General features: G+C 37.6%; 2 protein-coding genes across 2 annotated transcripts in view; both read left to right on the forward strand.

Moving 5' to 3' along the window:
* Positions 1-962: 962 nt before the first annotated feature.
* LOC118616761 (probable ubiquitin carboxyl-terminal hydrolase FAF-X) lies at positions 963-91,563 on the forward strand (the record flags this gene model as incomplete). Its single annotated transcript, XM_036242197.1, is given in 27 exon segments — positions 963-1,169; positions 4,162-4,298; positions 5,743-5,880; positions 7,731-7,797; positions 14,575-14,670; positions 15,384-15,595; positions 17,880-18,120; positions 18,446-18,592; positions 19,690-19,810; positions 30,039-30,169; positions 30,338-30,619; positions 33,974-34,103; positions 48,089-48,231; positions 48,233-48,310; positions 49,907-50,097; positions 62,277-62,450; positions 76,474-76,615; positions 78,620-78,760; positions 79,295-79,424; positions 83,998-84,156; positions 84,159-84,182; positions 85,087-85,307; positions 85,393-85,481; positions 88,451-88,607; positions 88,797-89,006; positions 89,425-89,517; positions 91,426-91,563. Coding segments are annotated over 27 exon segments (3,999 nt in total), but the record flags the coding sequence as incomplete, so codon positions are not given.
* Positions 91,564-114,041: 22,478 nt separating this feature from the next.
* The window catches only part of LOC118616760 (ATP-dependent RNA helicase DDX3Y-like), a 65,092-nt gene continuing 34,954 nt past the window's right edge, over positions 114,042-144,179 (forward strand). Inside the window, 16 exon segments of the mRNA XM_036242196.1 lie at positions 114,042-114,246; positions 117,041-117,101; positions 118,467-118,514; positions 121,857-121,986; positions 123,003-123,161; positions 123,237-123,336; positions 123,900-124,035; positions 125,081-125,166; positions 125,411-125,509; positions 125,591-125,751; positions 129,212-129,356; positions 129,469-129,613; positions 129,700-129,881; positions 129,957-130,074; positions 130,331-130,484; positions 130,675-130,811. Coding sequence (XP_036098089.1) covers positions 114,202-114,246; positions 117,041-117,101; positions 118,467-118,514; positions 121,857-121,986; positions 123,003-123,161; positions 123,237-123,336; positions 123,900-124,035; positions 125,081-125,166; positions 125,411-125,509; positions 125,591-125,751; positions 129,212-129,356; positions 129,469-129,613; positions 129,700-129,881; positions 129,957-130,074; positions 130,331-130,484; positions 130,675-130,811 — 1,906 coding nt within the window. The 5' untranslated portion in view covers positions 114,042-114,201.

The following is a 144,179-nucleotide window of genomic DNA, read 5'->3' on the forward strand; positions in this document are numbered from 1 at the left end:
GGCCTCAGGGCTGGGCAAACTGTGTGAGCCAGGTTGCTGGAGTCCCAGTCTGGTCCCCATCTGCTGGTCCCACAGGGGAAGGGTTCACCAAAGATACAGTGGCTTCTGCCAGCAGGTCTCTGAGAAAGCTGCCCCTCCAGCTCTCACTCCAAAATCAAACAACCTAGCTGTTTTTCATATGTCTCAGATGCCTCTCAAGCTGCTTCCTCCATTCTGGAGCCTGGAGGGAACGGGTCAAGTAAGTCCTGCTTGGGCTCTTTAGAAGGATCGGTCTGGGACTTTAATAGCCTCAGCTTCCCTCAGCCACACTGGTTTTTAGAGGCAGAAGTTATGGAGACTTTTCTTCCTGGAACCCTGTTTGGGGGGACTTGATGTGGGATACAGAGCACCCCCACGCCTCAGGGAGGATCTTCACAGCTGAGGTATCCTCCTGATTTTTGTTCGCCACATGTGGGTGTAGGAATAGCTCGTCTGTGCCTTCACCCCTCCTACCAGTATGGATGTAGCTTTTTTAATTTCATAGTTGAGGACTTCCATTCAGGTTGATTTCAGGTTGTTCTGAATGATGGTGGTTCTGTAATTTTGTTGTAATTCTGATGTCCATTCGTGTATCTTCGGTAAATGTTGTTATTGTTTTTAAGCTTGGAGTCCATTTATAAATTGGGTGGTTTGTGTTTTTTATTGAGTGTTAGGATTTTCTAATGAATTTTATATGAAGCATTTTTATTCTTTTATTATGCCATTTTTAAGTCATTAAAGTTTAAGCTATAAGTAGAGATTTTTTTCTCATGAATACTATCATTTTCTTAAATAAGACTGGGGTTGTTGAGTGTTGAATTATTGTTTGTGTGTGTGGTTGTGAAGAATTAAATTTAATTTATTCAAAGTCATATATTTAAAACATTGATGGCCAATTATAAATAAATGCATATGTTGTGATATTTACATAATTTATTTTCTAGGCAAGTTGGACAAATGCAAGTAAAAAACAACATGAAAAGCTACTTGAGCTGATACGTCGTGTTGCAGAGGACGATAAAGATGGTGTGATGGCAGACAAAGTGTTGAACCTTCTTTGGAATCTCGCCCATAGAGATGATGTGCCTGTAGACATCATGGAACTAGCTCTTAGTGCCCACATAAAAATACTAGATTATAGTTGTTCCCAGGTATGGGAGAACTTACATATTCATTTTTTCTGTTTTTCCCTATACAATTAGAATAGCTTATTTATAGAATAAATCCATTATTTTTGTTTTTAAAGTAGTTTTGAAAGAATGGCTTACTTTTGTCACAAAGCTTGGTTTTGTCCTCTTTTTTCCAGCAAATTTTTGTATTATTAAGGATTTTTTCCTCCTTGTTAAAAGGATTTGTGTATATTAAACAGTTCATTATAGTAGTACTGTGGTGTAGGATGGTATAAAAGCTAATACAATTTTTTGTTCAAAAAGTTAATAAAAGTTAATAAAATTTTCTAAGCAGTGCTGTCCTTATTAGCAAATCGTGGCAGCTTCCCTACATTTAACTTAATCACTTATGTTTCCTGATTTTAGGTATGAACATTACATTAAATTTTACTTAGCCCTGGCCGGTTTGGCTCAGCGGTTAGAGCGTTGGCCTGTGGTCCAGAGAGACCCGGGTTCCGTTCCCGCTAAGGGCATGTACCACGGCTGCAGTTTGTACCGGCCCTGGTTGGGTCGTGTGAGAGGCAGCCACTCGTTGTGTCCCTTTCACGTCAATGTTTCTCTCTCTTTCTCTCTTCCTCTCTCTCTCCCTCCTGCTCTATCTCAAAATAAATGCAAAAAAAAAAAATTGTACTTATATTCTTGGATCTGTTTCTCCTTTAAAAAAAAAAGTTTTCATTGAATTTTTTTAGAGAGAGAGAGACAAAGGGAGGGAGATAAACTTTGATGAGAGAGAACCATTGTTCAGCTACCTCTTATATGCTCCCCACCAGGGATAAAACCTGCAGTCTCCCAGCACTTGCCCTGACAGGGAACTGAACGAGCAATCTCCCAGTGTATGGGATGATGCTCAATCAAGTGAGCCACAGTTCTTGGCTGTGTCTCTTCTTTCTGTTTTTTGTTTTGTTTTGTTTTTATCAGCAGTGATTTGTCATTCTTCTAATAGGTTAGTTAAAGAAATTAATAAAGATGATGTATTTTCTTTTTTAAAAAAAATGACTGAGTCGGGTAGTTACTTGAGGGCAGGCATTCTGCTGGACTTTACTCTTGTCAAGTTAAGTGAAATGATCCTCTCATGTTTTGGAAACCAAAGTTTTAAATGTATTTTCTGAACTTTTGCCTTAATTTAAAAAGTACTGTCATACATACATTGTTTACCTGAGATATTTAACAAATTAAGATAGTCCATAAACTATTTAGTCCTACCTGTTCAAATAAAACTGGAAATTTTTTTTCTTAGTTCTAAAGAAGATATAAATTAAAATTTATCCTAACTACTTTTCTTGTTTTTTATCCTCACCCGAGGACATTTTTCCATTTTTTGTATAGATAGAGTGGAGGGAGAGATAGGAAGAGAGAGAGAGAGAGAAACATCGACGTGAAAGGGACACATCGAGTGGCTGCCACCCGCACGACCAACCAGGGCCGGGGACAAACTGCAACCGAGGTATGTGTCCTTAGCGGGAACTGAACCCTGGTCTCTCTAGACCGCAGGCCGACACTCTAACCACTGAGCCAAACCGGACAGGGCCTAACTACTTTTCTTTATAAGTAGATCAAAAACAGGGAGCTTCTTTTTTTCCTCAGTAATAAACCTGTCATAATGCATTTGGAGCTTCACATTTATCAAAGAAATATTAATCCAATTTAGTTGCCAATGTTGCATACACTGTACTTGGTTTTGACTGTTCATTAAGATTCATGCAGCATCTCAAATTGTTATATAGACCTTGATTTTAAATTCTGTTTTATCAAATAGAGAAGTGTTACAGAGAATCAGAGCGGTACACTTGCTATAGATGCTCAATGGTTACTTCCTCCTATAATTGGCTATTCATATAATTTTATGGCATAGTGTCTTAACGATTGCCACATAAATAGATACTAGGTTTTATGAAATTTAGTAAAAGTTTTTCTTTTTCAACTTCAGCCTTCATTTCCTCTAATTATGGAAAACTTACAAATATATCACTCTCTGTGCTCTCCAACACAAAGTGCTTTTAATATTAAATATTGACATATTTAATATTGATGTATAAATATTTTTTAATTCTTTAAGATATACACAGAGTTCAGACCACTAATTTCACATTTATAAATTTCCAAACTGGCTAGGACATTTATAAATTTTTTTCTGGGAAGTAATAAAGCCACCACATAGTACCTACAGACTAGAAAATATTTCCCCACATGAAGTCTTAAACACATTTACAGAATTGCCTTTTCTTTCCCATAAGTGCACAGAAATAGAGTCATTCACATTAAAAATGTGCTAGGTACTCAAACTTGAATTGTTCTGATTATTAGTGATTTTATATTAAAAGTCTGAAGCAAGTACGTGCTGGCAGAGTATTAGAAATGAACTTAGAACATACTTCAACATTCTCAATTTTTTTTAGGTGAATAGTTGTACCTGTTTTCTATAACATGCACCGTATATTGATTTATTTTTGTTTTAGTAATTTGTTTTAAAACTTATAGAATTATATTGTTATCTTTTGATAAAATATAAATTATCAGTTTGTCTTGTTCTTTTTAGAAAAATATGCAAATATCACACCCAGTGGTAATATTTGGAATTGTATGTTTTTCCAATTTCATAATATGGAGAACCTTATAAACATTGAATAAAATGCAATACCCATGTTTAAGCATATTTAAATTTTTTTTTTTCTGCTACTATGCCTAAAATTGGGATTTAATCTTGGTGCAGATATATCTGTATTCATAAAAAACACTAATTTTTTTATAGTGGTGCTTTACATTTTGGAGTTTGGTGATTACTTCAAAATAAGAATATATTTAAAGCATTTTGTATTATTCAACTATTGCAGTTACATCATAATTCTTGAGCTTAAGGTTTTATACTCTAATTATCAAATATTTTGAGGTACAATTATATCCATTTTCATATAACCATAAATTTGTGTGTGTGTGTGTGTGTGTGTGTGTGTGTGTGTGTGTGTGTGTGTGTAAGGATCGAGACACACAGAAGATCCAGTGGATAGATCATTTTATAGAAGAACTTCACACAAATGATAAGTGGGTAATTCCTGCACTGAAACAAATAAGAGAAATTGGTAGTTTATTTGATGAAGCACCTCAAAACTTAAGGTAAGCCTTTTAATATAGAAACATTTCTAATTTTAATTTATATATTATGTTGAGAACAGGCTATCAGAAAAAGTAAGTTTAAAAAAGAAAAAGAAAACTAGAGTGAGAAAACAGGAAGCTTGAGGACAATTGTTTGAAACAAATCCAATTGCTTTATTGTGTTTCTCTCTTTATTTTTATGACACAGAAGTATCAGAATTAAGGTATTCATTGCCTTAAACTCTTCAGAATTGTCTTGAATTTCCAGCATATATGCAGACATTATTGGGGCATGGGTTGTATTTATCGTACCTATACCCTTTTTTTAAAATCTTTTCTACTGCTTTCTTAATTTCACATGATGGTATCTTATACAGTTCTATTTAATTGTTCTAATCTCACATTTCTTAACATTTTAAATTAACTTAAATTGATACTAGGACATAGTAATTTAGAAAGGAGGAGAGGTGGTTTCCTTTTCTTGAATTTAGAAGTTCATTTTCAAAGATAAGACTACAAGCAATTTAAATTATGAAAAATATTGCTTATACATATTTTTTATTCTTAATTTATTTTAGCTAGATTTAAGTAGCTAATTTTATGTGTTTGACTAAACTATAGTCATTGCAGTACTTTTAACTTGGAGGAATGTATTTGAAATTAGTGGCATGAGAGAAAAAATAACATGGAAATATAGGTATTTAACAAAGATGTAATATCAATAATTATTCTCAACACTGTTAAGATTTCTGGTAGTGAACCCTAGTTCTGTCTAATTAGCTATAATCTTAGAAAGATTCTCAGACCTTCTAGACACGTTCTTCTTGTATGTAAGACAATTTCAAGATCCTTTACAAATGTAAATTGATGTGATTATGCATGTAAATAGTTCCTGCTTAAACAGAATTATATGGCACTTATGTTTTAATTTTTCAAGTTGAATTTTGATACTTATTTCTAATGCTGAAAAAATTACATGAAAGTAAAACATTTCTTGGACATAAATATTAGAGAAAATCCTGAAATAATCTTTTAATATTATTTATCTGTGAAGGACACACTTTGATTATGCTTGACTTACATGCCTATTGTCAAATGTCCCCATTTTTGGTTGTTCATATATGCAATACTACATAGACTCTTCAAGTCAGGAGATTTGATCACAAATTTGATAATGTGAGTTGATTGGTTTCAGAGATTAAGTTTGAGAATACTGGTAGGTGGCTTTTGTATAAAATAATATTGGAATAAATGTGTTGAGGCATTGTTTATATTGCTTAATATTTTGTTATAAAAAGGACATTGTCCTAATTTTATTATGAATGTAAGACATTTTATACTTTTAAAAGTAGTGATAGAATTTTAGTCTCTGTAAATTCTTAGTTAATGGTATAGTTGATTTGCAACTGAAACTTAATTACAGCAGTGTTTGTTGCCTACTTACACTGTTAACTTCTCGTTTTAGTCAGACTCAGCGAAGTGCCCATGTATTCTATCGTCATGATTTAATCAATCAACTTCAGCATAATCATTCCTTAGTTACTATGGTCGCAGAAAACCTTGCAACTTATATGAATACCACACAGCTATATGCTAGAGATATGTATTATAAACTAACATTAACTATTGAGAATCACATGGGCTTCCTTTCCTGTTTTTTTTGTTTTGTCCCTATGTAATATATCAGAGACGAATATATATGTTTCTTTTATTTGTTGATATTATTACAGATGTCCCCCATTTGTTCCCCTCTACCCAGCCCAGCCCGCCTTTTTTTTTTTTTTTTTAATCCTCACTCGAAGGCATTTTTCCATATTTTATTCAGATAGAGTAGGAGGGAGAGAGAGAAGCATCAATGTGAAAGAGACACATCAAGTGGTTGCCATCTACACGACCCAACCAGGGTGGGGGACAAACTGCAACCGAGGTACGGGCCCTTAGTGGGAACCGAACCTGGGTCTCTCTGGACCGCAAGCCAACGCTCTTACCGCTGAACCAAACCGGCCAGGGTTCAGCCCATTTTTTATTCAGATAGAGTGGGAGGGAGAGTGAGGAAGAGAGAGAGAGAAAAACCCAGCCTGATACAACCCAGGTTTTTTCACACTATTGTTATCTGTGTCCATGGGCTATGCATATATGTTCTGTGATTAATCTCTTCTCTCCCCCTCCCCTCACCAATGTCTATTGACTATACACACACACACACACACACACACACACACACATATATGTATATGTGTATGTGTATATGTATATGTGTGTGTGTGTGGGTATAGCCCATGACTATACACACACACATATGTTTTTTGTGGGGTTTTTTTTTTACAATATAGTTTTTAAAAAACTGGAAAATGGAAGTGAATTATTTGCAAATTGTTTTCACTTATGGATCTACTTGACCTCCCAATCTTATACTATCTAAACTCTTGGCTAGCTTTTCAAGGGTTTTTACTGAGTGCATGTGTCCCTGCCCATTCTGTTAAATTGGTTTCTTTTCTTTTGTATCTGGGAACTCTGTCTGTTTATGCTTCTATTGCTACTCTCTCGTGTATGTAATTGACTCATTTTAAATCCTTCCCTTTTTTACTGCCACCACTATTAACTACTTTTCAAAAAAAAGTTGATTATAACTTCCCAGTAATTAATTTCCCAACTCTATTTTTGTATACATTATAGTTGTTTTTAATAATCCTGAGCTATTTCCTGGCTGGTTTGGCTCAGCAGTTAGAGTTTCAACCTGCGGTCCAGACAGACCTGGGTTCGATTCCCACTAAGAGCACATACCTCGGTTGCAGTTTGTCCCCAGCCCTGGTTGAGTCATGCGGGTGGCAACCACCCGATGTGTTCCCTTCACATAGATGTTTTTCTCTCTCTTCCTTACTCTCCCTCCCACTCTATCTGAACAAAAAATGGAAAAAATGTCCTCAGGTGAGGATAAAAATATAAAATAATCCTGAGCTAATGTTTTCTATTTTATTTTATTTTTTTTATCCTCACCCGAGGATATTTTTCCATTTTTTGTACAGATAGAGTGGGAGGGAGAGAGAGGAAGGGAGAGAGAGAGAGAGAGACATCGACGTGAAGGGACACATCGAGTGGCTGCCACCCGCACGACCAACCAGGGCCGGGGACAAACTGCAACCGAAGTACGTGCCCTTAGCGGGAACCGAACCCAGGTCTCTCCGGACTGAGCTAATGTTTTCTGTTGTTTAGAGATTTTATTCAAGATTTACAGTATAGTCATCACCATTTGTCCTCACTGGTTCTCAGAATATGAAATTATTTAACATTTGGAGATAAAGTTCTTTCTAGTTTTAACAGAAAACTTTTTAGTATCTGCAATATAGGAGCCTCTCTTCTTGGAGCTTTAAAGATTATTTACTTATTTGTCTTTTGACACTTTTATCAGAATCTGTCCTTTGACACTTTTATCAGAATCTGTGTGGGTTTCAGCATACAGTATTTTTTGTACATCTGTACCTCCTCCATATTACACCAAAATTATAAGACAAACATACAAGTAAATCGAATTACCTTTAGTCCTAATTTTGTATATTTGAGGATTGAGAAGAGAAACCTCTGTTGAAGTACTGAAGTCAGGATTGAACATAATGGTGAACTGAAAATAATACTCATTCAACATGCTACATTAGGATGTATACAATCGAGTCATATATCTTTAAGATGTGGACATTTGTAATACTCAGTATTTGACTAGAACAGTAGACCCTGTGTGTATTTGCATCCTTAGGATTATAGTGTAGTTGAGTAGAAAGATCCTTATAAAAATCTGCCTAATTTTGCTAATAGTTACTATTTATATATGTTACATAAACATTTTTTTAAATTTTATTTTATTTATTTATTTTTAATTTTATTTTTGTTACAAATGTTTAACCTTTTTACCCCATTGACACCCTCCTCCCCATCCTCCCCACCCCGTCCCCGGCTTTGTTGTCCATGTCCATTGGTTAAGCATACATGCATATAAGTGGTTTATCTCTTCCCACCTCCCAACACCCCCTCTTCTGAGGGTTGTCAGTCTGTACCCTACTTCAGTTTCTGGGACTACCCCATTCCTCAGACTGTTATGTTCATTATATTCCACAAATAAGTGAAATCATATGAAACTTTTCTTTCTCTGTTTGGCTTGTTTCGCTTAGGATGACACTTTCCAGGTCCCTCCATGTCATCTCAAAGGATAAGAGATCTTATAGCTGTGTAGTACTCCATTGTGTATATGTACCACAGCTTTTTTTCCATTTGTCTACTGATGGACACTTGGGCTGTTTCCAAACCTTAGCTATTATAAATAGTGCTGCTACAAACATGGGGGTAATATTCTTTCTGATTGGTGTTTCAGGCTTCTTAGGGTATATTCCTAGAAGCGGGTCACTGGGTCAAATGGAAGTTCAATTTTTAATTTTTTGAGGTAGCACCATATTGTTTTCCATAGCGGCTGCACCAGTCTGCATTCCCACCAGCAGTGTACAATAGTCCCCTTTTCTCCACACCCTAACCAACACTTGTTGTTTGATCATTTGTTGATGGCGGTCATTATGACAGGTGTGAGGTAATACCTCATTGTTGTTTTAATTTGCATCTCTCTGATGTTTAGTGATGTTGAGCATTGGAGAGGTGTCTAATTGGATTCTTTTTCTTCCTTTTGTTGAGTTGTATGAGCACTCTATATACATTGGAAATTAGCCCCTTATCTGATGTATCATTGGCAATTATACTGTTCCATTCAGTGGGTTGCCTTTCCATTTTGATTATTGTAACTTTTGCTGTGCAGAAGCTTTTGAGTTAGACGTAGTACCATGTGTTCATTTTCTCCCTGTTGCCTTAGGGGATGTATCAGTGAAAATTCTGCTGCATATGATGTCTGAAATTTTGTTGCCTTCAGTTTCTTCTAGGATTTTTATGGATTCATGAGTCACATTTAAGTCTTTTATCCATTTTGAGTTTATTTTTGTGTATGGTTTAAGTTGATGATCTGGTTTAATTTTTTTGCATGTAGCTGTCCAATTTTTCCAACACCATTTATTAAAGAGGGTCTCTTTACTCCACTATATGCTCTTGCCACCTTTGTCAAATATTAATTGAGCATATTGCCTTCGGTCCATTTCTGGGTTCTCTCTTCTGTTCCACCTGTCTATATGCCTGTTCTTGTGCCAGTATCAGGCTGTTTTCATTACAGTGACTTTGTAGTATAACCTGAAATCTGGTAATGTGATCCCTCCAACTTTGTTCTTCTTTTTCAAGATTGCTGTGGCTATTTGAGGTCTTTTTTGGTTCCATATGAACTTTTGAAGTATTTGTTCTAGTTCTGTGAAGTATCTCGTTGGTATTTTGATGGGGATTGCTTTGAATCTATAGATTGCTTTGGGTATCATGGACATTTTAATTATGTTAATTCTTCCAGTCCGTGAACAGGGTATGTGCTTCTACTTTTTTATGTCTTCCTTTATTTCTTTTTTCAATTACCTGTAGTTTTCTGCAAATAGGTTCTTTATATCTTTGGTCAAGTTTAATCCTACGTATCTTAATTTTTTTTATCACGATGGTAAATGGGATTTTTTTTGTTTGTTTGTTTTTGTTTTTCATCCTCATCCAAGGACATTTTTCCATTTTTTGTTCAGGCAGAGCAGGAGGGAGAGAGGAACAGAGAGAGAGAAAAAAACATCGATGTGAAAGGAACACACCGAGTGGCTGCCACCCGCACGACCTACCAGGGCCGGGGACAAACTGCAACCGAGGTACATGCCCTTAGCGGAACTGAACCAGGTCTCTCAGGACCACAGGCTGACGCTCTAACCGCTGAGCCAAACCGGCCAGGGCATGGGATTGTTTTTCTTAGTTTCTCTTTCTGTGAGTTCATCATTGGTGTATAAGAATGCCATCGATTTCTTGATGTTAATTTTGTATCCTGCTACTTTTCCAAATTCATTTATTAAGTCTAGTAAATTTTTTTTTTTTTATCCTCACCCGAGGACATTTTTTGTTCAGGTAGAGTGGGTGGGAGGGAGAGAGAGGAAGAGAGAGAGAAAGAGAGAAACATCGATGTGAAAGGGACACATCGAGTGGCTGCCACCCCCACAACTGACCAGGGACGGAGACAAACTGCAACCAAGGTACATGCCCTTAGCAGGAACCGAACCCGAGTCTCTCGGGACTGCAGGCTGATGCTCTAACTGCTGAACCAAACCGGCCAGGGCAAGTCTAGTAAATTTTTGATGGAGTCTCTGGGATTTTCTACATACACTATTATGTCATCTGCGAATAATGACAGTTTCACTTCCTACTTTCTAATTTGGAAAGCTTTTATTTTTTTTCTTCCTGTCTGATTGCTGTGGCTAAGATTTCCAGTACCATGTTAAATAAAAGTGGGCATCCTTGTCTTGTTCCTGTTCTTAAGGGAAATGCTTCTTATTTTTGCCCATTGAAAATGATGTTGTCTGGAGGTCTTTAATATGTGTCCTCTATTATGTCGAGGTATGATCCCTCTATTCCCACATTGCTGAGCATTTTTGTCAGAAATGGATGCTGGATTTTGTCAAATGCTTTTTCAGCATCTATTGATATGATCATGTGGTTTTTATTCTTCATTTTGTTTATGTGGTGTATCATATTTATTGATTTGCGAATATCATACCAGCCTTGCATCTCTGGGATGAATCCCACTTGGTCATGGTGAATAATTTTTTTGATGTATTGCTGCATTCGATTTGCTAGTATTTTGTTCAGGATTTTGGCGTCAAAGTTCATCAGGAATATTGGCCTATAGTTTCTTTCTTTGTAATGTCTTTTTCTGGTTTTGGAATTAGAATTATGCTGGCTTCATAAAACAAGTTTGGAAGTCTTCCTTTTTCTTGAATTTTTCAAAATAGTTTGAGGAGAATGGGTGTTAGTTCTTTGAATGTTCAGTAAAACTCCCCCGTGAAGCCGTCCAGACCTGGGCTTTTGTTTGCTGGGAGAGTTTTTATACATCTTCAATTTCCTTAGTTGTTATTGGTCTGTTCAAGTGTTCTATGTCTTCCCGGTCCAGTTTTGGGAGACTATGTGTTTTTAGAAATTTGTCCATTTCACTTAGATTGTTGAATTCGTTGCCATATAATTGTTCATAGTAGTTGTTAATGATCTTTTGTATTTCTGTGGTGTCAGTTGTTACTTCTCTTTCATTTCTGATTTTGTGAAATTAGGTTCTCTCTCTTTGTTTCCTGGCGAGTCTAGCTAAGGGTCCATGAATCATGTGTATCTTTTTAAAAAACCAGGTCTTTGTTTCATCGATCCTTTGAATTGTTTTTTTGGACTCTATGTCATTTATTTCTGCTCTGATCTTTACTATTTCTTTCCTTCTACTTGCTCTGGCATTTTCTTTTTGTTTGCTGTCTAGTTCAAGTTGTGAGGTTGGATAGTCTATTAGAGATTTATCTTGTTTCTTGAGGTAGGCCTCTAGTGTTATGAACTTCCTTCTCAGAACTGCTTTCACTGCATCCTGTAGATTTTTTGTTGTGTGTTCATTTTCATTGTTTTCCAGGAAGTTTTTAATTTCTTCCTTGATCTCCTCGGTGACCCATTCATTGTTTAATAATATGTTATTTAGCCTCCATGTGTTGAAATGTCTTTGCATGTTCTTGTTGCAATTGATTTCTAGTTTCATGCCATTGTGTTCTTAGAAGATGCTTGATATGATTTCAGTCTTCTTGAACTTGAAGAGACTTAGTTTGTGTCCTAACATGTGGTCTGCCTTTGAAAATGTCCCATGTGCACCTGAGAAGAATGTAAATTCTGTAGTTTTGGGGTATAATTCTCTGTAGATACTTATTAAATTCATTTGGTCTAGTGTTTCATTTAGAGTCTTCGTTTCCTTGTTAATTTTTTGTCTAGAGGATCTATCCAGTGATGTCAGCAGGGTGTTGAAGTCCCCTGCTATAATTGTATTGCTATCAATTTTTTTCTTTTTAAATCTTCCAGAAGATTTTTAATATATTTTGGTGCTCCTATGTTGGGTTCATATATGTCTATCAATGTTATATCTTCCTGTTGGATAGATACTTTCAATATTACGTACTTGCCTTTGTTGTCTCTAGTTATGGCCTTCATTTTGAAATCTATTTTATCAGATATGAGTATTGCTACCCCAGCCTTTTTTATTCTTTTCCATTTGCTTGGAATATTTTTTTCCATTCCTTTACTTTCAACCTGAGTCTTTTATTGTGAGGTGGGTCTCTTATAAACAACATGTAGATGAGTCATGCTTTCTTATCTAATCAGCTACTTTGTGTCTTTTTGTGAAAGCATTCAATCCATTTACACTTAAGGTGATTGATATGTATTTATTTATTGCCATTTTTATTTAGTGTGGTTATATTTTTCTTCCTATTTATTCTACTAATTAAAGCAGTCCTTTTAACATTTCTTGTGGTGCTGATTTGGTGCTAATGTATTCCCTTAGCCTTTTTTTTTTCTGGGAAGCTCTATATTTGACCTTCTATTTTGAATGATAGCCTTGAGGGGACGAGTAGTCTTGGATTCAGATCCTTGTTTTTTATGACCTTGATTACCTCATGACATTCTCTTCTGGCCTGTAGTCTTTCTGTTGAGAAGTCAGTGGAGAGCCTTATGGGGTTTCCTTAGTAGGTAACCTGTTGCTTATCTCCTGCTGCTTTTAGGATTATCTCTTTGTCTTTAAGTTTTGGCATTTTAATTACTATGTGTCTTGGTGTGGGCCTGTTTGGGTTCTTCTTACTTGGGTCTCTCTGTGCTTATTGAACTTGAATGCCTTCTTCCTTCACCAAATTAGGGAAGTTTTTTGTCACTATTTCTTCAAATATATTCTCTAACCCTTGCTCATTTTCTTCTTCTTCAGGGACTTTTATGATGCGAATGTTGCTACGTTTCCCACAGTTCTCTTAAGCTGTCTTCCTGTTTTATAATTGTTTTTTTCTTTTTGGTTTTCTGATTGGTTGATATTTTCTACCCTATCTTCTAATTCACTGATCCAGTCCTCAGCTTCCTCTACTCTGCTATTTAGACTTTTCAATGTGTTCTTTATTTCTGATATGTTATTCTTCATTTCTTCTTGGTAGTTTTTAATTTCCAACTGGTTGATTTTCAACATTTCTATGCCTTTACTCATGGTGCTCATGTACTTACACATGCTGTTGAGCTTCCTCAATATCATGGCTCTGAATTCTAGTTCTGTTAACTTGCTTAACTGCACCTCATCTATGTTATCCTTTGTAGAGGTCTCTTGTTCTTTCATTTGGCTTTCGTTTTTGTGTTTCACCATTTTGGCTATCACAGTGGGCTTTGGAGCCTGCCAAATTTTCTCTGTGGGTACTGGTGTTCTGCTGTTTGTGGCTCCTCTCCTGGGTTTGGATGAGCGAGGGACGACCCTTGTTAAACACTGTTGTCAAGTCTTACTTTCCTGGTTAGAGTTGCTAGCCCAGTGATGGTACAGTTATCTTCTAGCTTTTTGCCTGGAGGCTATCAGTAGTGGTTATCTGAAGAGACTTGGCTTCTCAGTTGAGTAAAAAACTCCCTCAGGCACTCAGCATAAGGGGATTTCCCAAGGGTGGGGCAGATTCTGGTTGTTACTGGACCTCAATTTGCATTTCAATGGCCACAGGGTGGGGTTGAATCTCTGAGGGAGGGGCTCCTGCCTCTCCCCAGGGCCCTAGGAAGGAGTAAGATGACCACATTCCTGTGTGGCCGCAACTCACCAAAAGTTCTGAGCACCCTCCAAATCCTGAGTGTCGCCACACAGTTCCAGTCTGCCCTTCCTCTGCTTGAGCCCAAGGTGAGTGGCTGTGGCTATTTTAGTGTCTGTCTCGCTGTGGAGAGGCTTGGGAGTTTAACCCAAAGGCACTGCTCACAGCTAAGGCCTCTGGTGACCTTGGGCTCCCAGCCCGCCTCTGGCCTTTCTGCAAGCCTACCAGGATTGAGTCAGTGTCTCTGGTTATGTGGTCCTCCAAGCTGCTTTTCTGTTGCTTTTTCTTGATGATTTGTCTTTATTTTTGTTGTAATTCCAGTTTGGTCCTGGGAGATGATCTGTGTAGCTTCCATTTACTCCGCCGCCATTTTGGAATCCCTGAAAACTTGTGTTTTATATCCATTAATTCTTCATTTTAAGATTTAACTTTGTTACTTAATTTTACTTAATTTGAGTGTTAGAATCATTTTCAACTTAAATTGTTGAATACTCTTTAAAATATTTGAGCATATGATTTGAATTTAATTGTCTAATTAAAAGATATCTTGAACGTTACTTACACCATAATATTTGGTTTAGGTGGTGATTCAGAGTAATGATGACATAGCCAGCAGAGCTATAGATCTCCTTAAAGAGATATATACAAACCTTGGCCCCAGGTTACAAGTCAATTAGGTAAGGATCAAAGTGCTTAAAAACTTTCACTACAGTTAGGTTGAAAGTAATCTTGTGTTCAGTAGACTCTTTTTAAACTTAGTATTAATTTAAAAACTAGAAATTAATTTGACTCAACAAAAATAGTGAAGTTTTTAACCCATACTTGATCCTTACAAGATGCTAATTCAATGAATGATGCCTTGATAAGTTATCCTCAGATAGTTAGGATTATTTTGAATATAATTATTTCTTATATAGGGACATTATAATTATATAATGATACTTAATGTAAAAAAATGAAAGCCAGTTTTTCTTTGTTCAGTTTTCCCTATTGTCTTTTTCCTCCCTAAACTTCTTCCAAGGTCAGCCCTGAAACATTTTTAAAGTCTAGGATTCTAAATACAGTTAGAAAAACACTTACTTAATTATATAATTGACAAAGAAATTACTGGCATTGACAGGATTATATTATGCTGGGAGAGCCAAAAATTTGATTTACTTTGACACTTAGTCCAGAAAAGTTTTGTTTTATTTTGTTTTTAGAACTAATAGTTTTAAAACTATAGTTTATGTGCTTATTGTACAATTGGCTTCTTTGTGTTTTATTACTGGTTAAAATATAATATGATTGAAAATTACCTAAAAATTGATATTTTTATTTGATTGGATTAATTTGTTTTGTTTTTATATTTTGAAATCACTTGAATTGTTATGTGGACTATTACTTCTAGGTGATTATCCATGAAGACTTCATTCAATCTTGCTTTGACTGGTTGAACGCCTCATATGATACATTGTGTGTTTTGGATGGTGATAAAGACAGTGTTAATTGTGCAAGACAGGAAACCATTCGAATGGTTCGAGTTTTAAATGTTTTAAAGGAATACATAAATGAATGTGATAGTGATTATCATGAGGAAAGAACAGTTCTACCTATGTCAAGGTTTGTCAGAAATTAACCTACCCAAAACAAAGAACATACATGCATAACCAGTGGACACAGAAAACAGTGCAGTGAAGGCCTAGGGAGTGAGGACGAGGAAAAGGGAGGGACATCTGTAATAAAAAATTAATTAATTAAAAAAAAAAAAAGTTAAAAAGGAAATTAACTTACCATTGTTAACTTGCAATTATTTTTTATTTTCTTAGCCAGTTATTTAGAAAAGTAATGACAAACAGGTTGAAATGATAGAAAGTTTTTATTTCTGTATTTCAGTGACATCTTTTAAAAATATCATTTGCAACTTACAAATAATTATTTTTTAAATAGGTAGATTTTAGATATGTTTTGGAGAGGCATTCTCACTTATAAAGTATAGTTTTTCTTTTTTCTCTTTTATTGTTCCAAGTTTTATCACCATTTAAGTGTGACACTGGCCCCTTCTGTGGACTTTCTCTTTGAGTATTCAGAATAATCCAGTATTTGAAATACCAGCCAAGGCTGTCCTACAATATAGCCTCTAAACAAAAGTAGGCTGTCCTGAACCCTGGTAGTTGAATTGTTTACCTGTACACCAAGAAGTTTGGGAAAGCGCCAAAATCTGTATATGGTGTATGCCCAGGCTAACTTTGTAGAATTCGTGCTATGAGACCCAAAGTACTAAAGAAGTAGTCTAAAATTTAAAAACATGTCAGCCCTGGCCCACTAGCTTGGTTGGTTGAGTGTTGTTTCCAACGTGCCAAGGTTTCTGGTTAGATCTCCAGTCAGGACACATACAAAAATCAACCACTGAATGCATAAATAAATGGAACAGTAAATCAATATTTCTCTCTCCCCCCTCTCAAAATATCAATAACTAAATTTAGAAAATAAAACATGTCAGCAGGGCTGGTGGTAGATGCATGTACTAAATATGTCTGCAACAGGATCAACCATGCTTTCTTTATTGAGGAGCAAAAAATCATCCAAACGTTGAAGGCACAAGGACAAAGTCAGAAAGTTAAATTTCTTTTAAAAAAATAAAGATTTTTTTCAGTAATAAAACAATGAAAATTTGTATTCTGTTTTTAATTAAAATGTGTGGCATCGGCCCTGCCTGGTTTGGTTCAACAGTTAGAGCATCAACCCTTACACAGAAGGGTTGTGGGTTTGATTTCTTGTCAGGGTTGTTTAGGAGGCATTCAATCAATGTGTCTCTCTCATACTGATGTTTCTCTCTCTCTCTTTCTTTCTCACCTACTCTCCATCCCTCTCTTCCCCTGTATGTAAAAATCAGTGGAAAAATAACCTCAGGTCAGGATTATGAGCAACAACAAGAAAAGTATGGCACTCATGTTTTACAGCTGATATGCTATTTTATTTTCATGTTATTTATTCATGCTGTTAAAAATACAATTTACAAAAGCTACTTATCCTTCCCTGGCTGGGTGGCTCAGTTGATTAGAGCCATCCTCCTGTACACCAAAAGATTTCAGATTCAGTTCTGGTTAGGACACATACCTAGGTTGCAGGTTCCATCCCCAGTCAGGTACATATGGGAGGGAACTGATCTATGTTATTCTTACATCAATGTTTCTCTCTCTCCCCCTTTACTCTTTCTCTAAACATCAATAAAAACACATCCTCAGGTGAGGATTTTTTTTAAAGCTATTTATTCAGTTACAAAAAATATTTGTAAATTGTCCTTGTTAAAATTTCTTTAAATTTAGAAACTATAAAGTATATAATTTTCTGCCACTTTAGTATAATAAATTATATACAAATTCTATCTGATATAAATCAAATAATCATAAATTAAGTAAATAACAAACTAAATTATTCTCTAATAGTTTGAATGGCATTTCTAGTTTTTGGAAAGTTTATAGAATAAGTATAATCAGATTTTATAAAATAATGATCTTTAAAAATGGAAAAATGCATTTTGAATATGATTTTTGTTTTACATCTTATCTTACCTGTGAGAAGAGACTATAGAAAGATAAGTATTTTTAGATGAATTTTGTTTTTAAGAATTTTTATAAATTTTAGGGAAGCATGAATTTTGCCATATTGATATTTTCAAGCTGAAGCTTATCTCTTTCACATTCAAAAATAATTTTAGCAAATTGAGGTTTGTAGCTTACAATTAACTAGTATGTTATTACTTACTTATGTTATTGTAAAAAGAAATCACTTTAATTATATTTCTCTTTTTTAATAAGAAAACATTAAATTGCCATGTTAATGTTCTTAATCGGCAGAAGTTGATTGTGTGCTTTATAAAAAGTACTTTTAATTTTTTTTCCAGAGCATTTTGTGGTAAACACTTATCTCTCATTGTTCGATTTCCAAACCATGGTAGACAGATCGATGACATGGACATATGGTCTCATACAAATGATACAGTTGGTTCAGTCCGACGATGTATTCTCAATCATATAAAAGCAAATGTAGCCCACACTAAAATTGAACTTTTTGTGTGTGGTGAGCTGATAGATTCTGAAGATGACAGAAAGCTAATTGGACAATTAAACTTAAAAGATAAATCAGTAAGTATAATTTTCAAATATCCCCCAGATTTTAAACATGGAGGTAGTTTTGCATATATTCAATAAATGTTTATTGAGCGTCTAGCTTTTGTGTACAGTCTTTAGTGTTAAGTATTTGAATTACAGCCCAGAATAGGAAAGATATTGTGATACTAGTATAGTGGACGAAATAAACTACCAAGTGGTATATGTTCTATAGTAATTTTAAAGTGTATTTCTAAAATTAAAGCGTGAAATATTTTTAGTCTTTTGATATATTCAGTTGCTAAATTTTGTGGAAGTGTTTTTGCTCCTCTTTGCTACTTTTTCATACTTTCATTTTCAGGTTATTTCAGCCAAACTCACACAAGTAAGTTCCAGTATGACCTCAAGCCCTGATAGTTCTGATTCCTCAGCTGAATCTACTGGAAACCGCTGTAATCATTACAGTGATAGTCCCAATCCAGAAGTGGAAAGTTGTTTGCCTGGAGTGGTAAGTAGCTATTGTATGCAAGACATACACTATTCTTTAGAAACACAAAGAAATGTGTAGTATGGTTCTTTTTTCTGAGGAGTTTACATGTGTCATGAGTGGACAGATGCTTGGATGAATTCTTAATTGTTGAAAGTAAAAATAAAATCTTTCCATATGTATAGTATTATATTATTGTGCACTACTAAATATAGACCCCCAGATACTACTACTATATTATGTCTTCCTGTTTTTGCTTTGTTTTGTTTTAGTGAAGTAATTAACTTGTTGTGAGTAGCTCACTTAAAAGACATCATCTTTTATATACTACACAGCTCCAAGGCCTTAGGAGAAAGGGGTGAGGCTTTAGACTAACCCACATTTTCACCAGTGCCTCTCAGACTTCTCTTCAGCCAACTTAGCACTGTTTTTTTTTTTATCCTCACCCAAGGATATTTTTCCATTTTTTGTTCAGATAGAGTGGGAGGGAGAGAGAGGCAGAGAGAGACAGAAGCATTGATGTGAAAGGGACACATCGAGTGGCTGCCACCCGCATGACCAACCAGGGCCAGGGACAAACCAACTGAAGTATGCGCCCTCAGCGGGAACCAAACCCAGGTCTCTCTGGACCGCAGGCCCAGGGCACTTACCACTGTTTTTAAAGAAATACACAATTTATTGTCTTTCTCAGATTCTTAATATATATCTAAAGAAACAACTCCTTTCTTCCTTATTTTTTCTATTTTCCCACTCACCCTTAAAGCCGTAATAAAACCAGCCACTTTAATTTCAGAGGAATTTAGGTTCCTGCAAATATTGGATTTGGAATTTAACGAGCAACATTTGCCCCTGAAGAAGTGAATTGCATTTTATAATAAACACCATCTGAGTTCCACATTTTACAAAACAATAGAATAACTGTTACAAAGTAGCGTAGGAAGCCTAGTAAATGGTTATATTTGCATTATGAGGAAAACAAATTTTCAGGGAGTAAAAATGGCATAAGCAAAAAATGTGGCTGACAAGTAGAAAATAGAGACAGTGAATAAGGTAATTTGAATTAAAAAAATTTTTTTACATAATTTATAGGTAAGCATTTTTTCTTTTTCATATTTCAGATCATGTCACAGCATCCCAGATACGTCTCTTTTCTTTGGCAAGTTGCAGACTTGGGTAGCAGTCTTAAAATGCCACCACTTAGAACTGGAGCAAGAGTACTTATGAAACTTATGCCACCAGGTAAGAAAAACTCTGGCTTTCCTTAAATATTTTCTAACATATTTCTATCCCAACTTTAGATATTATACATCGATTTAGTTCAGTGTAAATGAAAATGTATTTTTTACAAATTTTTGCATCCTTTATTCCTTATCATCTAACAATTTTTGCCTAAGTTGATATTATTTACATTTTCCAAACTATACATCTATTATGGAAAAACTGGGCTTAGTAACATATTAACATTAATAACATGTTAATGAAACTGGCCCAAACAACCCTCAGGTTCTTTTGCCTGTCACTGTGAACCCAAACAGCTGACACAGGTGGAAGGAAAGTGATTTATTCAGGTGCTGACTACATGAGATACAATTATCTTAACATCTCAGAGTAAGCAGGGCTTTTATAGGGGGATGATATGAAGAGGGGAAATAAGGAATTCTGGCAACATGCAGTTTTATATCCTAGCTCTCAGGTGGTTTTGGATGTTCTCTTTTGTATGTGTCAGTGATGAGTTGGTGTTGTTTTCTCTGTGGGCTTTTTTTTTTTTTATCCTCACCCAAGGACATGTTTCCACTTTTTGTTCAGATAGAGTGGGAGGGAGAGAGAGGAAGAAAGAGAGAGAGAGAGAAACATTGACATGAAAGAGACACATTGAGTGGCTGCCACCTGCATGACCAACCAGGGCTGGGGACAAACTGCAACTGAAGTACGTGCCCTTAGCAGGAACTGATCCTAGGTCTCTCTGGACCACACACCAACACTCTAATTGCTGAGACAAACTGGCCAGGGCTTCTCTGTGAGTTTTATTGTTGATGTTAGGAAATAGGATGTTGCAAAGTCTGGCCTGCCATAGACATCTGCTACAGTCCTGTAGCATATAGTCATATGTGTTATATCACATTTTCATGGGTATTTTCTTCTGATCCTGTCTGTGATCTCTGATACAATTGTTGTTCTGGGACTTCTTTATACAGCTTTCATTTGGTGGAACCTCAACTGTTCCTTTCTCTTGGACTGTCTTCTCAGTCCTCGTTTTCTTGCAGCACACTCTCCTAAAAATATTACATAGGAAACAGAATTTTTTTTCAATTTTGATTGATTTATTTTTGTTACAGATGTTTCTCCTTTTTCCCCCCTAGACAGCCTCCTCTCCCATTTCATCCCCCTACTCCCACAGAATTGTTGTCTATGTCTACTGGTTATGCACACATGCACATGAGTTCTTTGATTCATCTCTTTCATCCTCCTTGCCCTCATACCCCGAGGTTTGTCTCTAAACCATACTCCTTTCTATGTATCTGGCTCTATTTGGTTCATCAGACCAACTTTTTCACTATATTCCACAAATAAATAAAATCTCATTGACTTATTTTGGTTAGCATAATTCTCTCGAAGTCCCTCCATATTGTCTTTAAGGATAAAAGATTTTTCTTTCTTACAGCTGCATAGTATTCCATTGTATATACATACCACAGCTTTTTTTATCCACTCATCTACTGATGGACACTTGAGCTGTTACCAGATCTTAGTGATTGTATATAGTGCTGCTATGAGCATGTGGGTACATATATTCTTTCTGACTGGTTTTTCAGGCTTCTCAGGGTATATTCCTACAAGTGGGATCACTGGGTCAAATGGCAATTCAATTTTTAATTATTTGAGGTAATACCATAGTGTTTTCCATAGTGGCTACACTAGTTTAAATTCCCACCAGCAGTGTACTAAATTCCCATCAGCAGTGTACTAGTTCCGTTTTCTCCACACCCTCAGCAACACTTGTTGTTTGATTATTTGTTATTGGCAGCCATCCTGACAGATGTGAGGTGATACTTCATGGTTGTTTTAATTTGCATCCCTCTGATGATTAGTGATGTTGAGCATTTCTGTATATGTCTCTTGGCATTTGTATGTCCTGTTTGGAGAGGTGTCTATTTAGCTCCTCTGCCCATTTTTTAATTGGGTTCTTTGTCTTCCTTTTGTTGAGTTGTTTGAGCACTCTATATATAATGGAAATTAACCCCTTCTCTGATATATCATTGGCAACTAGCTCTCCCATAAGTGGGTTGCCTTTGCATTTTGATGATTTTTATTTTTTTTGCTGTGAAGAAGCTTTTGAGTTTGATGTAGTCCTATGTGTTAATTTTTTCTTTGTTTCTGTTGCCTTAGGTGATGTATCAGTGAAAATTCTGCTGCGTATGATGTTTGAAATTTTGTTGCCTACATTTTTTTTTAGTATTTTTATGGATTCACAGGTCATATTTAAGACTTTAACCCATTTTGATTTTATTCTTGTGTGGTGTAAGTTGATGGTCTAGTTTCATTTTTTTGCATATAATGTCCAATTTTCTCGACACCATTTATTTAAAAAACTTTCTTTACTACATTGTATGCTCTTGTCACCTTTGTCAGATATTAACTGAACATGATGTCTTGGGTCCATTTCTGAGTTCTCTGTTCTGTTCCACTGGTCTATATGCATGTTCTTGTGCCAGTACCAGGCTGTTTTGAACAGTAGCTTTGGGATTGTTTTTTAGTTTTTTTTCATTTTGTGACTTCATCATTGGTATATAAGAATGCCATCAATTTCTTGACATTAATTTTGTATTCTGCTCTTTGCCAATTTTATTTATTAAAATTGAAATCTGGTATAACCTGAAATCTAGTATTCTGATCCCACCTACTTTTTCTTTTTTTTTTCAAGATTGCTGTGGCTATTCAGGGTCTTTTTTGGTTCTATATGAACGTTTGAATATTTGTTCTTGTTCTGTGAAATATGTCATTGGTATTTTGATGGGGATTGCACTGAATCTATAGATTGCTTTGGCTAATATGGACATTTTAATGATGTTAATTCTTCCAATTCATGAACAATGTATGTGCTTCCAGTTTTTTATATCTTCCTCTAGTTTTGTTTTTCCAGTGTCCTATAGTTTTCTGCAAATAGGTCCTTTATTTTCTTGGTTAAATTTATTCCTAGATATCTTAATTTTTTTTTTTTTTTTTTTTGCCACAATGGTAAATGGGATTTTTTTTTAGTGTTTTTTCATTTTGTGACTTCATCGTTGGTATATAAGAATGCCGTCGATTTCTTGACATTAATTCTGTATCCTACTCTTTGCCAATTTTATTTATTAAGTCTGCTACATTTTTGATGGAGTCTTTAGGGTTTTTTATGTATGATATCATGTCATCTGTGAATAATGACAGTTTCACTTAATCCTTTCTAATTTAGATCACTTTTATTTTTTCTTTATCTTTTTTTTTGGTACATACCCCAGCAGGAACCGAACCCGGAACTGTCTAGTCCCCAGGCTGATGCTCCAATCACTGAGCCAAACCAGCCAGGGCCCCTTTTATTTTTTCTTCCTGTCTGATTACTGTGGCTAAACTTTCAGTACTATGTTAAATAAGAGAGGTGAAATTGGGCATCCTTGCCTTGTTCCTGTTCTTAAGGGAAATGCTTTTAGTTTTTGCTTGTTGAGTATCGTGTTGGCTGTAGGTCTTTCATATATGGCCTTTATTATGTCGAGATATGATCCCTTTATTCCCACATTGCTGAGCGTTTTTATCAGAAATGGGTGCTGATTTTGTCGAATGCTTTTTCAGCATTTATTGATATGATCATGTATTTTTTTTTTTTTTTTTTTTTTTTAGTCCTCACCCAAGGACCTTTTTTGATATTTTGTTCACATACAGTGGGAGGGAGAGAGAAAGAAACATTGACGTGAAAGGGACACATCGAGTGGTTGCCACCCACACGACCCAACCAGGGCCGGGGACAAACTGCAACCGAGGTACATGCCCTTAGCAGGAACCGAACCCGGGTCTCTCTGGACTGCAGGCTGACGCTCTAACCGCTGAGCCAAACTGGCCAGGGCTGATCATGTATTTTTTATCTTTTATTTTGCTTATGTGGTGTTTCACATTTATTGATTTGCAAATATTGTACAAGCTTTACCACCCTGGAATAAATCCCACTTGGTCATGGTGAATAATTATTTTGATGTATTGCTGGATCCAATTTAATAGTATTTTATTCAGGATTTTGGCATCTAGGTTCATCAGGGATATTGGCCTGCAGTTTTCTTTCTTTGTAGTGTCTTTTTCTGGTTTTGGAATTAGAATTATTTTGGCCTCATAAAATGAGTTTGAAAGTCTTCCTTCTTCTTGAAATTTCTGAAATAGTTTGAGGAGAATAGGTGTTAGTTTTTCTTTGAATATTTGGTAAAATTCTCTCGTGAAGCCATCCGGGCCTGGGCTTTCATTTGCTGGGAGAGTCTGAATTACCTCTTCAATTTCCTTAGCTGTTATTGATCTTTTCAAGATTTTCATTTCTTCCTGGTCCAGTTCTGGGACACTGTGTGTCTAGAAATGTGTTCATTTCACTTAGATTGTCAAATTTGTTGCCACATAATTTTTTATGGTATTTGTTTACGATCCTTTGTATTTCTGTGGTGTCAGTTGTTATTTCTTCTCTTTTGTTTCTAATTTTGTGTATTTGGGTTCTCTCTCTTTGTTTCCTGTTGCATCTTGCTAAGGGTCCATCAATCATTTTTATCTTTTCAAAAAACTAGGTTTTTGTTTCATTTATCCATTGAATTGTTCTATTGGTCTGTATATCATTAATTTATGCTCTCATCTTTACTATCTTCTTCCTTCTACTTGCTCTCGGGTATTCTTTATGTTTGTTTTCTAGTTCTTTAAGTTGTGAGATTAGATAGTCTATTAGAAATGATTCTTGTTTCTTGAAGTAGGCCTGTAGTACTATGAACTTTCCTCTCATAACTGCTTTCACTGCATCCTGTAGATTTTGTGTTGTGTGTTCATTTTCATAGGTTTCCAAGAAGTTTTTCTTTTGTTCCTTGATCTCCTTGGTAACCCATTCATTGTTTAATAACATGCTATTTAGCCTCCATGTGTTCCAATGTCTTTGCATGTTCTTTTTGCAATTGATTTCTAGTTTCACGCTCTTCTGATCTGAGAACATGCTTGATATGATTTTGGTCTTCTTGAACTTGTAGAGACTTAGTTTGTGTCCTAACATGTGGTCTGTCTTTGAGAATGTCCCATGTGCACCTGAGAAAAGTGTGAATTCTGTACTTTTGGGGTGTAATTCTCTATAGTTATCTATTAAATTCCTTTAGTCTAGTGGTTCATTTAGAGTCTCTGTTTCTTTGCTAGTTGTTTGTCTGTCTTTATTTATTTATTTTTTTTATCCTCACCCGAGGACATTTTTTCCATTTTTTTGTTTAGGTAGATTAGGAGGGAGAGAGAGAGAGAGAGAGAGAGAGAGAAACATCGACGTGAAAGGGACACATCAAGTGGCTGCCACCCACCAGGGCCGGGGACAAACTGCAACCGAGGTACATGCCCTTAGCGGGAACCGAACCTGGGTCTCTCCGGACCGCAGGCGGACGCTCTAACCGCTGAGCCAAACCGGCCAGGGCACTAGTTGTTTGTCTAGAATATCTATCCACTGATGTCAGTGAGGTGTTAAAGTCCCCTGCTATGATTGTATTGCTGTTGATTTCTCTTTTGACGTCCTCCAGAAGATTTTTAATATAAGTCGGTGCTCCTATATTGGGTGCATATATGTTTACCAAGGTTATATTTTCCTGTTGGATAGATCCTTTCAATATTATTTAGTGGCCTTCTTAGTCTTTAGTTATGGCCTTTATTTTGAAATTCGTTTTATCAGATATGAGTATTGCTACCCCAGCTTTTTTTTCTTTCAGTATGCTTGGAAAATTTTTTTCTACCCCTTCACTTTCAACCTATGTGAGTCTTTTGTTGTAAGGTGGGTCTCTTGTAAACAACATGCTTTCTTAACTAATTAGCTACTCTATGTCTTTTTATCAGAGCATTCAATCCCATTTACATTTAAGGCGATTATTGATATGTACTTATTTATTGTCATTTTTTTAATGTGGTTATATATTTTTTTCCCCTATTTCTTCTATTAATCACAGTAGTCCTTTTAACATTTCTTGCAGTGCTGGTTTGGTGCTAATGTATTCCCTTAGCCTTTTTTTTTTTTTTTTTTTTTGTCTGTGAAGCTCTATATTTGACTCTCTATTTCTAAAAACAGCCTTCCTTGGTAGAGTAGTCTTGGATTCAGATCCTTGTTTTTTATGACCTTGATTACTTTCTGTCTTTCTCTTCTGGCCTGTAGTGTTTCTATTGAGAAGGCAGCTGATAGCCTGACTTCTTGTAGGAGTTTCTTTGTAGGTAACCTGTTGCTTATCTCTTGCTGCCTTTAACATTCTCTGTTGGTCTTTAATTTCTGGCATTTTAATTACTATGTGTATTGGTGTGGGCCTATTTTGGTTCTTACATGGGGCTGTTGTGCTTCTTGTACTTGAATGCCTTCTTCCTTCACCAAATTAGGGAAGTTTTCTGTCACTATTTCTTCAAATATATTCTCTAACCCTTGCTCATTTTCTTCTTTTTCGGGAACCCCTATAATGTGAATGGTGTTACATTTTCAGCTGTCCCATACTTCTCGTAAGCTGTCTTTCTGTTTTTAAATTGTTTTTTTTTTTTTTATTTTGGTTTTCTGATTGGTTGATTTTTTTTCTATCTCACCTTCTAATCTCTGATTCAGTCCTCAGCTTTCTGTACTATGCTGGTCATTCCTTTTATTGTATTTTTTTATTTCTGCTATGTCATTCTTCATTTCTTTGTTGTTGTTGTTTTCTTTTCCATTTGATTGATTTTCAGTGTATCTATATCTTTACTCTTGGTGTTGATAGACTTACTCATGTTGTTGAGCTTCCTCACTATCATGGCACTAAACTCTACTTCTGATAACTTGATTAACTGCAGTTCATTTATTTCATCTTCAGTAAGTTCTCTTGCTCTTCATTTGGGATTTGTTATTTTGTTTTACCATTTTGGATATCTCAGTGGGTTTGGAGCCTGCCAAATTTTTTCTTTGGTGTTGGTGTTCTGCTGTTTGTGGCTCCCTCTACTGGGTTTGGATGAGTGTGGGAGAACCCACATCAAACACCACTGTGAAGTGTTACATTTCTGGGTAGATTTGCAAACCCAGGAAAGGTTCAGTTTTCTTCTAGCTTTTTGCCTGGAGGCTATTAATCTCAGTTACTTGATGATTGTTGGGTTGTAGGCCCTCAGCTGAATGAAAATCTCCCTCATGTGTTCAGCATAAGAGGATTTCCAGAGCAGGGGCAGATGTTGGTTGTTAATGAACCTCAATTTACATTTCTCTGGCCCATCTGGGTGGTTTATATCTACAAGGGAAGTGCTACTACTTCTCCCCAGAGCTCCAGGAAGTAGCAAGATGACCACCATTATGTGTGGCCGTTACTCAGCAAAAACTCTGAGTACCCTCTAAATCTTGAGTGTCCCCACACAGTTTCAGTTCAGTTTTCCCTCTCTTTGCCAGAGTCCAAGATGAATGAGTGTAGCTAATTTAGTGTTCTGTTTCAGCCCTCTGCACTGTGGAGCTGTCTTGAGATTTTAATCCTAAGGTAGCTGCTGTGAGCATGGCCTCCCACCTCAACCCTCTTGTGACTTCATAGACCTTTCAGGCTTGACTCATTGTCCTCTTTTCCTGTTTGTGGTTATATGGGTCCTCTCTAGCTGCTTTTTTTGTTACATTTGTCCAATGATTTGTCTTTATTTTTGTTGTAATTCCAGTTTGATTATTACTTTTAAAAGAATTTGTTTAAAGAATACTTGAATGCAATTAATCTCTCACTTATAGTAGTGTGCTTCTTACTGTTTGTTTTCTAGTTCCATAGCAGGACTGAAGTCATTTAAATGTTAACTTTTTCTCTATAAATGTTTATTTAATTCTCGAGTTTTGAAATCTTAAAATGACATGGCATGGGGTAGATTTCGTTTTATTGTTTTTTGGTGTTTTGTGTTTATTTGTTTGTTTGTATTAGATACTTTGTACACCTTGTCAGTCAATAATTAATTGTTCCATATGTGAGAGATTTGTATTTCTTTTTGCTCATATTATTCTCATCACTTTATTTGTGCTTTTCAGAGTTTTTTATGCTTTAGAATGTGCTGTTGAATTTACTATATTCATTTTAGCATTTTGCCTCTCTTTTTCATTGTATTTTAGTAATTTTTTAACAGTTATGTAGATAGAATTTTTTCATTGACTTTTAGCTTTTTTATTGTAAAATTTTTATTTTTGTTACTACTTTTTATAGTTTGGTTTTTATTTTATGAATATTTTATAGTTTTCTGCTATAATACAATATTTGTTATATACACTTAAACCTTATGTTCTGCAGAACTATACATATATTATCATTATTGAAATAATCAAAAAAATACAGAAAAATAGGAAATATAATACAAATAACTTTTCTTCCTCAAATGAGAATAATCTGTTTGATATTCTGTCATCCCCCAAAATGGTGATATGTATTCTCTTATACAACAAAATTGAAATATTTAAACTCAAAGATTAATATTGGTATGTATCTATTATCTAATTGACTGACCCAGTTGAAGTTTCACCTCTGCTCAAGTTCCTCAGTTATTCTAATAATATTCTTTAATACAGAAATTGAAAAACTTTTGCTGTAAAATAAAACAGAAACAGATACTAAATATTTTATACTTGTGGACCAAAAGAAAATTCTACACTGGTAGATACTTATACATGAGGGGAAGGCAAATCTTACTAAATATTTATTAGCTAAATTCAAACTATAAAAGTGATAATAGAGTATAGTGTTATTAAACAGGGGTCTGCTAATAAGAATTGTGGAATTATTTTAATGGAAATAGTGTAACACAAAATAAGCCACCATGAAAACGAAACTCATGAGACAAGTGCTGGTGAAAAAAATGAAAGAGGTTTATTCAAGTGCTGGCAACTTGAAAAGATGGAGACTCTTGTCCAAAGCCCATCTTAGTATCTCAGTGCAGCTAGGGGTTTTCCTAGGGAGGAAGAGATCAGAAAGAAGGGCTCTGGATGTGCAGGGAGTGTCCTTGTGGATTGTTAATGTCAGCATAATGAAACTGCTTTCCACCACTCTTGTGGGCTCCTGGATCACAGAGGCCTCACTAATGCCCCATCATCCCATAGGACCCACGGGCAGGTGGATCACACCAGTACCTCTTGAGCTCCAGCTTCCCACTGCTCTTGTGATCTGTTGAACCACACAGGCCTCTGTGGAGGCCCAGGTCCCACCACTGGAAGGTGGGGTATGCTGCTGCCTTATGGGGCTCAATTCCTGCTCAGCTTTGCTGTAGATTTTGGGGATGGGTCTCAGCTGCTGGTCTATGCTTCTGTTGCCTTGGGATGGATGTCTTCTCCCCAGCCTCTGTTGCTGGGGGTATATCTCAACTCTGATCGGGCTGCTACCGTGCGGGATGGTGCTGAGCTCCCCACTGTCCACGGCTTCCATGACAGGCACCTTGGGAGCTCCACTACTGTGCACATGTCTTTGTTGACACAGAATGTCCACTGGTCTGATGGTACCAGTGTACTGGTGGGCTCAGGGTGCTGGGCCCTAGCTGTTCTCACTGCCTCCTCCCAGGGAAGACCTGGGATCTTCCAAAATGGTGGTACTTCCCAGTGGTGCAGGGAGAAGCACTCTGAAGAGCCGCTTACCACTGTAGCCCTCTGCTCCCATCCACAGCACAGGAACCTTCTGCTCTGCATCTCTGCACTGCAGGAATTTGGTCTTCTACCTTCACATCCACTCACACTCTCATACACTATTTCACTCTCTCTCACATGCTCACCTCCCTCTGATCCTGCCAGCTGCCATCTCTGCCTTTCTCTCTCTCTAAAAATTCAATAAAAACATGTATTTTTAAAAAGATGTCTAAAAAAAATAATAATGGTTTTTTTTGTTCTTTTCTTGAAACTCATGTGAAACAAATGATTGAGAACTTGATGGAAGGAGCTTGTGTTGTTTGTGTTTCAAGAAAACTAATTCCTTTTCACTGTTGGGTGTTTTTTTGTTTGTTTTCTGTCTCTTACTTTGAAAGGAAGACATGTTGATTTGAAGTCTGGATTGGAAAACTGTCTCCTTCATATTTTGGGTTAATGATTAAAGACCCCCTCATTGATTATTAACCAATTTAGGTCTGGTTATATGTTGTAACATTTGATCTTATACTCAGCCTAACTGATGGTTATTAATTATGTTTCATATTAAACATAATACTCATCAATATATCAAATGTGATGTATTAATATATGAATTATATTTTAAGTTAATCTGATTTGGGGGGTTGTTGTCATTTGCAGATAGCAAAACAATAGAAAAATTATGAGCCATTTGTTTGGACCATGCAAAACCTGAAGAAAATAACCTTGGACCATCTCTTGATTCACTTTTCTTTGGTCCATCTGCCTCCCGAGTGCTATACCTAACAGAGGTTGTTTTCTTTTTTCTTTACAAAACTTTCATTTTTATTATCATATGGTAGTACACAATGTATAAGATTACATTTTGAAATAGTTAAAAATTTCTTAGTAATGATGATAAAAGAAGTTAAATTATTTCTTAACATATTAATTAAGTTTTCCCTCTCTCTTTTTTCTAGGTAATTTATGTGTTATTAATGCCTGCTGGTGCATCTTTGGGAGATGATTCCGCTGATTTTCAGTTTCACTTCTTGAAAAGTGGTGGCTTATCCATTGTATTGAATATGCTAACAACAAATAACTTCCTGCCAAATACAGATATAGAAACTCGAAGGTGTGTTTACCTCAATGGCCTTAAAATTGCTAAACTATTCTTAACTGTCATAGGCTATGGTCTTGTTTGATCTGTAGCAGAAGCTTGTCAACAAACAGTTGTAGATGGTACAGATCCCCTGACACTGGTAATACATTTTTAAAAATCTTTATTATTTTTTTAAAATCTTTATTATTATTTTTTTTTATCCTCACCCGAGGACATTTTTTCCATTTTTTTTGTTCAGGTAGAGTGGGAGGGAGAGAGAGGAAGAGAGAGAGAGAGAGAGAGAAACATCGATGTGAAAGGGACACATTGAGTGGCTGCCACCCGCACGACCAACCAGGGCCGCGGACAAACTGCAACCGAGGTACGTGCCCTTAACGGAATCAAACCCGGGTCTCTCAGGACCACAGGCCGATGCTCTAACCGCTGAGCAAAACCGGCCAGGGCTTAAAATCTTTAAAATAAATTTTATAGTTAATATAGTAGGCCCTCGTTTATTACAATTAATCAATTCCAGACTTTATTGAGATAAATGAATTTCTGCAAAGTAGGATTCTTTATTTATATATGGTTCTCCCTGGCCACTTCCCTCTATGACTTTCAGTGCTTCACTCTATTACAGTTTTTTTTCAAATATAAAACCGCACTAGAGTGAAGCCAGGGAAGTCGAAGCACAAAGTGGCGAGGGACGACTGTATTTAATTTTTAAAGTTAAATTCCTCAGTGTCTCTTAAGTAAAGAATTCAAGTTCAACTCAATCTATTAAGGTACATTTCTATTAATATGTTAATATTCTGTACTGATTATACTATTCTCAGATGATAGCTCACCCCCTTATATTCTATTTGGGTTATCATTATTTCTATCTCATAAAAAATTCATCTGAATCTTTTGTTAACCCCTACTGATAGATATGTAAATATAGGATAATAAAATTAAAGACTTAATTGGCATGTTGCCCGCCTCTCCTCTCACCATTGCCAATGTAACACTCCTCAGACAAAAATTATCTCTTTGCTTTGTATCATCCTTAATGCACATTGCCTATTGTTCTGAAGATATGCTAAAATTTGATGCAAAGATTGAATGTGGTGTTTAGTTCTTTCTAAATTTGAGTTTATTTATGACTAATTTTTTAAATTACTGACTGGAAGGAAATAAACTGGTTTAGAAATACAGATTTATTTATTTATTTATTTATTCATTTATTTATTTATTTATTTATTTATTTTTTGCAATGGATTAATTCTTAGTCAAGGAAATTTGAATAACGTTTAGATATTTGGTATTTTGAATTATTATTAATTTAGGTGGGATAATAGTATTTGGGGTTTGATTTGTAAAAAAAAAAAAAAAGTACTCATGGTAAGGCATTTGAAATAAAACAGAATGTCTGAGATTTTCTCAAATATTACTCAGGTCATCTGAACAGTCAGTGAGTGGGGGGATTTAGTGAAACAAGTTAGGTCTTTTATTCATAATTACTGAGGATACTTCAGGGTTATTTATATTCATTCCTCTACATTCATGTAATTCTGAAATTTCCTATTTATAAAAGGTTAAAAGAAGAGTAATTTATATGAGCAAATTTAGAAAAGATACAGTCCTTTGTCTTCACTCCTTAATTGCTTTATTTTGTGGATTCTGTATATGTATTTATATAAAAACGGGTAGGTTCTTATTATTATCCTTCCCATAGAGTTCAACGAAGTATACACAAGGCAGTTTTATGTATCTCTTTATACCTTTTCCCTAATATTTACATATAGAGAAATGTACTATTAAGGATACAAAGGCACATAATACTGTCTGATCTCAGGTTGCCCACATTTTGGTATGGAATGAAATGCAAAATTAGTATTAAAACTATTATTACTGTAAACAAGAGGATTGGAATTTGAGAAATAGAATAACTGTTGAATAAAAGTAATTCTAGGTATTTTTCCTCAGGAATTTAAGAATTTACTTATACTGTTAAGTAAAACTTGGTGTACCTTTTGAACATTTCTACTTTTATTATTCCTTACTTAATATAATTTTTCCAAGAAGAGTTTGGGGGCTTGATTATTAAATACAAAATATGTGGTTTTGAAATATTTAGCTAAAGGAAAAAGTTATTTGTACCCTAATTCTCATCTCAGTTAATTGAGTTGAATTAGAAATTAATATATCAGTAGTGATCTTATCAAAAAGGTTGCATTATAAGAAAAGTGCCACAAGACTTTGCTGACCTAAAAAATAAACTAATTTATTAGTAAAATTGAATGAAGAGTTTTAAAAAAACAAAAAGTTATTTTAAAAAAGTTTTAAAACATGTAACTACTTATTCATTCCACAAATAATAAACCCTGCATCTATTATATTCCACATATATTGCAAGAGATGAGTTAAACACTTACATGATTTCTAGTTGTGCAAGTTCATTGGAAAATAATAATAATAATGATAGTCAAAATATATTGAGCACTTTCATGCTAATTACCATACTTATTTACCCCTATTTTATAAGTGAAAATTAAGATCTAAAGAGATGAAATAACCTGACCAAATAGTAAAAATGACAGTTTAATTCAATGAAGCAGTAAAGGCTAATCCTAAAACTGTACTTTCACCACTTCTGCTCCATTCACTTATTAGAAATCTTACATTGTACCACACGGCAAATGGACCCTCAAGTATTTATTGAAGTAATAAAATAATATGTCCATAACAATAAATAGACATAAATTAAATAAAAATTTAAACTCCAATTTGTGGTTAGAGAGAAGAGCTGAAAGGAAGCATCATACCTAATCAGTATTCTGCTTTGTTCACCTAGTGACTATAGAAATACCACCACAAAATCTTGTATTTCTTAAACATCCATTAAAAACACTTAATTTAAAAAATAAAAATAAAAAATAAAAAACTATGAAAGAAAGGATGGGGGATTAAGCTGTGCAGAATTTAAAATGTTTTTAGATAAACATTAGAGCTTAAATAGAATGCATACCTTTAAACAACATAAGGAATAGTTGAAAGAGGGAATGGGAAAGAGGTGAGACATATGCAAAGATCAGTGTATAAGAAATTGAAATTTATCTGGTATCATCAGTTTTTTCAATCACATCATGGCAGGCATGGCCAATTGTTGAGAAAGGAGGGCTGAGGAGAGGATTTACCTAGAGATGTAAAATATTTGTTTGTTCAAAGCTATGCCATTTATCTCCTGCAAGTGAAAGTGAACCCAACTGTAGAAACAATATTGAATTCATCTAAAATTAGAGTTTTCAGAAGAATAGTCTCACTTGAAAAGGCAACTAAGCAAGGATGTTTTTACAATGTTGGCAATCTGAATTGCTTTTTAGTCAAAACATTGTAAATAACGGACAGATGACATCTTAACAGTAATAATGAATGAGTAGCAAAGGATTGGGTTTTTATTATGTACTAACACTTGAAATATAGTTATGTACAAGTTTTTTATTCCTACTAAGAAGGTTAACTTTTTTTTCAGATTAACCAGGTTATTCGCAATCAAGCAGAGGTGCTACAAAATGCCCTTCAGAGCATCCCTAATCCATCATCTGAGTGCATGCTTAGAAATGTATCAATACATCTTGCTCAGCAAATATCTGATGAGGTTAGTATTAAACTTTGAAACCTCTAGGATATTGAATGGTTTATATTTTTACTACTATGACCCAATCTCTACTTACTTATAAATAAAGAATATCACAATTTCAAAGTTAAATGTTCTGTGACAATTTCACTTTAACTCATTTTAGCTAAAGTTTATGTCATAGAGCTATATGTAATGTTATCTGCTAATATTAGTATTTTAGAAAGTACTTTTACAAACCTTTTAAAAGGCCTTTTAAGGTATAATTTATGTTGCATAAGCTAGATCAAAGTATAGAATATGGTGAATTTTGATAGATGTTTAAACTATGCATGAGGTGGAAAACAGCATTTTCATTAGCCCTTAAAGTTTCCTGCCCCTGGTTCCAGGCAACCATTAGTCTGCTTTCTGTCATTGCACAGTAGCTCTTATTTTCATAAATTTTACATAACTAGAGTCATACAGTAAAATTTCAATATAATGGACTAATTCAGGCAAAGGGGTGTTTATTAATGCCCGAAACTTTGTTATACAATAAAGTAGGGTTTCTGAATGCATATGTTAAGAAGTTTACAAATTAGTTTGTTTACCTGTTTTTACTTATGTAGACATATTTGTGTAATTAAAATTAAGTATGTATGAAATGTTTAATTTCATAGAAAAGTTTTTTATATGTATTACAGTAGTTTTAAATTTATACTGATTAGGTCTAGTAAATGCATGCATTCACCACTCACCTCAAGTAAACAAATTCTTATGGCTGGAATGTGGCTTGGCACATGTCAGACATCAGCCTGCACATGTTAAAACTGCTGCAGAGCCCTGGCCAGTTTGGCTCAGTGGTTAGAGCATCGGTCTGCTGTCCGGAGAGACCCGGGTTCCTTTCCCACTAAGGGCATGTACCTCGGTTGCAGTTTGTCCCCGGCCCTGGTTGGTAGTGCGGGTGGCAGCCACTCGATGTGCCTCTTTCACGTCGATGTTTCTCTCTCTCTCTCTCTCTCTTCCTCTCTCTCCCTTCCACTCTATCTGTGCAAAAAATGGAAAAATGTCCTCGGGTGAGGATAAAAAAAAACAAAAAACAAACTACTGCAGAAAGTTGTACCTTGAGACATTTACCGAACATTGTTTACAAGTGGTGAGTCTTGGACTTAAATATGTAGATTGTAGCTATACATATGTAATGTTTATTTATGTCAGCAAAATTACTACACTGTTTTTTCCACAGTAACAACCTACTTGCTGAAATTTGTTTAAAATAACAGTAAATTAATAAAACTATATTGCACTATTTAATTATAATTAATTTAATGTTACAACTGAACTACAGAACAACCATTGTTCAAAACCGCCTGAAATCAAGCTGAATGGAAGTCCTACACCTACGGAATTAAAGCAGCAGCCACATCCAGACTGGTAGGAGGGGCGGAGGCGCGAGGGGCGGCATGACGGGCTGGTCCCACACCCAAGTGTGGCGGATATAAATCAGGAGGACACCTCAGCTGGGAAGGTCCTTCCTGAGGACTGAGGGGTCCCCGCCCACACCAGGTGCCCCGCTCAGGGTTCCAGTGCCAGGAAGAGAAGTCCCCATAATTTCTGGCTGGAAAAACCAGCAGGAACTGAGGCTCAGGGAAGCTCAAGCGACTGGAGCCCCAGGCAGCTCCCTAAAGGGCCCGCCCCCAGACTTATCGGATTCTCTCCCTCTAAGCTTGGAGGAAAGGCAGCTCGAGAGGCACTAGAGTCATACAGGGAAGAATGGAGCTGTTTGGCACTGGATCGAGCGCTGGAGAGGGGGCTTCCTCGGGGATAAACGTGCTGTCAGAGGCCTTTGTTCCTTTGGTGAGCCCTTCCCGGGGGCGGCAGACAGAAGCCATATCTGGGACTCCAGCAACCTGGCTCACACTTGTAGCCCCGCCCTGCTGACTCCCTGAGGCCCCGCCTCGCCCCACCCAACTTTCAGGCCCACCCAAGCTGTTGCCACTTGCTTAACCATAGGATTGGCCTGTCTTGGATCCTGCTTCAGGTTTTTCCTAAATTCTTTCAAATGAGCAGCATCTGGTCTCAGCGAGCCCCATACCTCTCATTAAGTAATACACTGAAACAAACACAGAGAGGCAGCCAAAATGAGGAGACAAAGAAACAGGTCCCAAAGGAAAGAACAGAACAAAACCCCAATAAAAGAACTAAGCGAAATGGAGATAAGCAACCTAACAGATACTGAGTTCAAAATACCGCTTATAAGGATGCTCAATGAACTCAGTGAGAATCTCAGTGAACTTAGGGAGGGCCTCAAGAGCATTACAAAGGACCAGTTAGAAATCATGGATACACAGTTAGAATTGAGGGAGGCATTAACTGAAATAAAGAATAATTTACACAGCTTCAATAATAGAGTACGTAAATCCAAAGAGCAAACCATCGATTTGGAATATAAGGAAGCAAAAATGCCCAATCAGAACAGCAAAAAGAAAAAAGAATCCAAAAAAATGAGGATAGTGTAAGGAGCCTCTGGGACAACTTCAAGCGTGCCAACACTCACATCTTGGGGGTGCCAGAAGGAGAAGAGCAAGAACAAGAAATCAAAAACCTGTTTGAAACAATAATGGCAGAAAACTTTCCTAAGTTGGTGAAGGAAACAGACATACAAGTCCAGGAAGCACAGAGTCCCAAACAAGATGAACCCCAAGAGGCCCACACCAAGACACATCATCATCAAAATGCAAAAGGTTCAAGACAAAGAATCCTAAAAGCAGCAAGAGAAAAGCAGTTAGTTACCTACAAGGTAGTTCCCATAAAACTGTCAGCTTATTTCTCAAAAGAAACTTTGCAGGTCAGAAGGGAGTGGCAAGAAATATTCAGAGTGATGAAAACCAAGAACCTACAACCAAGATTATCCTGCAAAGCTGTCATTTAGAATTGATGGACATATAAAAACTTTCCCAGACAAGAAAAAGTTAAAGGAGTTCATCACTACCAAACCATTATTATATGAGATGATGAAGGGTCTTTTTGAAGAAAAAGATAAAGTATATGAACAAACAAAATGGCAATGAATACATATCTATCAACGATGGAATCTACAAACAAAATGAACAGGTAGAACAGAAACATTCTCATAGATACAGAGAACATTTTGTTGGTTGCCAGTTGGGAGAAGGGTTTGGGGAATGGGTGAAAAAGGTGACGGGATTAAGAAGTACAAATTCATTGCTGACTGACAAACCTCAAAGGGAAAGGGGTTGGGAGGGTGGGAAGAAATAAACCAAAGAACTTATATGCATAACCAATGGACACAGACAATAGTGTGGGAAAAGGTGGGAGGGGGTGGAAGTGGGGAGGAGGGTGTCAATGGGGGAAAAATGTGGAACATCTGTAATACATTTTACATCCAACAATAAAGATTAAAAAAAATTTTCAGACATCATACACAGCAGAATTTTCACTGATACATCACTTAAGGCAACAGAAACAGGAAAAAATCAACACATGGGACTACATCAAACCAGTAAGTTTCTGCATAGCAAAAGATACAGTCATCAAGATGGAAAGGCAGCCCACTGTATAGGACACCATAATTGCCAACGATACATCAGATAAGGGGTTAATTTCCAAAATATGTAGAGTGTTTATGCAGCTCAACAAAAGGAAGACAAAGAACCCAATTAAAAAATGGGCAGAGGAGTTAAATAGACACCTTTTCGAATAGGACATACAAATGACCAAGAGACTTATGAAGAAATGACCAATGTTATTAATTATCAGAGAGATGCAAATTAAAACAACAACGAAGTATCACCTTACACCTGTCAGAATGGCCACCATCAACAAATCACCAAACAAGTGTTGGCGAGGGTGTGGAGAAAACGGGACTCTAGTATCGTCTGGGAATGCAGACTGCTGCAGCCACTCTGGAAAAGAACATGGTATTACCTCAAAAAATTAAAAATTGAACTTCCATTTGACCCAGTTATTCCACTTCTAGGATTATACCCTAAGAAGCCTGAAACATCAATCAGAAGGGATATATGTACCTTGTACATATATGTTTATAGCAGCACTATTGACAATAGCTAAGATCTGGAAACAGCCCAAGTGTCCATCAGTAGACGAATGGATGAAAAATCTGTGGTACATATACCCAATGCAATTTTATGCAACTGTAAGAAAGAAAGATCTCTTATCCTTTGAGACGACATGAAAGGACCTGGAATGTATTATCCTAAGCAAAACAAGCCAAGCAGAAAAAGACAAATACCACATGATCTCACTTATTTGTGGAGTATAATGAACATAACAGTCTGAGGAATAGGGTAGACCCAGAGATGTGGAATTAGGGTACAGACTGACAACCCTCAGAAGAGAGGAGATGGTGGAGGAAGGGAGGAGATATGCCACGGAACTTATATGCATGTATGCATAACCAGTGGACACAGACAATAAAGCCAGGATGGGGAGGAGGGTGTCAATGGAGAAGAAAAGTAGAAACATCTTTAACTAAAATAAGTTTGTTTAAAAAATATATTTTTTAAAGGTAAAATAAATAAATAAATAAAATACAATAAATAAACAAATGTGAAACTCCAGAGTTATAAACCAAAATTGAAGTTATAGAATTTTATACTTAAGGGTAAATTATGTATATATTTGAAAGATATTCAATTCCTCATAGATTGCTTAATAGTAATTTAGTCTGAGTTTTTAAAAACGTACAGTCTGGCCCTGGCCGGTTTGGCTCAGCGGTTAGAGCGTCGGCCTGCGGTCCTGAGAGACCCGGGTTGGATTCCCACTAAGGGCGCGTACCTCGGCCGCAGTTTGTCCCCAGCCCTGGTCGGTTGTGCGGGTGGCAGCCACTCGATGTGTCCCTTTCACGTCGATGTTTCTCTCTCTCTCTCTGTTCCTCTCTCTCCCTCCCGCTCTACCTGAACAAAAAATGGAAAAATGTCCTCGGGTGAGGATAAAAAAAAAAAAAAAAACTTACAGTCTGGAAAGTCAGAATATGAAAAGAGAACAATTTAAGTGTCTTTTATTATATTCTCAGTTAGCATAATGGGCTTTCATTGCTCCCATGAAGTATGAAACTGTCTTCAAACAGCTTTTAAGAACTGAAATTCAAAAGGGAAGGGAATATAAGCAAAATAACAGAAAATAACAACATGAATTTTCTCTTTACATTATTTATAAAGGAAATGAAGTCTTCAGAATATAAAGTGTATTCATTAATATAAATCTTTAAGAATAATGTAAACTATTCTTATATTAGAACATTTTAGTCACATTTTGGAGTTTCTAGCTACACTGTGGAATCTGTATTACAGATGTGTGTCCCATAACATTTATGTCAACAGTACACTAAACATTTACAATTTCTTCATAAGATTATAATGGAGCTCAAAAATTTGTTATTTAGTGACATTGTATCCATCATGATATCATGGCACACAAGGCATTACTTGTGGTGATGCTGATGTAAATAAACTTACTGTGCTGATAGTCATATAAAACACAATTATGTATAGCATATAAACTTGATCATGAACAACTGTTAATGGTTTACATATTTCTATACTATTTATTATTTTATTTTATTATTTTTTTAATGGTATTGTTTTTTTTTTAGAGGGAGAGAGAGATAGAAACATTGATGAGGGAGAACACTGATTGGCTGTTTCCTGCCCCCCACTGGGGATTGGGCCCACAACCTGGGCATGTGTCCTGACTGGGAATTGAACCAGCAACCTCTTGGTGCATGGGTTGATGCTCAACCACTGAGCCACCAGCCGGGCTATTTATTGTTATTATAGAGTGTACTCTTTTTATTCATAAAAAACAATAGTTTGCTGTAAAACAGTATGCTGTGATAATGCTATGTGGATCCTCATGTCTTGTGTTTATCACATCTCTTAATTGCATCATTTTCTCTTGTGCTTGATTTAATTTCGTGTCCTTTTATTACTATGGCCACCAGGTGTACAAAATCTATTGCTAATATTGTCAGTAAGAGGCCACATCTACTAATTGATCTGAAACAAAATTAAATGTAATTGAGCATCATAAAGGTGAAAAATTAGTGCGGTTATTGCTTAGAAGTCAGGCATGTCCCATTCTGCCAGAGCCACAATATTGAAGAACAAGAACAAAGTGATAGAAGTTGTTAGTGGATCTACTTTATTGAAGGCAATAGACTATCAAATATTTGAGAAGGGCCTATGTCAATCATCAAGAAACTTCTCATAACCTGGATTGAAAAACCCGCAGAGGAGCACATCTCTGTGAGCACCCATTAAAAGTTTGTTTGCAGAGTTGAGAGAAAAGGCAAGACCCAACTACTGTGTGTGTGTGTGTGTGTGTGTGTGTGTATGTGTGTGTGTGTTTTAATCATCACCCAAGGGTATTTTTACATTGACTGTTTTTTTAATTCTTACCTGGGGATATTTTTATACTTTATCTTCAAATACAGCAGAAGTGAGAGAGGAAAAAAGAGAGAGAAAAAGAGAAACATTGATGTGATAGAGCCACATCAACTTGTTGCCTCCTTCACGACCCCAACCGGTGCTGAGGACAAACTGCAACCGAGGTACATACCTTTGGCCGGAATTAAACCTGGGACTCTTTGGTCCGTGAGCCGATGCTCTAACTGATGAGCCAAACTGGCCAGGGCTTTACATTGACTTAAATAGAGTGAGAGGGTGGAAAGAAAAGAGGGGGAGCAGAAAGAGAAACATTGATGTGTGAGAGATACATTACTTGGTTGCCTCCCACACAGCTCCTACTAGGGTTGGGTAGCAAACCTGCAACCAGCCCAGCTGGTGTGACTCAGTGGATTGAATGTTGTCCCATGGATTGATAGGTCCAGGTTTGATTTCCAGTCAGGGTTCATGCCCCAATAATGGGCTTGATCCCCAGTGGTGTGTGTATAGAAGGCAGCTGATCAATGTTTCTCCCTAACATAGATGTTATTATATCTCTTCCCCTTCCTCTCTCTCTCAAAACTCAATTAGAATACAAACAAACAAAAAAACCTGCAATTCAGGTACATACCTTTGACCAGGAATCCTTGACCCTTTAATGCAGGGGTTGACAGTTTAATTATTAAGCCATACCGGTCAAGGCTACTAAAATTTTGAATATACTGATAGCTCTTGTTGATTTAAACAATTTAAGAATAGTTATTTATTATATAAGTCAGTGGTAAATCTTCAAGTACTACTACAAAGGCAGCTGAAGAATTTTTTAAAACTCTAGATAAGCTAACTATAGGAGAATATGACTTGCCAGAGCAAATACTCAATATGAATTAATAATACTCCCTGTTCTGGAACCAGATGCCTAAGGGGACTTTCATCCATAAGGAGGCCCAATCAGTGCCAGGTTTCAAGGCTTTTAGGGATAGAACAGTCATGCTTGCTACATGTTGCAGGCTACAAATTTAAATCCTTTATGAGCTGGAACAGTAAGAACCCCAGGGTCTTCAAGCATCTCAATAACGACGCAATGCCAATATATTACAGGAGCAATAAGGAGTTATAATTATCCAGCTTCTTAGATGCTCTTCTGAATTACTGTGCCAATAAGTTGGAGAGCCCTGGCCAGTTTGGCTCAGCGGTTAGAGCGTCAGCCTGCGGTCCGGAGAGACCCGGGTTCGGTTCCCGCTAAGGGCACGTACTTCGGTTGCAGTTTGTCCCCGGCCCTGGTTGGCCGTGCGGGTGGCAGCCACTCGATGTGTCCCTTCACGTCGATGTTTCTCTCTCTCTCTCCCTTCCTCTCTCTCCCTCCCACTCTATCTGTACAAAAAATGGAAAAATATCCTCGGGTGAGGATAAAAAATAAAAATAAAAAAATAAGTTGGAGAAGCACTGTTTGGGGAATAACATACTTTTAAGATTTTACTTGTTGATAATGCTGTTGAACATCATTTTCTTATTGGTGATCTTTATCCCAAACACCACTCTTAACAGCAGTTTTGAAAACCCACTGAGGCCCAGTCCCTCCACCTCTGAAGGACCTTCGCCCAGGCTATTTGTGCAACTGAGGGAGACACTGAGAAAACATTGATGCAGTTCTGGAAGCATTTCAACATCAATGACAGCATGAAGAACCTTGCTTGAACTTGCAGTGATGTCAGCAAGGACTGTACCAATAGCATATGGAAGCAGGCACTTAAGAATTTCATCCACGACTTCAAAGGTTTTGTGAAGAATAAGAATGTTACAAAAGTCTGGAAGACTTTGGTAAACAACTTTATCCTGGTTGTGGATGGGACCGTCACTGAGAATATCCTGTAGGTGGTTCCTGAGGAACTGACAGAGCTGTTGAAATAGGAACAAGAATGCATAACTAAAGAAGAGGCAAGAGAAACGGAAACCTCAAAAGAGAGAAAGAGAGAGAGAGAGAGACAGAGAGAGAGAGAGAGAGAGAGAGAGAGAGAGAGAGAGAGAGAGAGAATTGCCAGTGAAGTTCACAGAGAAGGGTTTGGCAGAAGGTTTTTCAGACCTTAACAAGTTTCCTAAGAGTTTCCAGTCAAGATGGCAGCATAGGTAAACTCAGTACTCACTTCCTCTCACACCACATCCAAATGACAACTGAACTACAGAATAACCATCATTCAGAACTGCCTGAAATTAAGCTGAATGGAAGTCCTACAACTATGAAATTAAAGAAGTCATCTCAAGACTGGTAGGAGATGTGGAGGCTGACCAGCTGATCCCACACCTATGTGCAGTGGATAAAACCAGGATATCTTGGCAGTGAAAGTCCTCCCTGAGGAGTGAGGAGTTCCTGTTCCACACCAGGCACCCTACTCAGGGTTCCAATGCCAGGAAGAGAAGCCCCCATACCTCTGGCTGTAAAATCAGCAAGAACTGAGGCTTCTGGAGTCCCAGGCAGCTGCTCTTAAAGGGCCCAATCCATGGACTTACTAGGACTTACTCCCTCCAGGATCCAGAGTAGGGGAGGAAGCTTGAAAGGCATCAGAGACATACGGGAAAGAACTTAGTTGTTTGGCATCAAGGTGGGAGCTGGAGAGGCATCTTTCTCTCAGACAGGCATTCTGGCAGTGGCTGATGTTTCTTTGGTGAGCCCTTCCCTCAGGGGGCTCACAGACAGGTGTCATTCCTGAGTCTTCAACAACCTGACTCACACTTTTTGCCCCAATCTGGTGATTTCCTGAGGCCCTGCCCCACCCAACTTTCAGGCCCACACATGTTGTTTCTAGTGGCTTTACCATGGGATTGGCCTGTCTTGATTCCTGCATCAGATTTTCTCAATTCTCTCAAACCAGCAGGACTTAGCAAATCCCAAACTTCTCACTAAGGGACCCAGGGCCTGGCACTAGAAGCAGCCAGCCATGGTTCACAGCTTGGTTTTGCCTGGGTACCTCCAAACCCAGTACAAGAAGCAGCCATCTAAAAGTTGTTTTGTAGCTTGTGCCTGGTGGCCCCAGGTAGAACACATGCAGTAGCTGACCTTGACCCAGAGCCAGCACACCCAGTGGACAACTTCAGACCACATTGAAACACCACCACCCAACCACCTCCACAAGTGCCACACACAATTAGTGGATTTAGTGGGTACCCGAACCCTGCTGAAGTAAGTCTTGCTCTGTGTGGTGGGCCCTTATACAGCTGATTCTCAAAGGTAGTCAGAGGCTAGTGGTCAGTAGGCACAGCCAGTCCTTGCAGCTGACCAGACTGAGTAAACCCTTGCAGCTGACCAGACTGAGTAAACCCCTCCCATTGACATGCCAACATCAAGACTCAATTACAACAAAAGAGTTTACAGTCCACACTAAGAGTGCACCTCGAAGGCCCAGCTGGAATGATCAGGAGACTGTGCCACTAGATCCTACAGGACACCTACAATAATAGGCTTGCCTATGAAGCCTAGGAGACATAGCAACTCTACCTAATACATGGAAATAATCACAGGGAAGCAGACAAAATGAGGAGACAAAGAAACATGTCCCAAATATGGGTACAGAACTAAACTCCAGGAAAATAACTAAACAAAATGGAGATAAGCACTCAAACAGATGCAGAGTTCAAAACACTGGACTGGTTATAAGGATACTCAAGGAACTTAGTGAGGACCTCAAGAGCATAAAAAAGGACCAGTAAGAAATGAAGGATGCACTAATAAATAAATAATAATGTACAGGGAATCAATAGTAGAGTAGGTAAGGCCAAGAAGCAAACCATTGATTTGGAATATAAAAAAGCAAAAAACACCCAATCAGAACACCATAAAAGAAGAAATCCAAAAAAGGATAGTGTAAGGAGCCTCTGGGACAACTTCAAGCATAGCAGTATTCTCATCATAGGGGTGCTAGAAAGAGAAGAGAGAGAGCAAGAAATTGAAAACCTATTTGAAAAAAATGACAGAAAACTTCCCAGTGAAGGAAACAGACATACAAGTTCAGGAAGCACAGAGAGTCCCAAACAAGATGAACCCAAAGTGGTCCATATCATAACCAAAATGCAAAATGTTCAGGACAGAGAGAAAAGCAGGAAGAGAAAAGCAGTTAGTTGCCTACAAGGGAGCTCCCATAAGACTGTCAATTGATTTTACAAAAGAAACTTTGCAGGCCAGAAGGGAGTAGCAAGAAATACTCAAAATGATAAAAAAATAAAATTAAAAAAACAGGGACTTATAGAAGATTAGTCTATCCAAGATTAGTCTATCCTGCAAAGCTATCATTTAGAATCCATGGACATAAAGGAGTTCTTCACCACCAAACCAGTATTATATGAAATGTTGAAGGACCTTCAAGAATAAGATAAAAAATATGAACAATAAAATGGCAGTAATCAAATCTACAAACCAAGTCAACATGCAGAACAGATTCATAGTAACAGAGAACTTTATGTTGGTTGCCAGATGGGAGAGGGGTGAAGGGATTAAGAAGTACAAATTGGCCCTGGCCGGTTTGGCTCGGCGGTTAGAGCGCTCGGCCTGCGGTCCTGAGAGACCCGGGTTCGGTTCCCGCTAAGGGCGCGTACCTCGGTTGCAGTTTGTCCCCGGCCCTGGTTGGTTGTGCGGGTGGCAGCCACTCGATGTGTTCCTTTCACGTCGATGTCTCTCTCTCTCTGTTCCTCTTTCTCCCTCCCACTCTACCTGAACAAAAAATGAAAAAACGTCCTCGGGTGAGGATACAAAAAAAAAGGAAAAAAAAAAAGAAGAAGAAGTACAAATTGGTGGTTAGACTGAGGAACCTCAAAGAGAGAGGGTGAGAAGACAGAAATAAAAAAACTTATATGCTTAACCAATGGACATAGATAGTGTGGGGAAGATGGGGTGGCAGGAGCAGGGAGGAGGGAGGCAGAGTGGGGGCGGGGAGGATGACATCAATAAACTTTCAACAGAAAAGATAAGTTTTTAAAAGTTTGGAAACTGCCCAATGTTGAAAGTTTTTGTTCTAGATAGGAATATGCATGGTGCATTATCTATTTACAAGCAGATCTGTCATGTGTAAAAGAGAGAAACCAAGCAAATTATCTTGGACATATTTATGGAAAGAATGATACCTCCTCATACTTCAGATAGGTCCTCCAGGGGTTCTTCTAGAATATAGGATTATTACCAAAGGAGATGACAGCCTCATGTGTTATTGCCCCTGTGGGACAAGATACAGAAGTACAATGACAAGTCAGATGAGTTAATTTCCAAAATATATAGAGTACTCATACAGTTCAAGAAAAGGAAGACAGTCCTATTAGAAAATAGGCCGAGGACCTGAATAGGCACTTCTCCAGATAGTACATACAAATGACAAAAAGACATATGGGAAAATGCCCAACATCACTAATCATCAGAGAGATGCAAATTTAAACGATTATGAGGTATCACCTCACACCAGTCAGAATGGCCACCATCGACAAATCATCAAACAAGTGCTGGTAAGGGTGTGGAGAAAAGGGGACTGTCACTGCTGGTGGGAATGCAGACTGGTGCAGCCCCCACTATGGAAAACAATATGGTGTTTCCAAAAAAATTTAAAATTTATCTGGCATTTTATGTAGTGATCCCACTTTAGGAATATATCCTAAGAAGCCAGAAACACTAATTATACAGAATATATGTACTCCTATGTTCATAGCAGCATTGTTTACAATAGGTAAGATCTGGAAACAGCCCAAGTGCCCATCAATAAATGATTGGACAAAAAGCTGTGGTACATTTACTCATTGGAATACTATGCAGCTATAAGAAAGGGAGATCTCTTACCCTTTGAGACAGCATGGCGGGACCTGAAGTGTATTATCCTAAGGAAAAAGCTACTCAGAGAAAGACAAATACCACATGATTTTCTTATTTATGGAATATAATTAACAAAATAAGGTGGTGAACAAAATAGATCCAGAAACTTGGAAGTAGGGAACAGACTGACAAACCTCAGAGGAAAGGGGAATGTGGGGTATGGGAAGAGATAAATCAAAGAAGTTATATGCATAACCAATGAATTTAGACAATAGTTATTGTGAAGGCAGTAGTTGGTGACCATGGAGCAGGTGTCAATGTGGGGAAAGTGAGACATCTGTAACACTTTCAAATAAAGAAATTAAACCTTAAAAAAGAGAGGGGGAGAGAGAGAGGTTGAAGTGTGTATCTTAGTTTATAACAAAAAAGAGTTTTTTATTAGAAAAACTGTAAAATAAGGGTATAAAAATATTTTTGTATAGCTGCAGAATAAATGTACGCTAAGTATTATAAGAATCCAAAGTTTTTTAATTTTTTAAGTTTATGAAGTAAAAAGTTACAATAAGCTAAAGTTAATTTATTGTAGAAAGAAAACTGTCTGAAATTCATTGTGCCTCAGTGTACAGTGTTTACAAAGTCTATAGAAGAGATTCTTGAAAACTTAGTTTTGTTTATTTAATTTCTTTTGCTTATGAATTTTATGGTTATATTATTACGCATATACAAGAAAATAAACACTGAAATTATTAACTTCCTAACCACTCCATATTTCTGGTTCAGAGAGTGTGTACATGCAAGTTGTAATGTGTTTCTTTTTAGTGGTTTTGTTTTTAAAACAATTGAGAATATACCACACATAGTGTTCTTCACTTTGGCTTTGTTTATATATGCCCTTAGTAAAATATATATATCAATACATAAAGATGTTCTTGTCATCCTGGGCAGTGTAGAGCATTGGCCAACCCACCAAAGGTTCACAAGTTCCATTCTGGTTGAGGGCACATACTTGGGTTGCACATTCTATCACTGGCCCTCTTTGGACTTGTGCAGGAGGCAACCAATGAAAGTGTGTCTCTCACAAAGTTCTCTCTCTGTCTTCTTCCTGCCCCCCTTCACTTTAAAAATCAAAAGAAAAATTATCCGCAGGTGAGAATTAACAAGGAAAAAAAAGATCTCATTGTCTTTATTGATTATATAATTTGCAGTTCTATATACTATAAGATAGTGGTTCATATTTTGGGTGTTTTTGATTGTATGGTAAGTAGCGGCGATATAAAGTAATACCTTTCTAATGCATTATCTCATTTATTTCTCAAAATAACACTGTGAGTGTAGGCGAAGCAGTTTTTACTCTTGCTGTTTTATACAGAAGACAGTAGATACTCACTGCAAGATTACAGATTTTGTGATGCTGAACCATGACTTGAACCTAAAAAATCTTGAGTAACTTTAATATGTAATTAAAATACAAAGTATATTGTTAAATCTCAGATGTAACATTTTGATTAATTTCTAGTTTTGATCCCAGTGAATGGAAGGCGCCTAAATAAATAAAGCAAACCTGTGATTACACAAATAAATGTAATGTTTGCCACCTATATGACTTCCTATGAAGATTATCATGAATGCAAAATCAATCAAAACATAGACTAATTAAATAGTTATCTACTACAGTGGCACAGATTGATGAAATAAAAATGTAGTGTTCTCTTTTGAGGTGTTAATACTAATGATAGCATTATTACCAATATTTGTCAGTGTAACAGCTGCCAGTACAGAATTATGTTCTGTTCTAAGAATCTATTTTTCTTTTTCTCTTAGCTTGTGAAACACTTACTGAGTGGGAATATCTACCACCTGTTGGCCCTCGCCCACCAAAAGGATTTGTGGGCCTCAAAAATGCTGGGGCTACTTGTTACATGAATTCTGTGATCCAGCATCTATACATGATTCCTTCCATCAATTGCAAGTGTTCTTGCAATTGAAGGCACAGATAGTGGTATAGATGATAATATGTTCAGTGATGAAAAGCAGGACATTGAGGTAAATTTTAAATATAAATTCTTTTTGTGTGTGTGTTTTAATACCTTGATACTAGGTACTGTTTTTCTCTATTTGAATATTGTAGTTCTCGTCAGATTTTTTTAACTGGATTTGATAATTGAACAAGAATCTCTGAGTTATCTCTGACATATTATAGTTCTCATTATCTAATAGAGTTTAAACTGTAGTCAGCAATCTTTATCAGAGCTTTTCTGTTTACTTCTTAAAGCAGCAGTTAATATAGTCATGTTCTGTGCACTATGATAAATATAGTTTGATGTTTCCATGGTCATAAGTATGTTCATTTTTAAGAATTAAGTAATATTTTTATTTTTATAATGTTTTCATGTATATTTATTCTACCTCAGATTTTGGCTTTTTCTGGTAAAGAAACAAACATTTTCTCTAGTTTAAATAATGTTGTATGGTTTTAGTTAACCATAACAGATATTCAGGTCACCAATCCAAAGTATCCAGTCAAGAGTAATGTTATGACAAAGTTAAGTTTTTGGTGGCAGGTCTGACTATGTATAAGTAAGATGTGCCTCTTAATATACATAAATATGGAGGACTTAAGCTTTGGTTATATTTGTATCAAAAGTGTGTTTTTCTTTATCTTTAATAAAGAAAATGTTTTGCATTATTTTTAATGCAAATTTATAGGAATTAAAAGAGAATATTTTAATTGTAGTAAATGATTCTTCTCTCATTCCTGCATTTCTTTAATTCACTGGCCAAGTAGTCGTTACTTACAGAGATTCTGAAACATAATACCTGCCTTAACTCTTCTCAGATCTGATAAATCACAACATTCAGACATTAGATTCAGGGTATGTTTAGTTTTTTTAGAATCTCCACATAGGCTGGCTATCCAATCAATATTGTACTTGGTTAAGAACCACTGTTTGAAAGAAAATTAGAATTTAAATTGCAGTTCTTTAGGGTGCTGAGTCTTCTCAACACTATAATATAGTTGTCTGTCTGTTTACTAGTTTCTTTTCCTAGACTGGAACCTTCTCAAGAGAAGGAACTGAACATTGTGTATTTCTGTATCATAAGCTTCAGAAATGGAGCAAAGAATGTAGAAAGATGTTCAGTTCTTTATAAAACAACTGGATGGCTTTGTAAAGTGATTAATACCTTTAAAGCTCTTGTTTATGCTGTTGTTTCTACCAAAGATACTATTAATTGGTATATTTATTGAGTGTTAACTCTGATCTTGTCACTTAAATTATGCCATATAACCTATAAAGAATATGTTATATCTATAAGAAATTGAATCCTAGAAAGTCTAAGTAATTTATTTCCCCAAAGTTGAATATTACAAAGCATTCCTTTGTCTCCAATTCAATCTATTCAACTATATTTCTTTTATATTGTACAATCTCCAGGGAACATTTAGTATTACTCTTCTATTATCTTTTTGTGATAGCTTATGTGTGAAATTGTGGGTATAAACACCAATATTGTAAAATGAAAATTATGTGTTGTAGATATACAAAATGATGCAAATCACTTATTCACTATTTGTCTCAACTTATTTCACTGTGCTTTTTAAGTTAGATTAACTCATCAATGACTTTTTTTGGTGTCTAGAGTAATGTTGATCCCCGAGATGATGTATTTGGATATCCTCATCAATTTGAATACAAAGCAGCATTAAGTAAAACAGAAGACAGGAAAGAGTACAATATTGGTGTCCTAAGACACCTTCAGGTCATCTTTGGTCATTTAGCTGCTTCCCAACTACAATACTATGTGCCCAGAGGATTTTGGAAACAGTTCAGGTAAATTATGAATGTATGATAATTTTTGTTTTATAAAAATCTTAATATACTAATTTTAAGCTTCCAAAATATACTAGAATCTATAACTATTTAATATGTACAATAGTAGTATTCTGTTTTTCTTAGTCAGTTTTTTCTTTATCATCACCTCAGTAAAAGGAGGTAAAAATGATCAGTCTGAATTTTGCTAATTGCATTTCTGTGGTATTTTTAGTATTTTGTATTTTCCTCTCTCCCTGTATGTTTTAGGTTTTTTGGTCTTATGGATGTGTTATAACTACTCAACTCTGCTGTTATGACAACACAGCAACCATAGACAATATGTAAATAATGGGGTTTGGCTGTTTCAGTAAAACTTACTATGCAGATATTGAAATTTTTATTTAATATCATTTTTACATGTCATGAAATACTATTATTTTTTTTTCTAATGCTTTATAAAACCATTCTGTTCAAATGATTGGAGTTTGGTTCCCCTACACCAAAGGTTGTAGGTTTGATCCTGCTTGGAGTGTGCAGAACTGGAGACAACTGATGGATGTTTCTCTCACATTGATGTTTGTCTCTCCTTTCCTCTCTCTAAAAACATATCCTCCGCTGAGGATTTTAAAAAATAATAATAAATAAATGTATATAAAACTATTCTAAGCTCTTGGATGATACATAGGGAGTGGGCTGGATTTGTTCACAGGATATAGTTTACTTAGCCTGCGAGTGAATAAGAGGCTTGATCAGGGATTATTTTATTCCTTATTTGTAATGGGCAAAACTCCTTCATAGGTAGTAATAGGAATCATTTACTCATTATCAACTGATTCCATTATTTCATTATGGTTACAAAATGATAGTATTCTAATTTTATCATTGTTGATTTATTAACTAGGTTGGGTCTGTAAAGAAAAACTTGCCTTCATCAATTAGTATATAAATCTGTAAGAAATCTTAATATATAAATAAAAAACAAAACTAAGATTAATACCATTTTATTTTCCTTTATTTTTCAGTTTATAAAGTAAAATTTATTCCATTTTTAGGTTGTAAAAAACTCAATTACTTTCTCTGGTTTTTCTTTTTTCACTAATTTTATCAAGGCTTACTATATGCCCAAGTACACAGCAGTAGAAAGGGTATTGTCCTTGGTGGTTTAAAATTCTTTTTCTCTTTAATTTTTTTTAAAAAATCTTGATTGTTGAATGTTCCTCATTTTTCCCCCATTGACCCCCACCTCCCCACTTCCGCCCCACTCTTGCCTTTTCCCACACTGTTGTCTTTGTCCATTGGTTATGCACATATGGAAATAAGTTCTTTGGTTTATTTCTTCCCACCCCCCAACCCCTGTCCCTTTGAGGTTTGTCAGTCTAGCAATGAATTTGTGCTTCTTAATCCCTTCACCTTTTTCACCCATTCCCCAAACCCCTCTCCCAACTGGCAACCAACAAAATGTTCTCTGTATCTATGAGAATGTTTCTGTTCTTGTTTATTTTGTTTACAGATTCAATTGTTGATAGATATGTATTCATTGCCATTTTGTTTGTTCATATACTTTATCTTTTTCTTCAAAAAGACCCTTCATCATCTCATATAATAACGGTTTGGTAGTGATGAACTCCTTTAACTTTTTCTTGTCTGGGAAAGTTTTTATATGTCCATCAATTCTAAATGACAGCTTTGCAGGATAATCTTGGTTGTAGGTTCTTGGTTTTCATCACTCTGAATATTTCTTGCCACTCCCTTCTGACCTGCAAAGTTTCTTTTGAGAAATAAGCTGACAGTTTTATGGGAACTACCTTGTAGGTAACTAACTGCTTTTCTCTTGCTGCTTTTAGGATTCTTTGTCTTGAACCTTTTGCATTTTGATGATGATGTGTCTTGGTGTGGGCCTCTTGGGGTTCATCTTGTTTGGGACTCTCTGTGCTTCCTGGACTTGTATGTCTGTTTCCTTCACCAACTTAGGAAAGTTTTCTGCCATTATTGTTTCAAACAGGTTTTTGATTTCTTGTTCTCGCTCTTCTCCTTCTGGCGCCCCCAAGATGTAAATGTTGGCACACTTGAAGTTGTCCAGAGGCTCCTTACACTGTCCTCACTTTTTTTGGATTCTTTTTTCTTTTTGCTGTTCTGATTGGGCATTTTTTGCTTCCTTGTATTCCAGATCGATGGTTTGCTTCTTGGTTTTACCTACTCTACTATTGAATCAGTGTAAATTATTCTTTCCTTCATTTATGACGTGCATCCTTCATTTCTGGTCCTTTTTTATGCTTTTGAGGCCCTCCCTAAGTTCACTGAGATTCTCACTAAGTTCATTGAGCATCCTTATAAGCAGTATTTTGAACTCAGTATCTGTTAGGTTTCTTATCTCCATTTTGCTTAGTTCTTTTATTGGGGTTTTATTCTGTTCTTTCATTTGGGACCTGTTTTTTTGTCTCCTCATTTTGGCTGTCACCCTGTGTTTGTTTCTATGTATTACTTAACAAGAGGTATGGAGCTAGCTGAGATCAGATGCTGCTTGTTTGAAAGAATTTAGGAAAACCTGAAGTAGGATCCAAGACAGGCCAAACCTATGGTTAGGCAACTGGCAACAGCTTGGGTAGACCTGAAAGTCGAGTGGGGCAGGACCTCAGGGAATCACCAGGGCGGGGTTACCAGTGTGAGCCAGGTTGCTGGAGTCCCAGATATGGCGGCTGTCTGCCATCCCAGGGCAGGGCTCACCAAAGGAACAAAGGCCTCTGACAGCACGTTTGTCCCGGAGAAAGCCTCTTCTCCAGCCCTCGCTCCAGTGCCAAACAACTCAGTTCTTCCCTGTATGTCTCTAGCACTCCTCTAGCTGCCTTCCCTCCAAGCAATAAGTGAGTGCGATAAGTCCGTGCGTGGGCCCTTTAAGAGGACCTCCCTGGGGCTCCAGCTGCCTCAGCCTCCCTGAGCCTCAGTTCCCACTGCTTTTTTCAGCCAGAGGTTATGGGGACTTCTCTTCCTGGCACTGGAACCCTGAGCTGGGCCCTTGTGTGGGTTAGGAACCCCTCAGTCTTCAGGGAGGACTTTCCCAGCCAAGGTATCCTAATTTTTATCCACCACACGTGGGCGTGGGGCCAGCCCGTCACACCTCCGTCCCTTCTACCAGTCTCGGTGTGGCTTCTTCCTTAATTTTGTAGTTGTAGGACTTCCATTCAGCTCAATTTCAGGCAGTTCTGAATGATGGTTGTTCTGTAGTTTAGTTGTAACTTTGATATGGTTGTGTGAGGTTGCGATACCACATTTATCTACACTGCCATCTTGACCGCAAGTCTCTGTTTTAGAATTCTTTAAGCAAGATACCTACCTGGCCAATATATTGATCGTGGTAAACAAAGGAATAATGTGATTTCTGAGTCACTCTGTTTCAGTCATGGTAGTACTACATATGTATATGTGTTGTAGCTCACTGTCCTTAGAATCCAACTTGTCTTTAAGCTGCCCTAATTAACAACCTCAGAGACTGCAAGATGAACAATGGGGAATGTTATAGAGGGCTTTAGCCCCATAAAAATTAACTAGAGTTTGACCTTCACTGGGAATTTGAAAAGCAACATCCTTCAAGAAAAGGGAGGACAGAAACGGCCCCAAGGCCAGAGTGTCCTGCATGCTCTGTAAAGAAACTGATAGGGAGAAACTGAAGCTCCCTTTACCCCATAAAACTGTAACTGTTCAACATGTGTGTATTGCCCCTGACTGACCGCTGATATCTGTCTCGAATTGGTTAGTTTTTAAAACTTGGATAATGGAATGAATAGCAGGATAGATGTATGCTGACCCAGTTCACCCAGTTCCCTTTCGCCTCAGCTCCCTCCCCCCTCCGTTCCCTCCTGCTTATCGCTAACTGCCTCCGCTTCTGTACAAGCAGCTTGCTTGCTCTGCTAAACTCTTGAATGACCCCTGCCCTCTATAAGCAACCCTCCCCCTGAGCTCGGGGCTGCAGTTCTCCTCTGTGTAGGTTGGCTGCAGTCCCTGCGCAGGTAATAAAACATCCCCAAAAACTGAAAAATGGAGTCTGAGTGCGGTCGATCTCCTGGGTTACAACATATGTAATATACTAATATGTAGACTTTAAGAGTAGGTGAGCCCTGGCCAGTTTTGCTCAGTGGTTAGGGCTTCAGCCCACAGACCAAGGAATCCTGGGTTCAATTCTGGGCAAGGGAACCTACCTCTGTTGTGGTTTTTCCCCAGCTGCAGTTGGGGTCATGCAGGTGGCAACCAGTCTATCTGCCTCTCTCACACTGATGTTTCTCTCTCTATCTCTCTCTCTCTCTTCCTCCTGCTCATTTATCTGAAGATAAATGAAAAAATATCCTCAGGTGAGGATTGGGGAAAAAAAAAAAGTGAGGGAAAAGTAGGTTTACAGTTATTTGTATGGAAAATAATACAATAAATAACACAAACATTAACTTTTACATGCGTACAACTCTTTTTAAAGAATAGTTTATTGATTTTTAGAGAGGAGGGCAGAGAGAGAGAGACAGAGACAAATTAGTTGCCCCTGCACAACCAGGGATGGAGTCCAATACCAGGCATGTGCCCTGACCAGGAACCTTTTGGTGCACCAGATAATGCATAACCAACTAGCCACATTGACCAGAGCACAATATTCACAACTTTAAACATACTTTTGTTTAACCCTGTACTAGTGTATCACTTTCATTTATTTTGAAAATCACTAGTTTTTATAGTATATGACTCACATTATCTTTCTATAAATATCTGTATTTCACAAGTAAAAGTTATCAGCCAATATAAGAGTGATTTGTACATACAATGCCTCTTTCAGTACCATTTTGGTATTTTTTTTTTTAATTTGGTACATTTTTTATTCTGTCTGTAACTCAAGACTGTGTTTAATATTCTAGTCAACATTTGTGTTATTGTTTTTTTCAAGTCACTTATTAAATATACTTTGAGATTTTATCTTTAAAAATCTTCAATTATTTGTATGTTTGTATGTCTAATTATAACTAGATAACAGTCTATACATACACATGCATGTCTATCTGTATATAAATCTGCATATAGATATAGTTAAATATATAAATATGTATAGTTTTATTATTGTTTTTTTATTCTCCCTCGAGGACATTTTTCCATTTTTTGTTTGGATAGAGTGGGAGGGAGAACGAGAGAGACAGAGAGAAACATCGAAGTGAAGGGGATACATCGAGTGGTTGCCACCCGTATGACCCAACCAGGGCCAGGGTCAAACGGCAACCGAGGTACGCGCCCTTAGTGGGAACCGAACCCCGTGTCTCTCTGGACCACAGGCCAACGCTCTAACCGGTGAGCCCAACTGGCCAGGGCTAAATATGTCTAGTTTTGCTTCTGAATTATGTTTATGTTTTAATGTACATATTTATAATTTGTACTTAAATATATGTTTATGTTTTTGTTTTCACAGTTATTCTGTCTATGTAATGGTGGAGCCCACAGTTTGCTTCGTACTTTTCTATTATCTATACTTTAGACACATAATGTGCTCTCATTGTGGTTTTTCTTTTTAGTAATATTTACATATCATAAAATTCATTATTATAACTGGTTAGCAGTGTACACTTTAGAAGCACTTAGTATATTGAAAATATGAGTGTCATTATAAGATTATCTAGTTCCAGAATATTTTGTCACCCAAAAAAAACTATGTTTGTTAAAGTCATTCTCAGTTTTCTCCTTTTTCTAACACTGACGATAAAAAAAAAATCTGTATTCTCTCTATACAGATGTGCGCCTGTTTTATATATTTCTTTTTGTTATTGTTGTTAATCTTCACCTAAGGATATTTCTCCATTGACTTTTTATTTTACTTTCGTTTTTAAATATGTTTCATTGTCTATTTGCTCTTTGTGTTTTGGTAGGGTTTTCTTTGTTTGTTTGTTTTGCTTTTTGAGGAAAATATCTATGCAAGTACTTTCCACATCATCTTTTTTATTGTTGCAATTTCTCTTAGTATTCTCTTAGTATAATATTCATTATTTTAGGTCGTTCTGGCTACATTATTGACAAATATTTTCTTCCTTTCTGTGGATTGATTTTTGTGGGGTTTTTTTTATCCTCACCCGAGGATGTTTTTCCATTTTTTGTACAGATAGAGTAGGAGGGAGAGAAAGGAAGGGAGAGAGAGAGAGAAACATCGATGTGAAGGGACACATCGAGTGGCTGCCACCCGCACGACCAACCAGGGCCGGGGACAAACTGCAACCGAAGTACGTGCCCTTAGCGGGAACCGAACCCAGGTCTCTCTGGACTGCAGGCCGACGCTCTAACCGCTGAGCCAAACTGGCCTGGGCTGATTTTTGGTTTTTATTTTACTCTCTTGGAAGTGTCCTTTGCACACAATTTTTAATTTTTAATACAAGCAGAATTTTATTTAGAAAACCACTGAGGTAAAGGTTGAGCCACTTGGGTTGTGTGACTCAGGAAATGAGGTACAGAGGCAAAGAAAGGACTTGGAACTTAGGAGAAAGAAAGGTATGTACCTGAGAGAGAAGGCACAGATGTGCTCTAGAGAGTGTGTATGCTCCACCCAAAAATATTTAAATTTGTCTGAAGTCCTTATTACCTTTTTTTTTTTAGGTGTTTACTCTTATTTGCTTTCTTTGGTGTGTGATGAAATACTTAAATTTATTTTTACCATTTTAAATGTACATTTTGAGGTGTACATTTCAGTAGCATTAAGTACATTTGCATTTTGTGTACAACTCTCCATCTGCAGAACTCTTTTTATTTTCTTCAGATGAAACTCTTTTAAATAATGGCCCCCATACTGATATTTATGAGTTGATTTTTGTCTGCAGCTTTGCTGAATTATAAGTGTTTTATAGAATCTAGGATTTTCAATTTGTATTCATTGCTTTCTCTTGTCTGATTGTGGTCTGGCTAGAACCTCCAAGGCAATGCTAGTGGATGGAAAGACAGTAGGCATCCTTGCCTTATTCCTGATCTCAGAGGAATGCTTTCAGTTTTTCACCATTAGATCTTTACCTTATACCTTATATTTTAATGTTGACCTAAAATGGATCAAATACCTAAATATTACAGAGAAAACTTTTTTTAAAAAATATATTTTTTATTGATTTAGAGAGAGAGTGGAAGGGAGAGAAAATGGAAAAGATAGAAACATCAGTCAGCTGCCCCTAGCACACCCCGAGCTGGGGATCAAGCCCAAAACCTGGGCATGTGCCCTGACACTCCAACCTTGTGAGCAACACCAGCCAGGCCTAGAGAGAAAAGTTTTAGAAGAAAACAATGGGTTATTGCTTCATGACATTGGATTTGGCAGTGATTTCTTGACATGGCACTACATTTTTGTTGCTGTTGTTAATCCTCACCTGATGATATTTTTCCACTGATCATTAGACAGAGTGAAAGAGAAGGAGGGAGAGAGAAAGAGAGGAAGAGAGGGGGGAACATAAATGTGAAAGAGATACATCAATTGGTTGCCACCCAAACCACCCCATCCAGGGATGGGAATCAAACCTGAAACCCAGGTCTGTGCCCTTTACCAGAAATCAAACCCACAACCCTTCTATCCTTGGGCTAAACTCAAAACACTGAACCAAATTGGCCAGGTCAGATAACCCAACATTTTATATCCAGTGAAAATAGTTTTCAGTAGTGAAGGCAAAATAGTGCATTCTCAAATGAAGAAAAGTATGTGAAGAATTTTTTCACAGTTAAACCTGCTGTAAAAGAACTTTTAAAGAAAATTTGATAGAAAGGGAAAATTCACCAGGGAATCTTGGAATTTCAAGATAAAGTAAGAGAACAAAAGTGTTAAGTACTGGATACTTATAATACCTTATTTCTCCTTTCTGATTACTTTACAGGTGTATAAATATTGAAAACAAAAATAACAGTGAATAAATATGTAATTCAGTATGTGTCAACATAATACATTTAATAATTGTAACATAAAGGGATAAATATAAGGCCATTACACAGCTTTGAGACTTCTCTGTGGTACGTGAATTGTAAAATACATAAACTCTACATGATAAGTTATGAATATATATAATAATTCCTAGAGCAGCCATTAAAAAACACAAAGAGAAACACAGACAAAAACAATAGATGCATTGAAATAGAACACTAAAATATATTTAAATAATCCAGAAAAGAAAAACTCCTGATATTCAGACAATAAAATAATAGAATGATGTGCTTAAATTCAGTTATATCAGCAATAATATAAAATGCAAATTGGTCCAGTTTAAAGACAGGTTGGGTTGTCAGATGGATTTTTTTTTCTTTATTGATTTTAAAGAGAGGGAGAGGGAGAGAGAGATAGAAACATTAATGACAGAGAACATTGATTGCCCCCCTTTTTATGCCCCCCACCGGGGATTGGGCCCACAACCTGGACATGTGACCTGACCAGGAACTGAACCAACGATCTCTTGGTGCATGGGTTGATGCTCAACCAATGAGCCACGCCAGCCTGGCCAGATGAGATTTTTAACACTCCATTATATGCAATCTACAAGAAATGTAATGCCATAGATGAAAAGTAAAGGAATAAGCTTGACTGGTGTAGCTCGATGGTGTAACATTGACCCATGCACCAAGAGGTCACCGGTTTGATTCCTGGTCACGGCACATGCCCAGGTCATGGACCCATTCCCAGTGGGAAGCATGCAGGAGGCGGGCAGTCGATGTTCTCTCTCATCAATATTTTCCCTTCCCCCTCTCTCTAATATCAATAGAGGAAAAAAATTTTAAATATAAAAAATAAATAAAAATAAAGGAATGAAAGCACACAATGGGGCATCACAATACATATATCAGATTGGTTAAAACAAGAAAATAGTGTCCGGCAGGTGTGGATCAGTGGTTGAGCATTGACCCATGCATCAAGAGGTCACCGGTGTGATTCCCAGTCAGGGCACATGCCCAGGTTCTGGGCCTGATCCCCAGTGGGGGGCATGCAGGAGGCAGCCAGTTGATGTTCTCCCTCATCGATGATTCTATCTCTCTCCCTCTCACTTCCTCTCTAAAATCAATAAAAGAGGGGAAAAAATAGTGACATATAGCTAGAGGGCACAGAAATTATGTCACCTATTGGCTGAGTAAATGTAAAATAAAATAATGCAGCTATTGTAGCAAGCAATTTGGCAGTTTATTATAAAACCGAACATGCAGTACCATATAACTCAGCAGCTGAGATCATGAACATTTATGCCAGAGAAACGAAAACTTTAGTTCACATCAAAACTTTTCTACACAAATGTTCACAGCTTTGTGAATTTAGCCCCTAACTGAAATCAACCAAAATATTCTTGTACAACTCAGTAGTTAAATTGATATATCCATGCTATGTGATAAAAGGAAATTAACTTTTGAAATGACAAAGTTTTAGAAATGAAACACAGATTAGTGTTTGGTAGAGGTTTTGAAAAGGATGACAGGTAGATTGTAAAAGGACCAAGAGATTCTTATAAAGGTAACTGTGCTTTATCTTGACCATGGATAAAATTGCATACAAGTATATGTAGAAATATGCTTGGAAAGATCTGAGTAAGGTTGACACTTGTACCAACAGCACAATGTCTTGGTTGTGATATTTGTACTCTAGTTTTATAAGATGTTACCATTGGGTCCTGGCAGGTGTGGCTCAGCGGTTACAGCATCGGACCACAGACTAGTGAGTTGCAAGTTCAATTCCGGTCAAGGGTATGTACCTCGGTTGCAGTTCACCCCCAACCCAGATCGGGTTGTGCAGGAGGCAGCCAGTGGTTGTGGCTCTATCATATCAATGTTTTTCTCTATCTCTCACTTTCGCTCACCCTCCTCCCAGTTTATCTAATGATAAATCGAAGAATTTCTTCGGGTGAGGAATAAAAAAAAATTGGGGGAAATTGCATAAAAGGTACACAGGGTATATACCGTTTGTGTTATTTCTTACAACTTTGTAATTCTACAGTAATTTCAAAGTCAAATTAATTTCTTTACTGATTAGAGAGAGAAAGAGGAAGGGAGAAAGAAAGAGAGCGAGAAACATCTATGAGAGGGAACATCAATTGGCATGCCCCCAACTGGGGATACAGCTGCCAATCCTGGGCAAGTGCCATGACCCGGAATCAAACCAGCGACCTATTGATAAATGGGTTGATACTCAACCACTGAGCTACACCAGCTGGGCTAAAATTAATTATTTTTTTTAAGGTTTTGTTTTTTCATTTTCTTTTTTCTTTTTTTTCTTTTCCTCACCCGAGAACATTTTCTTGCATTTATCTTCAGATAGAGTGGAAGGGAGAGAGAAACCTCGATGTGAGAGGGACACATTGAGTAGTCACCACCCACATGACCCCAACCAGGGCTAGGGTAAAATTGCAACCGAGGTATGTGCCCTTAGTGGGAACTGAACCCGGGATTCTCCGGTGCACAGGCCAATGCTGTAACTGCTGAGCCAAACCGGCCAGAGCTAAAATTAATTTTTTAAATTGAAAGATAGAAAAAGATAAAACATGCAATCACTAATACAAAACAGTTGAAAAGCAAACTCAAATAACTTTGTAAAACAGTTCTGTAAAGACAAAATAACTGGTTTCAAGAAATTAAGGGTATAAAAAAGCTGTGGTACATATACACAATGGAGTACTACGCAGCTGTAAGAAAGAAAGACCTCTTATCCTTTGAGACTACATGGAGGGACCTGGAAAGTATCATCCTAAGTGAAACAAGCCAAACAGAGAAAGACAAGTTTCATATGATCTCACTTATTTGTGGAATATAATGAACAACACTCTGAGGAAGGGAGTAATCCCAGAGACGAGGAAGTCAATACAGACTGACAATCCCCTAAATAGGGGGTGGGGTGGGGAAGAGATAAACCACAGAATTTATATGCATGTATGCATGAACAGTGGACATGAACAACAAACTGGGGAAAGTGCAGGGAGGGAAAGGGAGGGGGGGATCAGTGGGGGAAAAAGAGAAACATCTGTAACAAAAATTAATTAATAAAAAATAAATAAATTTTAAAAAAAGAAATTAAGGGTATAGAAAGATGGATTTTACTACTGATATGGTAACATTGGAAAATTTGGTAGTTTATTTTTATTACCTCTAACATGACCTGGTTTTGGCAAAAACAGTTTTTATTTTGTTTATACCACAGTGGTATTTTGATTTCTCATGCTTGGACATAAATTTTGTTTTGTTTTGTTTTGTTTTGTTTTGTTTTGTTTTGTTTTGTTTGCCTCCCACTGATTTTTAGTGAGAGTGGGAGAGAGGGAGGGAGGAAGGGAGGGAGGGAGAGAACGAGGGAAAGAGAGAGAGAGAAACATTCATGTAAGAGACACACATCTATCAGTTGCCTCCTGCAGGACCCCAGCATTGGCTCAGGATTGAACTTGCAACCCAAATAGGTGCCCTTGACCAGAAACCCAACCCAAGACCCTTCAGTTCAAGGGCAGTGTTATAACCACTTAGCCAAAACATCCCAGGCAAGACCTAAGTTTTAACTTCATTCTTTAGCCCTGGCCAATGTGGCTCATTTGGTCATTCTGTGTACCAAAAGCTGGAGGGTTTGATTCCCAGAAAGGGCACATGCCTGGGTTGGGTCAGGGCATGTGCAAAAGGCAACCAATGGATATTTCTCACATGTCTCTCTCTCTCTCTCTCTCATTTTCCTTTCTCTAAAGTCAATTAAAAAATAATAATACAGTATTAACAAATCCATTCTATAGAACAGGACAGACTTTCTATTTTCATTTGGAAATAATCCCTTTATTTGGGCATAATTGTCTATGAACTTTGCAATATGGCACCAAAAATTGAAGCAGAATTAACTTTCGAAGTAATAATTTTAACATCTATGTAAAAGTGACTTTCCCCTCTTATGGTGATCTCTTTACTTGAACTCAAAATACATGCATATATTGTTTCAGAATCAGATATTTAGCAAGCACTACCTCTGTACCTGAGCCACACCAGTAATTTTATGGTAATTCATTGACACAGGAGCACCGTTTTTATTATGAGCTTTATTGCCATTATGATTCACCCAGTACATAGAATATATTGGTTTGTTTCCACTTCTTTTATGGAAAGATAAAGACTCAGCTTACACTTCTAATGTCATTTTTGTTTTTGTTATGAAAAATAAAATAAATGTATTATGGGGGTATAGAAAAGTACTTGTTTTACTCTATTTTTTTTCTTAGGCTTTAGGGTGAACCTGTTAATCTGCATCAACAACATGATGCCTTAGAATTTTTTAATTCTTTAGTGGATAGTTTAGATGAAGCTTTAAAAGCTGTAGGACATCCAGTTATGTTAAGTCAAGTCCTTGGAGGTTCTTTTGCTGATCAGAAGATTTGCCAAGGCTGCCCACATAGGTTAGTGCTAATAATGTCTTTAATATAAACTTTCTATTGATCTTTTTAAAAAATCATTTAAATAAAATCTTTACTAGTACTTTTGTATGAAAGCAGTGTGTGCCAATTATAACTAAATGCTTACGATTGGGATTGAATTACATCCCTATGTTATACCCCAATATATATATTTTTTCATTTTCAGTAACTTTTGGTTCTTTTTACTATAGTGAATATCTTGTTACTTTATTTTACATTATTACATTCTGTCATATCTTAGGATATGAAATGTCAGTTTTCATAAATCGAAGTTATTATTTATTAGGATATTTGTCATGTTATAGTTAAAATAATAATTGAAATATCTTAAATGCAATAAGTTTGGAAGATAACTAGCAGGTCTGGAGTACTATTTTCTGTAGAAATTAAAATGTTTACCTTTTAACATCAGTATTTGTCATTCTTGAGATATGTTGGATGTGTTTGCACATCATATCATTTAGCAAGAATTCATTCATGTCATGGAGTTAATGAAAAGAGAAATTGATTTATTAAAGGCTCCTAATGAAACAATAAATTTAAATGTTGGTTATTATTAATAGTTCACGAAGTTAAGCGATGGACACACATTTATACTTTCTTTGTGGAAGTTTGGGGCTTGACTTCTTGGGTTCACATAATGTTGATCTGAAATTCTTTCTCACCAAAATAATCACAATAAGATAGCATTCCCTACAGGCCAGTCTTTTTTACTCTAAACATTAGTTCTGTTTGGGTGAATAAAATCAGGGTCTTTTGAATAAAGGGAAATTAATTAGAGAAAGTTAATATTACATAAATGAGAAATTCATCATGCCATTCATGTCATAGTGCCATTCATTTGAAAGTTGGAGAGACATTTAATCACCTGACTTGACCACTATTAGTTCTTATAGAAAAACAGTTTTCTACCCTAAGAAGCCTAAAACACAAATCAGAAAGAATATATGTACCCCCATGTTTGTAGCAGCACTATTTACAATCACTAAGATCTGGAAACAGCCCAAGTGTCCATCAGGAGACGAATGGATCAAAGAGCTGTGGTACATATACACAATGGAGTACTATGCAGCTTTAAGAAAGAAAGATCTCGTATCCTTTGAGGCTACATGGAGGGACCTGGAAAGTATCATCCTAAGTGAAACAAGCCAAACAGAGAAAGACATGTTTCATGTGATCTCACTTATTTGTGGAATATAATGAACATAACAGTCTGAGGAATGGGGTAGTCCCAGAGATGCAGAAGCGGGTAAAGACTGACAATCCCCTAAAGAGGGAGGTGGTGGGGCAGAGATGAACCACAGAACTTATATACATGTATGCATGAACAGTGGACATAGACCACAATCTGGGGAAATGGCAGGGAGGGAGGGAGAGGGGGGAATCAGTGGGGGGAAAAGGAGAAACATCTGTAACAAAAATTAATTAATAAAAAAAAAAGAACAGAAAAACAGTTTTCATTAAATAGATGATCAAAGGTATATAACTCTTGCCCAGACTGTGTGGCTCAGTGGATTGTGCATCTTCCCATGGACTTAGAGGTCCTGGCTTGATTCCTACTCAGGCGACATGCCCTGGTTGCAAGCTCAATCCCCAGTAGGGGCATGCAGGAGACAGCCAGTCAGTTTCTCTTTTACGTCGATGTTTCTATCTCTCTCTCCTTTCCTATCTCTTAAAAAAAATAAATGAAATTATATTTTAAGCCATTGTTTTTCTTTATTGAAGGGAGAAGGAGAGATAGAAACATGAATGAGAAAGAACATCTATTGGCCACCTCCTGCATGCACCCCACTGAGGATTGGCCCCCAACCTGGGCATGTGCCATGACTGGGAATTGAACCAGCAACCTCTTGGTGCAAGGGTTGATGTTTTACCAATGAGCCATACCAGTAGGACTAAAATCTTTTTTTTTTTTAAGTATACAACTCTTTTATCACCTTTTCCTATTAATTCTCATTTATTTACTCAAATTAAGTTCATATTTCAACAACACTATTTTTTTTATTGATTTATTTATTTTTGTTACAGGTGTTTCTCCTTTTCCCACACTGATTCCCCCCTTTCCTACCCTGCCCTCCCTCTCCCCAGCTATGTTCTCTATGTCCATTGTTCATGCATACATGCATATAAGTTCTGTGAGTTATCTTTCGCCCCCACCCCCTCTTCTGGGGATAATCAGTCTGTACCCCACTTCCACATCTCTAGGACTACACCATTCCTCAGACTGATATGTTCATTATATTCCACAAATAAGTGAGATCATATGATACTTCTCTTTCTCTGTTTGGCTTGTTTTGCTTAGGATGACACTTTCCAGGTCCCTCCATGTTGTCTCCAAGGATAAGAAATCTTTCTTATGGGCATTTCGGCTGTTTTCAGATCTTGTAAATAGTGCTACAAACATGGGGGTACCTATATTCTTTCTGATTAGTGTTTCAGGCTTCTCAGGGTATATGCCGAAGTGGGATCACTGGGTCAAATGGAAGTTCAAATTTTAATTTTTTGATGTAATACCATATTGTTTTCCATAGTGGCTGCACCAGTCTGCATTCCCACCAGCAGTGTACTAGAGTCCCCTTTTCTCCACATCCTCGCCATCACTTGGTATTTGATGATTCGTTGATGGCAGCCATTCTGACAGGTGTGAGGTGATAACTCATTGTTGTTTTAATTTGCATCTCTCTGATGATTAGTGATGTTGAGCATTTCTTCATATGTTTCTTGGCCGTTTGTATGTCCTGTTTGGAGAGGTGTCCTCTGCCCATTTTCTAATTGGGTTCTTTGTCTTCCTTTTGTTGAGTTGTATGAGTACTCTATATATATTGGAAATTAACTCCCTACTGATATATCATTGGCAATTATGCTCTCCCATACAGTGAGTAGCCTTTCCATTTTGATGATTATATCTTTTGCTGGGCAGAAGCTTTTTTTATTTTCCCACCTTCTTTTTTTTTTTAATTTTATTTTTGTTACAGATGTTTCTCCTTTTTTACCCCATTGACACCCTCCTCCCCATCCCTCCCGTCCTGTCCTTGGCTTTGTTGTCCATGTCCATTGGTTATGCACACATGCATATAAGTTCTGCGGTTTATCTCTTCCTACACCCAACACCCCGTCTTCTGAGGGTTGTCAGTCTGTACCCTACTTTAGTGTTTCTGGGTCTACCCTATTCCTCAGACTGTTATATTCACTATATTCCATATATAAGTGAGATCATGTGGCATTTGTCTTTTTCTGCTTGAATTGCTTCACCTGGGATAATACTTTCCAGGTCCCTCCATGTGGTCTCAAAGGATAAGAGATCTTTCTTTCTTAAAACTGCATAGTACTCCATTGTGTATATGTACCACCACTTTTTCATCCATTCATCTACTGATGGACACTTGAGCTGTTTCCAGATCTTAGCTATTGTAAATAGTGCTGCTATGAACATGGGGGTATATATATTCCTTCTGATTGGTGTTTCAGGCTTCTCAGGGTATATTCCTAGAAGAGGGATCACTGGGTCAAATGGAAGTTCAGTTTTTCATTTTTTGAGATAATACCATATTGTTTTCCATAGTGGCTGCACCAGTCTGCATTCCCACCAGCAGTGCACTAGACTTCCCTTTTCTCCACACCCTTGCCAACACTTGTTTGATGATTTGTTGATGGCGGTCATTATGACAGGTGTGAGGTAATACCTCATTGTCGTTTTAATTTGCATCTCTCTGATGATTAGTGATGTTGAGCATTTCTTCATCTGTCTCTTGGCCGTTTGTATGTCCTGTTTGGAGAGGTGTCTATTCAGCTACTCTGCCCATTTTTTAATTGGGTTCTTTGTCTTCCTTTTGTTGAGTGGTATGAGTACTCTATATATATTGGAAATTAACCCCTTATCTGATATATCATTGGCAATGATGTTCTCGCATACAGTGGGTTGCCTTTCCATTTTGATGGTTGTTTTGTTTGCTGTGCAGAAGCTTTTTAGTTTGATGTAGGACCATGTGTTCATTTTCTACTATGTTTCTGTTGCCTTAAGTGATGTGTCAGTGAAATTTCTGCTGTGTATTATGTTTGAAATTTTGTTGCCTACATTTTTTCTAGAATTTTCATGGATTCACTGGTCTTTTATCCGTTTTGAGTTTATCTTTGTGTATGGTGTAAGCTGATGGTCTAGTTTCGTTACTTTGCATGTAGCTGTCCAATTTTCCCAACACCATTTATTAAAGAGGCTGTCTTTACTGCACTGTATGCTTTTGCCACCTTTGTCAAATATTAATTGAGCATATTGCCTTGGGTCCATTTCTGGGTTCTCTGTTCTGTTCCACCTGTCTATATGCCTGTTCTTGTGCCAGTACCAGGCTGTTTTGATTAAAGTCGCTTTGTGGTATAATCTGGTATCTGGTACTGTCATCCCTCCAACTTTGTTCTTCTTTCTCAAGATTACTGTGGCTATTCAGGGTCTTTTTTAGTTTTATATAAACTTTTGGAGTATTTGTTTTAGATCTGTGAAATATGCCATTGGTATTTTGATGGGGACTGCATTGACTCTATAGATTGCTTTGGGTAGTATGGACATTTTAATGATGTTAATTCTTCCAATCCATGAACAAGGTATGTGCTTCCACTTTTTTATATCTTTCTTTATTTCTTTCTTCAATGTCCTGTAGTTTTCTGCGAATAGGTCCTTTACTTCTTTGGTTAAGTTTATTCCTAGGTATCTTAATTTTTTTTGCCACGATGGTAAATGGGATTGTATTTTCAGTTTCTCTTGCTGTGAGTTCGTTGTTGGTGTATAAGAATGCCATCGATTTCTTAACATTAATTTTGTATCCTGCTACTTTGCCAAATTCATTTAATAAATATAGTAGTATTTTAATGGAATCTTTAGGGTTTTCTATGTATAATATCATGTCATCTGCAAATAATGACAGTTTCACTTCCTCCTTTCCAATTGGGATCTCTTTTATTTTTTCTTCCTGTCTGATTGCTGTGGCTAAGATTTCCAGTACTATGTTAAATAAGAGTGGTGAAAGTGGACATCCCTGTCTTGTTCTTGTTCTTTAGGGAAATATTTTTAGTTTCTGCCCATTGAGTATGATGTTGGCTGTAGGTCTTTCATATATGGCCTTTATTATTTCAAGATATGATCGGTCTATTCCCACATTGCTGAGCGTTTTTATCAGAAATGGATGCTGGATTTTGTTGAATGCTTTTTCAGCATCTATTGATATGATCATGTGGATTTATTCTTCATTTTGTTTATGTGGTGTATCACATATATTGATTTGCGAATATTGTACCAGCCTTGCATCCCTGGGATGAATCCCACTTGGTCATGGTGAATAATTTATTTGATGTATTGCTGGATCCAATTTGCTAGTATTTTGTTCAGGATTTTGGCATCTATGTTCATCAGGGATACTGGCCTATAGTTTTCTTTCTTTGTAGTGTCTTTTTGTGGTTTTGGAATTAGAATTATGCTGGCTTCATAAAACGAGTCTGGACGTCTTTTTGAATTTTTCAAAATAGTTTGAAGAGAATGGGTGTTAGTTCTTTTTTGAATGTTTTGTAAAACTTACCCATGAAGCCTCGTCTTTTGTTTGCTGTTAGAGCCTTGGTTACCTCTTCAATTTCCTTAGTTGTTATTGGTCTGTTCAAGTTTTCTATCCTTTCCCGGTTCAGTTTTTGGAGACTGTGTTTTCGAAATTTGTTCATTTCTCCTAGATTGTCGAATTTGTTGCCATATAATTCTTCATAGTAGTGTTTAACAATCTTTTGTATTTCTGTGGTGTCAGTTGTTATGTCTCCTCTTTCATTTCTGATTTTGTACATTTGGTTTCTCTCTCTGTTTAGCTCAGGGTCCATCAATCTCGTTTATCTTTTTGAAAAACCAGCTCTTTGTTTCATTGATCCTTTGAATTGTTTTTTTGGACTCTATGTTATTTATTTCTGCTGTGATCTTTACTCTTTCCTTCCTTCTACTTGCTCTGGCATTTTCTTTTTGTTTGCTTTCTAATTCTTTAAGTTGTGAGGTTAGACAGTCAATTAAAAATTTTTTCTGTTTCTTAAGGTAGGCCTATAGTACTATGAACATCTCTCTCAGAACTGCTTTTGCTATATCCCATAGATTTTGTGTTGTTGTGTGTTCATTTTCATTGGTTTCCAGGAAGTTTTTAATCCTTCCTTGATCTCCTTCGTTCATTATTTAATAACATGCTATTTAGCCTCCATGTGTTGAAATGTCTTTGCATGTTTTTGTCACAGTTGATTTCTAGTTTCATGCCATTGTGATCTGGGAAGATACTTGATATGATTTCAGTCTTCTTGAACTTGTACAGATTTAGTTTGTGTCCTATCATGTGGTCTATCTTTGAGAATGTCCCATGTGCACTTGAGAAGAATGTGAATTCTGTAGTTTTGGGGTGTAATTCTTTGTAGGTATCTATTAAATCCATTTGGTCTAGTGCTTCATTTAGAGTCTCTGTTTCCTTGCTAAGTTTTGTCTAGAGGATCTATCCAGTGGTGTCAATGGGGTGTTGAATTACCCTGCTATGATTGTATTGCTGTCAATTTCTCCTTTGAAGTCCTCTGGAATATTTTTAATATATTTTGGAGCTCCTATATTGGGTGCATATATGTTTATCAAGGTTATATCTTCCTGTTGGATAGATCCTTTCAATATTATGTAGTGGCCTTCATTGTTTCTAGTTATGGTCTTTATTTTGAAATCTATTGTATCAAATATGAGTATTGCTACCCCAGCTTTTTTTTGTTTGGAAAATTTTTTGCCATCCCTTCACTTTCAACCTATGTGAGTCTCTTGTTGTGAGGTGGGTCTCTTGTAAACAACATATGTATGAGTCATGCTTTCTTATCCAATCAGCTACTCTGTGTCTTTATTGGAGCATTCAGTCCATTTACATTTAAGGTGATAATAGATACGTACTTATTTATTGCCATTTTTATTTAGTGTGGTTCTATTTTTCTTCCTATTTCTTCTTCTAATCATCGCAGTCCTTTTAACATTTCTTGTAGTGCTGGTTTGGTGCTTATGTGTTCCCTTAGCCTTTTTTTTTTTTTTTTTTGTCTGGGAAGCTCTTTATTTGACCTTCTATTTTGAATGACAGTCTTGCTGGGTAGAGTAGTCTTGGATTCAGATCCTAGTTTTTCATGACCTTGATTACCTCATGCCATTTCCTTGTGGCCTGTAGTGTTTCTTGTGAGAAGTCAGCTGAGAGCCTTATGGGGTTTCCTTTGTAGGTAACCTGTTGCTTATCTCTTGATGCTTTTAGGATTCCCTCTTTGTCTTTAAAGTTGGCATTTTAATTACTATGTGTCTTGGTGTGGGCCTGTTTGGGTTCTTCTTACTTCGGGCTCTCTTCCTTCACCAAATTAGGGAAGTTTTCTGTCACTATTTTTTTTAATGTGTTCTCTAACCCTTGCTCATTTTCTTCTTCTCGGGGACTCCTATGATGCGAATATTATTACATTTTCAGTTGTCCCACAGTTCTCGTAAGCTGTCTTCCTGTTTTTTAATCATTTTTTTTTCTTTTGGTTTTCTGATTGGTTGATTTTTTTCTACACTGTCTTCTAATTCACTGATCTGGTCCTCAGCTTTCTCTACTTTCCTCTTTAGACCTTCCAATGTGTTCTTTATTTCTGATATGTCACTCTTGATCTCTTCTTGGTTGTTTTTAATTTCCAATTGGTTTATTTTCAGCATATCTATGACCTTACTCATGCTGTTGAGCTTCCTCAAGAAAATGGCTCTGAATTCTAGCTCTGTTAACATGCCTAACTGCTCCACATTGATCTCATCAATGGAGGTCTCTTGTTCTTTCATTTAGCTTTTGTTTCTGTGTTTCACCATTTTGGCTATCATAGTGGGTTTGGAGCCTTGCCAAGTTTTCCCTGTGGTTATTGGTGTTCTGCTGTTTGTGGCTCCCTCTCCTGGATTTAAATGAGTGAGGGAGGCCTCATATTTAACACCACTGTCAAGCCTTACTTTCCTGGTTAGAGTTGCTAGCCCAGTGATGGTACTGTTATCCTCTAGCTCTTGGCCCGGAGGCTAGCAGTCCGGTTACTTGAAGAGTTTTGGGTTGTCAGTTGATTGAAAGACTTCCTCAGGTGCTCAGCATAAGGGGATTTTCCGAGGGTGGGGCAGATGCTGGTTGTTAGTGAGCCTCAATTTGCATTTCAGTGGCCCACAAGGTGGGGTTGAATCTCTGAGGGAGGGGCTCCTGCTTCTCCCCAAAGCCCTGGGAAAGAGCAATTTGGCCACTGTACTGCGTGGCCACAACTCAGCAAATGCTCTGAGTGCCCTCCAAATCCCGAGTGTCCCCACACAGTTCCAGTCCAGTCTGCCCTCCCTCTGCCAGAGCCCAAGGTGAGTGGCTGTGGCTATTTTCGCCTCTTTCCTGGCTCTGAGCTGTGGAGCCGCTTGGGAGGTTAACCTGAGGACACTGCTCACAGCTGAGGCCACTGCCAAGCTGCTGACTGTGGGCTCCCAGTCCCCATTTCATGCCTTTGCAATCCTACCAGGATTGAGTCAGTGTCCCTGGTTATATGGTTCTCACAAGTTGCTTTTCTATTGCTTTTTTTTGTCAATTTGTCTGTATTTTAGTTGTAATTCCAGTTTGGTCCTGGGAGACGGTCTGTGTAGCTTCCATTCACTCCCTCTGCAGAAGGTTTTGAGTTTGATGTAGTCCCATGTATTCATTTTCTCCTTTTCAACTAAACTATTCTTAATTATTGTTAGATACTTTAGGGATACTTAAGGGTCCAATGTTATAGAACATTTTTTTTTTTTTTTGAGAGCATTCTATCATTTAGGAGAAACTGTCAACTCTGTTTATCTTCTAAGACTTCTTTTTAATCCCTGTAGACTGATTTCTATCACAGTAGTAACATGCATTTTAGGCTATTATTAAAACTTTTATTTGTGTACTCTTTTCTCTCTCTTTTTTTCCCCTCTTTTCTGTTAATCCTTACATGAGGATATTTTCCATTGATTTTTAGATAGAGGTAAAGTAGAATGGAGGAAAGGAAAGACTGAAAGAAAGAAACATTGCCCTGGCCGGTTTGGCTCAGCGGTTAGAGAGTCGGACTGCAGTCCGGAGAGACCTGGGTTCAGTTCCCGCTAAGGGCATGTACGGTACCTTGGTTGCAGCTTGTCCCCAGCCCTGGTTGGGTCGTGTGGGTGGCAACCACTCGATGTGTCGCTTTCACGTCGATGTTCTCTCTCTCTCTCTCTCCCCCTCTATCTGAACAAAATATCGAAAAATGTCCTCGGGTGAGGATAAAAAAAAAAAAAAGAAAGAAACATCAATGTGTCACATTGACAGGTTGCCTCCTGCATGACCCCAACCGAGATATAGTTACGGACCTGCCCGGGTATGTGCCCTTAACTCGGAATCAAACCCGAGACCTCTTGGTCTCATAGGCCAATGCTCTAACTGCTGAACCAAACTGGCCAGGGTTGTTATCTCTGTATTTATTTCTTTTTTACATTAATTTATTTATTTTTGTTAGAGATGTTTCTCCTTTTTACCCCCTAGACACTCTCCTCCCCATTCTCACTGCCCCAGAATTGTTCTCTATTTTATTGGTTACGCATACATGCATATAGGTTCTTTGGTTTATCTTATCCAGCCCTCCCCCTCTGAGGCCTATCAGTCTGATCCATCCTCCTTCCTATGTCTCTGTGTCTATTTTGTTTATTTTATTCCACAAATAAGTGAGATAATGTAGTATTTGTCTTTCTCTGATTGGCCTATTTTGCTTAGCATAATACTCTTCAAGTCCCTCCATGTCATCTCAAAGGATAAGATATCTTTCTTTTTTCTTTATTAATTTTAAAGGGAGAGGGGGAGAGAGAGATAGAAAAATTGATAAGAGAGAAAATTAATCTATTGGCTGCTTCCTGCATGTCCCCCACTGGGTACATGGCTCACAACCTGGGCATGTGCCCTGACCAGGAATGGAACTGGCGACCTCTTGGTGCATAGGTCAAGGCTCATGCACTGAGCCACATCAACTGGACAGAGATATTTCTATTTTACAGCTGCATGTTTTTCCATTGTGTATATATACGACAGTTTCTTTATCCACTCATCTATTGATAGACACTTGGGCTGTTTCCAGGTCTTAGCAATTGTAAATAGTGCTATGAACATAGGCATACATATGTTGTATCCTGCTACTTTGCCAAATTTGTTGATTCTTTCTGATTGGTGTTTCAGGCTTACGATATATTTTTGGAAGTGGGATCACGGGGTCAAATGGTGGTTCCATTTTTAAAAATTTTGAGGAAATACCACATTGTTTTCCATAGTGGCTGCACCAGTCTGCATTCCCACCAGCAGTGTACTAGAGTCCCCTTTTCTCCACACCCTGACCAACACTTGTTTGATGTTTTTTTCATGGCAGGCATTCTGGCAGGTTTGAGGTGATACCTCATAGTAGTTTTAATTTGCATCTCTCTGATTAGTGACGTTGAACATTTTTTCATACATCTCTTGACCATTTGTATGTCCTTTCTGGAAAGGTGTTTAGTTAGGTCCTCTGCCCATTTTTTAATTGTAATCTTTGTCTTCCTTTGGTTGAGTTGTATGAGTACTCTATGTATTTTGGAAATTAACCCCTTATCTGATACATCGTTGGCAATTATGCTGTCCCATTTAGTGGGTTCAGTTTCCATTTTGATGGTTGTTTCTTTTGCTGTGCAGAAGCCTTTCAGTTTGATGTAGTCCCATGTATTAATTTATCTTTTCTTTGTTTCTCCTGTCTTAGGCAGTGTATCAATGAAAATTCTACTGTGTGTGATATATCTTAAAGTATGCTGCCTACATTTTCTTCTAAGATTTTTACAAATTCACAAGTCACATTTAAGTCTTTTACCCATTTTGAGTTTATTCTTGTGTATGGTATAAGTTGGTGGTCTAGTTTCATTGTTTTGCATGTAGCTGTTTTCCCAACACCATTTATTAAAGAGGCTGTTTTTACTCCACTTTATGCTCCTGCCACCACTGTCAAATATTAACTGACCATAATGTCTTGGGTCAATTTATGGGCTCTCTGTTCTGTTCGATTGGTCTGTATGCCTGTTCTTGTGCCGGTACCAAGCTGTTTTGATTACAGCGGCTTTGTAGTATAACCTGATATCTGGTATTATGATTCCTTCTACTTTGTTCTTTTTCAAGATTGTGGTGCCTATTCGGGGTCTTTTTTGGTTCCATATAGACTTTTCAAGTAGTCTAGTTTTGTGAAAAATATCATTGGTATTTTAATGGGGATTACATTGAATCTATAGATTGCTTTGGGTAGTATGGGCATTTTAATGATGTTCATTCTTCCAATCCATGTACAAAGTATATGCTTCCACTTTTTTATATCTTCTGTTTATTTTTTAATGTCCTGTAGTTTTCTGCAAAGAGTTTCTTTACTTCTTTGTTTAAATTTATTACTAGGTATCTTAATTTTTTTGCCACAATAGGAAATGGGATTTTTTGGTTCCTTTTTTTATGAGTTCATTATTGGTATATAAAAATGCCATTGATTTCTTGATGTTAATTTTGTATCCTGCTACTTTGCCAAATTTGTTTATTAAATCTAGTAGATTTTTGATGGATTCTTTAGGGTTTTCTGTGCACAATATCTTGTCATCTGCAAATAAAGAGAGTTTCACTTCCTCCTTTCCAATTTGGATTTCTGTGTGTGTGTGTGTGTGTGTGTCTGATTGCTGTAGCTAAGACTTCCAGTACTATGTTAAATAAGAGTGGTGAAAGTGTGCATGTTATCTCTTTCTTAATTACAAGTTTCTAAATGTGAAGTCTATGTCTAAAACATAACATCCCCTAGTTTTTTAAACATCCTAAGCACTCTTGATATGTCAGTTGCATGAATGGACTCAATGGTTGTGTCTGTGTTTTTCACCTTTCATTACCTGAGTTTATTAGTGTGTGATAATAAATTTAGAAAGTTTCTTTTGTAGGATATCACAACAGTTTGGAATGTTGACTTCATCTCACATTTATTCTTGTTTTTGTTTTTTGATCCTCACTCGAGGATATTTTTTCCCACTTATCTTTTTTATTAATTTGTTTTTCTTTATTAATTTTAGAGAAAAGAAGGGAGAGGGAGACAGAGATAGAAATATTGATGAGAGAGAACATCAATTGTCTGTCTTTTGCATGCACTCACTGGGCATTTGGCCCACAACATGGGTGTGTGCCCTAACTGAAAATTGAACCAGTGACCTCTTGGTGCATTGGTCGATGTTCAACTACTGAGCCACATGGGCCAGGCTCCACTTATCTTCAGATAGAGTGGGAGGAGCAAGAGAGAGAAAGAGAGAGAGAGAGAGAAACATCAATGTGGGAGAGACACATTGACTGGCTGCCTCACACACAATCCTGACCAAGCCAGGGACTGAACCGCAACTGACATACGTGCCCTTCATCGGAATTGAACCTGTGACTCTTTGGTCCACAGACCAACGCTCTAACAGCTAAGCCAAACTGGCCAGAGTATAACATTTGTTATTTAATAATTGTTATGAATTTTGAGCCAAGTACTAAAGGTACTCACTAGGTTATATCCTGGTATCTAAGTGCATTAAATATTAGCTTCTATTTTCTATTACAGAAATAATAGGCTTTTTCTTGAACTTTATGAAACATTACTTTTACCTTGGCATAAATTACTTGGCATAAACATTACTTTTACCTTGGCATAATTATTTATAGTAATTCACTCAGTGTGAGTGAATTAAAGAACTTAAGCAAGGAGACCAGATAAGCCTTAGATTCAAGTCACCACTTTGCCTAGTAAACTAGACTAAATTCATCTCTATGATACCTCCCCTTCCCACCCTACCTGTTTTCTCATCTGTGAAATAGTGATCTATACATATATCTGAGAGGTTTTGAATGAAGGTGAAGATAACAAATAATATGTGTAAATAAACTAATACATTGCCCAATAAAAGATTACTACTTACCAATGACACTGTGTAAATAATGAATTTGACATGATATAGTGAATGCTGCACATTTATTTTTCATCAAATTCAAAACTAAAAATAATATTTAGAAACCTAAGGAATATGGAAAACACTAGGGTGTTACCGCAAAAATTTAAAAATTGCACTGCCATTTGACCCAGTCATCTCACTTCTAGGAATATACTCTAAAAATCCTGAAACACCAATTAAAAAGAATATATGTACCTCCATGTTCATAGCAGCACTATTTACAATAGCAAAGGTCTGGAAACAGCCCAAGTGTCCATCAGTAGACGAATGAATAAAAAAGCTGTGGCACATATACACAATGGAGTACTATGCAGCTGTAAGAAAGATGTCTTATCCTTTGAGATGACATGGAGAGACCTGGAAAGTATTATCCCAAGCAAAACAAGCCAAGCAAAAAAAGACAACTACTACATGATCTCACTTATATATGGAATATAATGAACATAACAGTCTGAGGAATAGGGTAGACCCAGAGACGTGGAAGTAGGGTACAGACTGACAACCCTCAGAAGAAGGAGTGCGGGGGAGGGAAGAGATCAACCACAGAACTTATATGCATGTACACATAACCAATGGACATGGACAATGGAGCTGGGGACGGGGTTGTGGGGATGGGGAGGAGGGTGTCAATGGGGTAAAAAAGGAGAAACATCTGTAACAAAAATAAAATAATAAAATAAATAAATTTTAAGAAATAAAATAAAGAAACCTAAGGAATAAAGCCTTTAGAATTCAGTGGTTCTCAACCTTCCTAATGCCACAACTCTTTAATACAGTTTCTCAGTTGTAGTGACCCCCAACCATAAAATTATTTTTGGTGCTACTTCATAACTGTAATTTTACTTCTGTTCTGTCTTAGGCGACCCCTGTGAAAGGGTCAGTCAACCCCCAAAGGGGTCGCGACCCACAAGTTGAGAACCGCTGCTTTAGATCATTTCTTTTTTTTTACATTCATATTACTGATCATTTCTTAAATAATATCTTTAGATACGAGTGTGAAGAGTCTTTTACAATTCTGAATGTAGATATTAGAAATCACCAAAACCTTCTTGATTCTTTGGAACAGTATATCAAATGTGATTTATTGGAAGGTGCAAATGCTTATCATTGTGAAAAATGTGATAAAAAGGTATGTATTGTCCAATTTTAAAAATACATATGATTATATTTAATAGAACAGGTAAACATCAGAGTTGTTTATATACAACTCATTTTTTAACCTCTGCTTTTTTTTTTTTTTTTTTTTTTTATAGTGGTGGCAAAGAGGAACTGAAAATGATTTAAAGATTTGTCAGGGAAACAATATTGAGAGAAAATAATGTAGTGTATTAGGAAAAACCATTTCAAGTGGATAATTAATTTTAGAAGTCACAATTACTTTTTATTTCTGCCCTGAAGCAAGTTGCCTTAAACAACTCCCACCTGAAAGGTTGATAGTAGAAAACATTTTCCCCTTTCGTACTCCAGGTTATTCTTCAAGTTCAGATGAACAGGATGTTAATTTTATTTGATTACATAAGATTTTTATAGTCACTTCTAGTGGGGTTTTTTAAAATCCTCACTTGAGATTTAATGGGAGGGAGGGAGGGATAGAGGAAGGAAGAGAAAAAAATGGATGTGAGAGAGACACATCAATTGGTTACCTCCTGAATGTGCCCTGACCAGGGCCATAGATTGAACCTGCAACCCAGGTACATGCCTTTGACTGGGAATTGAGCTCTTGACCTTTAGGTCCACATGCTGACACTCGAAGCACTGAACCCCACTGGCTAGAGCAACCACACATTTTAAAATAAGGACCTTGGGGGCAGATGGTGGCGTAGGTAAACGCGGTATTGCGTCCTCCCACAACCATATCAAAGTTACAACTAAACTAAAGAACAACCATCATTCAAAACTGCCTGAAATCAAGCTGAATGGAAGTCGTACAACTACGGAACTAAGGAAAAAAAAAAAGCAGCTACATCCAGACCGGTAGGATGGGCGGCGGCGCGAGGGGGGGCGGCGGCACAGCGGCGAGACGGGCTGGTCCCACACCCAAGTGTGGTGGATAAAAATCAGGAGGATCCCACAGCTGGGAAGGTCCTCCCTGAGGACTGAGGGGTCCCCGTCCCACACCAGGTGCCCCGTTCAGGGTTCCAGTGCTAGGAAGAGAATCCCCATAACTTCTGGCTGGAAAAACCAGCGGAAACTGAGGCTCAGGGAAGCTGAAGCGGCTGGAACCCCAGGCAGCTCCCTAAAGGGCCCGCGCACGGACTTATCAGACTCTCTCCCTCTAAGCTCGGAGGGGAGGCAGCTCAAGGGGCACCAGAGACATACAGGGAAGAACGGAGCTGTTTGGCACTGGAGCGAGTGCTGGAGAGGGGGCTTCCTCGGGGACAAACGTGCTGTCAGAGGCCTTTGTTCCTTTGGTGAGCCCTTCCCGGGGGCGGCAGACAGAAGCCATATCTGGGACTCCAGCAACCTGGCTCACACTGGTAGCCCCGCCCTGCTGACTCCCTGAGGCCCCGCCCCGCCCCACACAACTTTCAAGCTGTTGCCACTTGCTTAACCATAGGATTGGCCTGTCTTGGATCCTGCTTCAGGTTTTTCCTAAATTCTTTCAAACGAGCAGCACCGGGTCTCAGCGAGCCCCATACCACTCATTAAGTAATACACAGAAACAAACACAGGGAGGCAGCCAAAATGAGGATACAAGGAAACAGGTCCCAAATGAAAGAACAGAACAAAACCCCAATAAAAGAACTAAGCGAAAGGGAGATAAGCAACCTAACAGATACTGAGTTCAAAATACTGCTTATAAGGATGCTCAATGAACTTAATGAGAACCTCAGTGAACTTAGGGAGGGCCTCAAGAGCATAAAAAAGTACCAGTTAGAAATCATGGATACACAGTTAGAATTAAAGGAGGCATTAACTGAAATAAAGAATAATTTACACAGCTTCAATAATAGAGTATGTAGACCCAAGGAGCAAACCATCGATTTGGAATATAAGGAAGCAAAAAATCCCCAATCAGAACAGCAAAAAGAAAAAAGAATCCAAAAAAATGAGGATAGAGTAAGGAGCCTCTGGGATAACTTCAAGCGTGCCAACATTCGCATCCTGGGGGTGCCAGAAGGAGAAGAGCTAGTTATTCTCTGAATATCTCCTGGAGTGTCCTAGTGCAGAAGTGAGGGGTGCCTTTGCAAAACTTATCGTATTTCTTGCACATTTTTCTTTGCAAGACGGGCCTTGTTCTTCATCTTTTTCATTTCCAGGACCTTCAAGTAAGGTAATTAAATTTTTTTTTTTTTTGTAATAATGAAGTGCTTACAAGTAAATTCTGTTTTCTGAAAGGTCAGATCAGAAAACATGTATATCTGCTTGATATATTTACCATATATAAATGCATGCGTACATTATTGAGTTAACTAAAATAATTTCACACTAATAAATAATGATTGTTGGGTATTTTAAAATAAAACAAGGAAAATTTCTGCTTATTCTGTTGCTTGTAGTTATGCAATAAGTCTTCTGATTCTGTATGTCTAGTTAAGCTTGACTTTTTAATGACTAAATTTAAATTCTTTGTTAAGGAGCCTTTTTGGCATAAAACTATGTACATGATTTGTTTTGGATGTTTTTTTGCAATTACAACCGTATAAAGCATCTATAATGAAATCTATCCCAGGTCTTCATTCCTCCTCTTCAAAAGCAACTCCTTTCCTGACTAATGCAGCCACATATATGAACATGATCATTTTTTATGTAAATAGAAGTATACAATTTTGCATCTCTTGCTGATAAAATGTCTTATCCTTTACAGGCCTGTGATAACATAAGCTTGAGTGATCACTTATTAAGAGCAGTATTAAATCTCCTGAGAAGGGAAGTTTCAGAGCATGGCCATCATTTACAGCAGTATTTCAATCTGTTTGTAATGTATGCAAATTTAGGTAAGAACTTTTCATGTATTGTTTCATATTTACATATTAAATGATGTAAGCATTTTAATGTAGTGATGACATCTTATCTCTTCCAATAGAAGCAGTATTCCATATTCTTTTTTTTTTCAGAGAGAGGAAGGGTGAGGGAGAGAGAGGTAGAAACATATGAGAGAGAGTATCAATTGGCTGCCTCCTGCATGCTCCCCACTGGGGATTGGCCCCATAACCTGGGCATGTGTCCTGACCAGGAATCAAACCAGTGACCCCTTGTTGCATAGGTCAGCACTCAACCACTAAGCCACACCAGCTGGGCCATATTCATATCATTGAAACTTTTCAGCCCTGGCAGGTGTGGCTCAGTTGGTTAAGGTTCATCTGGTGCACCAAAGATTGCTGGTTGAGCGGCTCAGCGGTTAGAGCGTCGGCCTGCGGTACAGAGAGACCCGGTACAGAAAGACCCGGGTTCGGTTCCCGCTAAGGGCACGTACCTCGGTTGCAGTTTGTTCCCGGCCCTGGTTGGTCGTGCGGGTGGCAGCCACTCGATGTGTCCCTTCACATCGATGTTTCTCTCTCTCTCTCTCTCTTCCTCTCTCTCCCTCCCGCTCTATCTGAACAAAAAAATGGAAAAATGTCCTTGGGTGAGGATAAAAAAAAAAAAGATTGCCGGTTGATTCCCCCAGTCAGAGAATATGTCTGGGTTGCAGGCTCAGCCCCCAGTAGGGGGCATCCAGGAGGCAGCCAATCAATGTATCTCTCTTATGTTGATGTTTCTCTCACTGTTTTTCTTCTCTCTCTCTCTCTCTGTCTCGCTCTGTTTTCTTATCTCTTTCTCTCTCTCTCTCCCCTTCTCCCTCTGTCTCCAAAAATTAATAACAATTCTCCATTTTTGTAGGTTAATCCTTAACAAAAGATATTTTCCCATTGATTTTTAGATAGAGTGGAAGGGAGGGAAGCAGAGAGAGAGAGAGATACATGGATATTAGAGAGATATATTGGTTGGCTGCCTCTCGAACAACTCCAACCTAGTACTGCAACTCGGGTACAAAACCCTTCAGTATGAGGGCCAACACTCTTACTGCTGAGCCAAAGAAGCCAGGGCTATAAATTTTTTTGCCTTGAGCAGGCAGCAAAATTCATGACCAGGGCTTTGCACAGTAGTACCCAATCAGTACTTACTGAATAAATGCACGGATAGCTAACAGTATACATCAGAAGTTTTTTCACATTTTTAGTGTTCTTTTAAATCATTGTTTATAAAGGGGGAAAAGAATAAATTGTTATAGTAGCAAAAAAAAAAAAAAAAGAAAGAAAGAAATTGAATATCAGTGATTCAGGTTAGTGAACCAAGCACTCAAAATTCCTAATACTTGAGGTGCAATCTCATTAAAAGTTTTGAAATATTAATATATATTTGGTTTAATTTTTATGAGGTATTGATTCACAAAATTAAACTATTTGAATAACTTTTTTTAAATCACTATTATTTTGTATCTAAAATTATGTTTTTATACCCATGCCTTCCTTTTAAAGTGTTAACTGGATGAACCTAATAATCATTTACTAATGAACTATGATTTCTTTAATTGAAGGAAAATTCTACTTTTCTTTCTCCTTTCTCTTATTGTCTCTGTAGTTTATTTTCCTTACTTGCCTATCTATAAATGAGATTTTGAGATGCTCGTAGCTGAGAAGGAAGAGAATGTCACACAAAGAAGCATAAGTGAAATCACCTTTTTATTTCTATTTTTAATGTAAAACTACCAAATTTAAATGGTTGTTGGGTTTTTTAAATTATATGATTGATTTTAGAGAGAGAAGAGAAACAAATGTGGGAAAGAAACATTGATTGTGCTTCCCACACATGCCCCAACTTGCGATCGAACCCAGAACCTAGGTATGTGCCCTGACTGGAAATCAAATCAGCCACCTTTGGGTGCATGGGACTATGCTCCACTAAACTGAGCCACACCAACCAGTGCTAAAACTACCAAATGTCATCACTTCTAAAAGTCATATTTTGTAGTTTTCATTTTATATACTTATTTTTTTATTCCTCACCTGAGAATATGTTCTATAGACTTTTGAGAGAGATGAAGAAGAGAGAGAGAGAGCGAAACATTGATATGGTAGAGAAACATTGATCAGTTGTCTCCCTTATGTGCCCAAACCAGAGATTGAACCAACAACCTAAATATGTCAGGACTAGGTATGGAATCCACAACTCGTTGGTATATGGAATGACACTCTAGCCAACTAAGCCACCTGGTCAGGGCTATAGCTTTTGTTTTAGATATTTCTTATTCATATAGCTCTCATTATTCATCTGTAATATAACTTAATAGTAATTTTCACTGCCAGAAATAAGTATACATTGATAAATTAATATTTAACCCTCAGGGCTAGAAATGTTTAGGTTTCAGAATTTATTGAAATTTAGAAAAGTGTAAAGAAAGGAAGATGTGCCACATATTATTTGACATTCACATTAAGGTCTTATATCATTAGGAGTGTTTCTTTGATAGATAATGAACATTTAGTTTGGGGCAGTGGGTGGTGGATAAATGTCTGTTCAAGCCAGGTTTCAACAAAAAGTGTATCATAACAATATAAAAATGCTTTGGTTTTAGAGCTTTATGAATTTCAAATAAAATATTGTAAACCTATCCTCACTGTTGTCCTGGGAATATAGCAATGAATAAAAAATCCTAATGGTATACCACGTATTATAAACACAGGAAAAATACAAACTGCTATGAAGTACATTTATATATTTTTAAAATGAATTTCATCCATTTCTTTTTACTTTATTTATTTATTTATTTTTTATTCTCACCCGAGGACATTTTTTGCTCAGATAGAATGAGAAAGAGAGAGAGCGAGAAGCATTGATGTGAAAGGGACACATCGAATGGTTGCCACGCACACAACCCAACCAGGGCTGGGGACAAACTGCTACTGAGGTACATGCCCTTAGCGGGAACCGAACCCAGGCCAATGCTCTAACCTCTGAGCCAAACCAGCCAGGGCTATGAAGCACTTTTTTTTTTTAAATTAATTAATTTATTTTTATTACAGATGTTTCTCCTTTTCCCCCCACTGATTCCTCTTTCCCCTCCCTCCCCGCCCTGTCCCCAGCTTTGTTGTCATTTAATGGAGTATCTGTCCTACATTTAGAAACTAAGTAAGGGTTTGCTGAATAAAGTGATCATGGACAACTTGCTGAATAAGTGATCAGTGAATGGCATATGAATGGCTTGATATGGCATAACATGGTTTATTCAACAACATGATAGTTATTCAATGTGACTGAATTAGTGAAAGAGAAAAAGGGATTTGCAGAATACTCTAATTGTGCTCTTTTGACAAGATAATTAGAATAGTGAGTCTGCTTTTTATCATGAAGACACTGAATGCCATCATAATATTATAAATAAATTTTACATTAGAAAGATCACACTGCCTACAGGGTAGAATGGATTGCATTGGAGTAAGACTAGAGATTGTAAAATAGTGATTGATAGATGTAAAATAGTGATTGATAGACAAAGATCTTTACTGCCTTGTAATAGGGAACTGGCAGTAAGGAATAGACACTTGGACAGATTGAGGAGTTTTTTGAGACAGAATCAGCAGAACTTAATGATTAGATATTGAGGGAGTGGGAGTGTAAGAGAGAAGAGATGTTAAGAGAACTCCAAAGGTGGGACTTGAGAAACTGAGAGAATAGTGGTGCCATTTACTGTGAGGAAACCGGGGTAAGGGATGGGGTGGGGGGATTAGACAGATTAAAAATTAAAAGTATGTTGCACAGCTAAGATACAAATAAACACTGAGATACAAATATCCAGAATTTAGAGTCATCTGCATGAATATATCCATTACTATAGATTTAGTCAAAGTAAAGTAACTTGGCTAGGAAATAGCCTAGAATGGCATTGTTGGGAAAACACTAACTTCTAAGAAGTAGAGAAAAGACTTCACAAATAGTAAGAAGTATTTAGAAAAGAGAAGTAGAAAAACAAAACTGTAATGAGAGAGAGCATTCAAGGTAAGAGTGCTCAGAATGAGGAAGTACTTAATATTAAGAACTCTTTTTTTAGCTTCAAATAAAAAATATTGGGACAGAGATTAAATGGTCTTGAGGAATGGAAAAATAAGAAAAGTGGAAATAGCAAATTTGGGTTTGGGTTTTTTTTGTTTTTCTTATAAAAGTTTTAGTAGGAAGGGGAATGGCCATTTACAAAAGTATTTTTATTTCTCATATAGTTTCTGTCTTTATCATCTTTCTTTAGGGAGTTGCTATCTAGGCTCCTCTGGTGTCTCTAAGAGGTCCTCCTATAGAATGAACATTATCTTTAGGGCTTAATGTAACTGGAATTCCAGAGTCAATTACTACTTCACAGTTAGAATATTAACTAAATCAGTGTATTTTCTATTCTGTCTACATTCTACTTGCCTTTAATTATAAATATTATAGGTAGCCATATTATATAATATGACTTTTTTATTAATGCAATACTAGTCATTAACTGTTTTTGTTTGTTTAATTTCCTAACACATTTTTTTTTTCTCTCTATTATAGGAATGGCAGAAAAGACACAGCTTCTGAAATTGAGTGTACCTGCTACCTTTATGCTTGTGTCTTTAGATGAAGGACCAGGCCCTCCAATCAAGTAATAGTATGCTGAGTTAGGGAAGTTATACTCAGTAGTGTCTCAGCTGATCCGCTGTTGCAATGTCTCATGATAATGCAGTCTTCGATCAATGGTAAAGTTGAATGTTCCATTCTTTACAGAAATTTAAAAATAATGCCAGTCTCTTACAGAACTTAATTAAAATATTAAAGATATATCAAATTAAGAGTGTGAAGATTCATGCTTTGGATGTGTTATATTATATCACATTTAAACACAATATTTTATTGTTTTTTTATCCTCACCTCATGACATTTTTGCATTTATCTTCAGATAGAGCAGGAGGAATAGAAGGGGGAAGAGAGAGAGAAACATTGATATGAGGGAGACACATTGGTTGCCACCCACACAACCCCAACCAGGGTCAGGGACAAACTTCAACTGAGTTACGTGCCCTTAGTGGGAACCGAACCCAGGACTCTCTAACCACTAAGCCAGACTGGCCAGGGCTATCACATATAGTTTAAAATACACCTTTTAAAACTTACACCCTACTGTGATAAATCCCTTATTTATGAGATTGTTTATTTAAGAATTTTAATTTTAGCTCTGCCGATGTGACAGTGGATTGAGTGGTGCCCCATGGACTAAGAGACCCTGGTTCAATTCCAGATCAGAGCACATGGTTGGGTAGTGAGCTCGATCCCCAGAAGGGGGCATGCAGGATGTGGCCAGTAGATGTTCTTTTTCATCGATGTTTTTATCTCTCTCTCCCTTACCCATCCTCTCTCCCTAAAAATCAATAATTAAATTTAAAAAATATTTTTTAAATAAATTTTAAGGTTAGGGTTAGTTTTGGTTTTTCTTGTCTTCATTGTCATTATTTCTACTTTTGCATCTAACTGTGTCTATATCTGGTCTTTTTAATGTATGTTTTGTGGTTAGGAGACTTTGTGGTAGTTTTTGAAATAAAAATTCAGTAATGTACTATTGTGAAGAAATCTCCTAGTTTTACATTGATAACAAATCTATTCTAGGTAATCCCCCTCTTCCCAATCCATTTGGTGACCCTAATTTATCACAGCCTATAATGCCAATTCAGCAGAATGTGGCTGACATTTTATTTGGGAGAACAAGTTATGTGAAGAAAATTATTGAAGACTGCAGTAACTCAGATGAGACCATCAAATTCCTTCGTTTTTGCTGCTGGGAGAATCCTCAGTTCTCATCCACTGTCCTCAGTGAACTCCTCTGGCAGGTTAACAGAAAAAAATTATATTATCTGTAATTTGACTTATTATTCCTTTAAATAATTAATCTAACCATGTTTTATCTAATTTTAGGTTGCATATTCATATACCTATGAACTTTGGCCATATTTGGATCTACTTTTGCAGATTTTATTGATTGAGGATTCCTGGCAGACTCACAGGTTGCTATGATATTTGCTATCAGAATAAGTACTTTTTTTTTTTCTATGTTCTAGAAATAAATGAAATTGCCAGTAGGCAGATACAGTTTTCACTTCTTGAAGCTCTGTTAAATGGTTTATCTTTAAAAATATACACTGGCCGCCCTGGCCGGTTTGGCTCAGCGGTTGGAGCGTCGGCCTGCGGACCAGAGAGTCCCAGGTTTGGTTCCCGCTAGGGGCACGTACCAATAAATAAATAAATAAATAATAAAATATATATATATATATATATATATATATATATATATATATATATATATACACTGGCCAGTTTGACTCTGCTGCTAGAGCATCAGCACATGGACTAAAGGGTTGAGGGTTCGATTCTGGTCAAGGACACATACCTGGGTTGCTGGTTTGATCACCACCCCAGATAGGATTGAACCCACAATCTAGATATTTGCCCTGACCAGGAATCCAACCCACAACCTATTGATGTGAGACGATGCTCCAACCAACAGAGCCACATGCCAACACTAAGATCTTTTTTGTTTTGTAAAATACAGTGCTTAAAGGTAAATCATTACAGTGCGGCTGGTGTGGCTCAGTGGTTGAGCTTCGACTCATGCACCAAGAGGTTGTCAGCTCGATTTCCAGTCAGGGCACATGTCCAAGTGATGGGCCCAATCCCCAATGGGGGGCATGTGAGAGGCAGCCAGTAGATGTTCTCTCTCATGGATGTTTCTATCTCTCTCTCCCTCCCTTCCTCTTTCTAAAATCAATAAATGAAAAAAAAAATTTTTAAGGTACATTACTACAATCTTAAATTTTATAGATAATATAATATACTTCTTAAATTAATATTTTCAGATTGTCATCTAATTTATTATCATATATTTCAAAGAAATCATTGAATGTTGTCAAAATAGCATTACCCAAAATTCGTTGCCATGAAATTTGTAGTAATTTATTATTTAGCACCTATTTCAATATAATGAAATAATTAGATATTTTATAAAGAGTTTGTTTTAATGGAATCTAATTAGTTTAAAGAAATTCTAAGCATATATCATTTGCTCTAACTTTCTTATATATGCTTTAAACTGATGAATTACAACCTCGCCTTGTCTTACCCAACCAAATGGTAATAAAAGTATAAATGCTGTATTAATGTGGAAAATACTGGACTTCTGTGAACAAATTATTAAGATTCTGTTATTATGAGCCTCAGCTTGAAGTGCTTGTATAATGAAAATTTATTTATTCAATAAAAAGTATTTCAGAGATGTTTACAAAGCATCTGTATGCCAGGCATTTGTTACAGACAACAGAACAAGACAGGCAAAGACAATATTTATTTTTGTAGCTTGTAAAAGCAGTTGACACTAATGATTATATGGCAGAAATGTTAAGTATCACTCATTATTATTTAAAACTGAAGAATAGCCCTGGCCAGTTTGGTTCAGCGGTTAGAGCGTCAGCCTGCGGTCCGGAGAGACCTGGGTTCGGTTCCCGGTAAGGGCACGTACTTCGGTTGCAGTTTGTCCCCGGCCCTGGTTGGTCGTGTGGGTGGCAGCCACTCGATGTGTCCCTTCACATCGATGTTTCTCTCTCTCTCTCCCTTCCTCTCTCTCCCTCCCACTTTATCTGTACAAAAAATGGAAAAATATCCTCGGGTGAGGATAAAAACAAACAAACAAACAAAAAAACTGAAGAATAAAAAAAGAATATATACTTTAATATATATATTACAACTTTCTCAAGATAAGTATTACCTATGCCTGTTATTTTTTGTCTGATATAATTATATCAGACTTTGAAAATTTAATAATATTGTGTTTACACAGGCTTACATTATGAATATGTATACTGAAAAACAAAACAACTTGCCTTTGATTTGGTCTATAATGATATTCTATTAAATAAAATAAATTGTGTTAAGGAGAAGTTTTTCCAGATATTTTCTGTCTAATCACCTTTGTCCCATAAATAATTTTTAAATTGGTTGTTGAGGAGAACAGGAAATAATTGCCTGTATAAAATGTTATGTTTATGTTTGGCTATAGCTGAAATGAAATTATTCATTATTAGCAGAATCAGCCAAATTATACTCTTGCCAGTGAGAATTGCTGTACCTACCATGTGTGTACTATAGTAATTAGAATTCAAATTATAAATTTGTACTGCCAAATTTTTGCACTATCATAATCATTAGAACCTTACTTTACACTCCTAAAATGCAATACTAAAAAAAAAGACTCAAAAGTAAATTATTCTCTTTCCCAGCCAATGTGGCTCAGTGGTTGGGTGTTGACCCATGCACCAGGAGGTAGGTCCCCGGTCCAATTCCCAGTCAGGGCACATACCCAGGTTGCAGGCTGATCCTCAGTGAGGGTGTACAGAAGGCAACCAGTCGATATTCTCTCTCATCCATATTTCTGTCTCCCTCTCTCTCTCCTCTCTCTAAAAATCAATAAAGAAAAATATTTTTTAATTAAATTATTCTCAACTGAAGCAGTTATGAAGACAGTTGTAGTTAACTTTAATTTTAAAATAATGTATTAGTAAAGTTAATTTACATTTAGTAATGCATTTTGGATTGATAATAATTTGGTAAAACTTCTGAATCTTGAGCCAAACTGTTAGCCAGATCCCCAGCTTGCTATTTCTGACATCCACAAGCTGTTTGACTTCTGCACTTGTTTTTTCACCTATTAACTGGATTTACTAATACTGCCTTCTTGGATAATTAACTCTCGAGTTAAATAGGATAGATGATTACATCAAAACATATAGTGGCCCTGGACAGTTTGGCTCAGCGGTTGAGCATCAACCTGCAGACCAGAGAGTTCTAGGTTTGGTTCCCGCTGGGGGCGCATACCACAAAAAAAAAAAAAAAAAAGGAAAGAAAACATGTATTGGATGGCACACAATTGTCACTCCACTGTTATTACTAGATATTATAAAATTTTATATCTGGTTTTTTTTAGAATTCATAGCACACTTAAAGGAATTCCAGATGATAGAGATGGTTTGTTTGATACAATCCAACGCTCTAAGAATCACTATCAAAAAAGAGCATACCAATGTATAAAATGTATGGTAGCTCTCTTTAACAGTTGTCCTGTTGGTTATCAAATACTACAGGTGAGAATTATTTGTTACAATTTTGTCACAATCTGAATCATAATTAAGGACTGCTTTAAAAAGAAATGTTTCCTGAAAATGAGGCAGTGTTTTAGGTTAACATAGAAAATTATTCCAAATTGTTTTACATGATTGTTCTTTTTATGTTTGTTTGTTTGTTTGTTTGTTTGTTTGTTTGTTTGTTTAAAGAATAATGGAGATCTTAAAAGAAAGTGGACTTGGGCAGTGGAATGGCTTGGAGATGAACTTGAAAGAAGACCATACACTGGCAATACTCAATACACTTATAATAATTGGTCTCCAGTACAAAGCAATGAGACATCAAATGGTTATTTCCTAGAGAGATCACATAGTGCTAGAATGACACTTGCAAAAGCTTGTGAACTATGTGCAGAAGAGGTAAAAAACAAACAAACAAACAAAAAAAAACTACCATTAAGCAGCAGACAGAACTGAAAGAAAATTTTAAATTTATAAGCCAGTGTTTATTGTGTAAAAATATATGTGCTATTGTTTTATTGCCTTTAAGTTTACTGTTGATTGGTTTATGCTTAAATAATTAAAGGATCTTGTTAACTCATTAGTTTGAAGAAATATCTGTGAAATTATCTAATAATCTGTGAAATTATCTAATAGAGGAATTCAGTTTTTGTTTTTTTTTTTCTAATTTTAAATTATTTTATCTGCAGTAAGTGGCAAGTGTTAAAGAGGTCAGCTTTGTGGATTCTTCCAAAATTTACCTGAAAATAAGATTAAAAATCAATTTAAAGTTGCTTTTATAATCAAATTCTTAATCTCTTTATATATTTAAAATTAGGAGCCAGATGACCAAGATGCCACAGATGAGCATGAGTCATCTCTACCAGATGTCCCATTACATGCTCATTCATCTGGATCTCACTATCCACAGGTACATTGGAGTTTGTGCTTAAAAAGTATTTTTTTCTCTCTCTTTTTTTTATAATCCTCACCCAAGGGTATTTTTCCATTTATCTTCAGATGGAGTGGAAGGGTGGAGGGAATTGAGAGAGAGAAAGAGAGACATCAAGTGAGAGAGACACATCAGTTGAACAACCTAGGTACTTGCCTTTGGCCAGAATCAAGCCCGCAACTCTTTGATCCTCGGACCGACAATCTAACCAATGAGCCAAACAGGCCAGGGCTAAAGAGTTGTTATTTTTTATTCCTCACCTGAAGATATTTTTTCCATTTATCATTAGATAGAGTGGGAGGGAAGAAGAGACAGAGAGAAAGACAGAGAGAAACACTGATGTGCTAGAGACACCTTGACTGGTTGCCTCCCACACAGCCTGACCAGGGCTGGGGACAAACAGTAACCAAGGTACGTGCCCTTGACCAGAATTGAACCCACAACTCTTTGGTCCAGGGCTGATGTTCAAACTGCTGAGCTGAACCAGTCAGGGCCTAAAGAGTATTTTTAAAACTATATTGTAATCTACCAGCTATACCTATAAAGTTATAATGAGACTATCTGAATAGCTTAGACAAATGATTAGAAAGGAATGGTTATGGTGGGGTTATTTGGAGCATGTTTGACCTATCCCTATGGTATTTTCTCTATCAACCAGGGAGCCTTATGGTGCTAATAGTTGTAGTTAATAAAAATGTATAATATTTTATAGTAACGTAAAACTAAAATTTTTTAATATGTTTTTTTTAAAAGGGGAGAGGAAGAGAGAGAGAAATATCCATGAGAGAGAAACATCAGTTGGCTGCCTCCTGCACATCCCATATCCCTCAACACAGGCATGTGCCCTGACCAGAAATCAACCTGGTTACCTCTTGGTGAATGGGACCATGTTCAAATCACTGAGCCATACTGGCTGGGCTGAAACTAATTATTAAATATTAACAAAAGTAACTTGCTTGCTTTGCTACAATATTTAGTTGTAGTAAAAAAAAAATTAGCAACAATGTAATATTAATAGATGATTCACTTGAAAAAATATAGATGATTAAATTTTCATTCAAAAACAAAAATTTCAGAGATATTTCCAAATTTATACCCCACTGATTTGCATCTTTTAAGGCAATGGTTCTGAAATTGAATGTGGATCAGAATCAACTAAAGGCATTTAATGAAAATAGAGATTGCTGCCCTGGCCAATTTTTCCCAATGGTTACAGCATCAACCCGAGGACCAGAGAGTCTCAGGTTCGATCCTGGTCAAGGGCATGTATGTACCTTGGTTGAGATTTGGTCCCCGCCCTGGTCAGGATTGTGAGGGAGGCAACCGGCCAATGTGTCTCTCTCACATCAATGTTTCTCTCTCTTTTCTCCCCTCCCTCTCTCATACTCTATCTGAAGATAAATGGAAACATATTCTCGGGTAAGAATTAAACAAAACAAAACAGAAATTGCTAAGTCAGCCCCATGTTATTTGATTCAGTGTTCGGGAGGGGATGCAAGATTTTGCATTTCTAACAAGTTTCCAAGTAATGCCGTTTCTGTTGGTCTAGGAACTGCACTTGGAGAATCAGTTAGTTGTATTAGAAGGGCAGTTGGTAATAAACAATCTTAAAACATTTTCTTTGAAAGGTAAATCAACCTCACAGATTTAGTGTGTCTATTTTGTTTGTTTGCTTTTCCCCCTCAAACACTATCATTTGATACTTACTTTCCTTACAATATGGAAATTGATATATAAATTACTTTAGAACTATTACATGAGTTTTTTAAAAATATAAATCTCTGTAAATAAGAGACATGTCTACTTTCAGAAACATTTTAGCCTGTGATTTTTTTTAAATTTTAATATTTGAGAAGTTTGACATGCAAATCTCTTTCACCCTCTCAGAATAATCATGTGCATGGAGAGCCATATACAGGGCCAGCAGCATATCACTTGAACAACCATCAGAAAAGTGGCCAAAGAGCACAAGTAAACGATGAAGGCAATGAAGAAGTATCCTCATTACAAATGCGGGATCAATGAAATGTCCATAACTGGTTACATTAAGATTATGCACTCAGGCCTTATAGTACAAACTTTTTCTGTATAGCTAGTATTTAAAACTAGACAAAGTATTCAACACGAATTCTGTTCAGTTTCTCATTTGCAAAAATTTGCTGTCAAAATATAAGCCACCTGCAGGGGAAAATGTATAGTGTTTTATAATTAATGGTTAATAATATTATGAAAATGGTAAAGGTGTATATAGTATATATTAATGTATAACTGTTAATTCTTATGCAAGAAAATTTTTTTGGATGGAGTGACTGAGAGATACAAAAAGTAATTTTCTTATGTCTGCTGAATTCTGCAGGCAGTATTATCCACTTCATGGAAGTTCAGTCAATCCTTTACCAAAAAAAAAGATAAAAGGTAACATAAAAGAGCCTATTCACATCTCTCACATAGATGGTGTGGAAAAGTAGGGGATGTACTTTATTTCTGGATATTTTTATTATCTTTTTATTCTGGTAATAAGTTAATCACTTTAAAACCAATAGTTGTTGCATACAGCATGGCTTCACACTAAATTTGTATAGCCAATGAGGACAAAATTACCTAAATAATAGCAGTTTCCTCAAAATGACACCTGTATTGCCCAGAGCTTTTGTTTCTTAAAAATGGAGTAAATATAAAACAAGGGGGAAATGTGACAAAGAAGCAGTTTGTGGTTACACATATATTCTTCATATTTATCGGTTGACAAATCAGTTTCTAATGGAATAAAAGATATGAATGTATTGGTAATAGGAATTTAAAGTATTAATACAAACCTGCAATTTTTTGCTATGTGTGGAGTATAATAGAAGACTGTTTGGTGTGCTTATTTTGTTTTCTGATACATCTTATTAGGTGAACCTTCTAAAATTTTGCTTCTACATGGAATCCAATGGAGTGGACGTCATCAGAATCCCACAATTCTTTGAAGTAACATAGCACCAAAATGTCTGCTTGGTTTTCTAGTCGGTCACAATTTTACTTGAAAGAAAGAATTGTCCCAATTCCTTTTCCATTCCAAAATTTACTGTTGTGGAGTTTAATTAAACACAAATTTCTGGCTTGTTAATATAATTCTGAAGTAGTATTTTAGAAAAAAAAAAATTATTTCAGGATTCCAAGAAATTTATGAGTTAATACTATGTTTAAAAAAGAATTGGTAACTTTTGAATGTGTGTAATATTTTGGAACTAGACTAAAACTCAAATACCACTGCAAAGAGATATAGCCTGTCCTGTACTATTTAAATATTTTGCTGTTTTGTTATATAGAAATTATATATTTGCTGAATTCACAAATAAAATTTGATTTAAGAAGAATTTTGTCTCGTGGTGTTTTTATTTCTTGTAATTCTTTTGTTTTGCTCTTACTATTACACTTTTAAATTAATTATTTGTATAGTTTGCCTTGTCATGACACTGAATTCAACATTTCTGACACATTGAGTTTTTATGGTAAACTTATTTGCCTTTTACCCCTTATTATAAAGATTTACAGGAAAGAAAAACAAGTATTGGCACCTTTAAATTTTTTAAAATAAATCAATCTTATACTTTGGGCACATTTTTAAAGTCAGTTATTTTTATTTGTAGTAGTTAGGTTCTGTAACAGTGATTTCCAACTGGTGTGTCTCAAGAATTTTTAAAATATGCAATACCTGACTGTTTAGTCCTGAGCACCAACTTTTGTTCCCTTAGATTGTCAAATAAAATAATAACAACCAACACAACAATAGTCTGGTGTGAATGAATCAAAATTAGAACTGTTGTTTGTTTGTTTTGCTGCACAATTTTAGTAATTGGTTTATGTGTCCTAAGAGATTTTTTTTAAAGGTGAAAATTGATGTTTTATAATATTGCCATGAACATTGAGTTAATGAATATTGAATCAATGCTCCTATGAGAGACTGCAGAGACTCCTATTTGGATACTGCAGAGTCTGTTCACATTTTCATCAGCCATGTGTGTTTTTATTTAAAAACACCTTATTTAATATATGTTGTATTGAATGTAAGTCCAACACCACTATAACTCATACCTAACTGTTGCTTATCTAATAAATGTATTTTCTCATTTTGGCACATCCCAGACTTGTCCACCGGGCAACCATTAAGTACTTTGCTTAGGGGCATTTTAAACAGCAAAATTACAACAATAAAAGCAAAAATTAGCCTAACTCACTGGCTGACCCATGCACCAAAAGGTCATCACCGGTTCAATTTCCAGTCAGAGCACATGCCCAGGTTGTGGGTTTAATCTCTAGTGGGGGGGGCATGCAGGAGGCAACCAATCCATGTTCTCTCATCCACATTTATCTCTCTCTGTCTCCCTGTCCTTTCTGTCTAAAAATCAATTATAAATAAAAAATAAGTCTTGGCCAGTTTGGCTTAGTGTTTATAGGAACTAAAGAAAGAGAGAGAAAAAAATGGTGGCGGAGTGAATGGAAGCTACACAGACCATCTCCCAGGACCAAACTGGAATTATAACTAAAACACAGACAAATCAATGGGAAAAGCAGCTTGCGAGAACCATATAACCAGGGACACTGACTCAATCCTCGTAGGATTGCAAAGGCGTAAGACGGGGGCTGGGAGTCCATGGTCAGCTGCTCAGCAGTGGCCTTAGCTGTGAGCAGAGCCCTCGGGTTAAACTCCCAAGCGGCTCCACAGTGCAGAGCCGGGACAGAGGCAAAAACAGCCACAGCCACTCACCTTGGGCTCCGGCAGAGGGAGGGCAGACTGAACTGGAACTGTGTGGGGACAACTGGGATTTGGAGAGCACCCAGAGTATTTGCTGAGTTATAGCCACAAAAGATGGTGGCCAGTGGGCTCTTTCCCAGAGCTGTGGGGAAAAGCAGCAGTCCCCCTCCTCCCCACACCCTCAGAGATTGAGCCTTTCTCAAGTGAGGCAAAGAAATGCAAATTGAGGCTCATTAAGAAACAGCATCTATCCCACCCTCTATAAATCCTCTTATGCAGAACACCAGGGCTACATTCCAAGGCACTAAGTAACTGAGACTACTAGCCTCCAGGAAAAAGCTAGAGGATAACTGGACCTTTCCTGGGCTTGCAAATATGCCCAGGAAAGTAAGACTTGACAGTGGTGTTTAACATGGGCCCATCCTGGCTCATCCAAACCCAGTAGAGGGAGCCACAAACAGCAAAACACAGCACCCACAGGGAAAATTTGGCAGACTCCAAAACCCACTGAGAGCCAAAATGGTGAAACAAAGAAACAAATCCCAAATCAAAGAACAAGAGAACTCAATCAAAGATAGGATAAATGAAATGCAGCTAAGAAAATTATCAGAGGTAGAGTTCAGAGCCATGAACTTGAGGAAGCTCAACAACATGAGTAAGAACATCAGCACCAAGAGTAAAGATTTAGAAACACTGAAAACCAACAAAGTAGAAATGAAGAATGACATAGCAAAACTAAAGAACACATTGGAAAGGCTAATTACCAGAGTAGAGAAAGCGAAGGATCGGATCGGTAAATTAGAAGACAGTAGAAAACATCAACCAATCAGAAAACCAAAAGGAAAAAAACAATTAAAAAACAGGAAGACAGATTAAGAGAACTGTGGGACAACTGGAAACATAATAACATTTGCATCATAGGAGTCCCCAAAGAGAAAGAAAAAGGGCAAGTGTTAGAGAATATATTAAAGAAATAGTGACAGAAAATGTTCCTAACTTGGTGAAGGAAGAAGGCATTCAAGTTCAAAAAGCACAGAGAACCCCAAGTAAGAAGAATCCAAATAGGCCCACACCAAGACACATAGTAATTAAAATGCCAAAAATTAAAGACAAAGGGAGAATCGTAAAGGCAGCAAGAGATAAGCAATAGGTTACCTACAAAGGAAACCCCATTAGGCTCTCAGCTGGCTTCTCAACAGAAACACTACAAGCCAGTAGGCAGTGGCATAAAGTGATCAAGGTTATGAAATACAAGGATCTGAATCCAAGACTACTCTATCCAGTGAGGCTATCATTCAAAATAGATGGTCAAATAAAGAGCTTTCCAGACCAAAATAAAAAAAAGGCTGGGGAATATATTAACACCAAACCAGCACTGCAAGATATGCTAAAAGTACTGTTGTAATCAGTAGAAGAAAAAGGAAGAAAAATATAACCACATTAAACAAAAATGGCAATAAATAAGTACATATCAATTACCACCTAAAATGTGAATGGTTTGAATGCTCTGATAAAATGACACAGAGTAGTTGACTGGATAAGAAAGCATGACTCACATATATGTTGTTTATAAGAGACCCACCCCACAACAAAAGACTCACATAGTTTGAAAGTGAAGGAATGGCAAAAAATTATTCTTTTTATTATGTCATAATTTGTTATCCTCACCTGAGAACATTTTTCTTTCTCTCTCTCCCTTTTTTTTTTTTTTTGGTTAAGATAGAGTAGGAGGGAGAGAGGGAACAGAGAGAGAGAGAGAAACATCGACATGAAAGGGACACATCGAGTGGCTGCCACACGCACAACACAACCAGAGCCAGGAACAAAATGTAACCAAGGTATGTGCCACTGGCAGGAACAAAACCCAGGTCTCTCTGGACCGCAGGCTGATGCTCTAACCACTGAGCCAAAGTGTCCAGGATGCAAAAAATTTTTCAAGCAAATGGAAAGGAAAAAAAAGCTGGGGTAACAATATTCATATCTGATAAAATAGATTTCAAAATGAAGGCCATAACTAGAGACAAAGAAGACCACTACATAATATTGAAAGGATCTATCCAACAGGAAGATATAACCTTGGTGAACATATATGCACCCAATTCAGAAGCACCAGTGTATATTAAAAATCTTCTGGAGGATATCAATGGAGAAATCAACAGCAATACAATCATAACAAAGGACTTCCATACCCTGCTGACATCACTGGATAGATCTTATAGACAAAAAAATTAACAAGGAAACAGAGACTCTAAATGAAGTGCTAGATCAAACGTATTTAATAGATATCTACAGAAAATTACATCTCAAAACTGCAGAATTCACATTCTTTGCAAGTGCACATGGGACATTCTTAAAGATAGACCACATGTTAGGACACAAACTAAGTCTCTACAAGATCAAGAAGATTGAAATCTATCAAGCATCTTCTCAGATCACAATAGCATGCAACTAGAAATCAACTGCAATAAAAACATGCAATGACATTTGAGTGTTTTATTTATTTATTTATTTATTTATTTATTTATTTATTTACTTACTTACTTATTTACTTATTTTTTATTTTATCCTCACTCGAGGACACCTTCCCATTTTTTTGTTCAGGTAGAGTGGGAGGGAGAGAGAGGAACAGAGAGAGAGAGAAACATAGACGTCAAAGGGACACATCGAGTGGCTGCCACCTGCACAACCGACCAGGGCCGGGGACAAACTGCAACCAAGGTACGCGCCCTTAACGGGAACCGAACCTGGGTATCTCAGGACTGCAGGCAGACACTCTAACTGCTGAGCCAAACCGGCCAGGGCCATGCAATGACATTTGAAAACATGGAGGCTAAATAGCTTGTTACTGAACAATGAATGGGTTACCGTGGAGATCGAGAAAGTAATTAAAAATTCCTTGGAAACCAATGAAAATGGAACACACAACAACACAAAGGCTATGGGATGTAGCAAAAGCAATTCTGAGAGAGAGAAGTTCATAGCACTACAGGCCTACCTCAAGAAATAAGAAAAATTTCTAATAGACTACCTAACCTCAAAAGTTAAAGACCTAGAAAGCAAACGAAAAGAAAACCCCAGAGCAAGTAGAAGGAAGGAAATAGTAAATATCAGAGCAGAAATAAAGAGACCAAAAAAACAATTTAAAGTATCAATGAAACAAAGAGCTGGGTCTTTGAAAAGATAAACAAGATTGATAGACCCTTAGCTAGACTCACCAAGAAACAGGGAGAGAGAACCCAAATAAAATTAGAAATGAAAGAGGAGAAATAATAACTGACACTACAGAAATACAAAGGATCGTGAACAAATATTATAAACAATTACATGGCAACAAATTTGACAATGTAAATAAAATGGACAAATTTCTAGAATCATATAGTCTCCCAAAACTGAACCAGGAAGAGATAGAACACATGAACAGGCCAATAACAACTGAGGAAATTGAAAACGTAATCAAGACTCTCCCAGCAAACAAAAACCCAGACCTGGATGGCTTCACGGGGGAATTTTATCGAACATTTAAAGAAGAACTAATACCCATTCTCTTCAAAGTCTTTCAAAAAGTTCAAAAAGAAGGAAAACTTCCAAACCCATTTTATGAGGCCAGCATAATTCTGATTCCAAAACCTGAAAAAGATATTACAAAGAAAAAAATTATAGCCTAATATCCCTGATGAACATAGATGCCAAAATCCTGAACAAAATACTAGCAAATTGAATCCAGCAATACATGAAAAAAATCATTCAACATGACATAGTGAGATTCATCCCAGTTATGCAAGGCTGGTACAATATTCACAAATCAATATACGTGATACACCACATAAACAAAATGAAAGATAAAGATCATATGATCATATCAATAGATGCTGAAAAAGCATTTGACAAGATTCAGCACCAAATTCTGATAAAAACGCTCAGCAATGTGGGAATAGATCAATCATATCTCAACATAATAAAGAACATCTATGAAAGACTTACAGCCAACATGATACTCAAAGGGCAAAAACTAAAAGCATTTCCCTTAAAAAGTGGAAGAAGACAAGGATGCCCACTGTCAGCACTCTTATTTATCATAGTACTGGAAGTCTTAGCCACAACAACCAGACAGGAAGGAAAAATAAAAGGGATCCCAATTGGAAAGGAGGAAATGAAACTCTCAGTATTCGCAGATGACATGATACTTTACGTAGAAAACCCCAAAGACTCCATCAAAAATTTACTAGACTTAAGAAATGAATTTGGCAACGAAGCAAGATATAAAATTAATGTCAAGAAATTGATGGCATTCTTATATACCAATGATGAACTCACAGAAAGAGAAACTAAAAAATAATCCCATTTACCATCACGGCAAAAAAATTAAGATACCTAAGAACAAACTTAACCAAAGAAATAAAAGACCTATTGGCAGAAAACTACAGTTTATTGAAAAAAGAAATAGAGGAAGATATAAAAAAGTGGAAGCACACACCTTGTTCATGGAATGGAAGAATTAACATCATTAAAATGTCCATACTACCCAAAGCAATCTATAGATTCAATGCAATCCCCATCAAAATACCAATGACATACTTCACAGAACTAGAACAAATACTTCCAAAGTTTATATGGAACCAAAAAAGACCTCAAATAGCCACAGCAATCTTGAAAAAGAAGAACAAAGTTGGAGGGATCACATTACCAGATTTCAGGTAATCAAAGCCACTATAATCAAAACATATTGGTACTGGCACAAGAACAGACATGTAGACCAGTGGAACAGAATAGAAAACCCAGAAATGGACCCAAGGCAATACGCTCAATTAATACTTGACAAAGGTGGCAAGAGCATACAGTGGAGTAAAGACAGCCTCTTTAATAAATGGTGTTGGGAAAATTGGACAGCTACATGAAAAAAAAAATGAAACTATACCATCAACTTACACCATATAATAGAATAAACTCAAAATAGATAAAAGACTTCAGTGTGACTCATGAATTCATAAAAATCCTAGAAAAAATGTAGGCAACAAAATTTCAGACATCATATGCAGCAGAAGGCAACAAAAACAGGGGAGAAAAATGAAGACATGGAACTACATCAAACTCATAAGCTTCTGCACAGCAAAAGATACAATCATCAAAATAAAAGGCAATCTACTGTATGGGAGAGCATAACTGCCAATGGTATATCAGATAAGGGGTTAATTTCCTATATACATAGAGTGCTCATACAACTCAACAAGAGGAAGACAAAGAACCCAATTTAAAAATGGGCAGAGGAACTAGACACCTTCCCAAATAGGACATACAAATCGCTAAGAGATATATGAAATAATGCTCAACATCACTAACCATCAGAGAGATGCAAATTAAAACAACAATGAGGTATCACCTCACACCTGTCAGAATGGCCACCATCAACAAATCATCAAACAACAAGTGTTGGCGAGGGTGTGGAGAAACGGGGACTCTAGTACACTGCTGGTGGGAAAGCAGACTGGTGCAACCACTATGGAAAACAATATGGTGTTATCTCAAAAAATTTAAAATGGAACTGCCATTTGACCCAGTGACCCCACTTCTAGGAATATACCTTAAGAATATATACTGATCAGAAATAATATATGTACCCCCATGTTCATAGTAGCACTATTTACAATAGCTAAGATCTGGAAACAGCCCAAATGCCCATCAGTAGATGAATGGATAAAAAAGCTGTGGTACATATACACAATGGAGTACTATGCAGCTGTAAGAAAGAAAGATCTCTCATTCTTTGAAATGACATGGAGGGACCTGGAAAGTATTATCCTAAGCTAAACAAGCGAAATAGAGAAAGACAAGTATCCTATGATCTCACTTGTCTGTGGAATATAATGAACATAACAGTCTGAGAAATGAGGTAGTCCCAGAGATGTGGAAGTGGGGTACAGACTGACAATCTCAAGAAGAGGGGGTGGGAGAGAGAGATAAACTACAGAATTTATATGCATGTATGCATGAACAATGGACATGGACAACAAAGCTGGGGACAGGACAGGGTGGGAGAGAAAGAGTGGAATCAATGGGGGATAAGGAGAAACATCTGTAACAAAAATAAATTAATTAATTAAAAAAAAGAAAAACATGGAGAGCTTTGGCCAGTTTGGCTCAGCAGTTAGACCAACGAGTTGCAGTTTTGATTGTGGTCAAGGGCATCTACCTAGTTTGTGGTTTGTCTCCAGCCCTGGTTGGGTCAAACAGGAGGCAGGCCATCACTGTGTCTCTCTCCATCGATGTTTCTCTCCCTGTCACTCTCCCTCTCTCCCCCCCTTGCCTCCACTCTATGTGATGATAAACAGAAAAAATATCCTCAGGTGAGGATTGAAAAAACAAAAAACAGAGAATCTGAGAAACTGCCATAATCAAGAGAAGCCAAAGGAGACATGATAAGCTAACTGTATATGGCATCCTGAATAGAATTCTGGACCAGAAAATAGCATTAGGTAAATACTAATAAAATCTGAATAAACTATAGACTTTAGCTAAGAATAATACATCCGTATTAGTTAAACTAATGAAAAGTAAATGATGAGATCAAATATTCGCCTTACTTGTGCTACACAGTATGAATTTTAAAATCTCAGATCCTAGTGTTTCTCAAGAAAACATTTTGCAATTTGTGTGAGCAGTTTTGTGCAAAAGCTACTAGTATTTTTGTAGGTTGGGGCCAGGCACATTAGATGTCCTACAGTGGACTGTTCCTTACAAAGAATCACACACAAGTGTGAAAGCCTGTTTTATCAGAACTCTACTTAAATGGAATCACTTGTGCTAAACCCATATCACGAAACCAAGACAATACTAACTTATTTGTAGTTTCAACCTGGCAGCCTTGTATTTCCTGGTCATCTCTAAGTGCAGTAATTGGCCTGATGGACTCCTTTTGTGTCTCTTAAAGAGGGGTAACCTTGCCTGAAATAGTTAACTTTACTCCTCCTGCCTATAAAAGCCTTAACTCCTCAGAGTTTCTTTCTACGTACTAGATGGGATCCATAAGTGGCTGAATAATGCCGGTTTTGCCCCACTGGTACGGCTTAGTGGTTGAGTATTGGCACATGCACCAAAAGATTGCTGGTTTGATTCCCAGTCAGGACACATGCCCAGATTGTGGGCCGAATACTCGGGAAGGGGTGGGGGGTGATGCAAAAGGAAGCCAGTCCATGTTCTCTCAGATGGATATTTCCATCTCTCTGTCACTCCACTTCCTTTCTCTCTCTAAAGTAAATAAAGAACAAAACTTTTATTAAAAATAATGCCAATTATTATTCAATTTAATTACTTGAATTTAGTTTAACATTTAAAAAATAGCCCTGGCCAGTTTGGCTCAGCGGTTAGAGCATTAGCCTGCAGTCCTGAGAGACCCAGGTTCAGTTCCGCTAAGGGCACGTACCTTGGTTGCAGTTTGTCCCCGGCCTGGTTGGGGTCGTGCGGGGGGCAGCCCCTCAATGTGTCCCTTTCACGTCGATGTTTCTCTCTCTCTCTCTCTCTCTCTCTCTCTGTTCCTTTCTCTCCCTCCCACTCTATCTGAACAAAAAGTGGAAAAATGTCCTTGGGTGAGGATAAAAAAAATAAATAAATAAATAAATATCTTTGACTAGCCCAGACCGGTTTGGCTCAGCAATTGGAGCATCGGCCTGTAGACCAGAACCCCAGGTTTGGTTCCCGCTAGGGCCACGTACAAAAAAAAACTGATTAGTTTCAACACACTGGGATTTTTGCCAGCCTTTCTTGCCCCTCCTATATAATTTAAGGTACATTTGTACTGTTTTAACCATTTTGGAAAATAATACCAGCAACAGTGACACTGTATATAAGAGATGTGAACATATTTTTTTTCTATTGTGGCCTACTGGCACAGGGGCAGAGTGTTGTCAGTCTGGTAGTGCAGGACATTTACATATTAGCTATTTTAATAAAATTGTAATAACCTGCTCCTATCACTTTGTCCTGATTAAATAAACAAAAGGCCAAATATGAAGCTTTCAGAGGCAACCTGAGGAAGTACCAGCTGGCCTGATACTCCTCTAAATGAATGTGTCCTCTAAGCAAATTTGTTCGTTTTTAAAACTTAGATAATAAAATGAATAGCAGGATGGATGTGTGCTGACCCAGTTCACCCAGTTCCCTTTTGCCTCAGCTCCCTCCCCCCTTCGTTCCCTCCTGGTGGTCGCTAACTGCCTCCACTTCTGTACAAGTAGCTTGCTTGCTCTGCTAAACTCTTGAATGACCCGTCTTATATAAGCAGCCCTCCCCCTGAGTTCGGGCTGCAGTTCTTCTCTGTGTAGGTTGACTGCAGTCCCTGTGCAGGTAATAAAGCTCCCAATATTCAAAATTACTTTGTGTCCGAGTGAGGTTGATTCTACTGGGTTACAACATTTGGAGGCCCCGCGAGATCACCACGAGGTCCTTCTCCCTTTAGGGTAGACCTCCTCGAATTAGGCTAAGGAAGCCTCCAGAGCCTTCACCTCAAATTGGCTTTCGATTTGACTATGAGCTTTTTGGATCCGTCCCGGGACATTTGGAGGTAAGGGAAACACCATCCCTTTCCATATGTTTTCAGTTGTTTCCTAGAGCTGTATCAGGTGTTCGGCAGGCGGGATGCTGCAGAACTGCCTCACCCTGGTCGGGATGGGACACCATTCCCCAACTTCTGGGAATCCGCTTGCAGATTCATATGGTGTATGAATGAAAGTGGGCACTCACTGTCTGGTATCGTCTATCCTTGTGTTGTTATTGTTGTGTGCCAGCTACTTTTCTTTCCTACAGAATGGGGTGAAGGCCCAAACACCTCTGCAAAGCATGCAGAATAACATTTCTGATTTAAGTGCTCCTGTGACTATGAAAAGCCTGCCCATCCTGGTTTCCTGAGAGTACTTTATGAAGTTGAATGTCCTGCCTAAGGGGTTAATTGGCCACCTGAAGGTAGTTTCAACTTGCAATTGGCTTTCATGGTCCCTCAGAAAATATACAGGAGCCCTGGTCACTAGAACAAATGCCATATATTGATATTTAAATTGATATAACTACTGACAAATCCAATTATATTAAGAAATAAAAGGAAAATTTTTGTTAACAATGCCTCAGCCTGCCCTGAAAAACAATGAACTCCTCCCAGTCCCCCAAGGAAATTCTATCTCGTCATTCAGTACCCCCCTTGAAGGTATACTAAAATGTTAATTAATCTGAGTTTGCATACTTTGGGTTCTTATTACAGATAAGCTAGAAGATGGATTTGGATCTGTTAATGATCTATTTATTAAAAAAATATGCATTGAAAATATGAATATATTTGCCAATCAGAGGCATGTTAATTACTTGTACTTATCAAAAAAATTCAACATTTCTAAAAGTTAAGATAAAGTTAGAAAAAAATTATATGGTTTTGATAAAAAAAGATATAGAAATACATATATATTCTTTAAAAGAAAATTGTTTTTTGTTTTTGTTTTTTATATTTTGTTCAGATAGAGTGGGAGAGAGAGAGAAACATCGATGTGAAAGGGAACATCAAGTGGTTGCCACCCTCACAACCCAACCAGGTCCAAGGACAAACTGCAACCGAGGTACATGCCCTTAGTGGGAACCAAACCCGGGTCTCTCTGGACTGCAGGTCGACGCTGTAACCGCTGAGCCAAACCTGCCAGGGCTAAATGAATAAATAATTAAATACTATTTAATAATAATAATATTATATAATCTTTTGGTCAAATATGTTTGACAACCTTTCCAGGATTTGAATTTTAAAAAACTTTTTCTTGACCTGGAATTAGTTTTGAGTCATTCCAATAGGACCTGTAATTCCTCAAAGATTTATTTTCTCTCCTTATGAAAAGAAATCAAATCAATGAAGATGGCTGAACACACTCTGTTTCCCCATTGGAGTATGGGTAAGGGAACAGCAAACTCCAAATGCAAGAGCATACACACTACTAAGAGTGATTATTTGTTCACTTAGCAGATGCATAGAATGCCTCTTATATGTGGGTCTCCACTAATGCTATGGGTTATGCAAACAGTCCTCACTTTAAAGGGGCATATAAGATATTTTGTAAAGTCATTCTTGGATTATTTAAAGAAAGAACATGATTAAGCCCCAGAGACCTGAAGATCAAGCTCTGTTTGGTTTAGCTAAGAAAGTTTTTTCTTTCATGATGTTACAATGTACTCACATATAAAAAGAAAAAAATAATAAATCTGAGCTATGATTACTATAACATGAATAAAATGATACCTCTGATGTACTTGGGTCTCCACCTGAGAAGGGCTTTATAAAAAGGAAATTATAAAAATGATAAAGATTTAAGATTTATGAATGATAGAAGATAAAAAAATTGACATAGAGGAATAGAAAAGATGTTTCTTTACTGCTTTCTCCTGCCTTGTCAGCAGGGAAAGCTTCTCTCAGAGTCTCAATTGTTATGTATGGGAGGATCCAATACCTGAATGGGTATGTATGAGAAGACCCAATACCTGAATGGATATGGATGTATTGGGCTGTACTGGCTTCTTTATGATGAGGTCTCAACACCTCTCTGCAAGGCTTATTAACATTCTCACAGGCAAACTGTTTAACCATTGAAATGCCAGCCTAGGCTGTTCATCTGCAGCAGGTTTAATGGCAACTAATTTCCAACAGGTTTCTCTGAACTTTGGGGAGTTGAATATAGGAATCCCAGGCACCGATGTGAAGTGCTCTTAGAGAGTTAAAAAACACTCTGCCCCACAGAAACATACATGTTAGGATGTCACTCCCCTTTCCTGCATCCTTTTGTAAACCTGGGGTGGGAGGAAATGTTCCCCTTCCTCTGCCCATGGTAGGACCCAAATACTGTCGGGGGAAGGGCTTCCTTAGACACTTTTCACCATATTCTTCTGTTAGACCTATTGGCCCAATTGGCTGAATTAACAAAGATAATAATAATAGCCTTAAGGGACACAGGGCCCATAGAAAGGGAAACATAAGGAAGGGTCAGGACAACAGGCCTAGGTCCCAATTAGGGATAGAAAAGACAAGGAGAAAGTCAGATATAGAGGAACAAAATAAAAAGCTGTCCTTAATTTTGGAAAATGATAGGGCTAGGGCTCCTTCCAACTGAGCTCTCCGGAACCCAGAATAATACTAAATAATAGGGGACAAACTAGTTAGTTTCCTGGTAGACACTGGTGCAGCAGACTCAGTCTTGACCAAGCAAATGGGACCCCAACCTCAAAGAGGACTGTAGACCTTGGGAAAAATACTGTGACTCATTTGTTTCTGTTCCTGCTGGAATGCCCATACCCGCTACTAAGACATGAACTCCTCCAAAGATCATTTCATTGCTGGCCACTGCCACTCCAGGCCAGCCCCCACATCAAGTTCCCCAAGACGTTGGCCTTCAATCCTGCCAGCCTGCCTCCAGATGATGAACCAGAGAAACCTCTGCAGGACTGCCTGAAGGCAATCGACACTGCAGATGGCTGCCAGACCTCAGGGATGATCCACTGTCATGAGATGAGGTATTGTTCACGGACGGGAGCAGCTTTGTCCAGGAAGAAATCAGGCATGCTGGGACAGCAACAATAACTCTGGACCGTATCATTCAGTAGGGGAACTTCAGCCCAATAGGCTGAACTCATAGCCCTAATCCAGGCTCTTTGATGAGACAAGAGGAAACCATGCTGCAAATAAGGAAACTTGACATATGGCCCTAAAACTAATGGGGACCTGTGGGAGACATTTTGCATGGCGTCAATTTTGTTATGATCTGCTCTGCCATCACCTGCCCCAAGGCAGGATATCTCTGAATTCTGCATTTCTTTATCTCTGTATTTTGCATTTCTTTAAGTAACCATTTACTCATCAGCCAGTCTTTACTGACCTTTTGTTCCTTTTGTAGTATTTCCTAGAATTGCTTCGGGCAAGCCTAGTGCTTGGCAACAGGTGCTTCTTGCCCTATATATTGTGTGAATTACCCCTGAATAAACGAGACTTGATTAGAATCCTGTCTTGTCTCCATTTCTCGTTTCTCTTGTCCCTCCTCATTCTCACTCCCCCGCTAGAGTCCTCGTTGCTCAACCTGCGGGACGGGTCAAGTGGCGCCCAACGTGGGGCTCCAGCACGGGGGATCCAGTGAAGGACGCCGTTCGAGTGGCCGGTAGAAAGGAAAGCAAAGGAAAAGAAAGTAAAAGAAAAGAGGGAACGACGTGGGAACCTGCTACGTCTGCACCCCTCGGGTAAGTGAACGGCGATTATGGGTCAAGCATTGAGCCAAGATAAGATGTTCGTTGAAGGACTAGAAAAGGCTATCAAGGCACGAGGAGTAAAGGTGAAAATTAAGCATTTGTGTCAGTATTTTGATTATATTAAAGAAGTTTGCCTTTGGTTTCCTACAGAGGGAATCATAGATCAAAAACGATGGAAAATAGTTGGTGATGCTCTTAGAGTTTACTATAAGTCTTATAGACCCGAGAAGGTCTCGGTAACTGCTTTTTCTTATTGGAATTTAATGGATGAGATTCTGTCTCAAAAACATTCTGATCCTCTCGTTGCCAATATAGTAGAAAATGGTGAGGGTATATTACAGAAAAAAAAAAGGGGGGGGGGAATGAAAATGAAAGTAAAGAATGTGAGGACCTCATGTCATTCAATAGTGATAATGAGGAAGAAAAAACCGAGCCCACTCGGAATAAAATTATGCCTAAAAACCACCTATGAGGGGAGCTGTCCCAAAGATCCCTCCCCGCATGCAACTTGCACCAGAGCTAGATGATATAGAGGCTTTTCTAGTAAAAGAAACAGTGGACGCGCAAGGACGAGCTTGGCGCCACCATAGTGGGTTTGATTTTAAATTAATAAAGGAGTTAAAGACTGCTGTAGCACAATACGGAGCCACAGCCCCATATACTACGGCAATTTTAGAATCAGTAGCCGAGAATTGGCTTATGCCTGGGGATTGGCAGAGAGGGAAATTATGCTAATAGTGATGCCCAAATGTAATATGATGCAGGTCTTTTTGCCCAAGTTCAGGCTGCAGGCACTAGAGCATGGAGGAAACTGCCCACCAAAGGCGACATGAGCTCCTCCCTTACTCAGATTTTGTTCTGGATTGCCTATAAATGTTTGGGGTAGAGACCTCTTATCCCAATTAGGATTAATAATGGGAAGCCCATTATTAATGCTGTTATTACTACCCAAATGTTGAAAACCGGATATCTACCAGGCCAAGGGCTGGGAAAAAATAATACGAGTATAACAGAACCCATAGAGCCCTCTCCGAAGACTGATAGGGCAGGATTAGGCCATTTTCCATAGGGGCCATTGATACTCCTGTGACCCAAGCAGAAAAGATCACGTGGCTGAGGAGCCGGTGTGGGTTGATCAATGGCCTCTAACAGCAGAAAAACTGATGGCTGCACAACAGCCAGTACAGCTTGATGCTGGCCACATTGTCCCTAGTAACTCCCCTTGGAACACTCCTATTTTTGTCATTAAAAAGAAATCTGGCAAAGGGCGGCTATTGCAAGACTTAAGAGCTGTAAATAAGACTATGGTACTAATGGGAGCCTTACAGCCAGGACTTCCTTCACCTGTTGCCATACCTTTGGGTTATTTCAAAGTCATTGTTGATCTAAAGGATTGTTTTTTCACTATTCCTCTGCATCCAGATGATCAGAGGTGATTTGCATTCAGTTTACCAGCTATAAATTTCAAAGTGCCTATGAAAAGATTCCAATGGCGTGTTCTGCCACAAGGAATGGCTAATAGCCCTACCCTATGCCAATCCTTTGTAGCCTCAGCCTTACAATTAGTTAGAGAAAATTGGCCAAATATGTACATTATACATTACATGGATGATATCCTCATAGCCTGAGAAGAGGGGAACGAGGTTTTGAAATGCTATGAGGTGATGCACGTTGCCTTATGAGACAAAAGCCTGGAAATAGCCCCTGACAAGGTCCAACTCGCAGACCCTTATATATATCTTGGCTTTCAAATGTGAGGGTCCCTAATTTCCTCGCTAAAATTAGACAAGCTTAAAACCCTAAATGATTTCCAAAAGTTGCTAGGGGACATTAATTGGCTTATGCCCTATTTAAAAATCAGTAAAGGAGAACTTAAACCCCTGTATGATATATTGCAGGGAGATGCCAACCCTATATCTCCCCGTGAACTTACCTTGGAAGGAAAACAGGCTATACGCAAAGTTGAACAGGCTATCCATTCTCAAGCAACCACCTTTATGGGTTACACTAAACCTTTAAAGTTTATTATTTGTAAGACTGCTCTCTCCCCTACCGCTGTTTTCTGACAGACAGCCCCCTTAATGTGGATTCACTTGCCTGCCACACCTGAAAAGGTCATTGAGCAATATTATCAGGCAGTTTCCAATCTCATTATGATAGGTAGGAAACAAGGGAAATGTTATTTTGGTAAGAGCCAGATATTATTATACAACCCTATACCATGGACCAAATTAGCTGGCTCATGCAAAATACTGAATTTTGGCCCATTTCCCTAGCTTCTTATGCGGGGAGTCTAGACAATCATTCCTTTGAGAAATGCCTTACAGGTAGAGCTGCTTACACTTATCTAGACCGAACAGTGTCATTTATGACATCATCTCAATGCTAAAACGTTTTGCCTCAGGCATCAGATTACTAGGGAAAAAAGCTAGGCAAATTGTTAAAAACTGCTTAAATATCATAGATTCATTTATGCTTCCCTCCAAACTGGTGAAGCCACAAAACATGTGATCAGTCACATTCTAACCACATTGACAGTTCTGGGATGCCCACAGCAATTGAAAACCTATAACAGCCCAGGCTATACAAGTTCAGCCTTCTCCCAATTTTGCAAACACCTCAATATTCAACACATAACAGGTATACCTTACAACCCTCAGGGCCAAGGGATTGTAGAGAGAGCACATCTGTCTTTAAAGATCACCATTAATAAAATAAAAAAGGGGGAATGGTACCCCACGAGGGGGTCACCCAGAAATATTCTCTCTCATGCCTTATTTATCCTCAATTTTTTAAATTTGGACACTGATGGGCAATCTGCTGCTAATCGCTTTTGGCATACAGAAACTCAAAAACAATTTGCCTCAGTGTTGTGGAAAGATCCACTAACCAACTCTTGGCATGGCCCAGACCCAGTCCTCATCTGGGGCCGAGGTTCTGTAGGCATTTACTCTAAGAAAATGAAATCTGCCAGATGGCTACCAGAGCGTTTGGTTAAACAGATTGATCAAGTTAAAGGAATAACAGATAACCATATAAATAACTCCAGGGATGAAAATTCGCCCTGAGAGGCTTTTCCTGTTTTTTTTTATTTTTTTTTTATTTCAGGAATGGACCGGAAGGCTGAAACCTTACTGCTAGGGATACCTCTGCATCTTTGCCTGCTTGTGGAAGGAGGTTTGGGGCCTCCTCCACACCCTGACGAACTCCTGAGGGCCTGATTTGGCCCCCCATGCAATTGCCTTGCAGAAATGCTGCTGCTTAAAAGAGCTTTTCTTCAATAACCCCCTTTGGAGCAGGCTAAATGGGGTGCCCTCTGTTGGGCCCCTCTGTTGGCTTTTATCAAGCAGCAGACAGATGCCATTGAGTTGCAATCTATACAGGTCCATTATCATAGACTTGAAATGGCCGAGAAGCTCACTCTAGCTGTGAGTCAGTAAGCTATGACTATGCCCGAGATGGCAAATAGTGAGTCTCAAAAACCTCGTCACCTTGGTGCGCTGGACTGGATAGCCAGAGACGGGCAACTGGAACTCACACGCATTGCCAACCACCACCTAAGACAGGAACAAGGCCTTATGCTGCCTTGCTATTCCAATGACGGGTTCGGACAGGTTGGCACCATGTGCAAGTTTCCTGACCTAAGACAGGCACAGTCCCCTCAAGGTATTATTTCGGCCTTAAAAAATTAAAGAAAAGGGGGACCTGTGGGAGACATTTTGCATGGCATCAATTTTGTTATGATCTGCTCTGCCATCACCTGCCCCAAGGCAGGATATCTCTGCATTTCTTTAAGTAACCATTTACTCATCAGCCAGTCTTTACTGACCTTTTGTTCCTTTTGTAGTATTTCCTAGAATTGCTTCGGGCAAGCCTGGTGCTTGGCAACAGGTGCTTCTTGCCCTACATATTGTGTGAATTACCCCTGAATAAACGAGACTTGATTAGAATCCTGTCTTGTCTCCATTTCTCGTGTCTCTTGTCCCTCCTCTTCCTAACTCCCCCTCGGGACGGGTCAGGGACCTCTCCAGGTATCAGTCACCATGCCAAACCCAAGTTTGCCTCTGACTTCTACTTACACTGGGTCAGAAAATAACTTAACCAAGCAGAAACAAGTCATAAAGGAAATTGATGAATGATAGACACTACCTGATGGGAGGTTATTGGTCCCAGAGGCTCTAGGTCGGACCTAAGTCAACCAGCGGCACCAGACTACCCACTTAGGTTACACCAAGCTTACTGAACTTCTGAGAGGCAAGAAATGTCCAATAAGGTCACAGGGGAAAGGAGAAGACAGAAGAAAGAAGGAGTATATATGTCTTAAGTAGGGAGGAAGGGAAGGGAAGAGAAGAAAAGCTGGGGGATGTGCAGACAGCAGATAGATTGACAGGCTCTCAGGTTCATGTCAGCGGAGGGAATAAAGTCACAGAGGGTCTGTAAGTTGAAAAGCGCTGTGTAAATCATAGAGGGTCTATCAACAAGCTGAAGAAGGATTATAGAGAGGGAAGAAATAAAAAGAGAAGGATTATGCAGAGGAAATACAAAGATAAGAAAGATAAAAGAAAGGGACAAACATTACAGGAAGACAGGACACTGGAGGAATAGTCAAGAAGGAAAGAAAATAGGACACTTAGAGAGGGAGAACTTGCCTCTAATAATAAAATAACAGTCTAGGATATATCAAAGAGAATAACAGATTTAGGCTACTTCTGACCCTTAGATCAGGCAATGATGCCACGTTGATAGCAAAGATATCACAGGATATCTCTAAGGGATTAAATTTAAATTAGAAGCTCCATTGTGCTTACTGCCCACAGAGTTCCAGGCAGGTAAAGCTCATAAACAGGACTTTAGAAACCGGTGAAAACTGGACCACTCTGCTCCCCCTTGCCCTCATAGTTCTTACAGACCCTGCAGTCTGCCCAGAAGGCCATCCATAAACACATCTGTGATGCCCTGCCCATGCCCACCTCGAACACTGTGCACCCTTTCCAGCCTAGGGACTCGATATAAATAAAGAAATTCACCACCCAGGAACTAACTCCGGCCTGAAAGGGACCATACACTGTCATCCTGCCTGCACCAACGGCTGTCAAGGTCAACAGCAAAGGTCAACGGCACCCTGGTCTGGCTGCACCATTCCTGGCTGAAGGCGGACAAAACAAAATGGAAGGTGCAGGCCTCGCCAGATCCCTTAAAAATAAGACTTACATTTATCGAGACTCTAATTTTTCTGATTATGACTATACAGGGGTCTAATAAGGATGTTAGGCAGCTGGATAAATCCAAAGATATATACAAACCAAGTCCCTTCAGGTGTTATTAGGACCCAAGGTAAATTATCATCTCGGTTGAGATGTCAGCTCACTACTCTTCTCTCTGTCCTAGCAGGCCCCCTCATACTCCTATTTCTAGAACTGACATATAGACCTATAATTATAAACAAATTAATAGCTTTCATAAGAGAGAGGGTTCAATCTGTCAAATTATTAGTCCTGGCCTCTCTTTGCAAAGATTGCCATTAAATGAACAACAAGAATCAAAGATTAGATTCCCCTGAAAACCAGTGGGGAATGTAGTAACCTGCTCCTATCAGTGTATCCTGATTAAATAAACAAAAGGCTGATTATGAAGCTTTCAGAGGCAACCTGAGGAAGTATCAGCTGGTCTGATACTCCTCTAAGTGAATGTGTACTCTAAGCAAATTTGTTAGTTTTTAAAACTTAGATAATTGAATAGCAGGATAGATGTATGCTGACCCAGTTCACCCAGTTCCCTTTCACCTCAGCTCCCTCCCACCTCCATTCCCTTCTGGTGGTCGCTAACTGCCTCCACTTCTGTACACGCAGCTTGCTTGCTCTGCTAAACTCTCGAACAACCCCCTGTCCTATATAAGCAACCCACCCCCTGGGCTCGGGCTGCAGTTCTCCTCTGTGTAAGTTGACTGCAGTCCCTGTGCAGGTAACAAAGCTCCTAATATTCAAAATTACTTTGTGTCCGAGTGAGGTTGATTCTCCTGGGTTACAACAAAAATTACTTTTGGTTTAATTCTTTTTATTACAATTGGATCTTTTTGATTAGGAGGTGTGCATCAGTTTTAATTTGTATCACCTGTGAATTTCAGTATGGTAAAAATGTCATTAGAATAATATTTGTTATAAAAAGGAATTATCTAATTCAGCTGACAAGAATTTGAGAACAGAGTAACTTGTTAAAATTATCTTTGAATGTTTCAATATTGAATTTGAAAAAGAAGTCTTTTATGTGGTAAATGTTTTGAGAATTAACTTAATAACAAGCATAGCAGCAGAAGACCCTGTCAAGAATCCTGGGTATCTAACCATAACAGAACTGAAGAACGTTCAGGGAACCATGTACATGCTGCCTCTCACTTAAAAGCCTGGGGATCCAATAGTGATTATGTTTTCTGACATTTGAGTAGACCATGGTGTTGAATCTCGACTACAGTACCTAGAAAAGGGCCGTTTCCATTTACCACCCACTTGGAGACTAGTTTGGCAACCTCAGGGTTCCTTTGGCTGGCTGATTCCCCCTAGCCATCAACAGTCCTGAGTCCCCTCGCTTTTAAGAGAGTTGTTCACAATCCCCAGGGCTCCGTGACTAGTGTAGGCACTAGAGGCTACAGGACCTGGACTACTGAAGGAATCCAAAGCCCTACTGTAGCTTGATCGAGGGGCGAGGGAGGGGTAGGTAGGAGTGGGAGAGCAAGGTACAGGTAGGGGCGGGGAGCGGGGGAGGGGTGGGGGAGGGGTGGGGGTGGGTGGGATTGTCTCCAGGGAGGTGATCATTGTTTCATTGTTGCCTCACCAGGTGACGTGGTGGCCGCCTGAGCATTAAATGCTCAGTCCTTGGTAGGAAACCAGAGAGGTCTGGGGTTCTTGGCCAAGCCCCGGCAGCCTAAGACATTCACGCCGGGCAGCTCCGGCCGCCCGCACGTCCTGCGGTTTCCACCTCCGCTTAGTCCAGCTTCAGTAGAGTGCCTGTGTCCACCTCGCCTTCCGCCTCTCCAGACAAAAAATACTACTCAAAGTCATCGTCGATCGTTCAGCAAAGTGACCAATCTACTCCGTTTCAGTGCATTTTTGACTACTTCTACTTCCGACTTTGGTAACTTTTCCCAAAGGCGGGGTGAAGACTAGTTAGAACCCAGACATTTTACGAAACTTCCGATTCTTGGGAGTGAAAGGGAAGATAAAGGGAAAGCACTGGAGGAAAGGGGGAAACTTTAAGGGTAGGGAGGAGGGTGTAAGAGAGGGGGTTATCTTGGATTTAGGTTTACGATGCTCCATTTGGTAGAAGTTGGAAGAAAGCGTTTACAAGAATTCCAAGTCTTGGGGGGGGGGGGGGGGAGGGGGAAGGGCGGAATTAACTAAAGTATCGCGAATTTTCAGAGCGTTTTGGAACGAGATTGACTAGAAGATCCCGCGATGTTATGAGTAAAAGAACGCGAGTTCCAAGTCCCAAGTAACGGTAGAAATAAAGTAGTTGGTGGTGGGCTAGGCAGAGGAGGAAGGCACGCGACTTTAGTAGTGACGTAAAGCTCTTGGAGTCGGTATACTGCGGCCTTGGCCAAGCTGTGTACCTCAGAGAGCTATTGATATTCCGACGAACTGGATCAGCAGTTGGATAGTCCGAAACCTCGGTCCTCTTCAGGCATGAGGCATGTCGTGGTGGAAAAGGCGCTCGAGTTGGACCAGCAGGTAAGAGTTATTGTCATTATTGACACTATTTGTGGAACCCTTTTTTTGCGCTTAAAGTGGCTTATGGCTCAGCGGTAACTAACCACCGCTTTTTACCTCAGCCTAGTTTCTTATGGCTTGCGGTGGTGGTACGGTGGGCGGAAGGGGCAGTAAACTAGATTTATGGAAGATTTTGGACACTGCGTGGAGAAAAGACGAAACGGTAGAGTTGTTAACAGTTACTTGGACCGGGGTACGGCTGGGCCTGGAGAATTGTACCCGGCCGCTCACGGTGGCGGCTTTTGTGTGCTTGCGCGATCTCCTTAGAGACATGTTTTATGTGATCACTGACTTGGCTAGAAATAGAATGGTGGTACATGAAGGGTACCGTTTTTTGTGTTAAAAGTGTTCTCATTGAACGGCCTTCATTTCGGCTGAGAGACGTAGTTTATATGTAAGTGGAAGGCGGAATGCGCCCACGGAATGTGGGGTGGGGGGAACTCGGTAATGGCGGCGGTCGCCTTTGTGTGCAGCGCTGCGGTACACTAACGGAAAGCCGGGGCCTGCGGGACCTCGGCAGGCGATTGACTGTAAAATACCACCAAAAGGCTGTCTTGCTCTCCCCTACGGGCCTCTTGGCGCCGGTCTACTGCCACCCGGTGCTGCGGAAGGTGAGGTGGTTTCCGGAGTGGAAAGTTTTGTGACGCAGAAGAGCGGGAACGGGGTGGGTAGGGGTAGGAAAAAGTGGCCGCCGTATGCTGCTTTTCCCAGCGTCTGGAAATAATGGAAGTTCGACCTCGGCAGGGAGTCTTCTGGGAGGATACATCTGGAACTGCCCTGTACATATTCACACAGCAACTGAATGACCGTTTAAGCGGGTTATGCTGCTTTTTTGGTGGGGAGATACAGTAAGTTGTATGTTTATGTTTGATGTATGACTTTCGAGGCGCTCAGAAGACTCTAGAGGACTTGTCAGGACAAGGGAAGTTTTTGTTTCTGATTTTGTCATGCCTGAGAAGAAAAACGCTGAAATAGCACAAAACTATGGCTTGTCCTCTTTTTCTTTTGAAGTATTGGGGATTGGGATACATGGTCAGAGAAGAGGGATTAGAGGCTTGTTTTTTCAAGCAGGAAATTTCTATTTCCTTACTGTGGTATATAGCCTCCACAGAAACTCTAGTTAGTTCTTAGGAGAGCAACGTGTCTCAGCTTCTATCTTCAACATTTAATACATAGAATGGATTTAGGGCAGCGATGTTCAATCTTTTGCATCTCAAGACCCATATAAGCTAGTTACTAAATTTCTACACACCAAAAAATGTTTATTCTGGCAAAAAAGAAAAAAATAGGTGTAATTTTGATTCATTCGAGCCGTCTCGCTATTGTTGTGCTGGCTGCTGTTTTTGGTGTTTTTTAAAATTAGATTAACAAAATAGAAGTCCCGAGTAAATACTCAAGCTTTAAAAATTCTTACTGCACATGCACACAGTTGAAAATCGCTGACTGAGGGCATAAACCTTTTACAAAAAAATGTTTGACAAACTTCTGAATTGTAAAGCAAAGCTTAATTACACGAGTTGATCATGCATTTTAATGTATGTAATTTATTTGAGGGACCTGATGATCTACTTCTCTAAAGGTATATTTCCACTAAAAATATTGTTATATTAACGCATTCATTATGCTCAAACTCAATGTTAAAACGCTAGAAATTGAAAATCTGATATCAAGAGTATAGGTGATTGCATTTGTAACATTATCTGTGTAGCTGGAATCCATTTAACTTTTGATAAATTGTGCTTCTGAATTTAGTAGTAAGCAAATTTGACTGGAAAAAGGTTGGTAATTTAAAGAGGAATACCTTATTAGTAGTGCATGTAATTTCATATCTTTAACTTTTTAATGCAGTGTTTATATACAGCAAATTTTTTTGCAAACAGGTGGCAGCCTTTTGTTCTGGTCTCATGCTTTTTAAAACTTATTTTGGCATATATAATTACTGTGCTGCTTCTAAACGGTTCTTGGTTATTTATTACATAATGCAATAAAGTAAAATAATCTTTCTCCAATGATTTTCAAGTCTTATCAATACATAGGGACCAGGTAGGAATTAATATTAAAAGCCTCATATGAAAGTTTGAAATATAAATTGTGCCACTCACTAGCTTTCTGACCAGCGAGTTTTGTGTACTATCTCATCTCCAAAATTGAAGAACTAGGTACTGCTTTTACAGTGTGGCAAGCATTAAATGATGCAGTGCTAGATAAAATTGCATCTTACTACATGATGAGTGGTAGTGGGGTGGCTGCTTAGGAATTTATCACAATTAAAAACAGTTCCACAGTCTTTGGCAGATAAGAAATTAGGTAATCTTCAAATTGCCCAAATGTTTTTCAAGTAGACCTTTTAAGCTTAAAATAAGTAAAAACCAGAGGCTTTTTAGAAATTGATGGTAATAATTTAGTTTGGTTATTGCAGAGCTTTTACTATGGACAATTGTTACAGTGAAATTTGTTTTTGATTAAAGTATTTGAAACACCTGTGCTGGTGTGCTTTCTGGTACACTTTTTAACGCATTCTTTAAACTGCAAGAAAGGCTAGCCTATAAGTGCTACATGGGTAGAACTAGATTTTAGGACCTGATTTGTGTTTTGTTAGGCTATCTGTGCCTGACCTCCCCTTCCCTAAACAACACATGGATGCATGCTTGCCCTCTCTCTCTCTCTCTCACACACACACACACACACACACACACCCAGTAGTTGTATATGTAGTGTGTCAGCATGTGAGCTGTTAACATCTCTCTCCTCCTAGTTTGCTGGTCTAGACCTGAACTCTTCTGATAATCAGAGTAAAGGGGGAAGTACAGCAAGCAGTAAGTAAATTTTTTGTTGTTATTACCTAGAATCTTTAATAGACCTTAATGTTAATAACTCATTGTAATTTCTAATTTTAAATATAAAAATTTTCTTTTTTTTAACCTATAAACATTTAAAGTATTCTGGATTGTCTGGATAATAAAAGACACTGGTTAGTTGTTTTTGAGTGGAAACAATTAATAATTTAGGGGGAAGAGTTAAGGTGATATTCACATTTTTAGAAAACTAATTATGTCCAGTATAAATTATGGCCAAACATGAAAGCGATGAGGATATGTCCATCCATATCTCTTATGAGTTGACCTGAAGTGTGTTCAGCCTAATAAAGAAAACTGTACGTTTATGTGTTAGATCTACTACTCATTTTCCATAGAGAACTGGAGACTTAATACTACAAGTAGGCTGTACTGATTCTTGGGGAGTAGTTAGAATTAAAATGTCAGTCATGTTAAATTTTTTTGAAATGAAGATTTTTTTTAAGGGAGGATGGGATGTGTTTTATTAATATATTTATTTATTTTCTTATTTTTGAGACTTATTAGTATAGTGGGAAAGGAAGTTGGAGGCTTATTATTTGGCAGCAGATCTTAGCTTGGACCAAGCCTTTCAAAAAGGTGGTGGGTACTCTCAAAAGCCTCTTTACATTTGATTAATTCATATTGCATCTTATTTGCTGTTATTAAAAGGCTTTAATTATACCAATAGTTTAGGATATTTAATTCAATATTACAGTTAGAGGTTTAGTTAACATTTTTATTTTTAGGTAATAGTTAACTTCCTTCTATGCTTTAGGTCAAGTCCTTTTGTTTTTTAATCATAGACTAGATTGGTGACTTTAAATTAAGAAATTCAAGGTTGACATCAATTTCTTGTTGGAATCACATTTTCTTTCTAGATTTTGTGTATTTTTATTATATGGGTATTTTACCAGACTACAAGTAAGCTTTTTTTTGGGTAATTGAAATCAGGTTATTGATTTAATAGATTTTTTGTTGTTGTTGTAGGCTGTTTTGTTCCAGTAATGGCTATATTTTTTAGATGTTATAATTCATGTAACAATTTCCTGAACTAGCAGAGCCTTTTAAAACATTTGTTAACCAGTAGTAGCTACTGAAACGCACTTGATTAGATGATTTCTTTTCTTATAATCCATGTTCCAAACTTGATTGTCTGTACTCATTTGGGTTGGGTGGGGTTAGGATAAAAATTTTGTTAATTAAACATAGCCCATAAATATTTTATTTGCAAAATATTTAAAAGAAGTTTAAAAATATTTTCTAGTACTTTTTAAATGGGCATTTTATAAAAAGTTGTGTCTTGGAGAATAGGATATACTTTTAATTTTTTACATTTCTCTTTAGAAGGGCGCTATATACCTCCTCATTTAAGGAACAGAGAAGCATCTAAAGGTAGGTGGTTATGGCAATCTCCAGGTAACTTTGGGAAGTTTATACACAATTTTTTGTTTATGCTTCTTTCTGTTTTCAAGAACTACCATTTCCTAACTTTGAAAAGTTAATCTAGTATTACATAATGGATTGTTATTTTTTTGACCAATGTTGAGCCCAAAGTTTTATTAGCATAATTTCACTATGATTTATTTTGCAAACACTGATATGATTTTACTTTGAAAGAGGTGTTTTTGTGGGAGTGTCCAATTATGTAAAATCACATGGCAATAATATAGTCCTGCTTACTGCTGTCTTGAGGTGTTCCCAAGTGAAAATAGTGTTATTGCAGAATAATGAGCAATTGTGAGATTACAGCTTTGGCCACACTCAATAAATAGGTTGGAGGGATTATCTAGTAATATCTTTTTGCCTGAACTTCATTTATCCAAATGGTTATTAGAATATTGATACCTTTTATTAAGTTATTAATGTAAAATGATGAGTTATTAAGAACATATTGTTCGGGTTACAGTTGAAGTGCTAGTGTGGCTCAGTGGTTGAGTGTCAACCATGCATGAGGAGATCCCGGTTTGATTCCTGGTCAGGGCAAATAGCCAGGTCCTCAGTTAGGGGCGTGTATGAGGTGGCCAGTGGATGTTCTAGCTCATCGGTTTCTATCTTTTTCTCTCTCCCTTCCTCTGTCTCATATAATAAAGAAACAAAATACAGTGATCGTTTTTTGGAACATTTAATAAAATATGTGAATGTAAATTTAACTATTGAGTGAGTTCACCCTTGTTATCTTTATCTGTCTGTAGGTGTCTTCTAGAGACAGGTACATAGGGAAATAAGGCAAGGATGGGAGGTTTTTTTTTTCCCCCTGTTATACCTGAGTCACTGTAAGCGTATACAAATAGCATAATATTGTTGGACACCTAACATTTGAAAAACAGTATACATAAGTATGAGGTACAATAAGGGTTTTTGTATTTTTGTTAATACAGAAACAGGAGTTATGTCAATATCTCAGTGTGAAATTATCTTTCAAAAACTTACATTCTTCAGAGTGGATTGAGATATCTTAATTTTTAAGTAATAAGGTTTTATAATTATTTAAGATGTGGGCTATGAATTTTTAAAAATTAGCTTTCTTATGGGACAATGTAATCACTGTTTTATGCCTGTGTTGTCATTTTAAGAATCTAGTTATAGCTTTTTAAATACAGTCTCTGCCCACCCAGGACAGTAGAATTTGCATTTAATAGTCTTTTGCACAGTTTACCTAAGTTGGGATTTCTCAGCCTTAGAACTATTGACATGTTGGGCCAGATAATTAATTCTTTGTTGTGCAAGGCTATCTTGTGTGTTGTAGGATGTTTAACAGTATCCCTGAAACTGAATTACCAGTGGCAACCCCCTGGTTGGGACAACCACGTCTCTAGATATTGCCAAATATCTCTGGGGGCCAGAACCGTCCCTGGTTGAGATCCACTGACAATCATCTGATGTCATTTAGCATAAACAATCTAGAGAGAAGAAGGTGATGGTGGTGATGCCCACTGATAATATTATAGCATGACATATCGTTGAAATAACTTAACCAAACTTGCTAAGGAGCTATCAGTGAACCTCAAAATTGATCCCAGACCTATGTACCTTACCACAGTCCAAAAGCTCATGGAAATAGTAACCTCAGTTTACAAAGAGCTTTAGAAAAACCACAATTCTTAATGAAAGTGTCAGAGCCAAGAATCAAACCAAAGGTTTCTGATTTTCAAGGTTTCTTCCTGTTTTATAATAAAGAGTTGTGCTAAGGATTGAAGATGCTTCTGTTAATTGCAAAGGGCACAAGATGTTAGATCTCAGTCCTGAGTTTTAAATAAGAAAGAATTCAGAGCCTAGACTGAAATACAAGCAGAAGAAGTTTATTTACAAAGTCAGAGGTAGAAGAAGTGAGCCATGGAAGAAATGAGCCATCTGCATGGCTCAGGCAAAAGATGGGTCCTTAGAGCTTAGGAGAAAGGAAGGCAAAAAAATGCACCTGGGAGAAAGAGGTAGAAGGCTCAGACCCTAGTGACAAATGGAGGAGTTGGGAGAGGGAGAGACAGAGCCAGACACAGACAGGAAGAGAGACAGTTACCTTTCTATGTGTGTACTTTTGAGAGTACTTTTATTTTTTTTTTATTTTTTTATCCTCACCCGAGGATATTTTTTCATTTTTTGTACAGATAGAGTGGGAGGGAGAGAGAGAGAGAAACATCGACGTGAAGGGACACATCGAGTGGCTGCCACCCGCACGACCAACCAGGGCCGGAGACAAACTGCAACCGAAGTACGTGCCTTTAGTGGGAACCGAACCCGGGTCTCTCAGGACCGCAGGCCGACGCTCTAACCGCTGAGCCAAACTGGCCAGGGCGAGAGTACTTTTAAAAGTCTGCTGGAGCAAAGTAGATAACAGAATTATGTTCATGACTGTTCCACTTAATTTATTTCTTTTAGATTTTGTTTAGATAAGCCAGGTTGTTCATGTTTTGAAGATACTCAGTTGATTTGTCATATTTACATTGCTATTGATACTGCCATGTCACCTTCCACAAGTTCTTTTGTTGAATAATCCCTGTTATTTACCATTGCCATGTACTACACAAAGCCCAAAAGAATAGTTGGAGCATATTCAGTGCCTATAATTACTTTGTGAATCTTGAAATGTCTTGTCCATTTATTTTCTTATGGTAATTATGTAGTAGGTCTCTTCATTTAAGTTTTCTCTAGGTGTAACTGACTGTAGAAGGTAACCTTATACTTAGCTGGGAATTTCAAAATGTGTATTGTATTTTCTGCATAGTGTATATTTTAAGTCAGTTTTTTTATTCAGGGTTTGTGAGATTATATTTAAGGATAGGACCTGACCAAAAGGTAACTTAGAGCTGGGTCGTGTACTTGATACCTATATGGCTTTGTAAACCAGTGTCACCCCAATAAATTCATTTTTTAAAAAGTCTTGCTACAATCTTGTTTAAAATAATCTCATTATAGTAGGTGCCTGTTTTATTGTTTTTGTTCATCTATTAGTGGTGGTATTCAGCATACTGTTTTTAGACCATGATAATTACTTTGCTTAATACAATTTTTAGAAGGAAAGAAGGTTAAAGATGGTAGAAAGAATTTTTTTGCTGAGGGTAATCAGTTATCTAAATCTTGCCTTTTTTTCACCAATATTTTGATAAAAATAATCCCCCTGACATTTGGTGTGTGGCCCCCTCCCATAAAGGTAAGTTGTCTGTAAACAACCACTTACTTGAGAAGTTGGGATTCTTCCTTAAAGTATTGTCAACTTCTAATTTTTGCTTTCTTTGGAAGGATTTCATGATAAAGACAATTCAGGGTGGAGTTCTAGTAAAGATAAGGATGCATATAGCAGTTTTGGGTCTCGGGATTCAAGAGGAAAGTCCAGTTACTACAGTGATCGTGGAAGCAGATCAAGGGGAAGGTAAATTCTCAGCTTGCAAGTAACAGTTTAGGAATCAACTCTTAATTTGATGTATTTTCATTCTTTGTACTTTTCTGGATCTTGAGTCAAGATTTCTTCCCCCTTAACAGACCATCTTTCTATTACGGGTTTTAAGCAAAGTGTTGGTTTGTTAATTCTTGATTCTAAAATCAAGCCTTACCAGGTTTTTATATCTCTGTTAAAAATAAATTACATGCAATAAGAAGATGCTATTTGACATATGGATCTATTACTTTTATTTAATTATGTATGTCTTCTCTGTGCCAGTTAACATTTTTTATGACTGCACAAGAGTGATAAATGAATCTTAATTTAAGTCCTGTCACGTAGTGGCTTTTCCTGCATATCCAAATGTAACCAGGATAGTTGACATTCATTTTTACTTGTTTGTTTGTTTTCTTGTTAAGTATATTTAGATGATTATAAAATGAAGATGTAAAGTATGTGCTAATTATAAGTATTATAAAACAGCTTTGTTGAAGCTGAAGAATATTGTAAATAGCTCTAAAAGATGCTGTTTTTATTTTAAAATTAAAGATATATAAATTATACAATAACCACTGGTTAAGTAAAGAGCCTTTTTTTTTTTGTATCCTCGGGTGAGGATATTTTTCCATGTTTTGTACAGATAGAGTGGGAGGGAGAGAGAGGAAGGGAGAGAGAGAGAGAAACATCGACGTGAAGGGACACATCGAGTGGCTGCCACCCGCACGGCCAACCAGGGCCGGGGACAAACTGCAACTGAGGTACGTGCCCTTAGTGGGAACCGAACCCGGGTCTCTCTAGACCGCAGGCCGACGCTCTAACCGCTGAGCCAAACTGGCCAGGGTTAGAGAGCCTTTTTTCACAAATGAGGTAATCAATATTGAATTGTTTACATCTTTGCAAGGTTCTTATGACTAACAATTCAGCTAATATACAAGTACATGTCTAGAAAGCTACTCATATAATATTGGCTAAATGACATACTCTGATCAGTTGCTTGTTCTTTTCAGGTTTGATGATCGTGGACGGAGTGACTATGATGGTGTTGGCAGTCGCGGTGACAGGACTGGTTTTGGCAAATTTGATCGCAGTGGACACAGTCGATGGTGTGACAAATCAGATGAAGATGATTGGTCAAAACCACTTCCACCAAGTGAACGTTTGGAGCAGTAAGTTTTGAAATGTATGTTGATTGTTGTGAAACTTACTATTTGTTATAACTTGTAATAATCATTTGATTTTAGGGAACTATTTTCTGGAGGAAACACTGGGATTAACTTTGAGAAATATGATGATATTCCAGTAGAGGCAACTGGCAGTAACTGTCCTCCACATATTGAAAGTGTAAGTTGTTTTATTTTTTACAGCTCTTTAAAGTTAATGTCACCATTATGAGTAATCCTGTAGTGGAAAAAGTGCCATAGTAAGAACTACTTTATTGCACATTAGACTCAGGAGACTGTTTTCTTTTTTTTTATTCTCACCTGAGGACTTTTTTTTTTCCATTTTTTTGTTCAGATAGAGTGGGAGGGAAAAAGGGAAGAAGGGAAAGCGAAACATGGATATGAAAGGGACACATTGAGTGGTTGCCACCTGCACGACCCAACCAGGGCCAGGGACAAGCTGCAGCCAAGGCACATGCCCTTAGTGGGAACTGAACCCAGGTCTCTCTGGACCGCAGGCCGATGCTCTAACCACTGAGCAAACTGGCCAGGGTAGGAGACGGTAAGTTTTCTTAAAAAATACTGTGATACCTTTGCCTAAAATCAAAGCAACTGTAAACTCAGTCACAACTAGACATTTAGTTGGGTACTTTTGTACTGATGTTAGTATAAAACAGATTGCAGCAGATAAAACATTTATAGTTGTATGTGTGTCTGATTGACCTGGTTCAATTTCTTTGACAGTTCAGCGATATTGAAATGGGAGAAATTGTCATGGGGAACATTGAGCTTACTCGTTATACTCGTCCTACTCCAGTCCAAAAATATGCCATTCCTATTATCAAAGAAAAAAGAGACTTGATGGCTTGTGCCCAAACAGGTAACCTCACTTGATAAAGAATAAAAGTTAACTTGAAGAGCACACTCTAAAAATAATTTATTTTGTATGGAAGTCTGATTCTTATATATAACATTATTTTGAGTTAGGTAAAGATTAAGTGGAAATGTCTCTTTTTTATCTTACCTCTCTGGTTCTTTTTATCCAAACTAGGGTGTCTTGGGAAAGTATGTATTAAATTCAGCCTGGTATTACTGTAACAGGGTAAAATTTTTAAATGCAGTGGAGGGAAAGCTAGCGTTATAATTGGAATAGGAAATATAAAATCAGGGAGCCTATGATCCATAAAAATGTAGGTGGGGATAAAGAAAAGGTGTTTCCGTCTAGTATTTTGGAAATTGAAGAGTGGGAGGGCTGGGATAGTTAATCTGTAAAACTTGAATCACTTGTCATGAGTAATATATTTTCTTCTTTTAAAAAGAGAATTTTTTTATATGCAATTAAGGACCAAAATCAACACTTGTTTTATTTCAATAACTTTACCTATAGCTTTTATTTTACAAAGGGAGACGAACTGTTTTACAAATCCTTTACAATTAGACTCTTCAGAAACTTGCCTGATCACTGCTTTACATAACAACAGTGTATAACAAAAAAAGTACTGAAAAGGAAGTTGATGCCAGTTTATAAGCAAAATTGTTGTGTTTTTGTACTAATTAAAAGTCAAAGGAATGAGCACTGATTGTATTAAAATGGATCACACATCCTGGCAAGTGTGGCTGCATTTGGCAATCATTTGGTGCACTGGTGAGATCACTAGTTTCATCTCTGGTAAGGACATTGCAGGAGGCACCTGATGGATACTTTACTCTCACGTGGATATTTATCTCTCTCTACTTTTTTCTCTAAAACTCAATAATCTTTAAAATAAAATGAGTCACAGTAGTCTTGGTTTTGGGTGCTTAGCTGTGTAAATATACCATACTTTGCAGAAAATGTATGTGTTAGAGTAAGTAAATTAGCTTTTACTAAAAGAGCATTTGGAATGTTTAATATTCACAATTAATAAGTCAGTTTTTAAAAATAGGCTCTGGAAAAACTGCAGCATTTCTTTTGCCCATCTTGAGTCAAATTTATACAGATGGTCCTGGAGAGGCGTTGAAGGCTGTGAAGGTAAGGATTTTTGTATAAAATAAGTTTTTTCTTAGAAAAATATCTTATAAATACCTGTTGGGTCCTTTCTATCTAAACTATACCAAATATATTTACATTTCTGTACATTTTCTTTTCATTTCTCCAGTGAAAACTTGAGGTTTTTTAGAGTGTAATTGTTACGGGACTATTTTGTTAGGACTTTTAAAAAGAACAAAAGTTTTAGGTCTTTGCGTCTAATTTATAAATTGTACTTATTTCTTAGGAAACTGGGAGGTATGGACGTCGTAAACAATACCCGATCTCCTTGGTTTTAGCACCAACAAGAGAATTGGCTGTACAAATTTATGAGGAAGCCAGAAAAGTAAATATCCATTTTAAAGATAATTGGCATTTTAATTTATTCTAATGTTTTCATGATCACCCAATAAATTCTTTTTTATAGTTTTCATACCGGTCTAGAGTTCGTCCTTGTGTGGTTTATGGTGGTGCTGATATTGGTCAGCAAATTCGAGACTTAGAACGTGGATGTCACTTGTTAGTTGCCACTCCAGGACGTTTAGTGGATATGATGGAAAGAGGAAAGATTGGATTAGACTTCTGCAAGTATGTTAATTTTTATATTTGGGATGCAATATTTTGTAAATATTAGTGGTCATTTTATAACATTTCATAGTATTTTGAGATGAAAAAGTAATTTTAATTAAATATATACTGAAAATTAAAATTAACCTTATTTAAAATTTTTTATTTTTCTTTTCTAATTGTTTGGTTTTTTAGATTTAATATTTGATATGTATTTATTGCCGTTTTATTGTTCATAGTTTTTAAAATATAAACTTTTATTAATTTATTTATCCTCACCCGAGGACATTTTTTCATTTTTGTTCAAACAGAGCGGGAGGGAGAGAGAGAGAGAAACATCGATGTGAAAGGGACACACTGAGTGGCTGCCACCTGCACAACCCAACCAGGGCTGGGGACAAACTGCAACTGAGTTACGTGCCCTTAGTGGGAACCGAACCCGGGACTCTCTAACCACTAAGCCATACCTGGGTCTCTCTGGACCTCAGGCCAATGCTCTAACCGCTGAGCCAAACTGGCCAGGGCTATTGTTCATATTTTTATCTTCTATTTTTTTCTTAAAGAAAACTCAAATAGCGTCGTCCCATGGACCACAGGGACCTGGGTTCATTTCCCGCTAAGGGCATGTACTTTGGTTGGGGTTGTATGGTTGGCAACCAGTGAATGTGTCTCTCTCACATTGATGTTTCTCTCTCTGTCTTCCTCCTCCTCTACCTCCCGCTCTATCTGAAGATAAATGCAAAAATGTCTTTGGGTGAGGATAAAAAATGAAAGAAAACTCAAACATTTCATGTAACAATACTGGTTTGATAGTGATTAACTCTTTTAGTTTTTTTCTTGTCTGGGATGATTTTTATATGTTCTTTGATTCTTAATGATACCTTTGTTGGGTAGAGTAATCTTGGTTATAGATCCTTTCTGTTCATCACTTTGAATGTTCCTTGCCACTCCCTTCAGGCTTGCAAAGTTTCTGTTGAGAAATCAACTGATAGTCCTCAGGAGCTCCCTTGAAGGCAACTAATGGTTTTTATTTTGCTGCTCTGAAGATTTCTCTCTTTGTCTTTAACCTTTTGAAGGAAGGGTGAGGGGGCAAGAGAGAGAAACATCAATTAGTTGCCTCCCACATGACCCTGACCGGGCAGAAAGGAACTTGAGACCCTTCAGTCTGCAGGCTTACACTAACCACTAAGGCAAACCAGCCAGGGCTGACCTTCGTCATTTTATTTATAATGAGTGTGGGCATCTTTGAGTTCTCTTGTTTGAGACTCTCTGTGCTTCCTGGACTTGTATGTCTATTTCTTTTACCAGGTTACGGAAGATATCTATCATTTTTTCAAATAGGTCTTCAATTTCTTTCTCTCTTTGTTTTCCTTCTAGCACCTCCATGATGTGCGAGTATTGTTCCACTTAATGTTGACCGAGAGGCTTCTTACACTATTTTCCCTTTTTTGGATTCTTTTTTTATTCTGTAGGTGTTGCTTCCTTTTCTTCCAAATCACTTATTTGATTCTTGGCTTCATCTACTCTACTGTTGATTCCCTGTAAAACATCTCCATTTCACTCGGTGTATCCTTCATTTCTGACTGGCTTTTTTTTTTTTTTAATGCTGTTGAGATTCTGACTAAGTTCATTGAGCATCCTTATAACCAGTGTTATGAACTCTATCTACATCTAATAGATTTTTGTCTCCTCCATTTTAGCAGCCTCCCTGTGTTTGTTTCTGTGTATTAGGTAGAGCTGCTACATCTGTCAGCCTTGGTAATATAGCCAAACATAGCAGGTATTCTGTAGGGTCCAGTGGCACAGCTCCCCAGTCGCCCAAACAGGGCACTCAAGGTGTGGCCCTCCTCCCTGTGTGGGCTGTGCATAATTTCCTCTTATAGTTGAGCCTTTATTCCTGTTGGCATGTCAATATGAGAAATTTACTGTGGGTCAGTCAGCTGCAAGGACTAGAAGCAACCACCAGCCTCCAACCACTGTGGAAGATCAGCTGTGTAGGTTCTGACCCCACAGAGCAGGACTTATTTCAACAGGGCTCTGATGCTTGCTGAGTTTTTACCCCTTGAGTGTTTTGTGATTGGATACTTCAACATGGTATGAAGCTGTCCACTGGGTGCATAGACTTTGGGCCTCCCAAGAGGTGTGATACCTATGTTCTGCCCGGTATGAGCTACAAAGCAATCTGTAGATGGCTGCTACTCGGATGTAGATATGTAGATGTGCTGGGCTTGGAGTTGCCTAGGTGGGTGAAGTTAAGCTGTGAACCAAGGCTGGTTGCTGCTAGTGCCTGACCTGGGGCCAGTTAGCAAGAGGTACAGGGCAACAAAGGCCAGATGCTGCTTGGAGAGATTTTAGAATCTAGAGGATGAGCCAAGACAGGCAATTTGTATAGAAAAGCCCCTAGAAACCACTTGTTGAGTGGGGGCAGAGCCTCAGAATCACCAGGGTAGGAATAACACTGTGAGTCAGGTTGATAGAGTATCAGATGTAGGTAGACTTTTAGGGGTAGACTTTTAGATGTAGGTAGACTTTTAGGGGTAATAGGAATCATCAAAGGATCAGTGGCCAGCACTTCAGAGAAAGCGCTCTACCTCACCCCCAGTCCTCACCTTGATGCCAGACCATTCAGTTCCTCTCTGTATGCTTCTGTTGCCTTTTAGGCTGCTCCCCTGTGATGCAGCTCAGAGTAAGTCTGTGCACAGGACCTTGAAGAGGAACTGCCTGGGCCTCCCAGCAGCCTCTGTCTCACTCATCCACACTTCCTGATAGTTTTAACAGCCAGAAATTATGTGGACTTCTATTTCTAGCACTGGAACCCTATGTTGAGAGGCCTGCTCTGGGGCAGGGGTGCAGTGGGGAGGGTGCTCACAGCCTTAATATCATCTTCCTGATTTGTATCTGCCACACATGGGTGTGGGACTATTTCTTTTCACTCTCTGTCCCTCCTACCAGTCTCAGAGGGTCTTCTTTAATTCCCTTCTGTTCAGCTACATTTCGGGCAGTTCTGAATGGTGGTGGTACTTGTAGTTTATTTTTAAATATCTTTTTATTGGTTTTTTTTTTAGAGAGGAAGGGAGAGAAAGAACACATCTATGTGAGAGAGAGAAACACCGATTGGCTGCCTCCTGCATGCCTCCTAACGGGGATCGAGCCTGCAAACCTGGGCATGTACTCTAATCAGGAATTGAATGGGTTAATGCTCAACCACTGAGCCACTCTAGCGGGGCTTTTTATTGTTGTTTAGTTGTAATTTTGATGTTGTGGGAGGAGGCAAGTATTACATTTATATATGCCATTATCTCGACCTGAAGTCTGCATTTTTTTATTGAAAATTATAACTATAATTTGTTGGAAAAATTAATAGCCAATTTGGTTGTGTGGTCTTTTTGTTCCACATGTGTTGAAATGGGAGGCTAGAACATTAGGATGACTATTATGGTCGGTTATTTCATCAAATTCTAAACTAAGTTTTTTATAACAGGTACTTAGTGTTGGATGAAGCTGATAGGATGCTAGATATGGGGTTTGAACCTCAGATACGTCGTATAGTTGAACAAGATACTATGCCACCAAAGGGTGTTCGCCACACCATGATGTTTAGTGCTACTTTTCCTAAGGAAATACAGGTATTGTTTGATAAAGTTCCTTTTAGAACATTTTTGTTTACATGTAAATACATCTTTAGACAACTAGAAAAACCAAAAGTACTTAATAAGTTAGGGTTTCCTCTTTTTTCAGATGCTTGCTCGTGATTTTTTGGATGAATATATCTTTCTGGCTGTAGGAAGAGTTGGCTCTACCTCTGAGAACATCACACAAAAAGTAGTTTGGGTGGAAGACTCAGACAAACGGTCATTTCTGCTTGATCTGTTAAATGCAACAGGTGAAATGATAAATAATAGTGTAAGTTAGATGTTTTTGGAGCTAAATTGCTATTAAGGAAAAAAACCTTTATTTTTTTGTTTTCAGGGAGAGATTCACTGACTTTAGTGTTTGTGGAGACTAAAAAGGGTGCTGATTCTCTGGAGGATTTCTTATATCATGAAGGATATGCTTGTACTAGTATCCATGGAGACCGGTCACAGAGAGATCGAGAGGAAGCCCTTCACCAGTTTCGTTCAGGAAGAAGCCCAATTCTAGTGGCTACAGCTGTGTGTATATTTTTATCTTTTAATTAAGCATGTATGAATATTGGTGTTTTTTTTTAAACAAACATTATTTTACAGGTGGCAGCAAGAGGACTAGATATTTCAAATGTGAAACATGTTATCAATTTTGATTTGCCAAGTGATATTGAAGAATATGTACATCGGATTGGCCGTACAGGACGTGTAGGAAACCTTGGTAAAGTGTTTCGTTTGATGCTTTGACAGAAAATCTCAAATACTAGAACTTTAATTTTCAAAGGGAAAGGTGACACCATATGTTAGACACTAAAAGTTTGTGTTACTTTCCAAATTACAATGTTTTATTCTTGTGTTTTACTTATTTTGTATTGTATTAAATATTATAATATGTAGTACCTACATATTAAAGTAAGAATACAGGGCTACTTTATGTAAACCCAGACTACATGTACTTTTTTTTGGACTCTTAACAGGTCTTGCCACTTCATTTTTTAATGAAAGAAATATAAACATTACAAAGGATTTATTGGATCTTCTTGTTGAAGCCAAACAAGAAGTGCCGTCCTGGTTAGAAAATTTGGCTTATGAACATCACTATAAGGGTAGCAGTCGTGGGCGTTCTAAGAGGTACAGATTGTTCTGAGCCTTTATTCTAACTACTATTTGCTTTGGAAACATTATTAGAGGAACTGACCCCAAGGAAAAAGAGTTGAAAAATCGGAAATTGGAGTTGGAGGGGTGGGGATTACATTTGGTGAATTTTTATTTTAATTTAATTTTATACTCATAAACCATTCCACCTTGTTTTTCCTTATAGCAGATTCAGTGGAGGATTTGGTGCCAGAGACTATCGACAAAGTAGTGGTTCTAGCAGTTCTAGTTTTAGCAGTAGTCGTGCAAGCAGCAGCCGCAGTGGTGGAGGTGGACATGGCAGCAGCAGAGGATTTGGTGGAGGTGATATTTATTTTCCTCTTTTATAACTTTAAAAGAGCCTTTTCCTCCATACACTTCCATTGTGTAATTTATTGACATTTTATTTCTAAAAAAAACACAAAATCCATTACAGATTTATTTTCTTTCTTTTTTATTCTCACCCGACATTTTTCCATTGTTTTCTTCAGATAGAGTGGAAGGGAGAGAGAGAGACATTGGTATGAAAGGGACACATTGAGTGGCTGCCACCCACACGACCCAACCAGGGCCGGGGACAAACTGCAACCGAGGTACATGCTCTTAGCGGGAACTGAACCTGGGTCTCTCAGGACCACGGGCCAATGCTCTAACCGTTGAGCCAAATCGACCAGGCTCTTTTTTAATTCTTAAAAGTATTACAGATGTCTTTCTTTTTTCCCCCCCATTAACACTCTCCTCCTTGCTCCTGCTCTCCCTCCTGCCCCCAGCCATTTACCACACTGTTATCTATGTTCATTGATTGTACATATATGCATATAAGTTTTTTTTATCTCTTCCCACCCCACTACCACCCCGTTCCCTCTGAGGTTTGTCAGTCAGTTCCCTACTTCCATTTCTCTGAATAAGTTTTGTTTGTCAGCTGATTTTTGTTCGTTATGTTCCACAAATAAGTGAGATCATGTGATACTTGTCTTCTCTGACTGGTTTATTTTGCTTAGCATAATACTCTCCAGGTCCCTCCCTGTCTTCTCAAAGGGTAAGAGATCTTTTTTTTTTCTTTTTTTTTACAGCGACATAGTATTTCATTGTGTAAATGTGTACCATGGCCTTTTTTTATCCTTTTACCTATCTACTAAGTGGGCACTTGGGCTGTTTCCAGATCTTAGCTATTTTGAATACTGTTGTGAACATGGGGTTGTATATATTCTTTCTGATTAGTGTATCAGGCTTCTTAGGATGTGTTTCCAGAAGTGGAATCACTGGGACAAATGGCAGTTCCATTTTTTTTTTAATTCTCGCCCAGGGATATTTTTCTATTTATCTTCAGATAGAGTAGGAGGGAGGGAGAGAGAGAGAAACATCAATGTGAGAAAGACACACGGACCAGCCACCTCTCTCACAATCCCAACCAGGGCCGGGGACGAACTGCAACCAAGGTATGTGTCCTTGACCGGAATTGAATCCTCGACTCATTGGTCTGTGGGCCAGTGCTGTAACTGCTGAGCCAAACTGGCCAGGGTGACAGTTCATTTTTATTTTTTTGAGGAAACTTCGTACCGTTTTTTATAGTGACTATACCAGTCTGCATTCCTACCATCATTTGTACTACAGTGTCCTTTTCTCCACACACTAGCCAGCATTTGTTTAATGATTGTTGATAGCACCCATTCTAGCAGGTGTGATGTGACACCTTATAGTCATTTTAATTTGTATCAGTCTGATGATTAGTGACATTGAACATTTTTTTATAATGTGTCCTGGCCATTTGGGTGTCCTGTTTGGAGAAGTATCTATTCAGGTCCTCTGACTTTTTTTTTTTAACCTCACCCAAGGACATTTTTTGATATTTTGTTCAGATAGAGTGGGAGGGACAGAGAGAAAGAGAGAACCAATGATGTGAAAGGACACATAGAATGGTCCCACCCACACGACCCAACCAGGGCCAGGGACAAACTGCATCCGAGGTACGTGCCCTTAGTGGGACCCAAACCCAGGTCTCTCTAGACCGCAGGCTGATGCTCTAACCAGCTGAGCCAAACTGGCCAGGGCCCTCTGCCCATTTTTTAATTAGATTGTTAGTCATCCTTTGGTTGATCTGCATGAGGACTTGATACATTAACCTCATATCTGATGTATCATTGGCAGATAAGTTCTCCCATTCAGTGGGTTTCCTTTTCATTTTGATGCTGGTTTCTTTGGCGGTGCAGAAGCTCTTTAATTTGATGTAGTCCTAGACTTTTTTTTTAAGCCTTATATATCAAACGACTTGAGAAACAAGGTTGATTATAACAGTGGTTAACCTAATCTCTTCTAAACATTTTTTTGATAGGAAGCTATGGAGGATTCTACAGTAGTGACGGATATGGAGGAAATTATAACTCCCAGGGCGTTGATTGGTGGGGCAACTGAACCTGGTCTGCAATAAGATCACCCATTCAAACAAGCTAATATGGAAACCACATGTAACTTAGCCAGACTGTATCCTGTAGCTTTAAGAACTTGTAGTACATTACCAGCTGTGATTCTCCTGAAAATTCATGGAAGATCAAAGTCACAAGAAGAAAGGAACAATAACAGCCCTATTCAAAAGTTGGTTCAAAGACTTAATTGCCCTAGTTTGGATTAATTCCCATTCTGTTTATTTTCCATCCCGAGCTGCATTTACAGTTTTGTGACTGGAAGTCATTTGTTTGTTAATGTACTGTAATTTTAACTTTAGACAGCTTATTATTTTGATGTCCTGTTGGCTCAGTAATGCTCAAGATAGCAGTTATTTGAACAAAATAAATAACTGAATATGGGCTAAAACCAAACCGTGGCACACAGGTATGATACAACTTAACAGGACTCTTCAACTTATCAATAAATATTGTAAGGTTAAAAAAATTTAGGCAGTAATCTCTCTGTTAGGACTTTTTGTTATGTGCAGACTGGGGAGAAGAACATCTTGAGCAGAATTCGTTTCTAATGTTGCCAAATACATTGTTAAAATTCTGACTTGCTCACTCTATTCTGGATAAGTACCTAGAACCTTGTAGTATTTAAATGTCATTCCAGTCATGATGAGGTGGCATGTATGAATGAATCATCCATGCATTTCTCAAAGCACTCTTCAAAGTTAATGCAAGTAAATATAGCAATTTCTCTTTCAGTGTTTGTCATTGTAAGCTAGGCAAGTTTGGGCATACTATTATAGGGAAAGTTCAAATGATTTTAAAAGGCAGAGGAAGTTTAATTACATTATTTAAATGCCTGCCAAAAAAAATTGAAATGATAAAATGACTGACCAATGACAATGACTTGTCCTCTTCCTGGGCCTGGTTGCATTTTGGTCTGTAAAGCCATGTTAGTGTTAATGTTTTTTGGTCAAGAGGATTCAAGTAGGGATAATTACACAGCAGGCTTTATTTCAGTGCAGATTCACATTGCTTTGTTTAAGCTGTGTTGAAATGTTAAAATGGCTTACATTTGTAGACTTTATAACAAACAGATCCTTGAGATCACACAGGTTGGAAATAGGGACTAAATTGCTCGTGATGTTATTTCTGTATAGTGTACTTTTAGTCTTAATTTTAGTTGCATGGGTTTCCATTATATTTATAGTCTCTTTATGCTAAATTTGGCCAAAGATGATTATCCACCACTAAAAATGCCTTTGCCACTTTGAATTCTGTGCTGATTTATGGCTATAAAGCAGTGATCTTTACTGACTAATCTTTATGGTTATGTAAGAAAGCAAAATTTTCTTAAAAGTGCAATAGATTTTCAAGCACATTGTGCCTTGTTCTAAAACTTGATTAAGTAGGTGCAGTTGACAGTATTAAGGTCATTTGTTAATGGTGCTACTTCAATTGGTATAGGTTTAGACTTGTACACTTTTTCATAACTTTTTACAAATTACTTACTTTATTGCACATCCAGAGAATTTTATAGATATGTGTGTGTGTACACGTGCACACACACACACACGTGTGTGTGTGTGTGTATATATGTGTCTTGTGTGTGTGTCCTTAAAATTTCAATCTCATTTTATCTTCTTGAAGATTGTTGAATGCAGCTTAGAAACTAGATTCTAAAATTTTATTTGGGACCATGGAATGATAGTTGTGAAGAAACTGTTTGCACATGACAGATTTTAGATATTTTTTGCTGCTAGTTTGTGTAATATTTATTGAACATTTTGACAAATATTTATTTTTGTAAGCCTAAACGTGATTCTTTGAACGTTTAAAGAAACTTGACCAAAAGACAGTACAAAAAACACTGGCACTTTTAAATGTCACCATGTGTGAAATAATATATTTCAGGGTAGTGTGAGCTTATAATGTTGATTCCTGTTAAACTTGAGTCAAATTAAGCTGACCTGGTATTGGCAATGTTAACTAGCTGTGACTTTGGTAAAATATAAGGCAAAATTGGTGACTTTATAATTAAAACTTGACATGGTTTTGATAAACTTGTCTTAAAATATTAATGATACACTTCTAAACACATTCTCAAAGGTTTTGAGTTTTGTTCAGTTAATGTGTTTCTGTTTTCTGTGGGATTTTTTTTGCTTTGGTTTTCACTGACTGGCATATGTGCAGCCCTCAAACATGTGGTTATCGTTGTGTATATCCATAATTTGTGATTTTTACATTCCTTTACATCAGCCAGTAAATAAGAATTGGTTTAAACATACTGACTTGTGATCATTGAACTTCAGATCACTATAGGTTTAGTAATTGCTTATTGTATTACTTTTAGATCCTAGCACTGCGCGTGCTGTTTATTCTTATTTTACTAAATAAAAAGTTGGACACAATCTTTTGCTGTCAGTTGTGATTTAATAGAGAAGTAGAATAGGAATTATACTCAAAACCTGAGTAATTGGAAATTTTGGATTATTGGATATTTACTGGTTATCCACCAAAAGCATTTGTGAAATACCTCTTTTTGATGAAACAAGTATTCCCATGTCTTTAAGGTTGTGATATCTGAATGAAAGGTTTTATCTGAAAGCTGTAAGGCGTGTATGTAACAGTCATTGCATTAGTCTACATAAGGATCAAGAGTTTTTTGGAACAGGTCAGTTATAACAGATGGCACAGGCGCCCAGTCTCCAACTTTGATTCCTTCTGTTGACTAGTAATCCATTGTTATCACACTGATATAGGCAGCTACTGTGAATTAACAGATGTTGTAAGAGCCACAGCAGGTTAACATTTGGAAAAAAAGTATTTAAGGAAGTCCTGTGTCCTTTGACCTTGTAGTTAATCTGCTATCAGTGTAAAGAGGTAAGTACTGTCAGTTAGTTCTGATTTCTAACAATGTGCTTAGCTTTTATCTGTTATTAAACTTTGTGTATATTAAGGTCATTTATATTGTTTGTTTCAGTAGGCTCTACATCTGAGATAACATATAGTTTATAGTTGTTAGTCTCTTTCTGATTGCTATGTGGAATTTGTTATATGCTGAACACTGGAGTTGAATGCAGTGTGGATTAGTGGGAATTTATAGCAAAGGAATAAGTTGGGGTTTGGTGGGTTGAAAATTACTAGGAGGAAAGAAAATTGGGATAAAGGTAGGGAAATTCTGGCTAACCTAACAAGACTTCTGGGGTAGGTTTGGGAGAATAGGATGAGTAGTAAAGAAACTCACTGTCATTGAGATTAATCAGATACTGAGGATGGGATTCTGACTAAGCTGATTTAGGATTGCTGCTAAAATTGGGCAGGACAAGCGCTGTTTGTTTGTGATTTAGCCCTGGGATTCCCCCCAAGTTTTTCATTTATCAAGACATTGAAGTTTTTGAGATATGGTTTCTGTAACTTATTTTTGGACAGGTATTCTGGTGCATATTTAGTTTTAAATGTGTAAAACATACAGAGATTGGACACCTAAAAAAGATACATCACCCATGATCGTAATCTGTGCTTAACAGCTTGGTATATTTTACATTTTAAAAATCCTGGTTTTGTCCTGCCTGGTTTTGCTCAGTGGTTAGAGCGTCGGCCAGCGGCCCAGAGAGAACCGGTTTTGGTACCTGCTAAGGGCGCATACCTTAGTTGCGGTTTGTTCCCAGCCCTGGTTGGTTGTGCAGGTGGCAGCCACTTGATGTGTCCCTTTCGCATCGATTTTTCTCTCTTTCTCTCTGTTCCTCTCCCTCCCTCCCACTCTATCTGAACAAAAAATGGAAAAATGTCCTCAGGTGAGGGTAAAAAAAAAATATAGCATCTGAGTAAACCAGGTAAAGTGTGAATAATATGTTTAAAAAAAAAGTCCTTTTTTTTTTTTTTTTTTTTTTGAGCCCTTTGTAACTCATTTGGTTAGTGTCATCCACATAACACTAAGGTAAGGTTCTAGGTTTGATCCCTGGTAAGGGCACTTGCAAGAATCAAGTAATGAATGCCTACATAAGTGGAACAACAACCAGTCCAAAAATAAATTTTTTTTTTTTTTAAACGAAAAAAAAAAGCCCAGCTGTTGTGGCTCAGTGGATTAAGCATCATCCCTATGGATTGAGAGTTCCTCACTCAGTTCCCAGTTGGCACATGTCCAGGTTGCTGGCTCAATCCCCAGTAGAGGGCGTGCGGGAGGCAATCTCTCCACGTTTCTCACACCTGTTTCCCACTTCCTTTCTCAAAAACAATAATACATATATGTAAAATGAAATACTAAGTTTTTAAAAATTTAGCCCTGGCCGGTTTGACTCAGCGGTTGAAGTGTCAGTCTGCAGTACAGAGAGACCCGGGTTCGGTTCCCGCTAAGGGCACGTACCTCTGTTGCAGTTTGTCCCCGGCCCTGGTTGGTCGTGCAGGTGGCGGCCACTCAATGTGTCCCTTCACATCGATGTTTCTCTCTCTCTCTCTCCCCCCCCCCCTCTCCCGCTCTATCTGAACAAAAAATGGAAAAATGTCCTCGGGTGAGGATTAAAAAAAAAATTTAGTTCGCCTATTAGAATTAAAATTAGAAAATCTTTATTAATATGAATATGGAAAAGTGGACTTATTAATTAAATTTAGTTACTACATGTTAGAAAGAATATTTGAAAAGTGAACAGAAATAGCTGCCTGCAGTGAAAATCTTGGTTTTTTTCCTGACACCAAATTGTGTAGGATTTAGCCCTGGCTGGTGTTGCTTAATGGCTAGAGCATCAGCCCACTCTGAAGGGTCATAGGTTTGATCCTCTGTCAAGGGCATTTACCTGGGTTGCAGGTATCTCTGTCCCGGTTGGGGCATGTTCAGGAAGCAACCAATTTGTGGCTCTTATCGACGTTTCTCCTTCCCTTCCCTTTTTTTTTTTACTCTCTAAAAATCTATCAAAGGAAAAAATAATCCTTGGGTGAGGATTAACAACAAAAATGGCGTTTTTCCTACTGTAACAGATCTGCAATTTTCTGACATTTGAATTTGGACATCAAATCCTGTAACTAGCAGACTTCACAGGTTAAGGCCTGTATCCTATAAGATTGTTCCACATCAGGTGGCAGATGTAAATGGGAATCTAGGCTACCCACACTTAGCGTACTTACAAATTTGGGGGTTTAATTATTTGCTAGTATAATAAGAACTCTGGGAAGCTCTACTAGCAGTTTGTTGTTAAAAAGGATACAACTGAGAAATAGGAAAATTGGGAGAGATGGATAAGTTAGTGTTGAGAAGGTGGGGAGATGGTGAAGAGCTTCCATGTGTTTTTGGCATGCCATCTTTCATGTAACTTGATGTGTTTGAAAACCTGGAAGGTCTGTGTTGGTCACAGTACCAGAGTTTTTATAAACCAGTCTCCAGTTCAGTATGTTCCTCAGATGTCAAGTGGTGGGCGTTGAAAGTAACAATCCTCTAATAGTGTGTTTGGTGGCGGAAGACATTTAATCATGCAGGAAATTGCAAGGGTTTTAGGAGCTGTGTGTCATTCTTAGTGTTTGTAAATTGACAATTATTTTACAAGATAATTTGGCATGTTTCAAAAATGTAAATAAAGTCTTTGAAGAATTTTACTGCAAGGAATTATACATATATGTAAGTAAAGATAACTTAGAAATTTTTTTGTTGCATTGTTTTTAATAACACATACTGGAAACAATGTATACTGGCTCAAAAATAGGAATTAACTTCCAATTTGCGTATATCTTTCCTGTGAAAATAGAGCTATTAAAACAATTAGGTAGAACTATGCCTCAACTGCCCTGTGAACAATAATGACAAGAGGGTGTGCTACCCTATTCATCTTTGTATTTCTAGCTCCTACCTCACTACCTGACACCTTAATAGGTGTGTGCAAAATACATTTTCACTGGATGAATGTGGAAATAGCACATGTGATTGGATGTGACCTGCTTTATGTATCTGTCACAGATTGAATTTCCTGACCAATAGTTCATTGTAGTCTTCTCTAAAGGCCACTAGTACCAACTGTTACAGGTCAGAATGTCATGCTGCTTATATAGAGCTGTGGCCTTGTTTCCTGTCCTGATCTCTTTTTTCAAAAGATATCCATCACTTCTTTTTGTATGTTTAAATTTGAGTAAAGGTTATCATCTCGGACACACTGCATTGAGAAGTGAAAAGGGATCCCTAAAGGAGCAGTTTTGCTATTTGTGGAGGGGGGGGGGACGGGCGATAGTGGTTGGGTTTTGAAGAGGCCATGAAAGAAGCATTTGAGAGAACAGGGGAAAGTTGCAAGAAGATGGGGTGCAATTGGCAATCTATTAACCCTTTTGGCCCTTCCTGTCCCTCCTCCCATTAGCTTGTCCCTCCTCCCATTAGAGTCTGGAAAAAGTCAAATAACTGCTTTTCCCATCTCTTAAAGCTAGTTATAGACAAGTGATCTTGCTTTGGTCAGTGAGGCACAGAGAAGTGTTTGCTTGGAGTACTGGAAAAGAGATGAGACTTGCCTTGTGGAGACAGACAGAAGATCAACTAGTTACCTAAATGGACACATGAAAGGATTTGAGATTATTTCGATGGCAGAAATGGGCTTAATTGTCCAGAAAGGAAGTGGCCATGGTGGATAATTACAAACATTTCTGAGATGTAAAGAGAGAGTCCAGTACTTTGCCTCTTTCCATTCCCAAAAACTTTGCAGAGGTCTAGCTAGCTTTTAAGTATTCACTTCTCTGAAAGGTCACGATGAAAGGAGGCAAAATGTAATCACAGAATTTGACCGGCATAGCCATACATGCACTAGGGATTTTATTCTGGAACTTGTCTTGTTCAGTGCTCTATTGACTCTCAAGATGTCACCTTTTGGAGCATTTTCTTCTGGTACATTTCTTTTGGGGTTAGTTACTAGTTTACCTTGTCTTGACAATTCAAACTTAAAGATTAATGTCTGCTACCCTAAACCTTTTACAGGTTGTCTCTACTGCATTTGTTTATAAAGAGATACCAGGTGTTTATTTACATATAAGCTAGATATATACAGAAAGGGAAACAAACATTAGAAAATATATATTTACATAAATTTATAACAGCTTAATATTGACACATTGAAAGTATTAGATCTTGAAGTTAAGAAATTATTAGCAACAGGCTGTATTATATTTAAGAAGTCTATAAAAAGATAATTAATGTAGAATTCTGTGATATAAAGGGCTAAAAGTTCAATTTGAAAGAATGCATCCATAAGGGTCATGTCTGGATGTGGTCTAGAATTCTGATTTCAGTTTTTTCCATATATTTTTGGAAGGGTGGATCATTCCCAATTTATGTTCCTTTATGTGGGTTTCCTTAACATGAACCATGAAAGTATATATTCTGGAGATGCATGAATGAAGACACATGGAATAATGGCTCTCTTAAAACCACTATAACTGTACCTGATCAACACTTAAAATAACAGTAGTGAAGTAAGGTAGTTTTATTAGGTACATGAATAGCCTAGCAGACAAAAATACCCAAAGGTACTAGAGTAATAACATAATTCAGGAGCATGCTTACCTTTGTGGTTTTCAATATAAGATACTTTATCAGAATTTATATCACTAAGTCAATTTAGACATTTCTGTTAGCATACCTTGAGTGTCCCCCCCCCCAGTTTTAAACTCAAATATACATTAAAAAAAAAAAATGAGTACAATAACACCTGAGTTTAACCTTCAGTTAGCCATGTATGAAAATAAACTTTTAGTTGCAATCAGGAACCTAGAAGGTACTCTTCAGAGAGAGAGGAGTTTTCCCTCTATCTCTGTGCACTTGGTGAAAGTCTGAGAGGGATTCTAAAATAAATAATTATAAAAGATAACACTCTTTTTCCTGCAACGTAACAGATGACTGACTAGAGTTGTAGCACTGTTCAAATTGTGTGCTATGTTAGGTAGAAAAAATTATTTAATTTGTTTATAAATCCTAGACTCGTCACAAATGACAAAAATCAGGTAAGGTTTGGATCATTTAATACGTAGAAGGAATGGGGAGTTGTTCAGTTGAGAAGAAAATCTGCATAAGGTGCCAAGGCACAAACTAACAAAAATGATGTTATCTTTCAAGTTTCTCAGGTAAATATCTTCAGCCACAACTGAAGTTTATAAAATAAATTTGAAGAGTAATGTTTGCTACCTTAAACCTTTTGCAGATTTATAAATAAAAGTAAGTAAAACCTATAGCACTCATTTAGATTTGAGAATGTGTTGGATAATCTCTTCAGCCATCAGAATATCTGAAGACAAGTTAGTGAGTATCAGTGGGCAGGACAACAAACTCTTGTTCCACAGCACAGTTTGGATCACATCCAACTTCCAGAAGGCAGTGTATCCCAGAGCTCTAGCAGCACTACAGTACTATAGGGTTGGCAATCTGTGGTTTCTAATCCCTCTTATGTTATACCTTGAGAAGAAAGACGAATCTTTCATGTTGATTTAGAAATATTACTGTCATTCTTCATGAGGTAACATTTCTTTTAAGATAGAAGGTGGGGCAAAAGTAGATTTACAGTTTGGAAAATAATAATACAATAAAGTTTCACATTCTCACAATTAGAAAACCTACTTTTGCCTTACCCTGTAGATTAAGGTATTATTTGCATATTCTTTGCAGAGGTCGGTAGAATGTTTTTCTACTCACTTGTGGCTGAAGATCTATATGTGTGTCTCACATTGATGTTTCTCTCCCCCTCCCCCCCCTTTCACTCTCAAAATATCATTGGAAAAGATAACCTCAGGTGAGGATTAACAGAAAAAAACATATGTACATGAAAATGTGAATAAAAATTAGTTTCTTTAAAAAGTTTCCCCAAATGCAATGGGTGTGCATAGATTTACAATTTAGCCATAGAATATTCTTATTCTATTGGGTGACTGTGGATGGAATGTTGCTTTTTATCCTCACCCAGGTTTTGTCCCCCCCCCCCCCCCCCCATTAATTTTTAGATAGACTAAGGGAGAAGGAAGGGAGGGGACAGAAAGAGAAACATTGTGAGAGAGAGACATTAATTGGCTGCTTTCCACACTACCCTCATCCAAGGCCAGGGATTGAACCTGCCACCCTGGTTTGTGCCCTTGACCAGGAATCAATATATGACCCTTCGAATTGTGACCTGATGCTCTCTCTACCCACTGAGCCATACCAGCCAGGGCAACATGGCAGGGTGTTAAAAGAAACATCTGGCTTGGCAGTGTGGTTCAGTGGTTCAGCTTTGACCCATGTCCCAAGAGTTTGTCAGTTTGATTCCAGTCAGGGCACATGCCTGAGTTGCAGGTTTGATCCCCACTAGAGAGGCAGGGTGGGGGCAGCAAGTTGAGATTGATGTTTCTCTTACTGATATTTCTGTCCTCTCCTTTCCTCCCTAAAATCAATAGAAACATTACAAACAAAGGTATGAAATAACACTAATTTTTAAAAAGACTTAAGCACTGGCCTGGTTGGGTACATGAGGAAGGCAACCAGTCAGTGTGTCTCACATCTATGTTTGTTTTTTTCCTCTCTTTAACTTTCTCTAAAATTAATGGAAAAAAATATCCTTGAGTGAAGATTAAATAAATAAAATTTAAAAGTACTTTAAAAAGTTATGAATTACAATTACTGTTCAATTTTAAAAATTCTAATTTCATAAAATTCCACTCTAAAAGGAATGTTTCACAGCTGTCAAGATAAGAGTCCATTTTATTATTAATAAATAAATGATAGCAGTATATATTTTGTATCCTTATTGGAGCCATGAAAATAAAACTGATTTTTTTAAATATATGGATTTTCAAAGAATTGAATAATGTATATGTAAACTTTTTTTTTTTTTATCTTCACCCTTGGACATTTTTCATTTTTTGTTCAGATACAGTGGGAGGGAGAGAGAAACATCGAGGTGAAAGGGACACATTGAGTGGTTGCCACCCACACAACCCAACCAGGGCCAGGGGACAAACTGCAACCGAGGTACATGCTCTTAGCTGGAACTGAACCCAGGTCTCTGGACTTCAGGCGGACGCTCTAACTGCTGAGCCAAATGAGCCAGGTTGAATGTAAACATTAAAGTTTAGGAGAATGCTTTTTTTAAAAAAAATTATTTTTAGAGAGAAGGAGAGAGGAAGTATTGACTTGAGAGGGAACATAGATCAACTGCCTCCTGCATGCACCCTACTGGGATCAAACCCACAACCTGGGCATGTGCCCTAACTGGGAATCAATCAGTGACCACCTGGGGCATGGGCCTCTCGGTGCATAGTTCAATGCCCAACCAACTGGCCAGGGTCAGGAGAACTGATTTTTAAAGATGTGTCCATAAGTTTTATTTTTCTTTCCTGTATGTATTTGAGATAATTATAAGGTCACATACAGGTAATTTTTATGGAACAAAACATGCTATTAGACTGCTCACCGGAAGATTTGCACTCACTCAGCTTGTACATGACATCTACAGCATCCTTCAGACAGCTGATTGCTTCATTACTTACACTGTTAATAATATTAGATCAAAGTAATGAACAGATATTTTCTGTAAGAGACCAGATTCCCTTCAGGTGCTAAGGAGATTTTTTCTGTATACAGATGGGTGAGAGTGGGAATGCACATAAAAAAGTAAAAAGGAAACAATAAAAAAAAATCTGTTGGATTTTTTGCATTTTAATTTGTCCCAGTGTCAACAGTTAAAACCAAATCTAACTTTTATATTAGAGCATGTGACTAAATCTGCATCTTGAGATAGGAGGCACTGTTTCCTTTGATGGCAAATTTGTAGAAATAGTGCTGGCAAGTGAGACTGCTCAATCTGCAATAAAGGACACCTTCAAGATATAGGAAGTACAGATTTGGGGTGGAGGACAAAGAAGAAAAAAACATGTTTTATATATACACACACACCCACACATACACACACATTTAAAAATGTTTTTACTGATTTTTAGAGAGGAAGGGAAAGGGAAAGATAATAGAAACATCAAGAAGTGAGAAACACTGATCAGCTGCCTCCTACACACCGTCTACAAGGGATCAAGCCTGCGACGGGCAAGTTCCCTGAATGGGAATTGAACCAGTGACCTGTTGATGTATGGGGTCAGTAGTCAACTACTGAACCACACTGGCTGGACAAAGATATATATTTCTTGACATTTTCTATGTATGTCTGCCCCAGAACTATTTAGGGTAAGGCCATGATTGGCATTGGTTACCTGTGTATAGCCCAAAATATTCTTTCATCATTTTTTTATTCAGTCTGTCATGAAGATCTGGACTTAGTCTCACATCATTGTCTAAACAATGATTTTCCATTCTTTA

Source organism: Molossus molossus, unplaced genomic scaffold, assembly GCF_014108415.1.
Source record: "Molossus molossus isolate mMolMol1 unplaced genomic scaffold, mMolMol1.p scaffold_m16_p_40, whole genome shotgun sequence".
In the NCBI taxonomy this organism is placed as follows: domain Eukaryota; kingdom Metazoa; phylum Chordata; class Mammalia; order Chiroptera; family Molossidae; genus Molossus; species Molossus molossus.